Here is a 139,419-nt window from a genome sequence, read left to right as displayed (position 1 = left end):
TCAAATGACACAGGTTTCTAAAAGTGTTTTGTTTGTCTGTCTGTTAGAATAATGGGGCACAGTATACTTATGTAAGCTTGTAAATTTATGTTCCTGTGTGCATGTGTACTCATTTTAAGATAACTCCAGACTAAAACAGCTCTGAAGAAATACAAACACATGGGTAACCACCGTTTGACCCCACCACCATCTTGGGTAAGAGTACCCATGTGTGCTAGTATTCTTTGACTTTTAAAATATCCCTTTTTAATCTCCTTACAGTTACTAGCATGAGTAAGCTGTAACTAATTGGATAAGATACACATCTAAATTTAGCTTATATGCCCAGTAGCTTATATGGTCAGGAAGAAAGCTAAACAAAGGAGATTCGATTCAGATTTCTTGTTTTGAAAAAAAGGGGGTTGCTATGGGACAATGATCTTGTACCCTGTAAAGATTTATCAGTTGCATTGCTTTAATAAAATGCTGATTGGCCAGCAGCCAGGCAAAAAGTAGGGGTGGGGCAACAAGAACAGAATAATTCTCAGAAGAGGAAAGGTTGAGTCTACAGTCATCACCCAGACACAGAGAAAGAAAGATGAGAATGCCTCATTGATAAAAGGTACCAAACCACATAGCTAACACAAATAAGAATTATGGGTTAATGAAGTTATAAGAGTTAATAAGAAGCCTGAGCTAATAGGTCAATCAATTGATAATTAATGTGGACCTCTGTGTGTTTCTCTGGGACTGAGTGACTGCAGGACCCAGGCAGGACAGAAACCTCATTGGGTTGCTGCCATCCTCCAGATCCCAACTCCAAAGACCAAGAGACAGGATCCAGAGTTCCTAGGTGCAGCCAGATATTGCTGCTTCTGGAAACCAGTCTGTGAAAACAGTAAGGCCGCCATACACTGGCACAAAAGAGGGGGCACTAAGCCCCTAATCTGGTTGATTCTAAACAAAAGGTATTTGAGGCTTTAAAAACAGCACTGACTTCCACTCCAGCCCTAGAATTTCCAGATGTCTCAAAACCTTTTCATCTGTTTCTCCATGAAACAAGAGACAAAAGGGGTTTTAACCCAGATTTGGGGCCAGGGAAATGCCCTGTGACATACCTGTGCTAACGACTGGACCCTGTAGCCACACGAGGGTCCGCCTGTGTAAGAGCTGTGGCAGCTGCTGGTCACTCAATGAAAGAAAGAGAACAAGTTAACTACGGGTCAAGTTCTTATCCTCACTGCATCCCACAGCAAGGTTGATGTCCTCCTCTGAGGAGCATCAGAATGCTGACTGGCTAGTGACTGCGTGACCCAGTACCAGTCCCTACTGCTGGCTCACTCTCAAGTCTGGTTTAAGAAACCCACTGCCATCGATTTGGCTACCCTCTTGCCTGATGACAGAGGTGCTCATCCCTGACTGTCAGAAGATGGAAGATGAAACCAGGAACATAGGAGCTGCAATAGTTTCTTTGGCCAAAATGATTTTGGCCCAAGCCAGGTACCTCAGCCCAGATGGCAAAAATGATTAATCTGACCCAAGATCTCTGATGGAGAAAAGGAAAGTCCACCACCATATACATGAACCATCAGTTGGTACACTTTCTTATATGCTTAAAAGCTCATCCTGAGAAAGGCTCCGGGCTACACTGGGATTCTGAACATTCAGTGTAGTTGCTGGTTGGCTAATAAAGACTTTCTATTGGCTTAAACCCATGTCTAAGCAGTCTTCTTTGGTGAATAATGTACAACAAAGGGGTTGCAGGAAATCCTGAATCTGCCTTGTCATTGCTCTCAAGAAACTAATGTTAGCAAGATAGGTGGTAGTACGTAATTGTAACCCAGCATAGAGGCAGGAGAATCGTGGTTTAGGGATCAGTTTGAGCTCTGTGGACCTCATCTAAATATCCAAACAAATAACTAACCATCTAATAACTATAACTATAACTAATAACTATATAAACAAATAACTAATACCTCAGAGTAGGGGTTCCTGGAGCAGATACGTCTGTCATGGGACTATCCTGTGCAGTGCAGGGTGTTGAGCGCCATCTCTACCTTCAGCCACTAGATAGCATCAGGAGTTCCCCATGGTCATAATCAAAAACATCTTAAGATGTCAAGTCACTCCAGGATGAGAATCAACACTCCAAAGTGATATGAGCCTGGACTCAGCTCCCTGTTGTGGGCTAGCTCAGAGCCTGGGCATTTCACATGATAGGAACATTTTGGCAGACTGAGCATAACCCACTGCTTCTGGATGAGATTTAAATGCACTCTTTAGTGTTTATTTAAAAATGGCCCATGTTAGACTGACTAATAGATGATCTTTATCACAGGGTGCTTTCCAAGGATCACTTTGACTCTGTGTCATTTTCATCTGAGGCTTTAATTTTGGAGTTTGGGGAGCAGGAGCATCATTATAGTGACTCTACTGCTTCTGGGATTACAATAAAGACTAGTGGGGTTCAGTGTATTGTGAACATGCAGGCTAAAAAATGGAACTGAGTGAGACTACAATGTAAAGAACACATGCATGGAACTTCCATAGTCATAGTGTGTGAAGGTAAAGGTTGGGATTCTGTAATAAAAAGACCAAGAAGATGGTGCCTTCAGGAAGATGGGCATTTATTCCTGTCTTATGTAACATTCCCACTTTGCAAAATCCCAAGATAGCCCCAATAATTCTGTACAATAAAGGAACTTCTGCAGGCAACACAATCACTAACTTCAAACTCTACTACAGAGCTACAGTACTGAAAACAGCCTGGCATTGGCATAAAAACAGACATGAAAGCCAATGAAACCAAATTGAAGACCTGGATATCAATCCACATACCTATGAACACCTGATTTTTGACAAAGAAGCAAAAAATATCAAATGGAAAAAAGAAAACATATTCAACAAATGGTGCTGGCACAACTGGATATCAACATATAGAAGATTGAAAATAGATCCATATCTGTCACCATGCATAAAACTCAAGTCCAAGTGGATCAAAGACCTCAACATAAAACCAACCACACTGAACCTCATAGAACAGAAAGTGGGAAGTACACTTGAATGCATTGCCACAGAGAACAACTTCCTAAATATAACCCCAGTAGCACAGACACTAATAAAAACAATTAATAAACAGATGGGACATCCTGAAACTGAGAAGCTTCTGTAAATCAAAGGACATGGTGGTCAACAAGACAAAATGGCAGCCTACAGAATGGGAAAAGATCTTCATCAACCCCACAGCAGACAGAGGGCTGATCTCTAAAATATACAAGGAACTTAAGAAATTAGTCATCAACAGAACAAATAATCTAATTAAAAAAAATGAAGTATAGACCTAAACAGAGAACTCTCAACAGAGGAATCTAAAATGGCTGAAAGGCATTTAAGGAAATGCTCAACATCCTTAGTCATCAGAAAAATGCAAATCAAAACAACTCTGAGATTCCATCTTATACCTGTAAGAATGGCCAAGATCAAAAACACTGATGACAGCTTATGCTGGAGAGGATGTGGGGTAAAGGGAACACTCCTGCACTGCTGGTGGGAGTGTACACTGGTTCAGCCCTTTTTGTATATCAATATGACAATTTTTCAGAAAGTTAGGAAACAACCTACCTCAAGACCCAGTAATACCACTCTTGGGTATATACCCAAGGATTCTCAATCATACCACAAGGACATGTGCTCAACTTTGTTCACAGCAACATTATTTGTCATATCCAGAACCTGAAAACAACCTAAATGCCCCTTGATCAAAGAATGGATAAGGAGAATGTGGTACATTCACACAAGGGAGTACTACAGAGCAGAAAAAAATAATGACATCTTGAAATTTGCGGGCAAATTGATGGATCTAAAAAACATCATATTGAGTGAGGTAACTCAGGCTCGAAAGACAAATATAATATGTACTCGCTCATAAGTGATTGTTAGACATAAAGCAAAGGAAAACCAGCCTACAATTCACAAATTCCAGAGAACCTAGACAACAAAGAGAGTCATAAAAGAATGTAGTCTACATGGTAAGTAGAAAATGACAAGATCTCCTGAGTACATTGGGAACATGAGGATCATGGGAGAAGGTAGTATGAGAGGGGTGTGGAAGGGAGGGGAGGGGAGAAAAATATATAGCTCAATAAAAACAATTTTTTTTTTAAAATTGTGCTGTTGAACACCCAGGAAAGTGAGGAGAATGGCTCAAGGAAGGAGACTGATGTCTACTAAATGGGACATTCACATTCCAAAGGAATCAATCACTCCTGCATCAGGAAAGGAGCTAATACATTTTAAAATAATCTATAAATGGTACAAGACTTCTTCAAGCCTTCCATTCAGTCCTAGACTTTGGGTCAGGCTGTTCAGAATCTTCTGTAGGAATCCTGAACCATCCTGAGGTGACCCACCTCAGGGTGAGATTCTTTGGAAGCAGAGTTGAGTATTTCCTTCTTTAAGAAGCCGTGAGGAGCCTCCAGGAAATGCAGAGGAGTGACTGGAAGTGGATCACATGTGGTGTGTGGCACAGAGACTAACAGACTGAAGGCTGCTTCCTCAACTCTCCCTGTAAGATGGAGCTGACTCTATGTACCAAAGGCTGATGAAAACAGGAAAAATCCAAATGGATACAGCCTTGAAGCACCTTATGAATATGTGTCTCTATCCATAGATAAGCTGCCACTCTCAGCCCTGCTCCGAAACCCTCACTTTCCGGTGAACACCAATGAACTGGAGAGGCCCACGACTGTACAAAGTGCTGAAAACAAGTGACAGCTGAGTGCTTAGTCATCAAGAAGCCATTGGTGTTATCTCCTTCCGGGCTCTAGGAGCACAGAGGGGGCACCCACAGCCAGGCATGGGTGGAGGAGGGGCTCAGCGGCCTTGGACCGACCACCATTGTTGAACTACCTCCTAGAGAGAGAGTCAGAGAAAGGGGAAGCCACTGATTCCAGTTGAGACCTTCCCAGGCTCCAGTGGATAATCTCAATCTAGTGAGCATACTGAAGGCCCCAATTAAACCAAATGGGTCACCCAACAAAGCCAAAGGGCAAGAAACTGCCAGGGAGGTGTGTGTGTGTGTGTGTGTGTGTGTGTGTGTGTGTGTGTGTGTGTGAAGAGATAACCAGAATGCATTAGATACCTGTAGAAAATTGTCAACTACCTGTTAGAAACCAAACAGAGCCTCTCTTTGCTCTGGGTTTTGGTTCAGGCTCCTGGGCAAAGTCCTGAATGAGATCCAGGTCTGGGAAGGTCTAGAGAAGGGAACAATGTTTGGGCTGCCTACCTCCTGGTCAACCCTGGGAAGGAAATTTCTTTAAAAAAGGAAGGGGGGACAGAGGACAGGTCAGAGTGAAGATGGGGAGGGAGTTAAATCCAAACATCTGAGAGCAATACAGCCCTTCCTGAGGCTCATGTTCCCCAGGAGTGAAGCTGGCCTGGCGTACATCCAAGCACAGCCAGGTCTCTAGTACCTGTGCCGCACTTCAGTTAGATGTCCCTTAGCCTTCTAACCCTCTTCACACAGCCAGTGTCCCTTCCCTGCTTCCAGAAGTGCCACAAATAGTGAGAGCTGTCTTGGTCATGTGACCCTTGCCCCAACCCTGGGTTTGAGAAAAGAGTAGATTAAAAATACAGCCAGGGCTCCCTAAACCCTCTGTATGTAGAATCTCTGCTTAGCACAAGTAAATGACATGCAGAATTTCCCATGTTTTACAGCTTCCCATGATTCTAGAAAGGTTCTCTGGGCTGGATCTTATATATCCCAGAAAGATCCATGGGTCTGATCCACATGTGGTATGTTCTTGGAGAGTGTGGGACCTCTAGTGGAGTCTGGGAGAGGTCTTAGGTCAAGAAAGGGCTGGGTCATTGAAGGAGATTGGGTGACCCCACCCTTCCTCCCCCCTCAGCTTCCTTGCTGTGAGGTGAATAATGTATTCCACCACAGGAGCTACAAGTCACCTTTTCTTTTTGAAGTTGGTCATCCGGCATCTGTTACAGTCTGAGAAAACCGGCTGCCACTGAAGGGGTGCTTCTATGCAGCAGCTGTCGCCTCTGTGGAGAACCAGCAAAGACTGGGATTTGTCCTCTTCAACCCAGGAGCAGAAACTCTGAATCAGCATGAACAGGAATGCAGCCTTTTGAAGGTACATCGGGGCCAGGACCAGGATGTCTTCCTCTCCCTCCCAGATGGCTAAGGGAAGTCTCAGGACAGAAGAAGATGTGATGAGGAAGGCCATCTACAAGCTGTCCACCTGCAGGTCGGCTATCTAAAAGCTGGGTATTAGAATCTCTATAAAGGATTCCTGGGCTGTCTATCTGGCTTCTAGAGAAATGTGATTTCATGTTATTCTTACAAAAGTAAAAATGGCATGTCTGGCCCCACCTTTGTTGAACATCCCTCTGTGTGTGCCCACTTCTGCTCCAGCATGAAGGGCCATTCAGCCAGTAGTGAGACATTTCTGGTGGGAGAGCACCGGTACTATGCCCTGGGCTCTGTGGGAGGGTCAGTCATTACTCCTCCGTGGCTCATCTTTTTCTCAGCAGCACAGCACAAGGGCCACCTCCACCTTGGAGGATCTAGTTCTCCCAACTAGAGGCCCCCACTCACTCACCACATCCTCCCTGAGAAATGCTAGCCCCAGCCTGAACAAAATAGCTGCTCGTCACGAGCCCAGGACACAAGAGCAGACTTGAGCCAGCTCGCCTGCTCCAGGCTTCCCGAAGCTCACAGAGGTGTGTACTGATTGGGAGCTTTGGGTTGAGAAGTAGGCTCACGATTGCAAAGACCTCCTGAGGCTTGAGGACCCTGATTTGTGACCCTGAGGCTCCCTTGCATATTGCCAGTAGATACTGGGCCTGGGCCTTAGCTGCAATGGGGGTGCTGGACAGCTAGGAGAGCCACTATGGAGTTAACAACTAGCAAAAATAATAGTGGGTACACACACTCTCTCACACACACGTACCCCTCACCACAAACATTCAGAATACACAGACAAGATGTGCAGCACACACAGCTTCCAGGTGTGCAGTACAAGTTCCTGGGACACACAATCTTTACACACAGTAGACAAGCACAGTCTTCACTCTAAACCCTGCGCTTCTGAGGGACATTACCAAGCATTTTCAAGAACTAACCAGCAGGGGACAGCATTGCAAAGGCTTTAAAGACCGTCTTAATACCCACAGGTAATAGGCAGGAAGGGTTAGCTACATTCATGATGACATTCATGGCCTACTGCATGCTAGGCACTGTGTCTGACAGCTTCGAGTGATAAAGAAAGCAGAAATAGTCTTGTTTTCCATGATTAAATTTCTGTCTTGGTAGAGCGGTACAAGCCTGTAATGCCAGCACTCTGGAGGTCAAGACCGGACAATTTAAAGTTCTAAGTCAACCAGGGCCATAGTAAGACCGTCTCAGAAGGCCAATACTTGGACTAGTAAGATGACTTCGTGATGATAAAGATGACTAAGGTGCTTTTCACCAAGCTTCACAACCTGAGTTTGATTCCTGGCATCCACAAGGTAGAACCTATGGCCTCAAGTTGTCCCATGACCTTGCTGTGGCTCACACATGCAATGCATACAAATTAAATATGGAATAAATAAAAATGTTAAGATTCAAAACTAAAATTATCCAATCAAGAGGAAAGAAGACTTCATTCAGAGTTCTGTGTAGCCACGTCCTACTTGGGGTCTTCTCTCTAGCCGTACCACTGTCCTGGGCTGTATGGCTCTAGCCCTTTTCTGTCACATGATGTCCCTCCTGAGCAACATAGTACATTAGAACCAGCGTGTGCTGCAAAGGAGAGTCACGCAAGCGGCTAAGCCCTCTAGCAATGCCGTTCAGAGATATAGATTCAATGACAGACATTAGGTGCAGTGTGAACATAGGAGCCAGTTTACATCCCTTCTTCCTGTGAAGTGGCCCCAGGACTGTCTGCACAGTCAGCACATTTCCAGCGGGGATGGCCACACTGCAGAGTCCGGGGAGGACAGCCATTACCATTCTGTGTGCTTCATAACCGGAATCCCAACCTCAGATTCCAGTCTGTTAGCATCATCTTGAGGAGCTGTTTAAAAATGACCTAAGCAAGGACTGGAGAGAAGGCTGAGTAGACAACGTGCCTGCTGCTGCCCTTGTGGCAAGTGTGAGGATGTGAGTTCAAATCCCCAGAACCCATTGAGAAGTTGAGCAGGATAGTGTGTATCAGTAATCCTAGAACTCTTGTGGTGAGATGGGGGACAGAGACAGGAGGATCTCTGGGAGCTTGAAGACTGGCTATCCTGGTGTATGCAACAGAGACCCTGTGTCAAACAAGATGGAAGGTGAAAACTGACCCCTAAGGTGTCCTCTGACACCTATCTACATGTGCATCGTGGCATGCGCATGTATACATGCGTGCATGCTCGCGTGCATGCACACACACGCAGAGCAGTCTGAAGTTAGAATCTTCTTCACGGAGTCTCTTTTATTACTAAACACGGGCAGTGAGATGGGACAGTCGTGACAGTCTGACCCCAGCTCATCGGTCCCTGTTGTCCTCTGTGCCCAGGACATTTGCATCCCTTATGAGGTTCTTGTCATTTTGTTCCCCGCCTCCACTGCTGTCCCTCCAGGGCAGCGCTTTCAGTGTGAACACTGGGAGATGAACTCCTGTAGTCCTCCTGTACGAGCAGAACAGAGCCAGCCTCACTGTTCCCTGCACTCGCAGAGCAGACTCCTGGGACAGGGCACACACTAGAGTGGTTTGGTTTGTGAGACAGCACTCCTGAATGGTGCCAAGAGCAGTACCACAAGTTTAGACAAGGTTAGCCCCCATGACCTTACTCCCAGCCTCCTGAAGTCACCTCTTAAGGTTCTACAGTACATCCCAACAGCACCGGCTGGGGACCAGGCTTTTGCCATGTGGTTCTTCGGGGGCAACACAGGCAAACAACAGCAAACCTCTCGTCCTGGTTAGCAGGATGACTACTGGCTAGCACTGTGCATTTGCCCGGGGCACACTGTGCTAAGCCCCTCCCATGCAGCCTGTCAATCCCCAGATCACAAGGTGCCACTTGCTGCAGACTCTATCTGGCTATAAGGCACTCTTCCCAGGCCGGAGTCCAAGAACAGACCCCTAAGAGCCTCTCTTTTGTGAGAGACTGTTGTGGCCGACTGCCTCACAGGACTGGGATCTGCAGGCAGGCCACAAGTGCCTCTGGCCCGAGCTCCTCCCTGGCACAAGCATACACTGCCCTCTAGTGTTTCGGTGACGCAGGCCACCTCCCCTATGCTGAGTGCTCAAGGTGTCTGTCCTCCTCCTCTCCTCAAGGGCTGCAGGGGCCCAGGACCATCCAACTCTGAAGAACTCTCTGTTTCTCAGAGGCCTCTCCTACATGGCAAGGGCCCCTCGTGAATAATTTGGCTTCCATGTGCTGCCCAGGACTGCCATGCCCCTTCAGCAACTCTGCTTTTCAGACGGCACGTTTCCTCTGGGGACGGTTTTGGGCATCATTCCTCTGTATTTATCATATTAAATAATTATTAAATTATTAGAGAAGAGGGAACTGCAGTAGAGGAAATGCCTCCACCAGATTGCCCTAAGGACAAACCTGTGGGCCATTTTCTTACATAATGTTTGATGAGGGAGGGCCTAGGTCACTGAGGGCAGTGCCACCCCAGGGCAGGTTATCCTAGGGTGTGTAAGGAAGCAGGACGAGCAAGCCATAAACAGCATTCCACTTTTCTCAATGGACTATAAACTAAGAAATGTGAGCCAAATAATCCATTGCCCCTGTGTAGGGTGGTGGCGGCACACGCCTTTAATCCCAATACTGGGGTTGCAGAGTCAGGCAGACCTCTGTGCGTTCAAGGCCAGCTGGTCTACAGAACTAGTTCCAGGACAGCCGGGACAGTCAGGTCAGTTGTTACACAGAATAACTCTGTCTCAAAAAACCAAACCAAAGCAAAACAAAACAACAAAACAAAACAACAAACCAAACCAACCAACCAAACAAACAAACAAACAAAAAAAAAAAACAACCTTTCCTCCGCAAGTTGCTTTCTGGCCATGATTTATCACAGCAATAGAAACCTTCAAGATAGCAGGTACCATAGTGGTCATCTGTCTTGGTAATCCAGAGGGCTAAGGGTCCATCACCATCCTGGCAGGGACACAGGGCAGCAAGTAGCAGGCATGGCTACAAGTATAACTCAAATGACAAGCAGGAAGCCAGGAGAACAAACTCAAATGGCACAAATCTTTAAGTTCTCAAAACCTGCCCCCAGCGCCATAGTTCCTCCAGCAAGACCACACCTCCTAAGTCTTCCCCAAACAGGGGGACATGCACTTAAATGATAGAGATTGGGTATTTATCATTTCAACCACACACTCTCTATACATCGACATGTGGCTGCATTTTCAACTTACATTTCACAAACTCCAATGCATGTCCTGGTCTCCATCTTTATAGGAACCAAATAGTTTATAATGCTGGGTATAATGAACTCATGTTATGGCGGAACTCAAGAGGCTGAGGCAGGATGGCCTTGAGTTTGAGGCCAGCCTTGGCTACATAACAAGACTTTGTCACAAAGCATGTATGTGTATGTGTTCAGGAGCAACCCATCGGATAGCATCCCTCTCTCAAGCCAATGGTAACGGAAGAATCACAGATCATGAGCAAGGTGGTCAAGGTGTATTCGTGAGCCCCACTTGGCCATGCAGATGTATGTGCTCGGGTGACACTCCTTCAGTGTGTGGTACGTGACCCTTTCACTAAGCAACAGCTCTGTCTGTCATTTGAACTGTTGCTTCAGAGGTAAGTGAAGCCACTGAGGTGTGCTTTCGAAGTACGTAACTCAGTCATTGTAAAAAGGAAATGAAGCATTCTACAGAGGTTAGCTTTTCCTCACAGTATGTCCCTGCGTGCATGGGATGGGTGCAATTATAGCTGTCAAGCCGTCCTCAGGGAGACACACCTCTGCAGGGAAGAGCCACTCTAAAACTCTGGCGGGCGTGAACTCTGCAGCCCTGTGTTCATCCACCTAAGTTCACGCATAAAAGGCCTCTCCCAAAGACAGAGGTCAGAGGTCACACCTCACCAGTCCCTCGCTGTTCTTCCCTAGTTCAAGAGAGAAAGGGTGGACACCAGGTCAAAATGATGGGATCATCGGCATGCGTGTTCTTCAGGGCAACTCTGGTGGCGGCTCAGTGATGGGTGATTGCCCAGTGTAGGGCTCGGGATCCCAGAGAAAGAGATAGGAAGTGCCAGGGAGGAGGAAAGCCCATGTGAGGCCCTGCAGTGACTAGGTTCTATACTTATTCTCTCAACAGCAGTGACGAGTTTTCTTTTGGTTTTCTAACTTTCTCAGATTCGAGGTCCAACATCATAAATACAGTTTCCACTTTGCTAAACACAGCAGTTTAAAAACAGTGAATCTTCTGATTAAGTCGCCATCACACTTAGGCTGCTCATCATTTAACAGCACAGGTGGCATCTAGTATCCACATTGCTCTGGGAGTGGGGTGGGGCTGTGGCTTGGAGGCCACCGTCCTGCAGCGGCATCCAACATGTGACTTGTTATGTGAAGGTCTGTCCGGGGCTGGTGTGGGTCCCCACGGGACTGCGTGGGAGTCTTTGGGCAGCTGGCTTCCCTTAGCTTGACATTCTGCCTTGAGCAGGGTGGAAGTTTTTTGTTTTTTTGTTTTGTTTTGTTTTGTTTTTTAAATCATGCTTTGCCTTTAGAGTTCACACGCCATCGTTTTGTGACTCGCTCGTCACTTGTGAAGTTTGGCTTTGTTCACTGTTCCCAGTAACCAGGTCAGGGACCAGCCTAGGTGTTTTTTAGTGGCTGCACGGGTAAAATGAGGTATATCTCCACAATGGAGTATTGTTCAGCCGTAAAGAAGAATAAGGTCCTGTTGTTTAAATCAAGCTGTATGGGATTTCATCATAAGTGAAATAAATATGAATAAAATGAATAAAGATGAATAAGTATTACAGGCTTTATTTCGTATGAATAAAAGAAGACAGGAGGTCAGACACTGTGGTACACATCTCTAATCCCAACAGTCTGGAGGCAGAGGTAGACAGATCTCTGTGAGTTTGAAGCCAAAATGGTCTAACTAGTACATTCCATTCTAGCCAAGACTAAACAGTAAGACCTGCCTCAAAAAAAAATAACAAATAAACAAAAAGACTTGAGGCAGAAGAGGGGCGACTGGAGAAGTATAAAGAAAAACCAGGAAGGGCAAGGAAGATAGGTGAATGATGGGGGTTGGTGGTGCCCACCTGCAACCCCAGCTCGGGAGGCTGGGGAGGGAACACAGAGGCAGGGCCAGCATGGCCTAGAGAGTGAGATTTTTTTGTATTGACCCTCTCACCTCCTAAACCTTAATGATTTTCTGTTATCAAGGATTTATATAGACTTTAGTGGCTTAAGGGAACTCATGTAAACTAGATTTACAAAACTAGGTTTTGTCTCTAAGTCAGTTAAAAAGCCTCACCCCACACTGGAAGAACCCTGAGCCACTATTGCAGGAGCAAGGACTCATGCAAACTCCTGCGGACTCAGCAGTGTTTGAGGGGAAGAGGTCTGCGCCTCCAGGGAGTGGATGGGAATAGGGGCTGTGTTGTAGGATATTTGCACACCATGTAGGCGTATTGTTGTGACTGGTGTAATAAAAAGCTGAATGGCCAATAGGTAGGCAGGACTTCCAGGCAGAGAGAGTATCTTTGGAGGAAGAAAGGCAGAGTTGCCAGCCAGACACAGAGGAAGCAGGATGGGCAGTGCAAGCCACACGAAAGAATGTAGATTAGGAGATATGGGTTAATTTAAGTTGTAAGAACTAGTTAGGAAAAAGCTTAAGGTAAGGCCAACCTTCCACAATTAATAATAAGTATCCATGTCATTATTTGTGAGCTGACGGTCTGAAGAAAAATCAGTCTACAGGGCTGTGTGCACTCTGCTGGTTTTCTCCACCCCTAGATTCGTTCTCTGGCCAATACACCCAGTCCACACGTGTCCCGGGGTCTGTAAATGTGTCATCCAGTCCCTGTAGACTGCCCCTTTCACCCATGGCTGGTCCTTGGTGCCAGTGAAACACTCCTGAAAGTGCCCTTGTCTCTGAGCATGCTCAGTTTTTGATGAGATGGATCTTCAGTGTGCTTGGGTGGAAAAATCCTGTCTCAACAACTTTTCCCAAAATCTGGCACACACATGCTTGATGTGGGATGTCCTTCTGTATATGTGTTGCTTTTACTGATCGATGAGTAAAGCTGTTTCAGTCAATGGCTTAGCAGAGTAAAGGCAGGCAGGAAATCTGAACAGGGAGAAAAAGAGAGAATAGGCAGAGTCAAGGCTACACCATGTAGCCACCAAAGAAGGAAGATGTCAGAACATTGCCAGTAAGCCACAGCCTCGTGGTGATACATAGATTAATAGAAATGGGTTAATTTAAGATGTAAGAGCTATCTAGAAATATGCCTAATTCATTGGTCAAACAGTGTTGTAATTAATACAGTGTCTGTGTGATTATTCGGGTCTGGGCAGCCGGGAAACAAAAGCTCAGTCTCCAGTTACACATGCTCCTCTGCCCTACTGCCTGACCAGTGTCCATCTGCCCCAGGGAAAGAATGCCAAACCTCCTGGATGCCAGGCAATACCTATGGCCACTGCCTCTAATGGCGTTCACTTCCATAGATAAGTCTCTGGACCTCCATTTGACTTCTTAGAAATGGAATATGTGTTTATAAATGTACGACCTTCTGGAAAATTCTTCCAAGGGAATGAATTTGTCTGGGGGAGAATTTTTCTCGATAGCTATGTAGGAAGTGCTGGTGAAAGCTGGTACTCCAACACCCATCTTGGTCCATGGGGCTCCTTTAGGATGGAAGCAACTACATGAGGATTCTGGGACAGAATCTCCATTTTACAAAGAGGCCAGGCCTGGACTGCCTACTTCTATGTTCATTCAAATGGTGATAAAAAAAAAAATAAGCTCCCAACTTGCTTAAACAAGTTGAATGCTGTACTGGAATGGATAACTGCACCTGATCTTCACAAACATGCAGTATTGTAAGAACTCTACCTTCGTATTTTCTAATTAAATAGGGTTCTCTTATCTTTTCAGGATATAGGAAGCTAAGATGAGCAGCATGCACTTGGCTAAAGAAATGGCTTGGATCCTGGATTGCTGCAAATGATGTGGCCAAGCAGTCACTCACCCTCCCTCAGCCCACTTGGTGCCCATTAGACTAGTCAACACAAACAAGATGTGGCACAGATAATGCTTGTTTCTGTCTTCATGTTGTGTGTTTGGAGTGCCCCAAACAAATGCTAGGTAAAGAAAGGCACAGTATCTCTCCACAAATATAAGCTCAGAGTATTCCAGCAGGGCTGAGCTGGGCAGAAACAGTAGCAGTCAAGGCTGCAGGAAGCACAGGACAGAGTCAGTGAAGAAAAGAAATCGCAAATGGAGGGTCTGTACTCTGTTTAAACTCAAACTATAGTTGGGCTCTCCAGCTGAAACCAAAGCAGTGGCCACCGGACCCATGGACCAACACTGGTCCCCACGGAATGCTGTCTCCCGATCCTTGCATTATTGTAAATCCTATAATTTACAGCCTGCAGACGACTGACTGAGTACCCAGAAAAAAGGTCACATGTGGGTTCTAAGCAAACCTGACAGGAGCAACTCTGCTGCTGAGAGCATGTGAAGACCTCAAACTCCACACTGCAGGACAGGCCATCTGCAGGGACCACTGACTGCTGTGCTGGGGGCTGCAGTCAGGCTCATAAACACCCCATGTCCTGCCCCCAAATTCAGTGCCACCAGCCCTGAGTGGATGCAGAGTTACAATGAGGCAAGAGAAGTGAGAAGAGGACCACCCTGGGAGGTAACAATAGCAGGGCTCCAGTCCTCACGTCCGGATTCAGACCCACGTAGCCACAACTTCCAACTATCTTACTTTCTTCCCTGCAGGCAGGGCAAAGATATCTATGAATTCCAGGCTTGCCAAAAACTAGTCACAGAATCCCAAGCTGGAAAAAAGATCATAGAAAGTTCAAACCCCTTTTCCCATTCCAGGGTGTGTGACCAATTAAAGGCTGGTTAAGAGCAGAGCCAGTTCTAGGGTGGGACCACCAGGCCTAGGAATTGTGTTTCATTTTACAGTGTTGCTTTGGTGAGGAGACTTTTCATTTGTACCTTAATCTGTGAATTAAATTATCAACCAAGTGGGAGAAAGTTCTTACTTTGAAACTGACATCTTAATGTGAACTGAATTTTTGGATGGCCTCCAAGGTCCCAAACAAGCAAGCCTGAGCCACACACACATGCCATCTTGGCAGAGAGGAGACCAGCCTATAAAAGCCAACGGAGGAGACAGAATTTCCAGCTGGAAGGAAGGATGCATTTCTGTTTAAAGTTGTGTATGTGTGTGTGTGTGCGTGCAAGAAGTTTTCTGTGCATTCACTGATGTATGTGTTGTGTGCATCTGTCTCATAGCACACACGTGGGAAGCAGAAGTCAGCCCTCTTCTTTCACCATCTTGGTCATCAGGCTTATGGCCAAGCACCTTTACCCACAGAGCCATTTCACTGGCCAGTTTTTAAAAAGCCAAGAATAGCAGCTTGGTTTACTATTCTAATTAGCAGCAACAGCAAGCCAAGAGCATGATGGGACATGGAGTTCCTCTGAGCTTACAAAACAGTCATGATGGACAAGCAGAGCCCCTGGAAAACAAGGATCCTGTAGCAGAAGCCTACAAAGTTGTTGACAGAGAACAAAGAAATACACAGAGGTCTAAATTAATCATAGACTGGTTGGCCTATTAGCTCAGGCTTCTTATTAATGAATTCTTACATCCTACATTAACCCATAATTCTTGTCTATGTCAGCCACATGGCTTGGGATCTTTTATCAGTGAGGCATTCTCATCTTGCTTTTTCTGTGTCTGGCTTCTTCTGTGATGACTGCCAACTCTTTCCTCTTCCCAGAATTCTCCTGTTCTGGTTGCCCCACCTCTCCCTCCTGTCTGGTCATCCTGCCTCTACTTCCTGCCTGGCTACTGGCCAATCAGCATTTTATTAAAGCAATATACCTGATAAACCTGTACAGGGTACAAGATCATTGTCCCATAACACTTCCCCCACTTTTTTTTTCAAAACAGTAATTTTGAATTAAATTTCCTTTGTTTAGCTTTCTTCCTGACCATTATCCATAACAACTTGTAACCAACATTCTAAACAAAGAAAAACATCCATAATCCATTTTTTTGGAGAATGTGGGCATAGTTTTCTAGGCTACTTCCTGCTGATTGGGGGCACTGATAATCTTATGGGGACCTAAAGAAAATTGAGAATTATGATCAACCCTGACCGGAGTATTCTGTGAAGCTTGATCAACTCAGTCAGCAGTCTTGAAACTGTTCTGGATATAGAACTCAGACATCTAGGCCATCTGCTACTATTGGAGATTTCTTGGGGGGTCATCCTTGATCAAACCCGATTTTCCTTAACCCAGAATGAATCCACAGCCTCTCATTTCCTGTGGAAATAAAGTAAAAACCTCTTCTTCAAAGTAACATATCTTTTGAGTTAAATTTTGAAGGCAAGGCATTTTCAAAATACATATGTTGGATTAATCCAGTAGCATTTATAGTCAAATGTTTTTAGCAGCTGTTGCTCCTTTCTAAGAAGTCATATAATTCAAAGACAACACAGTAATATACAGTATCCAGACTCTCTGTGTATTTTCCATCTTTGCATGGCTTTATTTTAAACTCATTTTTTTCTTTTTAATTTTTGTTTTTTTTTGAGACAGTGTTTCTCTGTGTATCTTTGGCTGTCCTGGAACTCACTCTGTAGACCAGACTGTCTTTGAACTCACAAAGATCTGCCTGCCTCTGCCTCCCAAGTGCTGGGATTAAAGGTGTGTGCCACCACATCCAACTTCTCTCTACCGTTTTTAAAGGACTCTATCTTTTTTCTTTTCTCTTCCAAGCCTACATATATTTTAAAACACACTTTAAACCATTTAGTTTTTTTTTAAATCTGAATCTATTTTTACTGTATATCTTTATTTTCTGACCACATGAGTCTTTAATTTGCTAAGCAATATGGGTAGGATTAGAGGTGTAACTGTGACAGTTGGATCCACCCCATTCCTTAGCTTTCTGGGAGTCTAGCCTTAGGCAGAAGTACTGGCCAGAGCCTTGTTTATTACCACAACTCTATGGAGTTTCAAGGTCCCTGCCACCACCAAGAAGCATGCTGTCAGCTATTCATCAACACCATTTAAGTGTTTTGTGGCAGAGTCTCTTAAAAGAGAACTGCAAGGTTTTTGCAGCTAAAGTTGAGTCAGAAAGTCTCTCTTACATGAGAGCACTTGCCTCTAGTGCACAGAGCTCACCTGAGAAAATGCTGCTACCAAGCTGTGTTTAATTCTGCTCTTCTGTGTCTGAATTACTTCCTGAGCTCTCAGATTTTATGTGAATGTAGTTGTACATGTTGGTGCCATTGTTGTAAGGAGGCTGCTTATTTATTCCCAGCTGCCCAGACTCCCAAAATAACCATTCAGAAACTGTATTAATTAAATCACTGCTTGGCTCTAGCTTCTTATTGTCTAACTCTTACATATTAATTTAAGCCATTTCTATTAATCTGTGTATCTCCACGTAGCTGTGGCTTACCAGTAAGGTTTGGGCATGTTTGTTCCCAGCAGCAGCTAAATGGCATCTCCTGACTCCACCTTCTTTCTTTCAGCATTCAGCTTAGTTTTCCCCAACTATCTCTATTGTACCCTATCACAGGCCAAGGCAGATTCTTTATTCATTAACTGATAAAAGCAACACATATACAGAAGGACCTCCCACACCACAAAGTGCCCTAGCAGAACTTTCTCCACTATGTCAAGCTTGGCTGCATTCTCCATGCTTTGGGTACCCATTCATGCAAGGGTCATTTCTCTATGTCAGATGGCTCTATCCTTGCAAGAGAGGTAGATAAGGAAGCCAAGAACTGATAGTGATCCAGGAGTGAGTAGGAATTTGTACCCAGTCCTTGGAATGATCCATAAGTCACTTATCAGTGAGTCTCTGTGGGAGATGTCACACTCAGGACCTTAAACCCTAATGAGTCCTGGTGGAGAGCAAAGGTGCCTTGTCACCTGTGCCTGCAGCACCATACCCTGAGCCACTGCACTTGGTATACAGGCAGCTTCTGTACCACAGTCAGATCGTAGACACACACGGCTTTGTGAAAGTTATCCGGAGCACAGTTTAGCCATCCTGAGATGCTGTAGAGAGAAGTATGCTCTCTGGAGGCCTCCCTCCTGCCATTCCACCTGCTGCTTTGCTGTTTTGCTTTGCTCGGTGTGACTCTTTCTCGCCTGCTTTGACCTCCCATTACTCAAGAGTCTCCTGGACTGCCCCATCTGGAGGTGACCACAGGGCAGTCTCCAGAACCCTTTCCACTTGCCTTAAGAGCTAAGGAAGCTGGGCAAAAGGGTGAGCATGCACGGTTCTTCTGGGTTCCAGGCCCTTACCACATTTTATGATTTTTGGCATGCTCAGTTTGCCTGACAGGCCTCAGTGGAAGCTGGAGTGGCAGCTGACCCAGATGGTAAGTTATTCATGGATGTTTACCATCTGGATGGAGGTCACAGTTTTCCCTGACTCTGACATGTGCTCTTCATTGCCTGGTTCTGCTTCTTGCCCTGAACTTGCCTTGGTCTCCCTCTTGTTCAGTGCCACGCACCTGGGCTCTGCTGTGAGGTGTAGGTGCAGAGAGGAGGACAGGGTAGAGGTTGTAGCAGCAGGACAGCTCTGTCCTATGAGAAGGCTTGCAGACTGTAGACGGGGCTGTCTGCAGCCTCCTGAGCCCCTCTCTCACCTCTATTACATTAATAATTCCAGTTGAGACAGATGCTCTCAAAGTCAAGGCCACCAACGGCAGTAGTTTAGGCTGCCTTTCACGATGCCGCTGAAGCCTGGATTGTTGTAGTGAGCAGGCAGTCACACCACAGGGACCTTTTCAAGGGGCTGCGGTCTGAATTTATAGACTTGACCTCACCATTCTTCTTTTAACAAAACATACAGGCTGGGAGCAGTCTTTCTATGGTGGTATTTGATCATTTCCCCCTTCTTCCAATTGAGGGTCACAGAGTGAACCAACCCACGGTCTGGGACAAGGACCCTCCACCATTCAGGCTCTTCAAGGGCTATTTGGGATGTGTCTCTTAGATCCTGTCCTCCCACACACAGACATGCAGGAGGTACAGTCAAAAACAAAGCAGAAAGCAGATGACCCCAGATGACCCCCCTGCTGTAACAGCTTTGGCAGTGCCTCACCCTGACTCCAGGTGACCCCCACAGCCAATCCCACAGCCGGTGCACCCCAACACTAACAACTGCTCACAAGATGTCTACTCCCCTGGTCACTCTGGAGGAGGTGTTGGGCTGTCAGTGATGTATTTATTACTTAGTCATTTCAAACAAACAGTGAACAGTTCACTTGGGCAGACACACTCTGGGCGCCACAGGCTGACGGCCAGCAATCCTTCCCTGGCTTTCTGCTCCGTCAGAACCCAGTAAGGAGCCACACTACCAAAGGTGATGCACATTACCTTTATTAATAAAGGAAATAAATGTCTATAATTATGGAAATAATTCTGATGGTCCCATCCAGGGACTGGCTGCATCCCTAGAGGGTTTCCTGGGATTACAGAAACACAATTGAATATGGTAAAGGCTACTTCATCTTCAATCTTTCAGAAAGTTTTCCCCAAAGAGGCCAAAGACCACCATTTCCCCCTCCCTTCTGCAATTCCAGAAACAACACAGGCACAATTCCTGCTATAATTTTTAGATAAAATGGTCAAAATTATAACTTTTAATTTTATAAGCTCCAAATTATGTGTAAGAGAAAAAAAACTGACAAACACAGAATACGAAAAACTTTCAACCAACGGTCATGGGCATGCGTGGAGTTTACATAGGGAATCATGGTCAGTATTGAACTCAAGACCTCAGCAAAACAATTTTTGGCCAGATATTCATTACCTTGGATACAAAAAGTTAAAGGTCAAATTTTCAAGTTACTAAGTTCAATGTTACCACTTTCTTCCAAAAAAAAAAAAAATTTCATATGGGCTTAAATCTGGAAAAATTGAGGTTAAAGTAAAAATATTTGCTATTTTGACTGAATGGCTACAGGAAAGCATGACATATATGACTTCGAACAAGACAAAACGGAAGAGCATCCCATTCCAGACTGAGATACGTAAGGCACGACAGCTTTCCTTCAGGATCCTTCTATTTCTCCTAAACAGTCTTTAGATGGTATCGGGTCATTTGACGGGAAGTCAGTACAGCACCAGTGTGCACACGGACATGCCCTGGGGTCTGCATGTGTGGGCATTGCACATCACCAACCTGCTAGCCTGCTGTCCCAGGGAGACCTAGTCCAGCCAAGCTCTGGACTAAGATGAACAGGAGCAATGGTATGGACTTGGATTCTGCTCTGTGTGGTCCAGCCAGAACACATGAAGTTCTTAGGAAATAAAATAATATTATGTAGATACAAGGCCATGAAAGTCTGTCTCGGGGCCAGAGGACAGACCAGCCATGGACTCACACTGGAAAAATCTGACGCGTCTGAAAACTGATTAACAAAATGTCTCAAAACTTAATATAAAGAGGGAAACAAAAAAGAGGAAAGGAGAGGGAGGGAGGGAGGGAGGGAGGAGAGGAAAGAAGGGGATAAAACCTTTGGAAAATGTTAGCTAGCAAGAATACCTTCCTCAGACAGAAGGGTGAAATGCATGAAGTATGCAGGCAGATGCGGGAGTGGAACCCTGGGCCTCCTGACCCTTCCATCATGGCATATGCGTGGAGAATGCTGCCTAGGTACGGTTTCTAAGCACTTGTTAGAATATGCAAGATTAGTTCATCAGGATCATTCTAGACAAAAATATATCTTTCTGTAAAGGAGCAAGGTGGCGGGCAAGAGAAAAGTTTCTTTCTGGGGCAGATTCCCCACAGAAATACAAGATGAAACTATGGAGTTTTGGCAAGTCTCGTTGCCATGGCTGCAAAACGTCCAGGAAGTTGTTGGTCACCTGGAGAGGAGTGACTTGAAGTGTAAGCCCACAGCTCCATCTGTGACAACATCTTTGTGAGTCTGACGAGCTTGTGATCAGTCCTCACTAACACTGTGAAACTGAGTCGCAAGGAACAGAGCTGAGGGTGGAGCAGGGATACGGCTTTAGAGCCAAGGTGGGTCCTCTTGGGTCCCTCACACACACAGGTATAGACTCTTAAATAAAATAGCACTTCCTTAAAAATCTGCCACCTAAGAACTGTTTATACATCATAGAAAAATAGCAATTTTATAAAAAGAAATATAGTTACTTTGTTACCATGGTCTGTTTTAAACCAGCAATTATTTTTCATATAAAGAATATCTAAACATTCACACAGAAAGTAAAACCTAGGGAAGACTGAGTGCAAAGCAGAGCGCGGCATGTTTGCTTCAGTGCCAAGTGAATCACTTCCGGGTGAGTTACAGCCTGAGTGTGACCCTAGGAACACAAAGAAGCTGCTGGTAGCAGTTACTTAAAGTTACCCCACGCTGCCGAAGGTCAAATAATAAAAATGGGTCATACACACTCACTCACATTCCCCTTAAACCGTATGTGTCCAAATACCACGCAGTTGCCCAGGCCACACTTCTAAACATGAGCATGGGCTGGGCAGATGCGGCAGGGAACGGGTGACATTATGGTCCAATCAAAATCACCCACCATATCTTCCATATTTGATTTTTCACATAAAACTGAATTAACACCAAGCTATTTACCCACTCGGCCTAATCCACCAGGAAGGGGAACTGATGTGAAAACTCTTTTCTAAATATAGGAATTATGTATCCATGCTATAAAGACATATGATGTCAGCACCCCAATGCTTTAGCTCCACAACAATTCTGCAGGGATGGCCGATTTTCCACTGATGGGGAAGGAGGAGTTGAGACACTGAAAACCCACAGCTTCCAGCTTAGCCTGGACGAGACACCAGAGTTCACAGAGAACACTCCGTTAGCCAAGGTGGTAGGGGCTACAGCAGCATCCGTCACACCCTCTCCACTCGGCTAGGATCATACGAATCTGCAAACAAGAAGGAAGGAAGGTCAGAGGGACATTCACCTGCCATATTTTATGTTTGAATTCTCCGACTCTACATAAATTGGAGAACAAAACTCACATGTATAGAAAACTAATTTTTAGACACTTCAGCAAACTTTGTCCACCAGGGAGTAAAAGACTATGGCTGAAACGTGTAGTTATTCGGTATACTGATGGCCCTCCTGGTGCTCATAGTATAATATAAATATAAATAATAAACTCACCGGCCCTTTACCATCAGCAACGCCCTAGCCTAAGGTTGATTCTTTCTGCTGTTTTCTTTGTGTGTGTTCCTATGTGTGCACCCAAGTGTGCACAGAGGCCAGAGGTTGATATTGGAGGTCTTCCTCAATTGCTTTCCACTTTGTGCCCATGTTATTTTTAAGGTAATGTCTCTCACTGAACCTGGAGCTCACTGGCCTGATCTCAGCATTGAGAGCACAGGCATGCAGCTACGGCTGGCTCTTCTGTTGTAGAGATGTGAACTCTGACCCTTGCATGCCTATCCCTCCTTGAGAGGAAATGAAAGCATCTTTATGGACAAATCCTTTTCCTCCAGGCTTAGGGAACCTGAAATGTCAAATGCATGGCCAGAAGGAAGAGGTTTCCTATCTCTAGCTGCTCCAGCCAGCAGGCAGGACTGGGACGGTCGCTTGTTCGTCAGCACACCTTCTAGACCTTCCACACCCTGCACTGGAAAGTCTCACGTTGCGCTCTGGTGACCTGGCTCTCCCTAATGGAGCAGGTACCGTGGGACAGTAAGCCCAGCTGCCACGGAATGGGAAACACGTGCTGCTGAGCAGAGCTCTGGAAGCCAGGCCCACCCTGTGCTTCCTGAGCTCAGAGCTCCTGCCTTAGCATTCTTAAATTTTTATATAAAAAAAAAAAGTGGCTAAATCTCTAAGAGTACAAGATAGCTATTAAAACATAGAGATTCCTCAAAACATAAAGCAAAAGTAGAAGTCCTCTATGATTCAGCAATGCCACTACTGGGAAAGGAAATCAAAATGACCGCACATCCATGCTCTCTGTTCCGTTTCTACAGCACTGCTCATGCCAAGAACAACCCATGTGTCCGACAGCAGATGAACAAGTAAAGAAAATTTTTGTCTATGCATAAATATATACACAGTGGAACATTATTCAGTCTCAAAAAGGGGGTGGGGATCTTGTCAGTTAAAATGACACATGATGAACCTTGGGGACATCGTGCTTAGCTGAGAAAGCACAACACTGCAGACCACATGAAGAATTTTTTTAAGTGACGCCTGTATTCCAGGAGCTGGGGTTGGGGAAGGGAGGAGGCACTGGAAGAGTATAAACTGCAACTGTAAGATGCACAGGTGCCTGAGGTCGGCACATCAGGCTGGATGCAGTGCACAGCGCACGGATTCTTGACTCCATCAAGAGGCGGCTGGATGGTGGATATGCTAATGAACTTGATCATCTGACTTAGCATACACTATATGGTCACTCACACACAATGTGCATCTTAAAGACGCTCTTAATGTCAATACCTCAACAGGGATAGAGAAAAAGTAACAGCAAGGCTTACCATAGCCTAGACGGTGATTTGTAAAAGCCTGTAGGACAGCACGATTTTATAGAAAACAATTAGGAAAGAAGGCTCCGAAATGCACCTGGAGAAAGATGCCATGTGAAGGGCCTCCTCCCACCGCCTGCAGCCTAAAGCCACACCACGTCCTGTCCCTGACTGGTACACACTTGCATGCCAGGTACTGTGCTGGAAGCACACTGCAGGTGCCACATGCTAGAGAGACAGGCTGGCACTCGGGGAAGACACTCGAGCCTGCTCACGTGACAGAGCACCCCAAGGCCACCTGGCTAAAGGAAGTAGAGTTCCCACAACTTAACACCTCTTGACCCTGCCTTAGAAACACCCCATGACCACACTAGAAGAGAGTTATTGCTCAGTACTATATGTGGGGTTCAAGGTATCTGATTCTGAGGATACAGTGGAGTTGCTAATGACGGAGAATGTGAAGCGCCTCACCCCAAACCAGGGAGAGGGAGGCCTGAGAGGGACCAAGCCTCAAATCACACAGGCACGGGGCACTAAACTGCTCCCTTCAGTTTCTGGTACACAATGTACCCGTATCCTAAGACGGACTCAATGGAGTCATGGAAAGAATTCTCTACAACAATAAGTTCTTTAGCTCACAGACAGTCTAGATCCAACAAAAATAGAGTGGGCCATGTAATGTTATTTTACAGTTTCTGATAACCACATTAAAACAAAAAGAAGCAGGTGAAATTATCTTTAATAACATACTTTATTTCACCAAATATACCTAAAATATATTATATTAATCATTCCAGAATATTATCATTCAACATGTAACATTTCAGTGTAAAAGTATTAAGGTATTCCAGGTTCTTCCGTATGGAGACTTTGACAGCTCCGTGTGTATTTTATCTCTCTACAACTGTCTGGCACTTCAGTTTCAGGGGATCTGATGCCCTCTTCTGGCCTCTGTAGGCAGACGGATCTCCGTGAGTGGAGGCCAGTCTTTCTACAAAGACAGACCTCATCTCAAAACAACAACAAAAAGTAAAATAACGAGATGACAAAGATCCGTCAGCAGGGCCACTGGCAGGAAACAAGCGCACAAACGTTCCAGATCCAGCATGTGGCCCTGCGTTGCCGCGGCCAGGCTGGAGTGCTCCATCCTCAGAAGCTGTTTACAAGGACAATTTCATGTGATGTGTTCTTAGCCAACTAAAACAATAATATAATCATTCAGAATACAGGACAAGATCTTGATTCTTAATTGAGAAAGCTTCTGGGTAAACTCATTATTTAAAAATGAGTTTGATTGATTTTTCGTGTATTCATTATTCTTGTGCATGTCTGCAGACCCCTGACTCTATGAGCTGGGTTCTCTCCTGGCTTTTACCTGGGGCTCAGAGATGCATGTAGCCCTGACTGGCCTTCAAGCCTTCAAGTTCTTTCCATATCAGTGTCCTAGGTGCTGGGACGGCAAGTGTGTGCCACCACCCTAGCAAGAAGGATCTCTCTATGGAACCGTTGCCAGCATTGAGCCTAGGATACCCAGGGAGCTTAGGACACCCAGGAACTAGTCATGCTAGTCATGGTCACATGGCTGCAAACTGACACCAAGCACCCACTCTCCAGCCCAACTCCTCACCTGCACACCACAAGTCCTGATCAGACAGCTTCTTCCTTAGCACTTCCGGATGCCCATTTTCTTCTTGTGGGATGACACCCTGAGAGACATGACTCTTGGTGGCCTTTAGGTGGTCGGGCTCCTCCGTGGAGTCCGCACTCCTGGAGCTCAGACACCTCATCCGAGACAAGGAGCTGATCTCCCTCATTCTCACCAAGCGATCTGTGTCTGCCCTCCTTGGGGGCGACCCCAGTTTCTCCTGCAAACTCTCGATAACTTTGGAAGGGCTTCGGAGCCTCTTTTCGGAGCCTACCGCGCCTGCAGTCTTCTCCATGAAATGGAACAGAGTGGACTTGAAGGGTGCCTTTGCCTCCTCGTCCTTTTTCTCAGGCTCAGGACTGGTGGCATGGCTTCCCGGGAACCCGTCTACATCTGAGCACACAGAAGCCTGGGGGGCCCTTTCCCCTACAAAGAGGGGACTCTCAGTCCAGCCACACTTTCTCCTGCCATAGAAGGCGTCAGTGCTCACAGAGGAGCCCCCGGATGCTGCCAAGTTGGGAGATGAGTCCTCTCTGGACGACTCTGGGCTGCAGGCACTTGCACCATGCTCAGGGAGCTGCCTCTGTCCTCCTCTCCCAGCACCTGGCAGGAGGGACTCCACAGCTACTTCAATGCCCAGGATCCTCTCCGCCCTCTCCTGCAGAGACTCACTTGGGAAGACTTCCACTGTACTCTCTATACTCAGAGGTTCTGGTTTGGAGACCCTCTGCTCTTGTCCCAGTGGGAGCCCCAAAGACCACAAGTCTGGGGTTGAGAGGCCTCGGTACTTGTCAGCGAGAGGCAGGAGGACCTCCGTGTCTCTTTCCTCACCAGTATTCACCTTTGGTGGGGTCTCTCTGTCCAGCTGCACAGACCCTAAAGCATCACTGACTTTGGTGAGTTCTTGACTTCCTCTCAGTTCTGCCAGATAGAAAAAGGGGGCTGTTTCTGTGTCACTGGGAGCCATCCTGCTTAGAGGACTCACGCTAATGTCCCGCTCACATACCCCATTCAGAACCTCCTGGCTTCGCTGCTCTGCAACCAGGCTTTCATCCGCCCACTGGACAAGCACGCCTCTGCTGTCTTCCTCCCGTGACTGGCCCAGGGACTGAGGATGGGCACTTGGGGAGCCGGGTTTTGGTTCTTCTCTCCAGCTCTCTGCCTGGAACCCTGCCTCGAGCGCCGGTACTGCAGGCTGCGGCTCTGTTCTCTTTTCCTGGCTGGTTTCACAGCTCCGGGTCTTGGCTCTGGAGTCAGCACTATCCTGGGGCTGTTCGGCCTCGCTGCCCTCATTACTGCTCCCACCGCTAGCACCATGACTTTCTTCCTCTTCCTGAAGCTCCTTGTTAAAGCTTTCTAACTGACTTATCAGATCCCAGGGCCTGCGGCTAACTGGTTTCAAGAGAAACTGACCGAAGAGCTGTGTGCTGTTGCACTGGCCTGCTGTAGGCTCCCCCTTAACCACCTCTGGCTTGGGTGCAGGGCTGGCCCTAGGAGGCTGACCAGAGGCCCCTTTTGGCACAGATGCCTGGTTTGAGGCTGAGGAAGTCCTTGAGAAAGCACTGTTTCGAGATGGGCTGAGGGACATCTGGCCTCGGAGATGAGGTCCACTGGGCTTCTGATTTTGGTCGCTAGATGCTGAAGCTGCATGTACACGTACTTCGGAAGCAGTGGGCTCTGGGCATGTTGGGGTCAGGGCTGCATTGCTGGGCTCTCCCGGTTTTATGGCAAGGGGGAGAAGTGAGCTCTTGGTGTCTTCAGGGAAACTGGTTTGGGTCTGCTGATCTCTGCACTGGTAGCCTGGCCATGAGCCAGGAGGCTGGAGCTGGCTGGGTTTGGTGAGGTGGAGGATTCTGAGGTCATCAGCTTGACTCAAGTCGTCTGGCTCCCCCATACCTTGCCTTGGGGATGTTCTTCTCCATGCCATGTTTCCCATGAGGGCTTGCAGCTCCAGGTCGGTGGAAGACATACTCAGCAGACTCTGCTCTTCCAGGGCTGCACCCTGACACAGTCTATGCGTCTTATCGGCCCCCAGCTTCAAGTCATTGTTGTTCGTATCCGTATCTGGCAGAAGTGACTCAGATTTAACTGGGACAGAAACCAAACAAAATATGGTTGCGTTGGTTTTCTTCTTTGAACTTTTCTTGGTCTGAATCCCAGTTTCAAACTTTCTAAGCTTAGTGTAGGTTTTGCAGGTACTCTCACTCTGTGGCTGTGGGGAGGAGGCATGACTGTCTGCCGGACTGTCTCTTACATCAGCCCCTAGTTCTCTCATGACACGCTCTTCTGCTTGGCTGGGGAAACCTCCATGGTCAGCGTCCATGGGGACATGGCCATGCAGCCACCGCGGACTGGAGCGGGCAAAGGCTGAGCTCTGCTCGCTGACTGACAGGGGTGCTGGCTCCTGGGCAGCAAGGCGAGAGCTGTAGGGTCTGTCGTCAAGCTTCGCCCCCTCGTAGAGTTCCGGGGGCTGAAGGAGCTTGATGTGTCGGATCCGCGGGTCGTCAAATGGGATGTACTGAACAGAAGCCCCTTGGGTGGCAACATAGGGGTGTGGAGGACGACCTTGAGGGGGAGAGCCAGGCGTGGCACTGTAGAGGTTCCTAGCTGCAAGGGAGCCAGAAGGAAGTGGACAACTGGCCTCAGCCTTCTCAGGCGGTTGCTGCTGTTGACTCTGGCTGCTGCTCAGATGCCTGGGCACAGGATCTTCAAGGTAGGGGTTGGGAATGTGCTGAGGGGGTGACTTGTATGAAGGGGGAGGCACATACACTGGAGGCTCCAAGCCAGTATCCAGCATACCCGGCTCAAGCCTGGAATCCTTACTTCTTGTTGGGTAGGAGCCACGTGGCTCCCTGTGCTGGGGGTCCTGAAATCCATCTTCTCCCTTGGGCTGTGGCTGAGAGCGGTGACACTGGGTCTTAAGGGGTTTCCCAAACTTAGGCCTAGGAAAAGGGCCTGAAGAACTAGACTTTTCAAGGTTCTTTGTGGGTTCCAAAGGTGGTGGGCAGCTGGGAGGGTATGGTGGCGCTTTGGGGATACCTGTTAAGTGCCCATCATGTAGCGGAACAGGAATTTCTGTGAAACTCAGGCTCTCAGGAGAAAGAACTCGAGGCAATGACTGGGATTTTTTTTTGCTCTGAGATATGGGCATGTGGTCTCCTTGAACGAACTGGTACAGATCCCGGAACATTTTCTCTCTCTCACCATCAGACACTTGCCTCCCTAACTTCCTTGGCTGCTGCCAGGTTTCTGGGCACACATTCTGCCACTTGGCAGGAGCTGGCATCTGTAGCTCTTCCTCCCAAACGGCCTTTCTCATCACATGCTCTGTCCTTCCTGCGACTTCCCATGGACTCTCTCTCACATGGATGGGTAGACTGTGCGCCTGAGCCATTCCTCTGATTTCTATGTCTTCTCGGTCCCTGGAACCCTCCTGCCTTCCTCTGCTCCGGTAGGTGTGGTCGCTACCAATACGGGGCTGAGAGGACCATGCTAAAGAGGGTTGATTTAAAAACCTGAAAAACAGAGAGGCAGATGTTATGTGAGGCAAAACACACCCTTGTCGACTTCAATGATGGACACTGAAGGTCAGGCTTGGGTTACCCCCACCTTTGAAAAACTGGTCTCTGCAGTAGTTTGAATAAGGCCCCCATAGGCTTAGTCACCAAGGAGTGGGGCTATGTGAAATGATTAGAATGATTAGGAGGTGTGGCCTTGGTAGAGGAAGTGTGTCACTGGGGGTGGGCTTTGAGATTTCAAAAGCCCATGAGTAGCCCAGAGTCTCTCTCTGCCTGTGGATCAGGATGTAGCTCTCAGCTACTGCTCCAGTGCTGACTTGCCAGCATGCTCCCTGCCATAATGATGATGGACTAAACCTCTGAAAATGTAAGCCAGTCCCCAATTAAAGGCTTTCTTTTCTGAGAGTCCTGGTGTCTCTTCACAGCAAAAGGACAGTGATTAGGACAGTCCCCAGTCACAGGACTTTGCCAACTGTAAACAGGTCTCACCAGTCATGGTTGGAGGATAACCTGTGTGTTGTCACCAAGGGCCAAGTGGCAGCAGCAAGCTATCCACAGGAACACCAGGGATTCTGGCTGTACTAGAGAGGACACAAATCTCACAACTTCTGAACCCTTGGATTAAGGGAGCACCCCAGAGGAGCAGCCTAGATCACTTGCAGCGCAGGCCAGGCATAGCCCAGATCAACTGAGCAATCTGAGGAATCTGCTCTTCAAAGCACTGCACCACAGCACGTGAGAAAACCATTGAAGGACACCTATGAGGCACTCCACCAGGTTCCAGGGTACCTTTCCTGTCTAGCTCAGTGCTACTGGATAAGATACCATACTATACATGGGTTATGTATACTGTCCTCTCAGCCCCGTATTGGTAGCGACCACACCTACAGGAGCAGAGGAAGGCAGGAGGGTTCCAGGGACCGAGAAGACATGGAAATCAGACTGTTGTCTTGGGAACTTACTTTGCCAGGGATTGCACATTTGAATCCAGGGGATTTTAAAATCCTAGTGCCCAGGAGTATCTTAGTATATTATGGAATACTGTTTATCCAGAGAAATGAAAGGAGAAAGCCCAGGCAAATGGCCACTGTGTTCTGTTTTATTCATTCGAGTTTTTCTATTGCTGTTTTGATTATTAATTTGTTGATGCAAGGTCTCAGGTAGCACAGGCTGGCCTTGAATGCCCAATCCTTATGCCTCCTCCTCCCAAGTGCTAGGATTACAGGTACACACCACCAAGTCCACTAGCACTTGATGTAAGTCTCAGTTCATTGAGAATAAAGTTTTACAAAAGGAATGAGTAGATCCTGGAACACGCTGTCAAATCCACCTTAGATAAACCACTCCAATTCATAGTCGCCCTGGTGTGTAGAGGACAGACGGGCTTGCAGAACTGTCTTGGCTCTGCTTATAATCACTTTTTTCCTCATAAGATAAGTGAAATCAACTTCTCACTATTTTAACTTCTATCATTTTGATTGCTGGTAAATCCCGCCCCCCACACCACCATGTGCTCTCCCACCCCTTGTCTGGAGGTGTAGCTGCAGAGTGATGACCCGAAAGCCACCAGTTCTGCGTGACTACAGCACACCAGCACATAAAGGTCTGGGAATGGACCGGGCAGAACACAGCTGCTATGCACGGGGTCCTTGGTGAAGTTATATGTTACTCTGATCACTGCTGTTCTTCCTTTGAAGTTATTGACTTCCCTCAAAGACAGTCGGCGTCCAAACAACAGGCGGAACAGCCGCTGTCTGCAAACCTTCATCAGTGCTGGAGGTCGAGTGTGCCTCACTAAGAGGTCTACTGCTTCTGCGCTTGCTGCCTGGATAAACCGTCAATCTTTCGCTGCCTTCTCAAGTTTTTCTCATTAGCTTCTGAATCCTCAACAGAGAACTGCCTGGATTAGGGTCTATATGACTCGTCACTCTGGAAGCCATTGCCAGTGGTTTCCTTGAACACCACCTACCCATGCAGGTAAGCCAGCCTGGAGTTCTAGAGCCTGCAGGAGACAGCCAGTTCAGTCCAGTGACCCTGACTGGAGGGCAGCAGTCTCACTTCTGGCAGCGAGTGGGCTCTGTCTCCTACCATTCTCACCCTCAGTGGTCTGCCCACTTTATATGGGGCTTGCTGACTTTTTGGAGGACGTCACAGTGTGGGTCTGGCTTCATGGTGAGCAGGCTTAGGGAGGTAGTTGAAAACCCAAGGTGCTGTTTGTGCATGCATATGCCATGACCATGACCAGAAACAGACAAAAATGACATAAACAGGGTGAGAATATCAACAGACTGTGACAGTTTTCTGCTCAGTGCAGAAAAAATGTTATCATCTTCACTTTGTCAAAAGTGATCAAAATCACTAAGTATCCCGGGTTAAATTCCAAGTTACAGAAAATCCAGATCCATCTGGGCTATTTAAAACAAACTATTTTCTTTTTATAATTTTACTTATGTGTACTTGTGGGTACTTATGTTTACTTGTGTGCATGCATGCCAATAGTACAAGTGTCCACGGGACAGAAGAGGGTGTTGGATCCCCTGGAGCAAGGCAATTGTGAGTAGCTTAATATGACTGCTAGGAACAGATTTAGGTCACGGGTGCTCTGACTGTGGAACCATCTCCCAGCCCCATAAATAATCTATTTTAAATATCAGTCCATATAATACAGAAAACTGTGATGCATTCCTAGACATAGCAGTGCACACCTAGAACCCCAACACTTGGGAGTTTCAGGTAAGATATAACTACATAGTGAGACCCTGCCTCAAAACACCAAACAAGGGGCAGGAGACGTCTCAGTAAGAAAAGGTGCTTGCTGCCAAGCTTGATGGTCTAAGTTCCATTCCTAAAACCCACACGGTAGAAGCAAAGTTCCAACTCCTGAAGGTTGGACTCAATTTCACTCCCTCCCCACTCCCACCCCACACGCACGCACGCGTACACACACACACACACACACACACACACACACACAATCAGTAGAACCCACACAGGGCATGTTCTGTAAGATCTCCTTCAGACAAATCACCGTAAGCATATTCTCATGAGTCAAGTGCTGCCTCACTGCACTTTCAAAGCCACAGGGATGTTCACTAAGGCTTTTGAAAACAGACAAGGGGAGATCAAATTTCTCTTTAACAAAAAACAAGAAACTAAAGATTTAACACAGATATTGTTGACAATGGACTCGACACAAGCGTGCTGGGCACACTGCTACAGGGTGGGAGAGAGCTGAGACGGCGCAGTGTGAGTCCAGGTGACACCTGCATACACACACACACGCACACACACACACACACACACACACACACACACACACACACAGGGCTACGCCGAGTTCCCAGAGGACAGGATGGGGAGGAGGCAGAGCAAGCCTTGCTACCAGTCCGGCATTATCATGGGCCAGAGTGATGAAGCCAACAGAGTAACTGATAAACTGCCTGGGAAGTATCTGAAATACAAACATTAGAAAAATAACACATCTCAAGGAAATTAGCAGACCTACTCCCTGGTTCTGTAAGGTAACTAAGAGAAAAGTTAGGAGGAATCTGTGCTCCATCACACGACTCTTTTCTCAACCAGAGAAAAGACTGGGTTGTTGTTTTTTAATTTTTACCTTGTTGTTTTCTGCAGTGTCTAGGATCAGACCTACAGTGTTACACATGCATGGCAGCATTGAGCCCGAGCCCCGCCCCGTCATGTAAGATGTTTTATTCTGTGTGACTGTGTTGGGGGGGGATGCACATGGAACAGTGCATATGTGAGAGTCACTTTTCTCCCTCTACCATGTATGTGTCTGCGCTTAAACTCAAGTCAGAGGGCTTGGTGACATGGATCTCTACCTTTGACCCACTGAGTCATCTTGCTGGGGCACCCTGCCTTCTTTAAAAGCAAGTCTAGAGGTTAGGAAAACAACCTGGCTTCTAGGTAAAGCTCGGGCTGAGTGAGCACTAGGACTAGTTACACACATAATTCAGGATGGGTGTGGCAGCCCACCTGCAACCCCACAGGTTGGGTGGCAGAGGCAGGAATGCACAGGGCAAGCTGGCTATCAGACTAGAGAGTCAGCGAGCTCTGAGATCACAGGGAGATTGGCCTCGATCTGCATGGTAAAGAGCAATCAAAGATGACACATGATATCACCCTCTAGCTTCTCCACACACATGTATATGCACCCTCATACACATGCCCCCACATACATACATTCACACACACACCACATACACAAGCTAAAAACAAAAAGATAAGTCTAGTACTCAGAATGGAAAGCACTGGTTTTAACTGTTGTCACATGCTCTGATGGGATTATCTCCTCAGTGCATTCCAGGGTCATTATGACTAACTTGTGACCATCTGGGCACAGGATGTATGTGTGGTCTAGTAAAACAGCCAAGAAGCAGAGTGCGGCCTGCAGACAGACCTGGGGCTCTGTGCAAAGGGAAACACAGGCTGCAGGGGCAGCAGTCTAGCAGGAAATGCTACCACTAACTCTATATCACTGAGCCCGCTTTTCACTATGTCACCAATGGCTGCTATCAGAGTACATGATGGTATTTTCAAGAATTTATTGTTTTTTAACTGTATATATTTGGACTTTGAAAATATGCTAAATGGAGACATTAAATGAGGAGTGAGGGAAGTCTACCCAGGGACTCAGGTAGTCAGTGTGCACAGTGGCAACTTTGGGAAACACAGGTTGCTAATACTTATACAAAAGCCTATGAAGTCAGTGAGCAGCATCAGCCTGTGGAGTCCTGCACAGGGGCTTGGGCTCCACCAACAGAAGCTCATACTCAGAAGAAAACGGGCATCTGGAAGCCATCCCTGTCACAGTGTTGTAGGGCCACAATGTCTCTTCCACGCTGAGGTAGCCCTGGGCTTCAGCTGCTCCCACATGAATGCCAAGATTCTTCTGAATCACCTCACTGCCTACTGGTGCAGTAACAAGGAAAGGACAATCTTGGGCCAGTGTGATGGCTCAGTGGGTAAAGATACTTGCTGCTGAGCCTAGCCACCTGACTTGGTGCCTGGGACCTCACATGGTGGAGGAATGGAACTGACAGGCTGTCTGACTTCTACTCATATGCCATGACATGTAGTGTTGAGACACTACAAATAAATATATTTTTAATATAGAAAGATAGAGGAGCAGTAGGGAGGCAGGAAAACGGGCACAAAAAGGACCTAAGACCTGAGTGGCAGCAAAATAAAAACAATTTGGAGGGGCAGGGCCACCAGGGCCAGTGGCTGCATGCAGGGTGGGCTTCAGTGCACATGCGGCCAGGGCCCAGCGGCTGCCGTGCAGGGTGGGCTTCAGTGCACGTGTGTCCAGGGCCCAGTGGCTGCCGTGCAGGGTGGGCTTCAGTGCACATGTGTCCAGCAGTCAGTGGCTGCCATGCAGGGTGGGCTTCAGTGCACGTGTGTTACCTATGTCTTCCTGAGAACGCATGCGAGACGAGAGCCTGTTCCACACATGCTCCACCTCCGAATCATGTAAGATGTTCATAGGAGTTCCCCTCATCTTACTGATTAAGTGACAAGGTCATACTGATGACATTGGAGTGAGCAGGAAGGAGACACTTTTCAGACTCTGTGAGGACCTGTGTCTAGGCTCCTGTGCCCACCACTCTCGGGGAGCAATAAACCCCACAGTATAACCAGCCTCACAGCATCTTTTCAGGGAGAGAGAGGCACCAGAGTATTGACTCCCCAGTCACACCAGCAAGGAACTAGCAGGGCAGAGGCTGTTCCCCGTGTGGCGTGGCCCTTTCACGTTTGGTGCTGGTAGTAGCACCCAAAGCAACGTTTACTGGCACCTCTCCGACTTAGCTTTAGGGAGGTGACCAGACAGGAAACCAAGACAACGATGCCAGGAGTGTGAGCACTTCCACCCTGGTTTAGAAGGGCAGCATGGGTTTTAAGTGTCAACAGCACAACTTGCTGACTGTGCACACCTCCTGCTGAGTCCTTAACCTCCCTATCTCCAATGCCTCACTTCTACAGTAGGGTCAATAACAATTCTGCCTTCGGGAGTTTGTTGGGAGAGAAATGGTGAAATAATACAAAATGCTTTGCGTGGTACTGAACATGGAGAATACTGTTTTTGCTATTGCTAACAAGTTATGACAAGTTCTTGGTGGGCAGGAAATGTCAACATTCTTTCTTCCCATCCAAGGGAAAGGGGCCCAGGCAAGCGCAGAGGAAAGCAGCAAATCAGAAAGCCTGTCAAGATGCGATGGCTATTTGAGTACACATTTTCTTTCTTCTAGGCTGTAATCCACAGACTTGACAATAGCAGGAACTGATGATCCCGCTGAGTGTCCTAACAAAATGCTGTCCCTCCCAGCACAGCTGCTCGCTAAGGAAGAAGCTACACCCATTTCCACAGGACAATGCAGAACAGACCAGTGTTTGGTTTATTAAAACCAAACAGGAAGGGCAGCATCCACCCATCTGCTCCCATGCACATCTCACAGGTAAGGCAGACTATTCTAGGGTACCCTACTTCCTCTAATGGGAACTAATTCATTTTTACCAAGTTAAACTTTCTTGACCGGTTCAGTCCGCCCAGTGCCACTGAAGCCATGAAAGAACATGCTAAGCTAGCTCCCCACTTCCCACTCCCGTTTAGACCAGCCCCCTTGCTTCCATGAATTTGATCACTCAAACCATGTGTCTGGCCCACTGCTCTCTAGCAGCTGAGCTTACACTGGAGATGCTCACACAGACCTGAGGGACATCCCAGAAGCCACCTATGGCCACTAGTGAGCTGCACGCATGGGTTTTTCTTTGCTTCTTCTAAAGGATTTAGGACATTCCTCGTGGAGGCAAAGCAGTGATGCACAGGGATCCACTCAGTTCTTGCTCAGCCTCCTGTTTCCTGCTCAGACTGTCCAGTGGATTCCCTACCTCTCAGACTCACTCAGATCTCTAGCTAAAGACAAGTCTTGTCATGAAGCCTTTTGGTGATGCCATGGCTGCCAAGACACAGGAAGGTCTCTGGAAGTCCTTCCTCACCACTATGCTTCTGTTCCGAGGAGCTACCTGGCCTCTTGCTGAAGCAAACTCTGCAGCAGAAGGCAATGTGGTATACTGCACAGGAGACACTGGGGACCTAGGTGCGCCGGAACAAGAACAAGTGCCTTGGAGGAGAGGGAAGGAGAGGCCTGGGGCTTTGCTTGCTCAGGAATCTGCATCATCTCCTATGACGAGGCCAAGCCACAGTACCCTGTTTTGAGGATATAAACCAAGCCCCAAAGATAAATAAAGTGTGTGGGCTTAGAACTGTGGAAAGAGAAGGGGATACGGAAACTGATGTCAAATTTAAGCACTTACACACTCCTTATTTTAGAAAACCATTATAAATAGGGTATGATTTGAGAGAAGTTGAAGAAAAAAAAAACCAAATGAACTGTTTACCATAGCCAGTAGCACCGTTGAGAAGGGATGTTTATCCACCTGATAGAAACCACCCAGGATGAGAGCCTGGAGCCACCACATCAGAGGCTCCTCAGCTTCTCAGTCTCTAATCAGTCAAGATGCTGCTACTGATGGATAATTACAAGTTAGCCCCAAAGTTAACTGACAAGACCAGAAGAAAAAAACAACCCGGATTCCCTGGGTGAGGCAGAGCGGAGCCTATTGTGGTGACTTCCAGATCCGAGCCTCGGTGCTGCTGAGTTACTTTACAGCTTCCTCTGATTACGCCAGCCCTCAGGAAGCACATTAAGGAAGCCCGTGAAGGCTGATAAAGCTCTCCACATATTTTAATTGGAGCTAAGGATCAACCTCACGAGAAGCATGCAGCTCCCTCCACAGAGTCCCATCTACTTTCTCTGCGTGTTCATGTGCGCGCACTCATGCATGCATGTGCCCATATGTGTGGACTGTATGTGTGTGCTTATACGTGTGTGCTTGTATGTGTGTGCTCATGTGTTCTCATGCACATGTATGCTTGCATATTGTACCATGTTTGTGCTCACACGTACATGTTCCTGCACATGTGTGATCATTCATGTGGGTGATGGCAAGCAAGCGTTGGATGTGGCCTGTTGATTTTTCTGTCCTGTTTAAGTGAATTTCATGTGGAACCCGCTGCCAGTTTCACAGACAGTCTAAGGCCACTGGGGGACCCTAAGCCTCCAGGCCAGCTCTCTGAGGGGGCTGCTGATGTAAACAGGGAAAGGCCAGGCTTGTGAAGAGCGGTGGATGCTCATGTCTGGGCTGTGCTCTCACTTTCTCACCACTCACGACAGGATGTTTGACAACAGCCACTTGGAAGCCACAGAGCTCTCCCAGGTCAGCATTTCATTGTGGGGAAGGCATAAGAGCATTCAGAGTGGCAGCAGGGGCATGAGGTGGCTTGCTCTGATCTCAGAGGCTGACCAGGAAGCAGAGACTCCAGGCTAGAAGCATCAGACTGTAATTCCCAAGGCCCTCTCGAATATGGGATTCGTCTCCATATGCTGTGAATAAGTTTTATTACTATTGCTTAATAAAGAAGCAGCTTCGGCCTATGGCAGGACAGAATACAACCAGGCTGGGGGGGGGGGGGGGCGGGTAAAGTCAGGGAGACACCATGTAGCTGCCAAAGGAGGCAGATGCCATTTAACTGGCCAAGAAGCAAGAGATAACAAAATATGAGCCTTGTGGTAAAACACAAAATAATTGAAATGGGTTAATATAAGAGCTAGTTAGAAATACACCTGAGTGTTGTAATTAGTATAGTTTCTGTGTGACTATTTGAGTCTGGGCGGCCAGGAAACAGACGAGCAGCTTCCATGGTGCCAGCATGGGCAACTGCATCCACACAGAACCCGAGAGAGCTTGAGAAGGGAGTTTAGACACAAAAGAACAGAGTTAAGCGCAACTTCTTGGTGGCAGCATTTTCTTTTTCATATAGACTGTGCAGACTGCAAGCAGAGGCGCCTTTAAGAAATGGCGGCTTCCTGGTTCATGCTAGGGTTTGTGAGCACAGTGAAAGGGCAGTGTCCACTTACACCTCTCCCCAGGGGCCCACTCCCCAAATAGATTCCACCAATGAGAAGTCCAGGACCCCACAGAGCAGTATCTCAACCTAGGGACTGAGAGCTCAGCTCCTGAGTCTAGAGAGGACATTCCACATTCAAAGCACAGCAGGGCCGGATGCTCAAAATCTCACGGCCCAGAAGCTGCCTTGATGCACAACCCTCTATGGGGAGCTACAACATCCATGGCTCACCAGCTGTGCAGGAGACACACCCTGAGGCACATGCTGCTGTGTCAGAACTTCGGAGAGATGGGGAAGGGCAGCAGGGTGCTCTGCTGTTAAACCTCTGTCAGAGTTAGCTTCAGCGGTCAATCTGAAACAGACCTAGAGTCACCTGGGAAGGAGCCACCTCACCTGAGGAACTACCTCCATCACAATGCACTGTGGACATGTTTATGTGACAGATTTTTTTGATCATTGATTGATGCAAAAAGGTCTGGCCCACTGTGGGCTGTGCTACCCCTGGGCAGGTAGGCCAAGGCTGTACAAGAAGGAAGCTGACACATGGGCTTGGGAGCAAGCCAGTCAGCAGTGCTCTTCTGTGGTCTCTGCCTCAGTTCCTGCCTCCAGGGTCTGCACTGAGCCAGTCCTGCCTCCTTTGATGATGTAACAAGCCCTTTCCTCCCCAAATTGTTTTTGTCAAGGAGTTGTATCACAGGATCAGAAAGCAAACTATGACAATATCATGAAAGAGAAGAATACGATTGTCCTGAACCTCTTTCTGGGGCATAGTCACTGTCCACACAGGGAAAGGGCTGTCCAGGACACAAAAGAGTCAAGACCACTCACAAGAAAAAAAAAACAGGGTGAATTATTCCTCTAATAAGGTTCTACAACTTCAGAAGGTGAAGCCTAGCTAGCAGACGACTGTTAGGATTTATTGAAGGCTAGACTTATTCCAGGTTCTGGCCTGGTCTCTCTGCACACTACCCAACACGATGTGAAATGCTCCCACTGCCATGGACCAGACTTTCCCTCCATGCCTTCTCCACCATGTAAACCTGCGATCTCTGGAACTGTGGCCTACAATAAGACCGTTCTCCTTAAGCTGCGCTGGCACAGGTGTGAGGAAAGCAGTCAGTTCAGCTTATCAAGCAGGCCAACACTCCTCTCCTCACCATGGAACCTTTCCCCAGCCAACCCAAGGCTGCCAAGACCTTCACCACTCCCAGAACCTGGCACATTGAAATACTTAGTACTTCCACAAATGCCTGGGTGCCAGACTGACACAGTGAGTTTATTAAAGAATGAATACTTAACAAAGTGAAAGTGTTGGCAACTGGAATTAGCTGAGTAGCGGATATATCAGTAAGGTATCAGATTTCAGGACATGGCAACCCCAGAGGCCAAGACAACGTGCTAGAGAATTCAGGGACAGGAAATCCCATGGGGTAGACCTGCAGTGGTGGTGCTAAGAAGGCAGGGTCACCAGACAGACAACTGGAGACCCTGGAGACAGACCTGGGGATGGGGTGGATCACTGGCAGCAGTTAAGGCAGACTGGTCAGGCACAGGTGGTGCCCTGCAGGGCCTGCTATGAAACCAGGTAATGACACAGGCAAGAGAAGAAAGCTAGGCCCTTGGGAGTGGTCACACAGTCGAGCTCAGAGCCTATCTTCTGTGCCATCCAGCCATAGAGTGTCTGCAGACATAGAGATCCAGAGAGCAAGTTCTCTCTAGTCATTAATTTAATAAACTGTACACAAGTGAGAAGTGACTCTTGGTCCCATCTCTGCCATTCGAGCGCTCATGATTTTAGCAAGTTCTCCTGAGGGGAAATAGTTCCCTTCATGCCTGCCTCCTAGAGATGACCTTCTCGCTTCAAGGGTCATTTTGCTGTCAAAGGAAGAAAGTGCCTTTCCCCGTCATTCAGAGAATACCTGTACATGGCCCCCAGGCTTAGGCACTGGCATGGATTTCTGCAACCAGGTATGTCTTCTCTTTCTACTCTGTAAGCTACCCTTTCTACCCAAAAGCCACTATCTGCTATCAGCAAATCTCAAAATCACACAGAAGAGGCATCTTTGTTATCCATATGAAAACATGTCAAGTGTGTCACACGGCCACTCATCTGAACACCCAGTCATGACACAAGGAGAGGCAGCAGCTTGCATGAAACTGAGCCTCTTTGAGTACAGACTGGGCAGGGCTACCTGCTGGATCTCAGGGGCCTGATTCTACACACGGGATAGAAAGCCCGAGTTCAGGGTTCAAAGGCATTTCTATATATCCAACAAGCACCAGGTATAGGGTTCAAACTCTGTAGGAAACACCGAAGAAACAAGGATGGGGCCAACCTTGCTGTCTTGTGATCTAAGCGGAAAGAAAGATAGAAGCAGCACAAAAACTAGAGGAGAAAATCATCCCATGCTTGCCGGCCAGCAGCGTTCTCATAACCCTCAACCTTGTCTGCTCTGGGAAGGCTTCTGGGGGGTCGTGGCTGACAAGCCTAAGAAGTAGCATGAATTCTGCAGGGCTTCCTGCCTTCAGCATGGAGTCCCCCCTGAGCCCGGCCCCCCTGGTGAAGCGGCTAGGAAAGAAAGCTCACCATTACGACACAAGGCAAGAAGAACCCACCACATTTTGTCATTGCCCGACATTCAAGGTACTGAAGGCCCTTTAGAGTCCTTCCACTGCTGTCTGAAAGCTGGAGACAAGCCAGCTCTTCTCTGGAAAGTTGACCTATGACTACAGAAGGCTAGTTCTTGCCCGTTCTCTTAGCCCAACATTGTTTATTTCTTTGGACACCAGCTTCACCTGTCTCTTTATCCCCTCTGGCTGATTATAGCCAGTTTCACAGCATACTGTCCACCTAGAGCTCTGCTTTCTATAGACTTTCCCTGTCCCAAGATAAGCCCAGCTTGATGGAGGGATGGCATGAACTAAAATTGTTTGGAAGGGTTTGGGGGCTCATTCTCATGTTTGCTAAGACTCCTATTTTCACCACCCAGGCAACCCACACTCCTATTCTATCATAAGGAACCCCCACAGGTAGACCTGTGTTCAGACAGGACAACCACTGAAGGACAGCATAGGTGTAAATGCAAGTTGGGCCAAATATAGGGAGTACACACCCCTTTCCAACTCCCTCAATCTACAAACCACTGAACTACATCATGAGGAAGCCAATCATCCTGGAGTGTGGGGTGAGCATGAATGAGCTCTACAGGGTTCCAGGATGCTCCTTCTACAGTTAACCACTTCACAGAGAAGAAAAGCAGAGCCAGGAGATGTGCTGCTGGCCTTGGTGACTCCATTTACACACCAAGGGGAATGAAGGTCTGCACCCAGCCCCGGGCTGACTACAGCCAGAACTCAGACCCCAAATGCAGCCCAAGCAAAATGTCTTTGACATTCTTCCCCCAACCCAATCAATCAGGAATAGGTGATTTACTTACATATAACCCAATGCCAAACTCCCAAGTCAAAAGAAAGCACTGGGCCAACAGGACGCTTACCCTGCCTCAGGAGCTCTGGAAGCAGAAGTGCTCTGGCGCTCCCTGTGGCCTCTTGGCTTGCTGCTGTGGCTCTCAGAGCTCCTCACATTCCCTGTCCCCAGGGATGTCCTACTGTGGGCATGGGCTGTAGGGCCATCCTCATATCCATTCAACAGGCGCTGGTCAGCTCGGGTTCTTGTCCCCGTCGGCCGGCATCCCTCTGATTTGTCCTCACGCGGTGCTGAGACATCTCGGGCTGGCTTGTATCCATGAGAAATCAGGAGATCTTCCACACTGTACATGGCGCAGTGTCATCAGAGCTCACGCAGCTGGACCATCATGGCGGCAGGACCCATCACTGGAAGGGCAACCAAGAGCTGTCTTTATGAGTTCCCACACCAAAGCAGACACCATCCTCCCCAGGCCTCCACTGGTGAAGGGAAACTCACTGTGGCCACAGAAGCAATTGTTAGGAAACATATCTGGCAAGCATGCAGATGTGATGAAGTTGCCTGCTCCTGCCGATGGGAATTCTCCCTGGATCCCACACTGTTCTGCTGACCACTGGGTACATGCCCTTAGAACACACGGACAGAGATATCTCTGTGGTCAGCTTGGGGGTGATCACACTTTGTAGGTCTGTAACTGTGCATGGTGTCCGTCTAGATTGTAGAAAGCCGGAAAGCTCTGGGCGTTAGTGACCTCAGAGAAAATTTCCTGTCACCATTCCTGACACTACTTCGTGACTTTCACGGATTCACAGGTGGGACGTTCACGTATACAATCAGGAAGGATTCAAGGAACAAGAATTTGTTCAAGTCAGCTTAGCAAGGACCCTGGCTAAGAACAAGAGAAAAGAGGTTGCAGCACAACTCGGGGCTGGTGAATGTGGAAGGTGGCTACTTAGCCAGGGGTGTTGCTGGCTACATCCCCAGCATCCAGAAATTAATATACGTTCTGGAAATACTTGTAGAATGGATGCATGAATGAGAGAAGAGGCACCGGGGCAACATTCTGAAGACTAGTTAGAAGCTGGATGGATACACTGCATTTGTCAATACAGAAGTGGGAAACTGGGCATTTAAAATGGTCTCTGGGCATGATGACCTCAGGGGAGTAAAACCATGTCTTAGAGACAGACTCCTGGTGATCCAGGGGAAAGGGTCCTTACCTATGAGTATGTGTCTTCATACAGAGATGGTTATATGTATCCCTTCCTCAAGAAATATCCATGTGGGCCACTGTCCCACTGGGGTTTGGTAAATAAACCCAACATCCCTATGTGCCCACAATTCAGAAAAAACCTTCAATGGGCTAACAACCCACGCCAAGGCATATGTGTCTTTTAGAAGAGCTCCAGCTTTCAAAGTGACCTAGGATGACTGAGGTCAAGGGATCTCTGATGTTGAAAGTCTTACCTGTTTTACTCTCTGGGGCCTGCAACACACAGGTAGGAGTAGAGTCTGGCTTCAGTGCTCTGGGCTGAGCCCCAGCTGACCCATAGGCCTTACCCATAACCCCAAATGCCAAGTGGACCCTTCACCTTTACCCAGCGTGGCCTCTGCTGTTTCCACATCCACGTGAGGCACGGACCCTTCTCCTACAGGTCCCTGTGCACTGTTATTCTAACACCTATGTTTGGCTTGATTCTGTGAAGTTGTTTTCCATTTAAAAATGAATGGGCTGCCTCAAGAGGTAGCAGTTTACTCCACATTAACTGCAGTGGCCGCAAGATGGACCAATGAGGCGAACCCATGGGGCCCCGGAAGTGAAGTACACCTTCCACGCTGCCGTTCTTGCTCTAGGCGTCTGCTGGAGGAGGCCACCAGCAAGCTCTGTGTGTTTGCATCTAGTGAGCTTTTCTGTTGTTCCCACATTCTTCCAGGGTCTGCACCCTAACAGGAGCTAGCCACTTAGTGAAGGGACTTGTGTCCCAGAGGGTTCTGTCACTGGGAAGAGGAGTCTAAACAGAAGCTATTGCAGATGGTCTGCCCCAGTAGCTGAGGTGGAGGGTGGATATGAAATGGCTGTGACATCACGAACACCCGTGTTTTCCTTAATAGCAAGCCCATTTTCTCACATGCATACGGATCTGCTACTTACCCCAAGAGAGGCTAGGTGCCCCAAGCAGGACGCTGCTGACTTAACTACTGCTGCTAGATTTCATGGCACCCTGTGAAGATCACAGGACTCAAGGGTAACCCGGCAAGCTGACCCAGGGAATGCCTCATGGGGCCTTCCGTCACAAGCTCTTCCCTAGTTTGGTCTTGTACAACTTGGACTAAGCCAAACAAGTCTTTTCATTAAAACAAACTTTGTAAGGCAGCATACACAAAGAAGAAAAACTGGGTCTATAAAAATTCTCTTTTCTTGTATAAAAGGTTTTATGCTGAGCATGTAATTAACATTCTAAGAATAGTTAAGATAATGCAAACTCTGGGAATTTCATTCCTGTCTTCTAAACTTTTAAAGGCAGGTGAAGTGCGCTGGAGTGCTGCCTGCTCTTCCGGAGGACCTGACACTGCACACACACGTGCAAAACACACGTGCATAGAAAACAGCTTAAAAAAACACTTAAAAAAATAAAGGCAGGCATGGAACTCTCAAAATTTGGGAAACAGAAGTGAAAGGATCTGTGCATGTTCAAGGTCAACTAGAAAGAGACAGAGAGAGAGAGAGAGAGAGAGAGAGAGAGAGAGAACAAGCAAAAATCCCAGAGAACAAACATTACATTTCAATGAAAAAAAAAAAAAAGCCAGAAATCAAACACAACACTGAGTGGGAAGGAAGGTCAGGTTCAGCCCCAAATACCCTTTGTTTACCTCTATTGGTCTGGTTTAAATTATGCTTTCATGAGATGGGACCAAAAAAGAAATGCTTATTAGCATGCAGGCTCTCATTTAGGTGGAGAAGGAGGTAAACCAGAGCAGCAAGAGCGCTGAGGAGTCAAGGTTTTCTCTCTGGGCTTTGTGACTCATGCATGAGATCTAGTTTCTATCTTACTATTCCACTGTTCCCCTTGGGAATGCTTGTGACCAGCTAGGAACTGTTCAAAACACCCTCCTGTAGGTCCACAATACATTTCTATTCATAGTTAATTTATTCTTTACTCTCTTGCCCTTTAACCCCAATAAACTCTCTACAAATCACAAGAAAACCTTGCTTTATGTGGCTCGAGAAATGGCCCAATAATCAGAAGCGTTACTGTTCTTTCAGAGGATCCGAGTTTGCTTCCTGGCACCCCATCAGGAGGCTGCAAGGAACTCCAGCTCCAGGAAGTCTGACAGTCTCTTTTAGACACATGAGCACATGCGCGTGCGCACACAGACACACACATTAAAAAATAATAAATCTTTAGAGGTAGAGAGAGATGGCTCACTAGTTACACGGGCGCTTACTGACTTTCCAGAAGACCTGAGTTCAGTCCCCAGGATCCATGTTAGGTGGTTCACAACTGTCTGTAACTCCAGCTCCTGGGGATCTAACACCTCTGGCTTCCAAGGGTATCTGCACTTACATGCATATACCCATCCACATAAACATACATGCATACACATAGTTAAAAAACAGACACACTTTCAAAAATAGTAATAAATCTGAGAGGGGGGAGAGAGAGGGGGAGGGAGAGAGAGAGCGATAAGAGAGAGAGAGAGAGAGAGAGAGAGAGAGAGAGAGATTGATTTGCATTGAAAGTAAGTGTGCAATCTCGGACACCTAAGGGATAGAGTGGACAGCCTGTGTGTGTCTGCCAGGTGACAGAGGCTGCACTAGCTGCCTGGGAAACTTATTTCCCTTTGAATTCCCAGGAAGAACCTGATGCAGGCAAGGCTATTTCCACTTCACAGATGAGAGTACCGAGGTTGCACATCCAAGGTTGCACAAAGTCTAAATGGCAGCCCTTACATCTGCACAGGTCTGTCTAGGATGGCAGTTCCGGCGACTCGTTTAGATCCCTCCATAAATATCTCTCTCCTCCCGATTAACTAGCTTCCTGGTTTACAAAATAATGCATGAACACAAACAAAGAAAGAAAAAGATGTGGGGGCCTCAAGTTTACACCTAAGTATTTAACAAGAAATCCTGATTTACTGTTTAGGTGAAGGTGGCTTTGCCGCTCTTTACACACGTCGTTCCTCCTTTAACTGAGTACCCCACGGCAACACTAGTGTTAATTTTTAGACAAGTGACAAAGTGAGTTACTCAGAAACACACCATTCAACTGTATGGTGACTTTCACAGGCCGCTAAGTCACTGTGGGTTTCAGGTTCTTCCTAAGTAGCCCATTATGTAAAACCAAAAAGCAGATAAGCCAGGAGAACATCCAAACCAAATGAGCAAGGGGCAGCAACAAAGACCTTGCATTCTTAAAGAAAAAGAAAACAACTGCTACCTGCTATGCTGACAATCTGACAGCTACTGGGAACTGCAAGTGGCCTGGGGAAGGATAGAGTGCTCTTTGGTGGACCTGATAGGAAGAGCAGAGGAAGAGTTAGAAAGTCCTCTGATGTGCAGGGGAGCTGGCAGAGAAAAGGATGGGAAAGAGGGCACAGAAGTAAGCTTCTGAAAAAATGCCAGGAATGACTTGGTGTGACTAGGACAACAGTCAACCCATTTGTAGAAAGTATTTCTGTTTCAGAAGACAACAAATAATTTGATTTTGATGCAGCCCACCTTTCTTGGCTAGTTGTATGTCAACTTGACACAAGCTAGAGTCATCAGATAAGAGGAAGTCTCAATTGAGAAAAGGCCTCCTTAAGGTTGGGTTGTATCAAGCCTGTAGGGCATTTCCTTAATTGGTGATTGATGAGGAAGTCTATTGTGGATGAGCCATCCCTGGGCTGGTGGTCCTGGGGCTGAGATTTTAAAATAGATGAATTTTTAAAAAAGGAAAAGAAAGCAGGCTGAGCAAGTCATGGAGGGCAAGACAGTAAGTAGCACTCCTCCATGGCCTCTGCATAAGCTCCTGCCTCCAGGTCCCACACCACTTGAGTCCCTGCCCTCACTACTTTAGCTGATGCACTGGGAATGAAGTAAGTTTCTTCCAGTCAAGGTGTTTCATCACAGCAATAGTAACCCTGACTAAGGCACCACGCATTCACCACAATTTCCTTTTCCTCTCAAATCACTATGTATTATTATTATTATTATTATTATTATTATTATTATTTATCAAAAGACCAGTTTTGTCCCTTTCAAAGAACCTAAGTGAAGCCACTTAGACCAGTCAGTCATTCTTCTATGGGCCACAACTCCTATGGGCTGGCATATCAGTTCATTAACAGTACACAGTTCATAACAGTAGAAAAATTAGTTATAAAGTAGCAACAAAATAATTTTATGGTTGGGTGATCACTACAGCATGAGGAACTGTATTAAAGGGTGGAAGCATTAGAAAGGCTGAGAACCATTGACTTAGACCAACTTACTGTGCCAGATTTCTGAGTTCTATATCACCTGTGTCCTTAATATTCAAATGACTGAATTATAAAATCAGAAGCCGCTGTTAACAATGCCCTTGCATTAGGATGGAGCTGTGCTTCCCAATCCCACTGTCCCTGAGCATGCAGTGGGGTGTGGGTAAAATGAGAGAGAGAGAAAGAAAGAGAGAGAGAGAGAAAGAGAGGGAGAGGGAGAGGGAGAGGGAGAGAGAGAGAGAGAGAGAGAGAGAGAGAAAAAGAGACTGCATGCCAGTGTGTGAGCTGTGTATCAGAGTGTATGTGTGAGACAGAGTCTGTATAAGAGAGTGTGTCTGTGTTTAAGAGTTGCTTTTCTGTGTTTGGCGTGTATGCGTTTGGTTTGTTAGAGAGAGTTGTATGTTTATGAGTTGGGTGTTTTGCCTGTGTGAGTTGGATCTGAGTTGTATGTATATGTGTGAGATGCATGTGTCCAGATGGAGCCTGAAAAGCAGAGCTTTGGATCCCTAACAGAGCACACTGGACAAGCAAGCTGATGTACTGAGGTTCTTCACAGCTCTGGAAAGCTCGACCCCCCTCCAGCCTGTCTCTCATATGACCACAGAAAAGTAGGGAAAAAAAGAATAGCTAAATAGGTCATGTGCAGCTAAAATCTCTGACCTTGGCCTCATTAGCACCCATGCAGAGGCCACCCAAGAGAACAGAGGCAACGGCCACACAGTGAACAGAACATTGTTTCTACAACCAGCAATTCTTCATTCCAAATAGCACACTTGTTCCAGCCCTTATTCCTCAAGGTCTGTGTTTAGCAGTGGGTATGAAGGACACTGGAGAATATAGAGACAAACCCACGCGGTCACACCCTCCACGGTGATGGTATTATTTCCAGTATGCTAAGTCCCATCACTTGCAGGAGAGTGGTAAACAGATGCCATTTAATTGTTATCAATTTCTTCTCCCTTCTCATTTGTAAAAATAACATTTTTATTTTCGTATTTGTAGTCATAAATCTTCCCACGACAGTAAGGGGAGTGAAATATCAATAAATTCATTGCCAAAACAAGAACCTTTCTTTTAAAAGTTTGCTTAGAACATGACTTGAACATGAACATGAAGAGACAAATACCCAAATACAAATCTGAGAGAAATTCACTCATCTGAAATCAAAGAAACCAAACCAAATTGCTAAAAATATAAAAAAATTAAACCAAATTGTGACCATTCACACCCCAGATTAGCAAAATTTAAAAGTACATATTTTTATTTAGGTGTATGTGCGTTTAGAGCACCAGATGGGGGTGTCAAGTAATTGCAAGTCACCTGTTAGGGTGCAGGGGACTGACCTCAACTCTGGGTTCTCTGCAAGAGTAAGACAGTCTTTGGACCACTGAGCCATCTCTCTAGCACCAAACATTTGTGAAAGGATATTTGCTGCTGCTGAGAGCACAGTAATCTGTGTGTTTTGAGTGTGTGGGAGAGGTGTGTGCAAATGGATAGTTCCTTTCTCAACAGTGCTTAGGAGCCCCACCGGATGGTACCTGCCTTTAATCACAGCAGTGCGAGGCTGAGCCAAGAGGTTTGACAAGTCAACCTAGACCACACAGCTAGATTCTATCCCAGGAAAGCAAAACAAACAAATGATGAGATAATAAGTAGTAAGAGCTCTGAAATTCTATGGACTGATAGTTTCACTTCTTGGGACCCATCCTAATGACATAAGCAGAGGCCCATACATATAAATCTAATGCTATTTATATAGTTTTACTCATGATAACATGTTGAATTAGATGTTTGTTTGATGGGACATTAAGTACACTGAGGGTTGAAGTTTGCACAAACAAACATGAATAAATTTTTTTTCCAGGTATTTGAGGCACAGAGAAATGTCACATCTGACATGGGTGTGGAGAACTGAACTTGGATCATCAGCAAGAACAGTAAGTATTCTTAACTACAAAGCAATCTCTCCAGCCCAATATACTACTTTATCATTAATCAGCACTCATGAGCAGTTATCACACTCATTACATTGTAACTTAAATTTTATCAGTATAAGCTATTAGTTTAATATATTGTCAACAAGTAATAATGGAATTCGTAAGGCAGCTTACCCCTGACAAAGCTTTAATAACCTGGTAAGTGAATGGTTGTTTGTCTCTTTCTAGTAATCTTTGGTTTGTATTCTAGTTTAAACCCTTTTCAAGCAGAGGCTGTCTTAGGTAGAATTGTGCAGGTAGGCACCTTTGAAAACACAGTTCCCATCAGGAAGAATCAATGGCCATCAAAGGAATGTTGAAGGAGGAATGAAGGAATGCTAAATGACATGAGGCTCCGGTCCCACCTGCCAAAGGCTCCTGACCTGCTCCTGAAGCCTCAGTCCCACGCTCTGATGATGGGATCCATTCTAATGGCTCCTTAGACGATCCCCCAAACTCCACAGCTGGATCCACTGACATTCCACGCTCCAGGTGTCACTGGCCCCTTAAACTACTGGCAGCTCAGTGCAAGTATTTGCTGCACTGACCATGTCTAGGTCTAATGTTATGATTAATAGATAACAAAGTGCCTTCTTTAAATAAGGGGTTAACAGCCAAGCCAGAAAACAAGCCAGAATGGCGTATGTTGTTAGTGGCGTGTGCATGTGTAGAGCTTTCTCCCCGTGGAAGAACTGTGTGTTTTATCACGAACAATGGGCCATCATTTCCCTCTCTAATCTTAATTATTAAATAACTGCACAGCTCCAGTTTAAGTCCTGAGACAAGAAGTTCTCACGAACTTGTTCCCATGTTGCTCACTTGTGGAAGCCATGAAGAGCATATGCAATCTGTGAAGTGATCGCTTTGGTAAGACAAGCATCACTGACCTGACTTTTCTTCAGGTAACAAGGGCAACAAAACAGATGGGAAACCAGGCTAAAATAACAAGTGGTCTTGGTACACTGTTAATGGTGGGTAAGAGAGTGGCAGGGGGAACACAGTGTCAGATGCCATGTGCTTTAGGGTTTAAACAAGCATTGCCTCTCCTAACCCCATTTCCTTTATCTCCACTAGGGTCAGGGACACACACACCTCCAAATTCTGTGTCACACGATCAGAACTTTGGTTACTCCACTGCATTTTTATGAGACTCTAAGTACCTCATTGACATTTCTGTATGATTACAAGTTATTAAGAAAAGATAAAAACCAAGTAAGATTTTTCTTTTTAATATTCTGTTTGAGGGGGAATGTAAAATCCGGAATAGTTTGAAACTTTCTAATTTTATCCCATTAGCATAAGCCAACTGTCCCAGGAGAAGCTTCTATTAAACTTATTGTTATTATTATTATTTTTTTAAAATTTAAAATACCTTTAGAATAAAAAGTCAACATATTCTAAAAATGTGAAGGCTCAAATTATTTCATGTAACTTTTACTTACTAAGAGTCATGAAGTTATTTCAAAAGTAAACATTACAAAATTAAGTGATTTGGTAAAAGAAAGAAAAGGTTCCTGGTGACCTTGCGGTGATAATGGAGCGGCTGATGTCCCACCTCCCCCAGAATACGCTCGCTTCCATTCTTTCTTCTTGACTTCTTCAGCCAGTGAGTACCTTAGTGCCTGCTCACAGCGGTATGACGGCGCAGAAGAGCCAAGCTTTGTCAGTTATACTATACAGGCAGAGCCAACCACAGCCAAAGACTCCCAAGAAAGTGGTCTGACAATAAATCTTTGTGTATCTAAATCACATCCTCTAAAAGTCGTCAGAAAATATAGTTACAGAAAGTAAAGGAAATAAATACATTTTAAGTAAGATCCTCCAAACGCAAATTAATAAAAAGGGGGTAGGGGGTTGTGTTTAAAGGATGTAGTAGAGTCAGAAGGTGGGTCTTCCTTTCCCTGACCTCTGGCTTTAAGAAACTAGTATCTCCCAGCATTCATCACGCTAACCAGGCTCTGGAAGCCAAGGCTCCACTAGGAAGATAACCCTTCCCACTCAAGAGGTGAAAACTAACATCTGTTACAACCAAGAGAAACTGCAGCAAGGATTTGGCCACAGTCTGGGGGAGGGGGGGTTTCAGAGATAAAGTCTTGGCTTATCAAGTAAAACCCACACAGAACAATCGTTTCAGCCCAGCACTATGTTCTGAACTCTCCAGATTAGTTACCGTCAAGTCTCGCCAAGCTCATTAATGCAGAGACTGGCCTCGGACCATGCTCCCTGTCTGCTGCTTCCAAAGGAGAGGGGACCTGCAGGAGCCACTAACTCCTGGGCTTTGGTGCTAACAGTAAAGATGGGGTTTATTTTTAAATTGCCTGCCACAAAACAGATTTCTAGTATCTTTTCAGATTTGCTTTTTTTATAACTGAAAAATTGACCCATTATCTATTTTCTTTGCATATCTCCAAAGGCTAGTTAACCTTTCCTAGTGAGGGAACAACATCCAGCAGGCCTCCGGAAGCCACGACCTCTCAGATGGGTTACCAGATAATGCGGATGAGCCTGTCAAGCCCTGCAGGGCTTGGGGCTGCTCAGGCATGGCCCATGTTCCAAGAGGTTGGAAAAACAAACTTTCCTCTCCCCACAACTGAGTTCCCTCACTACCCTATCTCCCTAAGTCCCTAGCACCCTCTGGACCCTCACCTCCCAGTCTTGGCAGCAGAGGGTTTGCAGCAGGAAGGTCCCACAGATTAAAGGCCTCTGTTCAACAAATATTTGCTTGCCCACTGCAGTAGGAGTGAAAGTTTGCCCCATGACGGTCTGCCTAGCATAACTGGGAGAGACCTTCAGGAAGTTTGCCCAAGCGATGAGGAAGATTAGACCTACTATCAAGGTACGTCCAAAGATACAGAACATTGTGGAAAAACCAAAGAAAAATTTCAAACTCCCAATTTTACAGAAAAAGTCTAACACAACTCCCATGAAAAGAAACCTTCACAAGACTCCCAAAGTCCTTTCTATAGGTGTTCCTGTTATATTAGATGGCTTCGGTCCACCTGACAAAAGACTGGTTCCCTGAGTTTTAGTTACTTGGGCTGAATATACTCTACTTTTATCTTTTCTATCCTCTATGCAAAGCGTTTCAGGATGCCAGAATCCCACTACTCACCTCCCTCTCGGGGCTCCTCCCATCTTCTAAAGCTCACTCCCAATCCCTAGATATCTTTCCTTTCCGAGTCTGAAAAGACAAAATTCCAAAGAAAGAAAACACGAATCTGTAGAAGAAACAGATTAACTGTCCCGGACAGGAAAAGCCTGGAAGTTGTGTGGTCCAGCCAGAGCCAGCCACGCAGACTTGGGCAGACAGACCACAGCGGAGCACAGATGAGACCCGGCTGGGGCACCGCCAGGCTGAGCTGGCTGAAGTTCCCCGCTAGATATTTTCCTCCCTAAGAAGAACCCAAGGCTCTCAGCCTCTTCGGCCAGAGACCGGAGGCGGGAGGGGGGCGGGGGGTGCGTGGAGGCCGGAGTCCCGGGTCACCGGCTGCGGGCGGGGGGGGGGGGTGCGAGGAGACTGTGGCTGGCTGGTCTGGGCGTGGGGACGCGGGCGGCTCCATCCCGTTGAGCCGCTTAGCGGACTGCCAGCCACTCCCCGGCGGGTGGCGGGGCCGGGCGGGGACCCGAGCGGGCCCAGCCACTCCCGATGTCCCACCGCCGGTCCCGCGGGCCAGGGCGTCGTGGGAACCGGGACTGTCAGTCCTGGGATGGAGGGTCCGCCAGATCGCGGCACGGGACGAGAAAGAGGCCCACGCGAGACCCGCGCCCCACGAGAGCCAACGCCACCCTGGCCTCCTCCCCGCGCCGGGCACCTGAACGGGGACCTCAGTCCGCGGGACGTGGGGCCGGGCTGCCACCCGCGGCGCGGGCGTCCCTTCACGCCGAGGCAGGGACCCAACAATGTCCGGGCTAGAGAAGTTGGGGACGCGCGCGGGAGGCTGAGGTGGGGCCCGTGGGACGCCAGGGGAGTGAGCCGAACGCACAGCTGCCAGGACTTACCGAGCGGTCCCCGCATACTGTCCCGCGCCGCAGCCGCTGCCGCTGCCGCTTCGGCCGGCCGGGGACCAGCACGAGCCGCCCCGCCTGCTACTACCCGGCGGAGCATGCTCGGAGAACAGCCTCACGCCCCGCCCGCCGCCCCACATCGCTCCGCCCACCGCCCAGCATCGCTCCGCCCACCGCCCGACCCGGCTAGGTCCTCTGGGAGAACAGGCTTAGGGAGAAGGCTGCACCTGGACCCAGGCTGCGTGAGCTTCAGAGACAGAGTTAGAGAACAGAGCAGCAGCATTCTTACCCCTCGTGTTTGGACCATGTCAACCCTAGGAAAATGTACACACACACACACAACACACACACACACACACACACACACACACACACATACGATGGCACGATGGTGGAAAGCAGTGATAAGATAACAGACTAGTCTTTTACAGACTAGGAGCCCTGGAGATCCACTGTTCCATCCTCTCCTGGGGGAGGTGAGGAGGGCAAGGATGGGGGTAGCGTGCGTAGGGAAGGATTTGCCACATGCAGGGTGTGGACATAGAAGTCAGACCCCACTGAACACTCCTGACACCAACCTGGCCCCACTTTTCACTCTTGCAACAGCAGGACAGAGAGCTCAAACTGCTGTACGGACGTGCTGAAGTTCAGGCTCTGGAGGCCACAAAGAGGACATAAAATGGTAAACTTTGCCGAGGACTGGGAAAGAGTTCAGGAACATTGGCTAACCCAGAGACCATTGTGTTGACACGTCTGTCCAGAGCCATCATACAGGGACGAGTTTCTTCCGTGGTATATGCCACTGCCAACTCACTGAACAAATAAACTTTTGTTGTGGGACACTGCATGAGTCAGGGTCTGTAAAGGTACCTGATAAACCTCTAAAGGAATCTAAAAAGTTCCATAAATATATATTTGGTTTCCTTCATGCTGTGACCCAACTAGTCCAACAATGACTGTTTCCTGACTGAAAGGTTCTGGTGAAGACTGGATGTCTCAGCAACCCCACTGTGATGACGGACTTCCAGGGAGGTCCTCACCAGCTTCAAATTTCTGGTCTGCACTGGAATCCTGAAGAAGTGGGTTCACCAGCAAAGAAATAGATCAAGAACAGAACAGAGAACTGCCCAGTGAGAGGGAGGGCAAGCATGCAAAGAGCAGAACCCTCCTTCCTCTGTGGCCTTTATTCCGCCTGCTACCAGAAGCTGTGTCCAGATTCAGGGTGGGCCTTCTGACCACTAGTGATCCAATCAAGAAGAATCCCTCACAGGTGTGTCAGCTGCTTGAGGTTTAGTTAATTCCACATATAGTCAAGTTGACAACCAAGATTAGCCTTTGAAGATACCCATAAGTACCTCTTTTCTAAGATACAATCACATAGACTCCATTTCCATAGACTCCACGTATCTGTGTCCTTGTATGCCTACCCACAGGCAGCCAACATTCCTTCAATCAGCTTTTGAACTGAGATTAAAATGTGTCTGCCCACAGAACAATGTCATGTTATGGAGTTTCGGGATCAATCACACCAAAGTTCCATAATGAAACTAGGATGCCATACAGCTTCAGCAGAAAGAAACACTGATGAGATGCTAAGAAACTGGACAAAAAAAAAAAGAAGAAATAATAATGTTTTAGCAAAAAAAAAAATAGGCAAGATAGAATTAATCAGGAAAAGGAGTGATACTGAAATTCTTCCATTCAAAAGAAGGCAACTTTGCAATTTCGAGAATTTTTCTGATTCCTTGACCCTCCTCAACCCCTATCTAAGTGTTGGGTCTCCCCTTTGTTCGGGATTGGTGTAGCATGCACCCAGCTCCAGCGCATTTTAGCAATATCTAAGGCTCGGTTTCACACAAGAAACAGAGGCAAACTATTGGGAAAGGAGACTGTAGTAGCACAGGTAGGGGTTGGAGCTACAGGGAGAGGGTCAGGAACAGAGGTGGGGAGATTTTGAAGATCTGAGAAATGGGAAGTAAGGTTCAAATGAACAGATGAACGTGATCACCTGGACAACAGGTGTAAGAAGACAGGTGGAGGTAAAATGTAGTGGAGAAAGTCACTTGTCAGACACTTGTCACCACTGTGCAGACATGTTGTGAAAACAGACACACATCAATCAGTAAGGATCTAGAGCCTGTACCCCAGCACCCAGGAGGCTGAGATAGGAGGATGAAAAGTTCATGTCAGCCTGCTACATAACAAGATCCTGTTACAAAGATAAATAAACACATAAATACAGAATAAGTAAAATGTAAACAGTCTGTGAAAACATTTATAAAAGTAAGCATATATGCATGCAGTCTACTTGATATGCACATATATACACATACACATGTTTATAATTATGGATTCATATTAGAGAACATTTCTTCATAAGGCAGGCTGTGGCAATACAGAAAACACCTGTATATATTTTAATTTGACCATAGAGGAATAGCATGCCTTCTCCAACCTCCCAGGCTCACAGTCGCCATGCGCTCTCCAGAAATCTTCAGTTCTTTTCCTCTCATCCACTGATGTTGAAGGGTTAAATTGTGGGGAAAATACTTATTGGTTATGTATTGTAAAATATACAATATGGTGGAAAACAACTTTCGTCACAATAATGTTAGAAACATAAGCTGGAGAGGACATGCCGGGTCCCAGCCCGGATGCTCAATGTCCCCACCTTCCTCTGAATCCTGGACAAGAGATTTCACAGACTCAGGAAGGAACTTAGATTACTGAGTCATGGGGCAGATGTGCAAATGACTAGGGAAAGAATACTTAACAGTCTGCTTAAGGAAATTAAAATAAAAAAGACGAAGCCCCGGCTTCTTTAACTTGATGCCTTTTCAAGGCTCCAGAGCAACCCGTGTGCACCCTTCCTTCAGTTCCGTCTCCGATGACCACAAAGCGTCCTTTGGTTAATTTAGATAGTCTCTGATTTTTTCGCCTTTAGTCTGTAAAACGTTCCCATTTGTCATCTTTGTTTAAAAAGATGGATGTTCTTGATAAAAGCTTGTTTCCCGCTTGTTGACTTGTGGAAAGGCAACGGTGGCTACGTATAGAAAAGAAAGGGCCTTGTGTCAACAGGGCCATAACGCTTGATTAGGTATTGCTACGTGTCCCAGCCATCCAGATGCTGGACTCCCTCATTAGTTTGCCATAAACTAGACATCAGTTTTCCTGAAGTGTTCTCGAGTCCAGGAGCCACGGAAAGAGTTTGGCTAGTAGCTTCCTGGCTTTATTAACAAACTACGTGATCAGAGTTCTCATTGTGTGTGTGAGTTTCTGAAATCTGCCCTCCAAATGTCCAGACCATTTCTGAACACAGCAAACTTTGAGAGACAAGGACCAGATCAAGCACAAAAACTGGAAATACCTACCATGTGTAGAGTACCTAGGTTCAATGTGCAGAGCCAGAAAAAAAATGTACTGGAAATTGAAAAGTTTCTGCATCCTGATAAACCTCTCCACCCATGCAATAATCTGAATTAGATCAAATCAAACCAATTTAGAAAAGGCCCAGGTTTAATGGATACCAATGCTCCTGGGTGACTTTCCAGTCCCCCCAAGAGGAGCCAGGGAAGAAGACTGGAAAACCATGTGGTTATTCTCCAGGGTGCAGCTTAAATACCCAGTGGGGGTGGTCTTAAGCATCTCTGGTTCTCTGGTGAGGGGTCATTGTTTGGTGGGCTTTCTCGGGAGGGGGGGTGGAGTCTGAACTGAGGCAATGACCAGGCGAGGAGACTGGGGATGGAACTTCCACCTGAACATCCCAGACTCAGGATATATGGATGCGAGGTGCTGGGGTGACACTTCCAACCAAACAGAAGTAAGCTGTGCTGAGAGTCTAGAGTGATTGGCATTTAACACACACTGGGAATGCAGTAGCCATTGGCATCACTGTGTGAACAAGCAGAGTCTACAGCACTGTCTTCCATGATGGCTTAGACTTAACACGGAAACATATTTCACAAACGTTGAGACTAAGGAAAGGCAAACACTTTTCAATTACACTTAAAAAAAATCCACATGGTTACTGCAGGAGGGGAAAAGCCATTTTTAATTTTTAATAATTGGCTATCTATGTGTCAGATTTTTCCCATGTAGGGCTACACGGGAGAACAGCTACTCCCCATCTCCCAGACTGTGTCAGCTCTCACCATGGCAGAGCTGCTGGTCGCTGGTGGTGGGAGCCACAGTCCAAGCACCCCTGGCCTGCATTCAGTCATGCCTTTCCAGACTCTTAAGGAAAACTCTTGAGTGCTGGTCTCTCCTGGGAATGGTTGGGTCTGGCTGGTGTCTCCCTAGGACAGAGAGATGCCAGGGTAGATTTTAGCAGACCAAGGTATGACCAACAGTAGAGGGGAACCTCAGGCTCCCTCTTTCCTTTCTAACACCAGTCAATCAAGAATCAATCAAAATTAGCTCAGTACTTTTTAACTCCACGTGACTTTATTTTTGAAATGGGAAATATGTGGGAGTCTGCAAGATGACTCAGTAGGTGAGGTTCCTGCTGTCAATCTTGACAACCTGGTTCTGATCCTAGAACTCCAGTGGTGGAAGGAGTGAACTGACTTCAGTAAGTTGCCCTCTGATCTCAATTTGTACACTATAGCATGCATGTGCACACACACACACACACACACACATGCACACACACACACAACCAGGTAAACAAATGTAAATACAGCCGGGCAGTGGTGGCGCATGCCTTTAATCCCAGCACTCGGGAGGCAGAGGCAGGGGGATCTCTGTGAGTTTGAGACCAGCCTGGTCTACAGAGCTAGTTCCAGGACAGGCTCCAAAACCACAGAGAAACCCTGTCTCGAAAAACCAAAAAAAAAAAAAAAAAAAAAAAACCAAAAACCAAAAAAAAATGTAAATACAATTAAAACGGGAATTATGTGACAACTGAAGGGGTGGGGGTGCAGAGGTGAAATACCGACTTAGTATTCTTGTGGCCCCAGTACTGCAAACAAGCAAAAATAAGCTGTTTACCAAATATTATAGTAAGAATGCCCCAGGGCTGGGAATGCTGTTCCGTTCACAGAGACCTTACCCCAGATTCCATCTACAGCCCTGCATGCAACTTGTAGTTCTGGATGTGGAGATTGGAAGACTAGAAGTTCAAGGTTATCCCAGGGCTAGTTTTTGCTACATACTGAATTTGAGGCTATCCTGGGCTGCATGAGGCTCCATGTCAAAAATAAAATAAAGTAAAAGCTTCTGTTAATAAGAGAATATGAGGCATATTTTGTTAAATCTGTGACATAAAGTGAGACAAAATGGCATTAAGGTGGAGAGAGGCAGGAGGATTAGTTTTCTGTAGACATAATTAAGGAGACCCACAAGAGCCTGGAATAAAGGTAACAACTATTTATTAATTTGGGGGATAAACTCACAATAAGGGCAGAGAGTTGTGGTCCTCTGTGGCTGCTAGAAACAGCAAACAGAACTCTGACCACCAACCAAGCGAGTACAAGCTTTCTGTCTGCACTTGTAATACCTCAGACCACGCCCTAATGGGCTGGTATCCAAAAGGCTATTGGCTGAATGAATTCCCGCAACACTTTTTCTTTAGTCTTTCTCATTGGCCAGACTCTTTCCTTCCATATTCCTGAGGGTAGAATGCTTATGGAGTTGTTTGATTTTGAAGTAATTATTCTATTTGTGTTGGAAAGGAGATAATCTTTCAGAAGAAAGTTTTATCCCATTACTAACCTTCCCCTCAAAATCTTCTACAGCATTTACCAGCTTTCTTTCAACCACTGTTACAAAACCACCCACGACAATCACCTTATACACAAGGAAGTTTTTCTCTGCTGTGGTTTCAACTCATTATCCGCTGGTTCCATTGCTTCTTAACCCTTAGTAACATAGAATATCATGAAGACTGGTGCACCCTGAAGCAAACCTAACCTCTTTATGGTTACTAGAGGTCAAAAGAGAGAGGAGGGGTCAGGCCTAAATATCCCCCACAAAGTCCTGCTCTTAATGACTGTGGTGGTTGGAAAGAAAATGGCCCCCATAGGGAGTTGTGCTTTTAGGAAGTGTGGCCTTGTTGGAGGAAGTGTGTCACTATGGGAGTGGACTTTGAGATCTTTGCCCAAGCTATGCTCCGTGTGGCATAGAGTTGCTTCTGCTGCCTGTGGATCAAGATATAGAACTCTCAGCTTTTTCTCCAGTCTCATGTCTGCCTCCATGCTGCCATAAAGATAGTGGACTAAACCTCCGAAACTGTAAGCCAGCCCCAACTAATTGTTTTCCTTTATAAGAGTTGCCATGGTCATGGTGTCTCTTCACAGCAATAGAAACTCTTACTAAGACAATACCCCAACTTTTTTTTCTCCCAGGCCTTATCTGCAAAAGGTTTTACCTTGTCCCAAAAGCACCATTGGCTGGTAGCCAATTCTTTAACACATGAGCCTTTGGGGCATATTTAAGGTCCAAGCATAACAAGCCACTAGCATTTCAGGATAACAACTTTTGATTTTCCTTTCTTTATTTCTTTCCCATTTTTGTGTGAATGTATATGTATGCATATGTGTGGCCACGTATGTGATGGTGCATGGTCACATGTGTACATGTTTGCATATGGAGACCTGAGTGTGCTGGTTGGTTTTTGTCAACTTGACACAAACTTGGACAAATCTGGGAAGAGTAACCTCAATTTAGAAAAATGCTTCCATCAGATTGCCTATAGGCAAGTCTGTAGGGCATTTTATTGATTAATGATTGATGTGGGAGGGCCCAGCCCACCACAAGTGGTGCCATGCCTGGACAGGTGGCCCTGGTAGTTTAAGAAAACAAGCTGGGCAAGCCAGCAAGCATCACTCCGCCATGGCCTCTCCTTAGTTCCTGCCTGCAGTGTCCTGCCTTGAGTCACGGCTCTGGCTTCCCTCCGTGGTTAACGCATATGCCCCAATGAGCGCCTTCTACCCAAGTTGCTTTGGGTTGTGATTTTATTACCGCAATTGACTGAGGTTGAAGTTGGAAGTCATTCCTGATGACTCATCCATCTTATTTGTTGAAGCAGGAGTCTCTCGATCGAACCCCGAGCTTACCTTTTAGCTAGTTTTACTAGCCGGCTTGCTCTGGGCAGTCCCTGTCTGGGTTGTCAGAATTACAAGTGAGCTGCCATGCCCACTGGACTCTTCTGTGCATTTCTGGAGAGCTACACTCCAGTCCTTGGGCTTTTCTTGGAAGCATTTTAACCTAGTCCGGATTTTCTTAATTGTCATAAATGCTTGACTCAGCTGTTAACATCTGGGTTCCCCGAAGAAAGGAAAGTACTTTAAATCCTCTGTGCTTGTGTTTGGGTCTGTATCTTTTTGGCAGCCATTAGTCATAGATCAAACCAAAAGCACAAAGTCGGTTACATCTGCCTGTGGTTGACCAGTACCCAAACTCTGAGACACGTCTTGTTCTGACCTGCACACCCTTCCTGGCCAAGGATTTCCCTGCAGTAAATCAAGCTAGTCAGGTGTCAGACAGCTCAGGGTAACTAAGTCAGTTGCAAATCTCTCTGAAATGGAGCTGACTAGCCATCAGGGAGTCATGCCCTGCCTGGCTAGGCCTCTTAGGAGGAAGCCCCAATAAAAGTGGATGATGAGGTCATCCTCCAGAACTCTACCTTCTAACTGATCCAGAGTTTCCCCCATGACCCTGCATGACTCACTCTGCCTGTCACCTGAATCCTTTCTTTCTGTGACATTAACATCTTGGTATCAACATCACTCACCTTCATAATACACGACCCGGGGCTGAAAGTATAAGAACACATGATTGCTATGTGAGGCCCTGGATTCAATCTCCAGTATAAAACCAGGGAAAAACAACCAAAATAAGCAGGTAAATAAAAAAAAAAAAACAATAACAAACATTTTTAAGGTACTACCTAGCCACCAACCAGGTTACTTAAGCAAAAGCCCCAAGTAACCAGCACTTTCAGAAATGTTTAGATTTTGACTTCTTTGTCCACTCGCTTTAAATCTTTGGCAGTGGTGGCAGAGGCTGGTGAGGAGCTAGAGAGATAGCTCAGTGGTTACACACATCTACTGCTCTTTCAGAGGACCCAAGTTCAATTCCCAGCACACACATCAAAGGGCTCACAACCACCTGTACCTCCAGCTCTCAGGGCAGTTGCACCCCTGGACTCTGGGAACCTGCAGTCATGTGCATGTACCCACACACAGACATATGCACATAATTTAAAGTAAAAATAAATTTAAGCAAATCTGTGGGGTTGTGTTCTGCTTTAAGCCAGTCAAATGTCTTCTTCTTAGCTTTTTGTGAGCCCAGGTGCTCTGTATATCAACAGACCACATGCCAGTGTTCTGTTTAATATAACAACAACAAATCACATTCTCTAAAGAAAATACTGCATGAATAAGAGATGATTAGCAGTTTGTAGAAAGGTAGCTGATTTGTATGGAATATGACTGGGCAAGAGTGATAGATTAAATGAAAAGGTACTCTCACTGTTGGATTAAAAGTAAGTCTTTTCTTGCTGAAACCGTATCTTTGAGTTCCTGCTAGCTGTGGCAATGTATCCTTTGCTATGTGCCCCTCCCTCTTCCTGACCACTGGCTGCATTCTTCCCAATCAGCAACTGATAAGCTCCTACTGGGTGCCTCCTCTCTGCACTCAGCCTTCATCTTGACAGAGATACCTGTAGCAACTTCCTGAAAGGATGCTTTGAGAGCAAGTCCCAGGTCAGCGAGAGCTGCCAGCACTTCTTGTTTTACCCTGACCGATGTGTGCATTCATTCTTTGGTCTATGAAGTTTTAGAGCCTTCCCTAAAGTTTTTGATGCCTGGAATGTGAATTAGGACTTTTGCTGAAACCACCAAATACCTAGAGTTTACCATAACTAATGAGCCACAGATGTGGTGTTAAACCCGGTGCCACCTCTCTTCCCTCGCTAGGCACCAGACTGTGAAGCCATCATAGGATGTGACCTTGGACGCAGCACAGGCAAACAGATACCTTTTCTGTGGCTAGTCCCGCTTTATTTAGTCAGTGGGCTCATCTAAATTTGAGGTTATCATAAATTTTATATTTTAAAGACTTATCTATTATTTAAAAAAAAACATGTGTGTTGGAGGTCTAAGTGGGATAGTTGAGGGTTCCAGAAGCCTTTGGGTTTTATATTTTAAAGGTTTACTTGAAGTATAATGAATTTCCTAGTTACTAATTCTTGCAGCTACCGTACAGCCTTGGGTTCCCTTTCCAGCAACAACAATAATAGTAGCAAAAAATAAAAACCAGATTCATTTTCCTTCCCTGAAAGTTTTTAATTTACATTTATTTGTTTACTGTGGATGTGGGTATTGATGTATGTGCCGTGGCACATACAAGTAGGTGAGAGGACAAGCTGGGGAAGTCAGTTCTTCCTTCCACCATATGGGTCCCCGGGATCAAATCAAGTTTTCAAGGCTGTGCAGCAAGTACCTTTACCTGCTGAGCCATTTTGCTGATCCAAAACAGGTCAGCTCTTACATGTAACTTTAGACACTAAAATAAACACAACAAAAGGAACCCCACAAACACTAACTTGACTGCTTTGTGAAAACAAAATCTCCTCTTTTCTTTAAAGACAGATAACCTGCCACTGGTATTAAAAGTGCCCACCTTATGCAGTGTTTAAAAAAAATATCACGAAACATCTTTAACCTGGCAGTTAATGACCACTGCTCCTCAATAAGACTTAAGCATTTAGCCTTCCCATTTTTCAGTAATGTGCTCCATCTGTGTCCCTGCCACCACAGACACTTTTGCTGTAAGATTTGACACAAGCACGTGAGCCCTGCAAATGTTCTCCAAAGCACAAGACCTCCCTTGCTGTCTGGCCTGAGCATCCTAAGGACATCCTGACTTTGCATGGTAAGCCGCTGAAAAAGGTCCTGGGAAGGGCTCACGAGGCCCCACCCCTAACTGAGGAGCCCTTGGCAGATGGTGGCTGCTGGGGAAGAGAAGTGGTTTTTCTTGAGTGGGTCAGACATTGTAAGTTGTCTGTGAAGTAGCAGACAACCTACATCCATGCTCATGCCAGTAGCCACAGTTAAGCTCAGTCGGTTACTTGGGGTGAAGGCAAGAAAGTAGAGTAGTTTACTAGGGAGAAGAAGGAGTTTAGAGGGAGTGGGAGGTAGATAAGAGGTGTCAATGCGGGGAATATGATCTGTTTATTTAAATATATGAAAATATCAACAAATAATGTTTAAAAGAAAAAGAGAGAGTCTGGCAGTGCCATAGTCAAACTACTAAAAAAATGGGTCAGTAAATGTAGGGATTATTTGACAAAAGTAATAGTGGTGACTAGCCTGGTACTAAAGGCTTACAAATCTATATTTTAAAATGAATTCTAGAATTCTGATATACACGTAACTCACAGTTTGTGCCCTCAGCAGTTGCTCCTCAACCCCTGTGCCCAGCAAGGTGCTTCCATTTTCCCTGTTGTCAGACACCTCCGGTGACATCCCCTGCAGGAGAAGCATGCAGACTCCGGAGCCAGACATTTTGCTTTGGGTTGCAATGCTGGCATTTACTGTTGGTCTTTAGATAAATCAATTTAAATGTTTGAGCCTCATTTTCCCTATGCAACAACAAACCACAGACATACACAGAGTCCCTCAGTACCGAGCCAATATGCCCTAAGTGTGGCCATCTTTATGTAGCATCTTCCCAGGGCTTAGGACAAAGAGCCAGAACAGTGGAGCTTCTGACATGTCACAGCACAGTGCTGGAGGAAGAGAACTGCCGCTCTCCAGTGACTAAATGACACTTCTCAATGCTATTCTCTCATCTATAGGGAACCATGGGAAGAACAGACTTTACTGTCTCTTCCCCCCTTCTCTCTAGCTCGATAAGGAATTGAACCCAAGACTTCATCCATGCCTGGTAATGTTTTACCCTAAAACTACATCCCCAAACCTTCTTGTATCTCTTTATAGACTGCTAGGAAACATCATCTTCTTTATGAGGAAAAGGCCTTGGCATGTAGAAGAGGAAGGGTTGGGGTTTTCTGACCTCTGAACTGTCCCTTGGTAATGCAGAGTTGATGCCATGGCTGCCAGGAAGAAACCCTTCTGTGTGAACTCCTCACGGGCTCAATTACCAGGTACCTCCATTCATCAGATTTTTATCCATAGCTGTGCTCTGAGCCCACACTTGGAGCCTACATCCATTATGTACAAAAATCCCCATATGAAGTAAAGCCAACACTTCGTGGGAAAAACCATACACCAAATACAAGTTGGTGTCATCCTGTGTGGATCACGCTGTCAGTTTAGAGAGCAGCTCAGGAAGAACTTGGCATGGAAGGAAGAAGAAGGCATTGGAAATGGGAGTGTTTGGCTGTGTTTGGTGAGGATCCGTGAGTGAGAAGGAAGTCCCTCGGAAGAAGCAAACAGGCGCACAGGTGCTGCCACACCGCGAGCCTGATGTTCCTCCAGCTGTGGTTGCAGCAGTCCCAATACAGCGCAACACTTTCCTCCAAACTCTGTCACCGCCTTTAGTCTCTTAACTAGGATGACAGTGGAGTTAGCCTGATGCTTCCCGAGCATGCGCGGTGCCTGATGCTTCCTGGGCATGCGCTTTTCCACTTCTAACTTACAAATATGGTTCAACAGGGACTCTTTGAACATCCGGTAGAAGCGAGAATTTGGATCTCTCAGGCCGGGCCCGTGCATTGAAGAGTGGAGAGATAGACGCTTGAGGAGGTGGGGCTCCCTGAAGAGTACAGAGGGGCCCCTGCCCTGTCTCTGTCCTTTCTTTTTAGCCCTGGCTTATTAGATGAGCATTCTACTCTGCCACTGTTTCCCACCAAATGTGCCATCTCACCATAGATCCAAAAACAAGAGGAAAAAAGAATGATGGACCAGAGTCTGACAAACCATGAGCCAGGTGTGGTGGTACAGTACTTCAATCCCAGCACTCAGAGGTAGAGCAGTACCTGTGAGTTTGAGCCAGCCTGGTCTATATAGTGAGTTCCAGGTGCTCCCCCATGGCGTCTTGTTTGGTGTATTGCCACAGCTCGTGTTAGTAATTCATTCCTGTTTAGGGCTAAATAATATGTCGGCCTATCCATCCACTTGTCCGTTGGTAGCCACAGTCTCTCTGCCCGTGTTGGTGGGTATTGTGACTGGCACTCCCGTTTGCATTGTGTTTTATGTCGATTATATAAGCACCATGTTTGCTCTGAGCAAGTGTCTGTTTAAAGGTGCCGCCTGCAATTCCTTTCAGTGTATACCGGCAGAGGAACTGCTGGATCATATGGTAATTCTATGTCTAACTTTCTGAAGCAGCTGCACCCTTTACAGCCCCATCAGCCCTGGAGGGTTCCAGTCGCCCACATTCCTGCCAGCGCTGTTGTCTCATATTCTGTCCTTTAAACAGCCAATGGGATGGGTGGGAAGGAGAGCTAGGTGGGGTTTAATTTTCATCGCCATACTTTTTATGATTGAATCATTAAGGATAAGGCTGCATTTTCCTCAGCTCCTGGGAGCTCCCCTGGCACAAGGTGTGGGTGCAGCCCATTTCCTGACAAGTCTCGGGGCTGCAGTGCTGCGATGTCAACTTGTAACCATCATGCCCAGAACCACACAAAGAGGGAGTGGGACAGAAGCAAGGTAGACACTTAATCGAGAGGGCACCCTGCCCTCAATTACAAGACAGGATGAAGGGGTACCCTCCTTTTTAAATATAGCAGCTTCAGAAAGTTGTCCCAGTGCAGACGGGCAATTCTCCCATCAAGCCTGTGGAGGTAGCAGAGGCAGACAATCTCATGACTGTCTGAACGGAGGGACAAAAGCGCCCACTTAGGCCATGAGCCTTTTGAAGAAGCAGCTGATTGCTCTGAGCTGACAGCAAGATCAGTAAATTACACCTAGGGTACTAGAAAGAGATGGATCTGGAGGCATCAATCACATGAGCCCTTCCTGTAATGACTGGCCCATGGCAACAGGCCTCCTTTATGCTTTGACATAGAAAGGCCATGGAGCAGACTGCATTTCTCTTTAGAATGAACTATAATGGAGCTGTTGCCGCCATCACTCCTCGATGATGCTCCAGAGGAGGGTACCTCTGATTCTCGGGCTGATACTGGCAGCCTTCAGGAGGGAAAGGTCGCAGCCCATGCTCTTAAGTACTTCCCTAAAAGATGCCTGGATGCCTCGTGCCTGTGCATGCGTGCTCCTGAAACTGTGAGATTTATTTGATGCCATGGAGGTAGAGGAAGAAAATCAATAGAGGCAAAGGTTCCTCAAAGCTGGCTTGAGGTTTCACGTCTTATACAAACTCAGACCAACAGCAATGAAACTGTGCTTTACCTGTTGTGTTGGCCCAGGTTCCAGATCTACCTTGTCAGTGGGTCAGGAAGAGTGATATTTACAAAGACCACAAAGGTAAAATCCAACTTTGAGTCACAGAGAGGACAATATCACCTTTGAAAGCCCACCACTAGAAACTAGGATTGGGTGTGGTGGAACACACCACAGATAGATAGATAGATAGATAGATAGATAGATAGATAGATGAATAGATAGAGATGGATAGATATAGATAGATGGATAGATAGATAGATAGATAGATGATAGATGGATAGATAGATAAATAGATACATAGAGGCTTTTTTAAAAAAGCTTATTCTTAATGACCCACTTCCATCAGCCAGCTCCTATCTCCTAAATGTTCCACAGCCCTCAAAGTAACACCGCAAGTTGAAGACAGCATTAAAATACTAGCCCAAGCAGGATAATTCACATCCAAACCATCATGGTCTCTAACAAGAGCTAAAATACAGATGGTCTGCTTAATTGCCATCATTTTTGTCTTCACCAAACTTCCCCGAGAACTTCTTCCAGGCTGTTGCTCACCGATACAAACAGTACTTCAAAATCTGAGAGACAGCATCTTCGCAGACGAGAATTCTGAAGGAGCAAAAACTGACTTTTCCTCCCGTTCAGTAAGTGTTGGAGCAAACCACTAGGCAGCGTCAGGATTCATTCTGTCTTGCCTTGATCTAGGAATCAGTCGCTCAGTTCCGAGAACTCCTTGAGGAGCCCCTTTACGCCTTTGTTTTCTGCCAAGAGTTTTATGAAGATGTCCTTTCTCATTCTTGCTCTCTCTTTGGGGCTATTTAAAAAGTTAAATAACCAATGAACTGTGATGGTGTCAGATTTGAACTCAATTGTTTTCATTACCTATTCTCATAAGCTGTAGAAACATTTTTAAATTTTAGGAAGTGGGGCAGACATGAAATCCAGTGTGGTCTGGCTTTCATAAGTCCATGGAAACAGAAGCCCATCACAACCATCCATCATAGACGTGATCCTTAGTCTGCCCAGCTGCCCTCTTCTCTTTCATGTTATGTTTCATGTGACCCAAGGACACCACTTCTGAGACTTCCAGCTTTGAGGCAAACTCAGCCCTCATTTTCCTGCTGTCTCCTCTTCTCACAGCCAGAAAAGGCTAAATCTGGTGTCTACATCCTTCCAACCGCCTCTTCCTACACATCCCTGCAACTTTGGCAATACTTTCCCATCTGGAAGTTGCTCTTCATTCCTCCTAACTTGATCTTATAATTCCTGCAGTGCTGAGTCTGTCTGATGGAAATCTTGTTCTGAACCACCCGCTGCTCAGCAAATTAACAGAGAGACTTTGTCCATCCACGTTTCCAGCTCCCAAGAGTCCTGGAGTGAAGTTCTTGACCCAAGGCCGCACAGATGATCAGCCCCTCCCTTCTCAGAGGACAGCCCACCTCTCTGTAGTCATTCAGACTCTTCCTCTCTGCACCACTCTGCTGGACTCCCTCCAATTGTCTAGCATGAGGTCCCAGCATGCTCTCCTCCGGCTGGCTGCCCAGCCATGGAAGCACCAGAAACTCTTTGCCCTTGGTGCCTGATGCTCCACTGGCTTCCCAAGTGCCGTTTCATGTGATACAAGGAGTCTTCCAAGTCTTGCTCTCGGCTCAGGAAAAGAGGAGAACAGGTTCTTTCTAGCAGAGCAGCCCCATGTCAAATCCCTGGAGAACGATGGGCCACCAGTCGATCAGAGGTTTCTTACTGCTGCGCACCCTGGCTTCCCCTGGTGAAGGTAGCTGCACTCCTACACTCTGAGGTCAAGCTTAATTTGAGGGCATCAGTGTCACTCAGGAGTAATAAACCATTACGGGAACCACATGAGCCCATACTATGACTAGGTGAGCTGGAGAACAAAGAGCAAAGAAACTCAACAAAAGGCAGCTAGTTTTTGATATATTCTATATAGTAAGCAGGCAAGATGTCTATAAATGGCAAAACTGATTTAAGTTACCTTGGTTGAATATTTAATTGGATCACCAAACTGAAGGAGTTGAAGAGACAAGCCAGGTAAACAAAGGCACAGAGCTAGTGGAGGCCAAGATTCAAGTACCCCAAGACTTCCCCTGAAGACTCTGTGTCCATCTGGAGCACAGTGGCTTCCACATGGAGTGGGCACACATTCAGAAGCTATGATCATGTGATCACCCCAGCATTGCCTATGGCTCTGCGGCAGTAAGGCAATCTTCTGTTTACAGAGGCGGTAACTGTGTGCCTAGCTGCAGGGTCAGTGTGTATAGGAATTGCTTCTTTTGCTGAAATTTAAACTTAGCTACAGTCTTAAATATTATCTCTTTGTGTTTAACTGTAATTGTCCTTTTACCTTTTTTTCTTGGAAACGAGTAATTATGAATACATATTTATGTATCTCACATATAATAGAAGTGATAGAAACCTTAACAAGTACCCTGGAAACAGATGGTAGTTTTAGAACAAAACAGATCCATTAGTTGTCAAATCCAGTTTTCCGTAGGATGAAAAATAGAGTGGGTTCTCAGGTGGCGCTAAGAAAAGCTTCCACTTATTCTAATACCTTAGAGTACAGGTACTCCTGTTTTAAAAAAATGGCATGGAGGCCTATGATGGCTCACAATTAATGACTGTCACAAACTACAAAAAATAGAAAAGAAAAGAAAATGTTTATCTGATCAAATCATGTGAAACTTAATTCAAACAACGTATTTCAAAGTGGTATACTTGACTTGGGACCAAATGACACAAGTTTCCAGATAAGTATAGTTTTCCTGTCTCCGTTCACAAAAGGGAGGCTGAGCTCTCATTTTATTAGAGTCTTTTTGTGATGAGAGAAGCTTTTATCATCTCTACAGATAAAGGAAATGGGTTTTCCAAGGCCAGACAACTGTTTCAACTAAGAGCAGGAACTGGGAGTCAAGTCCCTGATCCGCTTCCTTTCTCACCTCCACCGACGCTGAGCAGCCGTATCCCAGCAGGCTGCATGCACCGAGACTGCCATCAGAGTGGCTGTGCACGCATGCTCATGTAGCCCTGCTTAATACGTCCATTAACAACCTTACATGTGTGTGTGTGCATGCGTGTGTGCACGTTAGAGGTTGATGTAATATGTACTCTTCCTTCATCTAGTCTCTGATGTTGACCTCTGGCTTCCTCATGTACAATAACACGTGTGCATGCACTCACACACACCTATAGTGTTTATACACATATACACCACTCTCAAGGAAGAGGAAACGTAAACACAGAACAGCCATGAATCATACCAGGAGAAACAGCTAGGACCAGAACCAGCTTTCTACCAGACTCTTCATGTGATTTGAGCCTTTCCTCCCTCGAGGCTGGTGGACAAGTTGGTGTGATTGACAAAAGGAGCACTCCTCAGAGCAGGAACCAGTGTCTGCTCCTGAGCTTGGAGTGAACTGCACTGCATGGCCCAACTGAAAGCTTGGGTCTGTCTGTTTGTGGATGTGTCCAGGATATTAGTGGGCCCAGAATGAAGCTCTGTCTGTCTGGAGTATACCAATATCCTTAACTTGAGGTTTCAATGGTGCATTTTACTTGTCAGATCTGTGTCCCTGGTCTTGTGATGTCCTATGTGAAAATCCAACTACAATGTAGAAGTCGCTTTGTTCCAATTGATTGCTTTTGTAAACAGGGAATCTTCTGTCTCTTGTACGCTGCGTGAAGCAATTGTGAGGTCATGAGAATACTCGCATGACCCTGATAGACAAACTGGATGAACCTGAGAATCAGTGTTATGGGTGAGTTATACATTTTCATCTCTCTGTTTTCAAGTCGCACAGCAGATTCCTGCTGTCAAAATAACAGTGGGATAAGGGTAGCACAATGGCTCTCAGGTTTTTTAAAGTGGGGCTGGGATGGCCATGTTTCAGATAGAATTTGATTGTGTCCCCCCAGTCTTCATATATTGACATCAAATCTCCATTGTGAGACATTAAGAGCGTGAAAACATAATCCGGCTGTGGTGTTCAGAGGTGAGACCTCTGGAAATTGGCTGGGGTTAGATAAGGTCATTAGGATAGGTCCCTCATGATTAAATCATATTGGCTTTATAAGAAGACATATACATACACAGGCAAAGATCTCTGCCATGAAATGCTGCTTTGGGACTCTGCCAGCAAGGATACCAGCACCAGATGAGAGCATTTGAAATTCTGGAATGCTGAGTTATGTGAACCTCTTCTCTATATAAAGTTTGCTTGTCTCAGGTACTTCATGACAGCAATGGAAAGCTGACTAATGGAGCCTTGGGGAGGGTCCTAGCTCTTCCCATGAAGAACAGCATACTGCAGTGGAGAAATGTCTCAGACTTCTCTCCACTCCTTCTATTTTTGGCAAGGGGGCCAGTGGCACCTGATTGACAAGTCTGAAACAAAGAGCTAAACATACTCAGCCAGCATCGTCCTGTTCTCTTTCTTTGAACACGTTCTTGGCCAATTCTCCAGAACCATGCAGCATTTCTCTTGTTGTTGGCTAGGAAAACCTATCTAATTGAGGAGTAGGATGGTTAGCATTAATTGCCAAATTGACAGACTCTAGAATCACCCGGGAGAAGGGTATCTAGCACACCTGTGGGGGATTACCTAGATTAAGCTATCCTCTGAGAATGTCTTGAAGAATTATCTTCATTATGTTCATTGACTAGGAAAACATATCTCAATTGTCAGCAGGGCTATTCCTGGGTTATGTAAAGTGGAGAAAGTGAGCCAGGCACCTGCAGGCTTTCGTGGCCTCTGCTTCTTGCCTTTCATGCCAGGTGATCAGCTCCCTCAGGCTCCTGCTTCTGTGACTGCCCTGCCACAGTAGACTACAACCTGGAACCATAAGCCAGACAAGCCCTTTCTCCCTGTTGCCAGGGTACCTAACAGAGCAACAGAAAAAAAGACACACAGACAAGAAATAAGCATATTGGTTTTTTGTTTGCTTTTGTTTTTTCTGAGACAGGGTCTCAACTATGTATCTCTGACTGACCCGAGACTCTCTGTGTAGACCAGGCTGGCCTTGAACTCACAGACATCTGCCTGCCTCTGCCTCCCGAGTGCTGGGATTAAAGTGTATAGCACCCTACCTTCCTCAAAGCCCACTTTTTAAAGTAGACTTAAATGTCATTCTCCATTTCATTATACTGGTGGCTGCAAAAGCATTTCTAATTTAGGAACACAGTAACAGAAACCCTGGCACTTGGCATCATTCTATCAGGAATACAATTTCTTTACTCATTTTTTTTCTGAATGTGAGAAAGGAAAAATAGGGGTAGGGAGGTTGGAGGGATTATTTATTCATCCACAGTGGAAAAGGATCAATTTAGTGCCTGGAACATTTTCCAGATTTTACTTAAAGTTGATGAAGGTTAAGAATGGTTCTAATGAAAATAGTCAAAGTAACCTGGGTACAAAATTATACATAGAACGGCTATTTTAGAGTTGATCCCACTTCAGACTCCCAAAGAGATCGTTAGTGTTCAAACAGTAAACCTGGCAGCCATGCTCACCTCCAGAAGTTGAAGGAGGAGCCACTATTAGGGCTTCCAGAACACACTAGCCTTCCCAGTCTGCAGGCCTCCTGACTCGCCCCTTAGCAGAGCGAGTCCAGTAGTCAACCAGCCCAGCCTTGGGTTCTAAAAGCTAGTTTCAGAGACAGCAAGATAAAGGCCCTGATTCAATTTCAGCCTCTTTTTCTTTTAAGCATAATAAAATTCAGAAATACAATGCACCAAAGTCAGAACCTGGGTGAAGTCCATTTGTTTTTCAGACATCCATGGGAAGAAGAGAAGACAAGCCTGGAAGATGAGCTTCTGCCCAAGGAGGTCTGCAATGTACGAAGCAGGCTGTCAGTACCAGGGGATTGGAACGCTCAGTCTACATAGGAAATCTGTCAAGCCTTGGCTGGCAGTTCTTGACTCTCTTTTGGGTTCTGTGGTGAACACAATGAATTGGGATGTGTGAGATTTTGAGCACTGGGCTGAGCTGAGGCTGGGATCCCAGGCCAGCTTCCATGTACTTGAAAAAAAATCCCCTTCTGTTTGTATAGCAAGAGGGACAGGGGCCTGGGTGGCCTTTTTCCATCCATGCTGAGTGTGGTATTGTTCCGTCCAACAGTAGGTCTGAACTATGGAGTGGTATTGAAGACTCCCTGCTAGGAAGCAGAGCTCATGGGTGAGCCTCATCCTCCAGCATCCTGGAGTACCTCTTTCCTCCCCACCTGCTCAGGCTGCCCCATTTGGCAGCCATGTTCCCAGTGACTGCTGTGCTCCCATCTGCCGAGTCCCTGCAGAACATCAGGGGAGAGATGTGCTCGGTGGATGCTTCCTCCACCTTTGTTTCTTCTGTTTTTTACTAATGACGCCTAGGGACAGAAATACTGGGAGACCTTTCAGGAAATCCCTTCTGAATACTTGAAAGCATCCAGGTTCACTAGCTGCTGCTTAGGACAGCCAAGGGTCACCATTATTCTCTTAGCCAGTGTTGTCTGATTTATTCAAAGTGGGGAGAACGCACTGCAGATGAGTTAATCACTTGGCATAGAACAGCAGATGCCAGACATCTAGTGAACAGCAAGGCTTTTTTGTATTTTGAGGCTTTTAAAGTGCATGAATGCTCACACACACAGACACACACACACCACTCACACACACACACGCACACACACACACACATAAAAGTTTGCTCTATAAAGTTTATCCACAGCACACAAAGAAACAATTATTTCAAAATGCATTCAAAATGGCTACTTCCTTTTATTTTGACTTTTGTTTATGAAAACAGCCAAAAAGACTGCATTTATAACGTGCTGAATTTTCAGCGAAAATGAGGGAATATGTTCACAGTTCCTTCTCAGCTTAACTGGGGATTATTTAGGTAAGTGTTAATATCTATAGTTTAGGATGAGATATGCTTTTTAAAGCTGCGAAGGCCAGCAGTATAGTGAATGATATTCTGTATAGTCCTTTGTGTCAAAAGCTAGTAGTACCCCAAATGCCCCGGAGTCCATAAAGGTCTCGAACAGTTTCTCCTTACTTTCAGTGTGCTTGGAGAACTTTTTATGGTAGAGTATTTTCAGAATTGATAGAGAGCTGCCTGGGGATGAGTAAGTAGAGGTGATAGGAGAAGGAAATGTATTTCTCCTGCATTTCCTTCTCATCTCCTCCCAAATCCTTTTCCACATTCAGTCAAAGGTCTGAATTCATTCTAGAAACTGAACACTATCAGGCAAGGGAAACACACCTATAGTCCCAATTCTTTGGGAGCCTAAGGCAAGAGGATTGAGAATTTGAGGTAAATCAGGACTACCTAAGACTATCCCCCCAAATAGACAAACAAAACTATCAAAATTCAGTATGGTAAATATAATAAGCCTTTGTGACTGAAGAGATGGGTACAAGTCAGCATCCACATACAAGTTGAGTGTGATTATGCATGCCTATAGCCCCAACATTGGAAAGTGGGAACATCTGGATCCTGGGGGTTTGGTGACCAGCCAGCATAGACAAAGCAGAGGGCTTCAGACTCAATGAGAGACCCTGCTTCAACACTTAAGGGAGAGAATACTAGAGAAAAATATTTAACATATTTCCATGGCCTCCCCATGGCCATGGGTTTATATCCCCACCCCAACATATATTCAAAATAACTACAGCAGCACCCCCCCCCGAGACTCAGTGAGGAAAATGTAAATCTTTGTGATATAGCTATCCCCGCAAGATGGGAGGATAGACTCTTACCAGCTCAAAGTTGACTTCTGCCTTAATGAACGTATTATTGATAAAAATTGGTAGAGGGCAGAGGAGAAAACTGGAGGCAAACCCTATGGCAAGATTAGAGATGTTAGCCTGGTGCAGGTGCCACCATGAAAGACACAGAGCGTGGAGCTGGATCCTGGTTCAGCCAATCTCACGAATCTCTCAGGTCTGTTGACTTATTCAGACCATGGGTGTGCAAGCTTGTCCTCACCTTCCATTCTAACTCTGGAGGAGTAACAATAGGGTGAGTTAGAGATGGGGTGGGGTGGGGGTGGTTTTGGCGAAGAGCTCAGCAATATGATGTCTGACAGTTGTCTGGCATGATTAAAAAATCCTTAAACAGAGCTAAGCGAGGGGACTTCAAAAATAGCTGTGCTTCTGGACAAAATTCTAATAGTATACCGTAGTTTCTGCTTTCGTTTCTCTTTAAAGGAAGCTGCTGTCAAAAGTTGGGCTGAGATTTGGTTAAAGATAGGTGGCAGTGACACATGCAGCTGACGTCAGAGTTGCTCTGAGGGCTGTAGGAGGTCAGAGCGTGGAAAGACGCAAAGACGTGATCACCTGCTTGAATTTCCCCCACGACAGCTATAGTGATATTTTTAACTCTATTCAAGTTGTTAAAAGTCAATTTAATTTGGGGGTGAAATCAAAACGCGAATGCTCTGCCACACACAGGAAACCCCTAGAAGGATAAAGAAGAATAGAGAGGGCACGGAGAAGCTGGTAGGGAATTCAGCCACTCTTCAGTACCCGCAACAGCTCTAGAGTGAGGGTGTGGGTGCCAAAGCAGCCAGCCACTTATTCCTGTGTAGCCAAAGCTTGTGGAGTTCAGTATCAAGACAGCAAAGCTCTGGGAGTGTCTATGGAAGCCAAGGCTGTAAGAATTATATCTGCTCAACCATCAAACCCCAAACTCTGCTGAGAGTAGCCGGCAGGCCAGTGTGGTTCCTGCAACCTAGTCACAGTTGGAAGCAGAACCTTGGCATTTGAAGACTTACCAGTTCAGGCTTTGACTGTCTCTGAACAACCCCTTGTGACATGTCATCACTGAGGCCCAAGCATCGAGATTGTGAGAGCCACGCTTGGGAAGGACAGCGAGTGATTAAGCCTGGCGTTGTGGTGCTGCTTTTCTGCTCAGTCGTCCTTGCTGAGAAATAGGATGCTGTGTGGGGGTAAACACGTTCCCACTGCTATTCATAGATGTCTGTGGCTGGAGACTCAGTTCCCGGAATGGTAATGTTGAAGTCTTGGGACCTTTAAGGGGTAAAGCCTACTGGAGGGATAGGGGCAGTGACTGGGTCATGGACACTTTTGTGATGGGATAGTGCTGGTCTCAGAAGAAGTGAGAATGGGTTAGATTCTTCGCCTGGGTTATGGTAGAACAACATGAGCCTACCCTATGGTGTCTCCCACCCTCTATGATGTAGCTGGCGGTCCTCATCAGAGTGGACCACCCAACCGTAGACTTTCAGACTTCTAAACTGTGAACTAAATAAACCTCTTTTCTGATCAAATAGTCAAACTCTGTTACAGTGATACAAATGGGCTGAGTCCCTAAAGAAAACTTAAGCTAATTTTGGAAGTGAAAAGAATGCAAAATGTTCTCAGCCAGAGGTTTTGCCAGAAAATAGATACTTTACATACTTTTAAAAATAATGTCCTAAGTATAATTATCTGTTGCGGGAGGTCCTCCCACTCCTCCAGCCTATCACCGCTGAGGTACCAGCCCACTGGGGCGTGGTTTCTCTCCCTTTAAAAAAGCGGCCACTTCCCTCTTCTCTCTCTCTTCACTTCCTGCTCCGCCTGCGACTAGACTCCTTTCCTGGTTGCGTAGAGGGCTGTTGCCTGGGACAGTGATCTGTAAGTTTTTTCCCCTTTAAATAAATACCACCCTAATAATCATAACCCCGAATTGGTGTGGCATTGTTTGTGACTTACGCCTTCATTTTGGCGCCCAACTAGGTTTTAGAACCTCTCCTTTCCCCACTCGCAGCCGCGAGTTCGGCTTGGCGGCCCCAAGTTCGGCTTGGCGGCTGCGGGCTTGGCGGGCGCAAGTTCAGCTTGGCGGCCGCGGGCTTGGCGGGCTCTAGTTCGGCTTGGCGGGAGCCCTCCCCTTCCTCAGCCGCCAGCAGCCTTGGACTCCCCACGTGGATTTAAACTCCACAGGCCCTCGTAGTCTCTGGCCGCGTGGTTTGCTCTTTTCTGAGTCATTTTTAAATCTCCCTTGCAAGTACAGCTCTTAAGTGGCACGAACCAGAGCACGTGGTTGCTGAAAGCTGCAACCCCTCAGGGTGACTTGTTCCGTCTCAGGAATTGATTTAATTAGATTTATTTTGTTGAGAAACTTGAATTTTCCAGTTTTTAACATCTACTAAGGCACTGAAACAGGACCATGTTTTCACCGCGACTCTGCAACAGCGCCACCTGCTGGATAATAGGTAATATTGCAGTTTTTGTTTCTAACGCAAATTTTACTGCTTTGTTTTCACTAATACAATGGATTAGTAAATTTATATTTACTAATACAATGAATTACATCATACAAGGTTTATATGATTATGGGGATACCTTAATTTGCTTGTTACTAGCCTTCAGTTTTCTTTTCCATATTCTATCATTAAGGAAGAATATGGCACTCCTAAGAACGATTGAATCTTTACGTACTAATAATGAACAGAAGAATATGGCACTCCTAAGAATGATAGAATCTTTACGAACTAATAATGAACAACTAATTGACAGGATTAAAATTATTGAAAATCAGAGGTTATCTGAACAAGTGGATACTATGACAGACAAAATTGATTCCATATCCAAGGGTATTAGAAAGTTACCTGAAAGGGTTCAGGCTGTTGAATTTGACGTTCAGACTTTATCACAAAGTTTTGATAAGGTAACAGACAGAATGTACCTCCAAGATGGGAATCTACATGATATACAAGAAAAGTTTAAGGAGGACATGTTATCTTTGAAGGAAAAAATTAAAGCTTTGGAATCACAGGTGCAGAATGGGGACCAAAAAATTGATACCTCAGTGAAATCACTGGAAATATATACAGGTCAGGAGATTCAGGATTTAAGAGAGACAATGATAAAAAGATTTGAAAAGATTGGGGAAATTATTGCAGCTGGTGAACAGAGTAAGGAGGCACAAGGACAGGATACAAGGCCTCCACCAGCTATTAGAACTGGCTTACCCAGGGTTCTAGCGACATACCCTATACTTAATTCTGAAAAAGCATCAACTTCTAAAGGCTCAAAGGGAGTCAGAGAAGCTAGATGGACGCCAATAGCAATGAATGATCTGAAAGAAATTAAGCAAGCTGTTGTTAATTTTGGCTTGCACAATGCATATGTAAAGGAAATGATAAGGACTTGGGCTTCTAATGCTAGAGCTACTCCCCATGATTTCCATCAGTTAGTGTCTGCAGTTTTAGATAATGGACCTTCCTTGATGTTTGGAATTTATTTCAGACAAGAATCCAAACATATGGAACAGCAAGGAAGAGCAAAAGGTACTGAGGTTTCCCAAGATCAAATTCTTGGTGCAGGAGAATATGCTGATCCACAGGTCCAAGCTCTTTATGACGATGAAGTACTGTGTCTATGTCACCAAGCAGCTTTAAATGCTTGGAATAGGATACAAGATCCAGCAAAAAGGGTTGAATCATATACCAGAATTAGGCAGGGACAGAGAGAACCCTTTATTGACTTTTTGCAAAGATTAATTAAGGCTCTGGACATAGGGGTAACAGACCCAGAAGCTAGACGAATACTTCTTGAATCTCTAGCTTTTGAGAATGCAAACATAGAATGCAAAAAGATAATTGGGCCTTTAAAGTCTAGATCAGCACCTATGGATGAATGGATTCAGCATACGATGAATGTTGAGACGTTTAGCTATAATGATGAATCTTGGGTAGGAGAAGCGATTTCCAAAGCAATGAGGAGACATCAAACTGCCAGGTGTTTTAATTGTGGTAAATTAGGACATTTGCAAAGGAATTGCAGGCAAAGAATTTCTAGGAATAATATCTCTTCTGGGAATGACAAAAATAGGAGACCTCGGCCTTCAGGTATATGTAGGAGATGCGGTAAAGGCAGGCATTGGTCCAATGAATGTAGGTCAACAACAGACAGACGGGGCAATCCGATATCATCGGGAAACTCCTTGGGGGGCCTCTCGCAGGCCCCCAAGCCAACAGTGGCCCAGTCATTCCCAGTCACAGTGGAGAACGTGCCTCACCAAGAAAATTAAAAGCTCCAATTTCTGCTGTAAAAAGTAATACTGGTCTAAATGAAGAATTACGTGTGGAGGATGAGTCAAAAAACCCAATAGGACAGAGTAAACGTATATTTTGGCAGACTTCTATTAATGATCAAAGACCAAAGCTAAGAGTCTGTATAAATGGCACTTTTATTGAAGGCTTATTAGACACAGGTGCGGATGTAAGTATCATTACCCCAGAATCTTGGCATCCGAATTGGCCTCTTCAAGAGGTAGATGTTCAATTCCTGGGAATTGGAACCCTATCTCGTGTAAAACAAAGCACAAGATGGGTTGAATGCATAGGGCCCGAAGGGCAAATAGGAAGACTAAGGCCATATATAGCCAATATTGCCATAAATTTATGGGGCCGTGACCTGCGACAGCAATGGAATACCCAGATTAACATTCCTGTATTTCCAGGAACTCATAATTCTGGGAAGGATATGATGAGGTATTATGGGAAAAGGTCACCAGCCATTCAGGCTGTACAAGAACATACAGCAAATACCAAACCTTTAGAGGTACCAACGGCCCTACCTTTAAAATGGCTAACTGAGAAGCCAATATGGACCAAACAATGGCCTCTAGCTGAAGATAAACTACAGGCATTGGAACAGCTGGTGCAAGAGCAACTAGATGCTCACCATATTGAAGAATCAACCAGCCCTTGGAATTCTCCTGTGTTTGTTGTAAAAAAGAAATCTGGTAAATGGAGAATGGTGACAGATCTAAGAGCTGTCAACAAAGTAATTCAACCTATGGGCCCACTACAATCTGGAATTCCTTTGCCTTCTCTGTTACCAAAAGGATGGCCTCTTATAGTTATTGATTTGAAAGATTGTTTTTTCACTATACCGTTACAAGAAAAGGATAGAGAAAAATTTGCCTTCACAGTGCCTACTTATAATAATTCTCAGCCTAATAGGAGATATCAGTGGACTGTCCTCCCACAGGGTATGCTCAATAGTCCTACACTGTGCCAATATTTTGTAAGTAAGCCATTGGAAATAATTCGTAAACAATTCCCCAAGTCCATCATTTATCATTACATGGATGACATCTTATTATCTGATTCAAATAAAGATACTTTAGAAAGGATGTTTGAAGAAGTAAAGAAAGTCTTGCCTAGGTGGGGATTACAAATTGCCCCTGAAAAGATTCAAAGAGGAAATTCTATTAATTACCTAGGTTACAGAATAGGGTTAGAGAAAATTAAAACGCAAAAGGCACAAATTAGGAGAGACCGGTTAAAGACTCTTAATGACTTCCAAAGATTGTTAGGAGACATTTCCAGTCTACGACCAGCTGTTGGGATAACACCTGATCTAATAGTTCATTTAAACAAAACCTTAGATGGTGATAAAGATTTGAATAGTCCAAGAGAACTGACAGCTGAAGCAGAAAAGGAACTGACAATGATTGAGGAAAAATTACAGGAGGCACATGTGGATAGGGTGAACCCAAATCTTAGCTGCATCCTAGTCATATTGCCTTCCAGAATTTCTCCTACAGGGATTCTAATGCAGAGGGAAGATATTATTTTAGAGTGGATATTTATACCTAATAAACCAAGTAAAAAATTAAAAACTTATGTGGAAAAGGTCTCTGAATTAATTATAAAAGGTAAGCTGAGACTTCGTCAACTAGCAGGTATAGACCCAGCAGAAATTATAGTGCCTTTTACTACTGAAGAAATAAAAAAGTTATGGGAAGACAATGAACCGTGGCAAAGAGCTTGTGCTAACTTTTTGGGAGAAATTAATAGCAACTATCCCAAAAGTGATAGACTTAATCTCATAAAAAGAACTTCTTGGATTCTTCCTAGAATTGTACGTGATGCTCCAATAACTGGAGCCCGTACGTTCTATACTGATGCAAATAAATCAGGGAAAGCAGGTTACAAGTCAGATGAATTGAGTAAGGTGGAACAAAGCCCTTATAATTCTGTCCAGAAGGCAGAATTATATGCCATTCTTATGGTGCTAAGGGATTTTAAAGAACCTCTTAATATAGTTACAGATTCACAATATGCAGAAAGAGTTATCTTGCATATTGAAACCGCTGAATTTATACCAGATGACACAGAGTTGACTTCATTGTTTATCCAGGTACAAGACATAATCAGGAACAGGCTTTGTCCGATGTACATAACACACATCCGGTCCCATACAGGTCTGCCTGGTCCTCTAGCCCAAGGCAATGCTGAGATTGATCAATTATTGATTGGAAGTGTGTTGCAGGCCTCAGAATTTCATAAGAAGCATCATGTCAATAGTAAAGGCCTAAAGAAAGAATTTTCCATTACTTGGCAACAAGCTAAGGACATTATAAAGAGATGCCCTACTTGTTCTTTCTATAATCAAACACCGTTGCCTGCAGGGAGTAACCCAAAGGGTACTAAGAGAAATGAAATCTGGCAGATGGATGTGTTCCACTTTATGGAATTTGGTAAATTAAAATATGTACACCACACCATAGACACGTATTCAGGTTTTCAATGGGCTACTGCCCTGAGCTCAGAAAAGGCTGATTCAGTAATCACACATTTATTGGAAGTTATGGCCATCATGGGTATACCTGCGCAAATAAAGACAGATAATGGTCCAGCATATGTATCTAAGAAAATGAAACGCTTTTTTGATTATTATAATATAAAACACATTACAGGTATACCAAATAATCCTACAGGTCAGGCAGTTATAGAAAGATCAAATCGTACTATAAAGGATATGCTGAACAAACAGAAAGGGACTGAAAATACCCCCAGAAATAGATTACATAATGCTTTATTAACCTTGAATTTTCTTAACGCTAATGAGAAAGGAACGACAGCAGCAGAAAGACATTGGATAATGGAAAAGTCTGCTGAACTAAATCAACCGATTTATTTCAAAGATGTGCTGACCTCTCAGTGGAAGCCAGGAGATGTGCTACGTTGGGGAAGGGGTTTTGCTCTTGTTTCCACAGGAGAAGAAAAATTGTGGATACCATCAAAATTAATAAAGTTTCGATTTGAAGAGGAGAAACCTCTTGGAAAGGAGAAATGACAACTCATCCACAACGATGATATTCATACAGGTGGTAAGAAAAACATATAGAATGGGGGCAGGGTTCTGTTCTTATCTCCACAGGAAAACACTCATCTTTGAGAAATTCAAGGGACCCTGGATGTTTGGATACTGACAAATGGAAAAATACCTGCCCAATAGGAAATATGAAGACAACTGAATGGATTGTGTAAGTAATATTAAACCATATTTCTAAATTTTTATAAAGCTGGTTTTGAAGTTGGACTTTGGCTCAGTCCCTCTCCAATTCCAAGCCTGTTAGTAAGAGAAAAACCCAGAGTTTCTGGAGTTTCTGTCTCATGTCAAGAGCCATGATATGGGACAGAAAGAAATATGAGTTTAGAAAACATCTTTGCTTTTCTTCATATCTATCATACTTTTCATTGAATATATCTATCATGTCTTTCATTGAATATATATATATATGTTTATATATGTCTATATGATTAATGTTTAAGTTTTTCATAATGAACAATGAGTTTTTCCTGAAGTGACATTTGAAGTTTCCAGGAAGAAGATGGGGCCCCATAACAACAACTCCACCTGGTTGATATGACGTCATGATACTGATAGCGCTACTATAAGACCTGCTTTTGGTACCAGCTGCACAAGACAGTTCCAACTTGGTTAGCTGAAATGGTGCACATCTTATACAACATTTTGGCCAGACCTGCACAAAATACTCAGAGACTATTGGCAATTTTAAAAGACATTGATCTTGAAATTTAACCATCATTTCACTTTCACAGGATCCCCCAGAAAGAACGTCGCCCCCATGACAGCTGGAAGTAATTCTAGAGGACGACGTCCCCTTTCCCAGTAAAACTTGCCCTTGGGTTTAGGGACATCATTTAGGGGTTGATTATAATTAGTACACGATTGAGGGTTGGGGGAGGAATTTTATACGCTCAGGGATCATTTTGAAAAAAAAAAAAAAAGAGGGATGATGGGATAATAGATTTGTAATTGTGAGTTACTGTTTTTAGACAAATACATTGGTATAGATTCTTGTATATTGATACAAAGTTAAATTATATTGACTATTGTACGCATTCATGTTTCTACCTCTGTTTAAAACATTTTTTTATGTATTGACATATATTGTATTGATATATATATATATATTGTATATATTTACCATATTGCAGTGTACATTTCTACCTCTGATTAAGATACTTATATAATGATTGTGTATTGATATATATTTGCCTACTGCAATGTATATTTGTACATTGTTTATATTTGGAGGTCATTGTCCTCATTTGTTTCACAGTCGTTTATTGTCTTAGTCTTTAAGTTAGATAGATATTGAGAATTATATAGACTAATAGTCATCTAAGTTTGTCATTTATAATAGACTAATCAGGTTCTTTAGATATATAGAGATTATACTCAGTATAGATAGATAATCTTCAACTTCTTCAAAGAGCTGTAGAAAATGGCCTTTAATCTAACTCAGAGTTTTGTGGTAGTGAGACACAATTCCTCCTGGCAACACCACTCTATTCCCGAGAGAATGTTGAGCACCAAAGACACTCCACCTGGAGCCTTTCTTTTTGGCAGAACTGGTGTTTGGGCAAAGAAATGCCCATACCTCAACAACTGACAAAGATACAGAGCATGCATCAATGGATAAAACAGGACTGTCATATCCTGCCAAGACAGGGTAAGATAGTTTTGAAAAGTTGCTTGCCTTAGAAAATGGTATGTCAGTTATGTTAGGCCTTAGCCAAAGTTGGTTGCTTCAACGCTGCTAATGTGACTTTGGGTGATTGCCCAGGTAGCTAGTTGTCTCTGTAATTTGTTGCATGTTTTGGAAGTTGTTCTACTGAACTTCCTAATTACCCAGGTAACATTATTTCCCTTCTCAGATCTTCGATGGGGTTGAAGACTATATAAATGTAGTTACTTTCTCTCATGACTTGGCCAAGTTATTTATTATACAAGACCTAAGCTAGTTAGAATAGGATATTTGTACTTATTGTATATAATTTCATAGTAGGTTTAGAACTCTCTTATTTAAACAAAAGGGGGAGGTGTTGCGGGAGGTCCTCCCACTCCTCCAGCCTATCACCGCTGAGGTACCAGCCCACTGGGGCGTGGTTTCTCTCCCTTTAAAAAAGCGGCCACTTCCCTCTTCTCTCTCTCTTCACTTCCTGCTCCGCCTGCGACTAGACTCCTTTCCTGGTTGCGTAGAGGGCTGTTGCCTGGGACAGTGATCTGTAAGTTTTTTCCCCTTTAAATAAATACCACCCTAATAATCATAACCCCGAATTGGTGTGGCATTGTTTGTGACTTACGCCTTCAATTATCTTTTTTCTATTTATTATTATTATGTGTGTGCACATGTCCCGTGGCACACATGTGGAAAGCCAAGGACGGCTTTGTCAAGCTGTTTCTCTCCTTCCACCTTTATGGGGGCTACAGAGATTGAACTCGGGTTATCAGGCTTACGTGGAACATGCCCTTACCTGAGGAGTGATTTCCCTGACCCCTTAAGTATAACTTAAAAACTTGTAGAGCTGGGAGGAGTTGATAGAGGGGTGGAAAACAAGCAAACATCGCCTTGGAAAGACTAGCCTTGGATATTGAATCTATGGGCCTGTTCACTTAGAGGCATGATAGACCCATGCCCAGTGTACATACCAAGATCACACACAGCAGGAATCTATCTATCTTTGAGTGGTTTTAAATGCTGATAAGCAAAGAGTTGTCTACTGGATTTTCTAAGTAGATTCTTATAGTATAGTAATGCTTTGATAACTGTTGCTGTCGTCCATGAATTATTTATGCTTCTAGTATTAGCTGCATTTAAGGTACTCTCCGGATTTTGGTTCTGAAGACTTAGAACTGCTATACCAAAGAAATGGTAGCATGTTCACCTGCCCATAAAGAGGAGACAAATCACCCCCAAGCTGGCCCCGTTGGGACCACAAAAATGCAGAGAAAGAAGCTGGAGTCTGGTTTATAGGGATGTTCAATGTCTTCCATTCACCAGCTCCTGCAGCTACATCCTGAGCTGTAGCCACTGGGCTGTAACAGTTAGCATTTCAGTGATGCTCTGATGTGTAGGATTGTGCTCTGACTGCTGGCACCAAAGTCAAGGGAACCCTGAAGACGGAGCACAAATTCAGAAAGTATTCGGACATCCATGCTCCACAAAATCACCTCTGGATTAGGTGTTGTGGTTGCAATCCCAACACTCAGGAGGTTGAGGCACGAGGATTATGAGCTTGTTACCACTGTCTAGCAAGACCCTGTCTCAAAACAAAAACAAGCCATGCTCAAGGCCGCAAAAAGCCTGGCTCCTGGGCACTGAATTGCAGAGCACTTTGCTAAGGCCGCAAGTCACTGAGTGCGGCACAACTGCTCCCCTCTGAAAGGAAAGAATGCTGTGCTTTCAAGTCTCTTAAGATTTCTCATTACCACATTGAAAGCAAGAGGAAATTCACTAATGGAAACAGGGTAGGGTAGCCCACTCCGGTACTTAGAAGGCAGAGGCAGGACAGAGCCTGGGCTCACAGTGAGTCTGTCTGTCAGAAAAGAGAGAGAAGACTTCAAGAAGTGCCTGGGGCAGGGCTGCTAATGTTCTGTGGACAGACTGTCACATTCTTGGGAGCAGAGGATTTCTTCTGTGGTCTGTGTTTGCCCTGTGCAGTCTGGGTCCTGCTGGCTGGTAGATGGAAAGCCAGCATTCCTAACACTCTGGACTAAGGCATGGTCTTGCCATGTAAACGCCAACCACTCTACTTCTCTTCCTTCCCGTGAGTTTCCATATGTAGTCTGCCCCTTCTCTGCCATTTTAAGCCCCACCTTAGCAGAATCAGGACCATGCTGGTCACAAGTCCCTGAACTCTGGGGTCCTGTGACCTCCCGGCAGGAACTATTGTGGAGATTGACTCTCCCAGAAGCCCCTGTGTATCCGTCCTCCACGTGTGTCTACACGTGGGAGCTACACTCCGGGAGGTGTGGGCATTTCCTATCTTTGCCTCCTCTATCTTTGCACATGGCAGCCTCATCTGGAGGAGAACGTCTGTTTCCCAGCAGAAGCAATCCCATTCTAACCATCCATGTAGGTTGCTGGCCCCAAGAGATTTGGATTTAAGTTAAATCAGGGTGAATTTTAGCTGCTGCCTGGCAGCCCTGATGTGATTCTGGGAGCCGCTCTCCCAGCACTCCTTTGGTCCTGACACCTACTCTAAGCCCTTGCCTGGCTGGTCCCACCATTTTTTTCTCCTTCACTGAACTTAGAGTTCTCAATTTGGCCCCATGGGTGACATCTTTTCTCTTGAAGTTATTCTTTGATTATTTACCCACTGTTTTTCTTCTACGAAATTTGGTGGATAGGTAGATTATTAAAATCAATTTGCCCTGGGGGCATAAGTCCTGTTTTTGTTTTTTAAAATAAGGTAATTTTTGGGCCAGTTCTGTGGCCTTGATAATAGATGTCACTGCCCCGGCCTTGGGAACTTTGTATGTGTGCTACAAAGGAGCCCAGTATCCGCCTCATCTTTGTCTGTGCGCTACACAGGAGCCCAGTATCCTACCTCATCTCTGTATGTGTGCTACATAGGAGCCCAGTATCCTACCTCATCTCTGTATGTGTGCTACACAGGAGCCCAGTATCCTACCTCATCTCTGTATGTGTGCTACACAGGAGCACACTAACTGGCTCGTCTTTGTCTGTGTGCTACACAGGAGCCCAGTATCTGCCTCATCTCTGTATGTGTGCTACACAGGAGCCCAGTATCCTACCTCATCTCTCTATGTGTGCTACACAGGAGCCCAGTATCCAGCTCATCTCTGTATGTGTGCTACACAGGAGCCCAGTATCCTACCTCATCTCTGTATGTGTGCTACACAGGAGCCCAGTATCCTACCTCATCTCTGTATGTGTGCTACACAGGAGCCCAGTATCTGCCTCATCTCTGTATGTGGGCTACACAGGAGCCCAGTATCCACCTCATCTCTGTATGTGTGCTACACAGGAGCCCAGTATCTGCCTCATCTCTGTATGTGGGCTACACAGGAGCCCAGTATCCACCTCATCTTTTGTATGATTTTTGTATGTTTATATTTGCACCAGACCTGGTGTGACTTTAACCTTGATTGAAGGAATGTATTTCATCTTCTACCTAGTTGCACCTCATGTGTCCTTCCTGGTATCTAAAAATTTACCTTGATGTGTTTTCTGTTCTTGCTTGATGGTGTCTGTGCTGATTAGTGCCAACTGTCAGCTTGACTCAAATCACCTGGGAAGATGGTCTAAAAGACAGACTGTTTACACTGTGTGAGCCTGCGGGCATGCTTGTGTCAGATGGTCTTAAGTTAATTGATATGAAAAGACACAGCCCACGGTGGGCGGCACCATTCCCTAAGCAAAGGATCCTGAATTGTATAAAAACAGAGAACTTGAGCTGAGCACAAATGAGCAGGAAGGTCCGCATGCCTTCCCTTCTCTCTGCTGTGGACGCCACGTGACTAGTCCGCATGGCTTCCCTTCTCTCTGCTGTGGACTGTGGACGCCACGTGACTAGTCCGCATGGCTTCCCTTCTCTCTGCTGTGGACTGTGGATGCCACGTGACTAGTCCACATGGCTTCCCTTCTCTCTGCTGTGGACTGTGGACGCCACTTGACTAGTCCGCATGCCTTCCCTTCTCTCTGCTGTGGACTATGGACGCCACGTGACTAGTCCCCATGCCTTCCCTTCTCTCTGCTGTGGACTATGGACGCCACGTGACTAGTCCCCATGCCTTCCCTTCTCTCTGCTGTTGACTGTGGATGCCACGTGACTAGTCCCCATGCCTTCCCTTCTCTCTGCTATTGACTGTGGACGCCACGTGACTAGTCCCCATGCCTTCCCTTCTCTGCTGTGGACTATGGACGCCACATGACTAGTCCGCATGCCTTCCCTTCTCTCTGCTGTGGACTATGGATGCCACGTGACTAGTCCCCATGCCTTCCCTTCTCTCTGCTGTGGACTGTGGACGCCACGTGACTAGTCCACATGGCTTCCCTTCTCTCTGCTGTGGACTGTGGACACCACGTGACTAGTCCGCATGGCTTCCCTTCTCTCTGCTGTGGACTGTGGACGCCACGTGACTAGTCCCCATGCCTTCCTTTCTCTGCTGTGGACTGTGGATGCCACGTGACTAGTCCGCATGGCTTCCCTTCTCTCTGCTGTGGACTGTGGACACCACGTGACTAGTCCCCATGCCTTCCCTTCTCTCTGCTGTGGACTATGGACGCCACATGACTAGTCCGCATGCCTTCCCTTCTCTCTGCTGTGGACTGTGGACGCCACGTGACTAGTCCCCATGCCTTCCCTTCTCTCTGCTGTGGACTGTGGACGCCACATGACTAGTCCCCATGCCTTCCCTTCTCTCTGCTGTGGACTGTGGACACCACGTGACTAGTCCCCATGCCTTCCCTTCTCTCTGCTGTGGACTGTGGACACCACGTGACTAGTCTACATGCCTTCCTTTCTCTCTGCTGTGGACTGTGGACACTACTTGACTAGCTGCTTGAAATTTCGACTTTGACCTCCCCCACACAGCAATGAACTGTGACTTGAAATTCTAAGCTGAAATAACCTTTTCTCTCTTCAAATTGCTTTTTTATCAGTACATTTTCTCACACAACAGAAATGAGACTAGAACCGCATCCCAGGTCAGAATACCAGTTTCTCCCAGGCAAGGCCCAAATCTTTCTCATCTCTGGTTCACGAAAGCCTGGAGCATAAAAGATGCCCAGAAAGTCTTAGGGGCACTTTTTTTGTGCAGCTAAGTTCTGCAGGGAGAAACCTTGCAGCACCCTAGAGCCCAGTCTTGCCCTGGATGAGACTGTGTTCCTAGAGCAGGGTAATGCAAAATGATCAAGATAGAAAGACATCATTGGATGTCTTCATTCCGCAGCCCTTGAATACAGCTTTTGTCTTTCTCATTGTATCTGCTTTATTTTTCCAGATAAAGTGGACCTTATCTCTTAAGATTATGATAGATCTTATGTGAACTGACCACAGTTCAGAAAATCAGACAAGACAAGCCAATGTTCTACTTTTTCTCTTGTTGTTAGTCAAGGCAGGATTCAGTCCACATAAGTCATGTAGATGCCACGGGAGCTGCTGCATGGATGCCCTGCTGGGTCCACTGGGATCTGGGCTCCTGATGTATGAGCATCCGCAACTCTGGACCCCAGTTTCCTCATGTGTCAGGTGTGAACTGTAAAGGCCTTCACTGACAGAGTTATGACACGGCTCAGTACAGGCCTCAGGCAAACCCCATGCTTAGGGTGGTGATGGGGGTCTAGACAGGGGTCTTATTCTTAAGCTGGTACTTAACAACAGTCAAGCAATCACTGATGTGCTATTCTTGGCACCTCGCATGACTTTCAAATAACATTCAGCTGGAACAGCTTCCTTCTATGTGTTCTCATTTGCTACTCTGGGCTCAGAGCGGAGAATGAATTTTCTCTAGAAAAATGAAAACAAAAAAAACCCTCTCAAACCAGGTCCTCCTGCATGGACCTGGCCGGCTAAGGCTGACGGGTGAGTGGACAAACGTTTGGGTGGGCCATGGAATTTCTCAAGTCGTCAGGGCTGCAGGCATGGATGTGACTCGCTGCTATTTGGAGATGCCGTGGGAAGGTGAGTCAGGCAAGAGCTCTGATTTTTCAGTGAGCAAATGTAGAATTTTAATTAGCTTCGAGTCCATTCTCTGCTGGAAATAGCAGAACTCTGAACATTTCTTCAATAGCAGTACAGTAGTTAAAACAGTTCTGCAAGGAATAATTTACAGGATGTATTTTTGTTAGCTTAGTGGAACAAGAAAGGCCACATCCAGTTCTAAACTTGATTCAGGCCTAGGCTTGCTGTCAAGAGAGTGGTTAGCAGGACCGGTGCCAGGAGCAAGGATCATCTGGCTCGTGTTTACCGCAACATGCGACAACAGGACGTCCACCTAGACGCTCCACACACACTAAAATGTGCGTCCCAAGCAGCCTGTCACAGGGGCTGTTGCCACACGTGGTCAACCAGAACTTGAAATGGGGTTAGTTGTAACCAAATCTGAATTCTTAGCAGCATTCATAATTTTTTACTGCATTCAGATATAATGAACTGAAATTTACAGAGCCACATGGCTACTTCACGGGACACATATCAGTGAGATTGCAAGTGGGGCCCCCTCAAGCCACCCCACTGTCTGGAGAACAAGCCAGGACTAGAGGAACCTGCATGTTTGCTCTCCTAAAGAAGTTCCCCCAAACCCTGTATCTTGGCGTAACTAAGCAATGAGTTTAGTCTGATGGCAGGATCGAAACGTCCATTTAGAAACAGGGATGGACAGTGACAACAGCCCCAAAGGAAAACATCTGAAAACAGACTTGAGAGGGGGGACATAAGGACTAGGGCCTTCATATTTTAAAAAGAGAGCATTTGGTGTTGTGGACCACCAGTAGAATGTGGATTTAGGGATGGATGCTTCAGTCAGAAGATGGAGACAATGGGCAAGCCTAATTCAGACCCATCAAAGCAGCAAGCAGTGACTATGTGGGTTTGCCTTATCTGGAACACATACCTTCCCGTCCCATCTTATCTCCCTAAGTGGAAACTGGAGCACCCCATCATGTCCTATTGCTCTTGGAGGTAGAATCTCACATACCTGCATCTGCCTGAGGTAGCTAATTTATTATCTATATCTCAGTTTACCTGATTGTTTTCCAGCTCTACAGCTTATCCTGTTTTCTGAAGATATAACCACCCATCTTCCATGTAACTTCTATTAGCGGATTCTTCCACCTACCCTAGGCCTCTCCCCTGGCTGCCTTCCAGACGCCCTCAGATCTCAGGTTTGGGAAGCAACTAGAGCCCCCATATGCAGACCTGGTCCCCTCATTAGTCCTGTCTCCCTCTGAACTGTCACCCCCAGCCTCTGCTGAACACATCTTCACTGTGAGCTTTGCTCACTTGTTTTCCCAAACAAGCTGAATTGGATCTGGCCTGATTCATTCATCTTTATATTCCCTGAGCCTGAACAGTGCCCAATAAAGCTAGGTGAAAGTGAATGAATTCTATTTCCTAACACTTTCACATCTTTTAAAAGCCTCTTCAGTCTCTGAGGTGACTCATATTCTCTCCAAGCACCATTCCGAAGTTCTTACTGTCCAATAATGGATTGTCATGAAAGCCTCAACTTGAAACTCCACCTACGTCTTCCTTCTCCCCTCCACTTACCACACAGTCTCAGAATCATCCCATTTCCCTAAAGTTAAGCCCAGAGAGATGGTGTTGGCAGACTGGCGTGCATCTGTGTCCTGTCCTTGGCAATGCTGCTGGCAATGAGAGAGATTAAAAAAGCCCCCATCCTCGCATAGGCCACATTTGTGTGTGTGGCAGGGGGTTACTGGGGGTTGAACCCAAGTCCTTATGTCCACTAGGCAAGTGCTCTGCAGCTTAGATACAGCCTCCATCTCTACAGACTGCATTTTATGAAGAAATAGGTATAATATATACATGATGGTATACATATATATAATAGTTATATAAATAGGTATATGTATATTATATAATTATTTTAATATAGATTATAATAAGTTATATAAATGTTATATAAGAACTTTAAAAGCCTGGCTCTATTCTAGTATAATATTCACTATAGAAATTGTAACTTTGTTTTTTAAAGACAGAGTCCTGTCATGCCATATTAAAAATTCTTATTTCCATTGCATTTTGTTTTAATGAAAGGAAAGGATTACACACGCACTGCTACAGAGACAGCTGTGCAGTCCCACCAAGGAGAAGATACTGACACACATTTGAAATTGCAGGGAAGGGAAGAAACCCTTCATTCCCTGATCCTGTTCGTATGTGTTTCTGTCTCTGTCTCACACGCACACGCACACACACACACTATTATTACCATAAGAACCCACTGACAGTGAACATTTAGAGAATCAATCCATCAATTCAATTCAACAAACCTTCTCTGCTACTTGTTTATATCATAATAGCTAGCAAATTACTGATATACTCAGCAACGAACAGGATCTGCTTTCTGTTCCAAGGAGTTTGCTGTACAACACAGGAATCACCATTCTATGTGAGGCGAATCTGAGGTACCACTGAGGAGCCTAGGAACTAGGGATGCACCCAAAGACAGTTACTCCAGTCCTGACTGGATCGCCCGGAAGAGGAGACAGGGGAAAGGACATCAGGAATGGGGGAGCTCCAGGAGGAGGGGTTCTGGGGCTGAGAAGGTTGTAGAGTGGGAGGGAGAGGAAAGTAGCCTGGGAGCTGCAGACACGCTGAGGGTCTCCGGCCCACTTGGCCACAGGCTTTAGGAAGAACAACTTAATGATAAAAAGCTTCTTGTCTACACTCCTGGGAGAGAGAAGCGTAGGCTGTAGCTGCTGCAGAAAGGTTGCTGGGCTCTGTTCTCGGGGCTCACCTAGGATCACTGCTTGTAGGGGTTGAACTGCTGAGGGCTTTGCCTGCATTCACTCATGAGGTTGTCACAATGCTCCTGTGGTGGGGACCTTTGATTCTGCTTATTTAATAGATCGGGAGATTGATGCTTAGAGAAGGGAAGTTAATGCCAAAAGATGAATGAGGAGGGCCACCATTGTTCATGCTATCCCGCTCGCAGGGCTAAGAGGGTTCTGTGTTCCTTTGTACAGTGTTCCTTTGGCAGTACCTTCTTGAGGAGGGAACACCTAGAGAGAAGTGACTTTGTGACATTCCCAGTAAACCCCGTATAGAAAAGGGTGAAAGAGAATACAAAACAGAAACTCCTGTGTCACCAGCCCTGCAGCTGTGACTTAAGTCCCTCCTGCTGACCTCTCTCTGCCATTCACAGTTCAAAGTTTCATCTTTAGTTGACACATGCTGAAACAATATGATTTGATATTAATTTGAAACCATACAAATCAGTAAAGCGAGGCTATTATAAAATAATCCACCCAGTGTACGGAAGCCTGGCACCATGCAGTACTGTTTTGTGTCTGCCGACTGCAGCGAGCAGGTTAGCCATGACAGAAGTAGATGGTCACGTTTGCTGTCTGCACACATCAAAGGCGATTTTTACAATCTCTGTGTCAAGCATCAGCCTAGCAACTGATATCTTACATCTGGAATTCTGTCTAATTCAGCCTTAGCCTGATGGTACTACCTCCTTTAAGTGTTTATTTCTTAGAAGCAACGTCTAGAAAGAATTGGCACTCCCTCAGGACAAAGTGGCCTTTGCTGCTGAGACTCCAAGCCATAGTTTCCGAATAGTAGAACCATAATTAGGAAGGTGTCACTTTAAGGAGACACGGTGACAGGGGCAGGCCAGTACACGCTCTGTGGAATGTTGTCAACACAGCACCCACACAGCCAGAAGGCGACTTGGATGAACACGGGTTGTTTGCCTATAGGATTGTTTCCCCATTCTTGTTCCTCTAGTGAGGCTTGCGAAGGATGGAGCCCAGCCCAAATGCATGGGGACCACAGCTGCGCGCACAGGGCCGGATGGCCGATGGCCCGATGGCCCGCTCTTGCCTCTCTGAGCTTCTCTTCTCTGCTTACTGACTGGCTGTCCTGGTGCCCTCAAGAATGCAGGCAGGGTCTCGTGTGTCCCTCCCAGCAGGACTGTCCGTGGTCTCCACAAATGTTTGTTAAGCAAATGAAAACTAATTAGACATTAAATTAAATAAGAAAATACATCTGCTTACCCATGAATAAATAAGATTTTATGTTTCATACTTCAGATAAAAATTATATTTAAGTTTTAAACAGTTTTAAACAAAGAAATGCTGTTTTAGTGTATTGTTCAATTAAATTATCCCCTTTCTAAAGCATTTGGTGGATTCCAAGCCTTCTAAGTGTCTCTAACATACTTTACACACTGTATTGTCTGTATGTTTGACATGTTTTTCAGAAGGATTTTTCTAGATATAAAATTAAAATAGCTCAGTATAAAGTAAGGGTAGGGAAAAGGAAGGGATAGGTTGGTTGAGGGGGAACCCCACTATTTCAGGATGAACAAAATCCTCATATTTGCTTTTGAACTGCTTGAAGTTCAACCTCCAGAAACTTTAACCAATCCAAAGGTGTGCACCTCTACCCCGAAGTGCCACTCTTCTGCCCGTGTAATGAGTGTGCACCCTACTCTGGAGTGCTGCTCTTTTGTCTGGGGCCGCTTAGTAGACAATGTTCCTAAAATATGTGAAGAGCTGTCTTTTATGAGGTGTCAGGGGATCGGGGTGTCTGTCTCTTGGCTCTCAGAAGACCTCTCTTTATTCCAGTTTGCAGTGAAAAATGTAGATATCCCTGTGTCCTTGAGACCGGGACACCATTGCTATGGGGAGACGAACTCTATATTAGAGGGAGGCCCAGGCATGGAGCAGGATTCAGACCCCAAGAAGAAGCTTCTGAGGGAAGACGCCCATGACCGCAGAGTTCAGCTCCTCATGTGAGCAAGTTTTAGTGTCCACAATCAGAGGAAGATGGCTCCCACCAGATTCCTCTAACACTTTTCAATCAGTCAGGGAGAGGAAATGTTGACCACTGAGTGCTCATCCGGAAGGCAACAGTTTCTAACCAATACAGCAAACACCTTCTTCCGAAAACTCACATGAAAAAGTGAATTCCCAATGAAGAATAAGGGCCTCTTCCATACACCCAACATGGGGAGGAAAAAGCATCCCTGAGGTGACTTTGGCGAGTTCCCATGAGTATGCTAGACAGAGAATCTTCTGGGATGGACTTTCCACAAGACTTCTTGGTTCAAGTTGTCTGACTGCAATGAAGTGAGCTGGAGTGGAAACAGGAAGCCTTGGGGTTGCTCTCCTCTCCCCAACTCCTCGGTGCCACTCCCCACACCCCCAGATCCCCAGATTTCACAACTTAGTTCCCTAGTTCATTCCCCTCAGAGATGCCACAGAATGGAAGAGAACACAGAACACAGAGGCCGCCTTAGGGAGGTGTTGCCAGGAGCGCATGCTCTCTCTCTCTCCTCTCCATCCTTCCCTCCTCCCTTCTCTCTTTCCTCTCTCCTCTCTCTCCCCTACCCTCCTTCCCTCTCTCCTTTTCTCCCTCTCTTCTCAAAATCTCCATTCTTGTCTCCTAACATCCTATGCCTCTATAAGATACAGAGCTACTCCTGACCCACCCCTTTGGCACGAGCCTTTAGGTCTCTTGTCTCTCCCCTTTCCCTTCCCCTAGCCTCCCTTCCACCATCATTTCCCCAGCTCTCTGTGGCAAAACTCAGAGTTATCTCTGATCCACACTCCCACTTCCTCCAAAGTCTCCTAAACTTGGATTTTTTTCCCCTCAGTGTTCCCCTCTTCCTTTTTTATTCCCACTATGCTTTGCTGTCACCTGCGGTGTGGCTCTCCTCACCTCAGATAGCAATAATCTTGGAGTCACCTCTCTGCCGTTGCAACAGAGCGATGGGTAAAGGGTGGAAGGTTGACAGACCCCCCCCCCCAAGGGAGGGCAGATGAGGACTGTGGGGTGGGCCAGCTCAGACTCTCTCCTCACAGTGCTGCTCAGACTGTGGATCTGCTTTTACAGTCCTAGATCCAGGACTTTGGAATAACCATCTTATATTCCTCTCATTTACCAGAGACTCAACAACACTGAACACTTTCGTAAGTACCAATTTCCAATGATGGCCACAAGGACACACTGGCCTGTGTAGAGCTCATGCCAGCCCAGGAGCAGAGAGATCACATCATGTTTATTTAAACAAAGATGTTCACAAAAAAATAAAGCCAAAGAAAGGAAATGAAAGTCAGTGGGACAAGTGGCCTAGAAATACAGGGCAAGATGCTCACCGTCACTGGGAAAATGCCATGCAAATCCACAGCGAGATGCCACTCCACACCCACCAGGAAGGCAGAATTGTGAAAAAGAGAAAGTAAGCATTTACAACAAGGATGTGGAGGAACTGAGTCCTCCCACAGCAGTGGCTGGCATGTGAAGACAGCTTGGCTGGTCCTCAAAAAGATAAACATAGAACTACCATATGATCCTGCATTTCCACGCCTACATGTGTGTCCAAAAGAAGTGAAATATGTGTTCATGTGAAATCTTTCATACCAGTGTTTACAATGCCACTATCCACATTAGCTAACAGGTAGAGACAGCCAAAATCAGAACAAACTGGTGAATGGTTAAACAAAATGTACTGTACCTGTACCATGGAACACCAGTCAGCATACACCAGCCATACAGCATAGCAACACACTGTCACATACCACATCGTGAATGAAGGTTAGAAATATACTAAGCAGGCTGGGGTGTTGCTTAGTGGTAGGTGGCTTGCATAACATGTATGAGGCCCAGAGTTCCACCCCAACACCACAGAAATTAAAAATTAAGTAAAATGAATCAGATACAAAAGACATATAATGAAGGATCCGTGCAAAGTAAGAAGAGCTCGGGGAAAGCTCAAGAGGGTCTCTGGCACTGGCGTGAGGATGAGGCAGGGTGACTGGCCGGTGGGCATAAGGTTTCCTTTGGAGGTGATGGAAATGTTCTAGAACCAGATTGTAGCAAAGGTTACACAAAATTATAAATGTATTTAATGCCACTAAATCACCCATTGGAAAACATGACAAATTACACATCCCAAACACTTTAGTGCAAGGTTTAAAGAAAGTTAACGAGAGTGGTTTTAAGGTGTTCTAGAATAGGAGTATCAAAAGCTTAGCTGATGATGTAGGGTTTGGGCAGAGCCCCGAAGAGAGGTCACGAGACTGGCAGTAAGCTAAGAGGCTTCAGAGAAGAAGCAGGCAGCTCTGGTAAGTTTGTTCACAGAATCACTCTGTGTCCTCAGAGTAGTGTCCCCTGTGCCCAGCCCCTTTTCGCTAGAGGTCATTATCTCCCATTTCACCCCCACACAACAGGGCAACAATGACTGTACTGCCCCCCAATATCTCAGCTGCTTTTAGCTGTGTCTCCTCTGGCCCTCGGAGTGACCTCTGACCCTTCTAGTCTCAGTCTAGGACTACTTTGTCTTGAGCAGCTTATGCTGCTGTGATCCAGGGAATGATGGTTTCAGGCTGAGGCCCAGAGCCCCAAGACTACCATCCATCCGCATCTGGACAGGGCCTGGGAAGCTCCTGCTTCCTCACCTGTGAAATGAGACCTGTGGAGGACAGCACTGATGATTTCAGGGTGCTGCCACTGTGGTCCCTTCAACGTCATCTACATTCTGTGCCTTAAAAGTCAGCAAGACATTCTGCACTCCCTGGTCCTCCGTGGTGATTGTCTAAGTGATGTAGGTGGGAGTCAGGTGCATGACGAATACCAGGGCTGGCTCTGATATTCTTAGATAAGCCTTCCCCGCCTGTGACATTCCAATACAGTGCGGAGAGTGTGCTTGTTTGACTGACAGCCAGTTGATCGATTGAACTGGGTCTAGCAGCTAAGAGGAACGAAATTTTCTTCAAGTGAGAGGCAGGGGGAAGGGTGGGGAAGAGAATGAGGAGAGAGAGAAAATGAGCCAATGAATACCTTATTCAGTCATGAGCTGTGGTGACAGATTTCATAGGCAGAGAGGCTTACAAAAGGAGGGGAGTGGATGGTGGCAAGGTTTCCAGAAGAAATGGTCCATCTGGTGGATGAATCATTCTTTTCCTCTCAGAGGAATGTAGTTGGTGGTATTCAGAGAAAAATGTTAACAAGTTACAATAGACCTCAGGAAGATCTTTAATCTATCACTGGAGAAAGGTGTAGGCTTAAAAATGACTCAAATAGAACACAGAACAGATTTCACATTTTAAAATGGAATAAGATAGATACAGTAGAGTCCAATTGCTTAAAGAGAAACAGCAAGGGAAAGCAGACTGGAGTCACTCTGTGCAGTGTCTAGGACCACTTCCGAAAGGGCTAGTTATGTGACCAGTCCCTGGGCCACTTCCGAAAGGGGTAGTTATGTGACCAGTCCCAGGGCCACTGCACCCAGCAGAGGATTATTTGGCCTCCAAGGAAGCTGCATCTTGCCTATGTGGGACCTAGACACCCAGCCCTGTCTCCACAGAGAATGCCCTGCATTTCTCTACACAGAACTTATGTCTTTGTTCCTCCTTCAGAGAAATAGAAACAAACCCTTTCCTCATAAGAAAGCCAGAGAGCAGAGACTCCTTCTGAACCCTGTTTCCTTAATCAGCTTTTCAACAAAACAAGAAAGAAAGAAGAGGGGAATGTTTACCTGAGGAGATCTCTGGTCCTCTGTGTGAGTCTACCGGTTCTTCCGAAGCCACCCGAAGCCTCTGCTGAGAGTTTTCTAAATCCCAAATCTGCCCTTGGTAGAAAGAAGCTCTGTGTGTGAGCTCAGAATAGAGGCTGTTATTTTACCCACGAGGTCCCCAGACAGCCGGAGGAGGGCTGGGATGAGGCTCCTTGGCACACAGGTGCCATCCACCTCCAGACAACAGAACACTTCTATTAGATGTGAGGATAGGCGGGGGATGCAAAGAATCCTCAAGCCCACTTTCCCTAAACGAGAGGTTAAAACAGCCATTTTTATTTTTTTAAAGAGGAGGTAGCACATTGGTATGCCTTGCCAAGTAGTCTATGAAGAAGTCTAGGGCTGAGCTGTGCTGCCGGAATGTGAGTCCTGCACTCAGCGCAGGGAAAGTCAGGCCTGTTGGCTGCCTGTCTGCTCAAAGAAGGAAGCGTTAGTAACAAATAACAAAGGTGCAGTGCTAAGCTACACGTTCAGCGTACAGAGTCCTTGTCCTGTGATCCACCAGATGCAAAGGCGAGGACATAGCTACTGTGGCTGTTTTACTAGGAAAGGTTGACCTGCAGGAGTGGTTGAGGGTGCATGTGCACACCTTACCTCCTGAACAACTCATGCAGCAACACTGCCTCATTTGGGTCAGTAGGCGCCCTCCGCCTTGGGATTCGGCGAATGCAAACACCGCCTTTGAACTTGAAGGAGGGTGATTTATGGCACGGGATCAACAGAGAGAGCCCTGCCTGATGGAATGACCAAGAACAGCTCCAGGCAGCCCATTCCAAGTGCCAAAAGGGTTTAATTCCACTTTTGGAGAAACCCAGGGTGTTCGTGTTAAGCAAAGTCATAATTCAGTTTTATATAGAGTCTTTTATCTCAAAGGAGTTGGCGATGCTTTTGTACCAAAATGTAAATTATCAAAGGCACAGTCACCACAGGGTTGAAACATGTCTCCTGTCTAGAAGCAGCTGCCCGGGTCATAGCCAGTCAGTCCAGAGCCAGGGTGAGACAGCAGGATGGGGGGCCAGTGACACCCTGCAAGAGAGCATGGCATCTGTGCTTCTCAGCACATTCTTTCCTCCACAGGCCCTCTCCAGCCTGGGTCTCAACTTCTTCCCCAGTCACTCTGACTTCACCTGGCAACTTCTCCCCAGTCCTACGCTGAGGCCCAGACTCAAAGTGTGGCCTCGGAAAGGACCTGGTGAACTAAAAGATACATGAAGAGTCTCAAACGCGGTCCCTCAGAGCAAGGCTTAGTTGGTGTTCACTTGGACCACATGCCAACCGTAGCCTGCCTTTGTCAATGAAATTTGGTTGGTCAGCGAACACACTCATTCTCAGCTGCTGTCCTCGAGAGGACACCTAGGACCTGTTGAATTAAGCAGACGCTTGCGGCTCTGATGCAGCCATAGCCTCCCACAGCCCTTACTCACATCTGTATAGCGTGTAACACTTCACACAAAGCAATGCAATGTGCTAAGAGTTCACACTCACTGCTTACGGAATAGCGGCAGAAAAAGGTGTGGATATGCTCAGAGGAGATGCAAAGGTTCAAAAATCTTATTACATCTATTCGCTTTATGTACATTGGTTTTGTTTATTTTGTTTTGTTTTGCACATTGTTTGTTTGTTGAGAGAAGGTCTATAAGCTGCTGTCTTGGAACTGTGTAGCCCAAGCTGGCCTTGGATCTACAGATCTACAGATCTGCCTGCTTCTGCCTCCTGAGTGCTGGGACTAAAGTGCACACCATTCCTCACCTGTGTGTGTATTTTTTAATGCATTATTTTTGTTTCTTAGGGAGAAGAAGAAGAAATAAGAAAGTTTTCTTTTTCTATAATCCCCAAAGATAAGCCTTAACACTAACTCCATGATAGAGCCCTAGGCCTCCAACTTTATTATACCTGTATCTGAGAGCTTATTTTACAGAGATCACTGTCTAGCCACACAGATTCAGGCTATTTGACTTCCCACACAAGAAGGTATGCCCACAGGAGACCACTTCCTACGTATAACCCCAGCAGCACAGACATTAAGGGCAACATTGAATAAATGGGACCTACTAAAAATGAGAAGCTTCTGTAAAGCAAAGGACACTGTCACTAAGACAAAAAGGCAACCCACTGGCTGGGAGAAGATCTTCACCAACCCCACAACAGACAAAGGTCTGGTCTCCAAAATATATAAAGAACTCAAGAAACTAGACTGTAAAAAACTAATCAACCCAATTATAAAATGGGGCACTGAGCTGAACAGAGAATTCTCAACAGAAGAAGTTCAAATGGCCAAAAGACACTTAAGGTCATGCTCAACTTCCTTAGCGATTAGGGAAATGCAAATCAAGACAACTTTAAGATACCATCTTACACCTGTCAGAATGGCTAAAATCAAAAACACCAAGGATAGCCTTTGCTGGAGAGGTTGTGGAGTAAGGGGTACACTCATCCATTGCTGGTGGGAATGCAAACATGTGCAACCACTTTGCTAAGCAGTGTGGCGGTTTCTCAGGAAATTTGGGATCAACCTACCCCTAGACCCAGCAATACCACTCTTGGGAATATACCCAAGAGATGCCCTATCATACAACAAAAGTATATGCTCAACTATGTTCATAGCAGCATTGTTTGTAATAGCCAGAACCTGGAAACAACCTAGATGCCCTTCAGTGGAAGAATGGATGGAGAAAGTATGGAATGTATACATATTAGAGTACTACTCAGCAGTAAAAAACAATGACTTCTTGAATTTTGCTTGCAAATGGATGGAAATAGAAAACACTATCCTGAGTGAGGTAAGCCAGACCCAAAAAGAGGAACATGGGATGTACTCACTCATAATTGGCTTCTAGCCATTAATAAAGAACATTGAGCCTATAATTTGTGATCCTAGAGAAGCTAAATAAGAGGGTGAACCCAAAGAAAAACATATCATCATCCTCCTGGATATTAACCTTCATCAGGCAATGAAAGGAGACAGAGACAGAGACCCACATTGGAGCACCGGACTGAAATCCCAAGGTCCGAATCAGGAACAGAAGGAGAGAGAGCACGAGCAAGGAACTCAGGACCGTGAGAGGTGTACCCACACACTGAGACAATGGGGATGTTCTATCGGGAACTCACCAAGGCCAGATGGACTGGGTCTGAATAAGCATGGGATAAAACCGGACTCTCTGAACATAGCAGACAATGAGGACTGCTGAGAAGTCAGGAACAATGGCACTGGGTTTTGATCCTACTGTACGTACTGGCTTTGTGGGAGCCTAGGCAGTTTGGATGCTCACCTTACTAGACCTGGAAGGAGGTGGGAGGTCCTTGGACTTCCCACAGGGTAGGGAACCCTCACTGCTCTTTGGGCTGATGAGGGAGGGGGACTCGATTGGGGGAGGGGGAGGGAAATGGGAGGCAGTGGCGGGGAGGAGGCAGAAATCTTTAATAAATAAATAATTTAAAAAAAGAAGGTGTGCCCAGAACTCTTACCTTTGAAACCCCTCTCCAATCCACCTTCTTTTGTTCCTGTTTTCCTTGTAGTTTCTCGGTATGCAACACTGTCTACTTCTCTGCTTGCCTTTCTAATTGGACCATCAGTTTCCTGAGAGCAGAAACTGGAGGATAATGTGTTCCAGGGAAGCCCAGGTTACCTGGTGAGTTTAAAACCAGTATGAGCTATACAGAAGACTATGTCTTTAAAAGAAGAAGGAAGAGGATGGATGAGAAGAGAGGTGAAAAGAGAGAAGAATCAAGCACACTGTGCTTACCATTTTAGCTCTCCTCTCCTCAGAATTCAATACAGTAAAAGGTGAGAAAGGAACTCTTGGTCAATGGTGAACACAGAAATAACCCAGCCAGGCTTGTTCTACAGTAGTCTGCGAGGAAATGAGCTAGAAGGCTTTTCTGATCTTCTCTGGAGAGCTTCATAAAATGGTCTTCCCCATGGGTGAACTTGGATTTCTCTTCCTAGCCCCTACCCCTACATGGTACTGACATTTACACTTTCTTGTGTTAGTTGGTCATCTAATTTTAGAAAAACAAAAGAATCTAACTCATTCATCTACACAGGAGCTTTGAAGGCTGTGGTGTCAGATACAAAGGAGATAGCACATGCTTTGGCTTCACTTATGACTCTAAGGTGTGGACATTCCCCAGGTCCTCTAGCGTGACACCACTAGAAGACAAAGCTATACCCCATGGCTAAGGAAGGAAGCTTTGTCCATCAATCCAGAGCATGAAAGGCAACTCTATAGTGGAAGGTGCCGTTGGTAGGAGACTGCCCTATAGGTGCTATCAGTTCCCTTGGTGTTATCCAGAGTCATGAATGCAGCAATACCTGAAAGTGCTGGGCAGTGGGCAAAGGCTGGACATTCATCACATGCAGGGCCACCTGGCACCTAGTGGACAAATAGCTTTCTGTTGGCAAACGTGAACTTCTCCACACTGTCTCCTCCCCCAAGTGGCAGCCAGACTTTATTTCTTACAACCAAGAGTCGCACAGTGACATACATCACAAAAACCACAACTCATTTGAAGTTAGGAGGGGCTAGAAATGGGATTCATTATGGCATTATTTATTTTAAAAGGCCAGGAATCCAAGCCAAAAAAAAAGATGATTCCCCTAGTGATACATTTTACCCCACAGGAAAGCTTACAAGTAGCAGGAAGAACTAGAAACAGAAGATGTGGCAACTTAGGAACTATTAAGAGCCATGTTGAATAAATGCAGACAGCAGCAGCTGATAGTATACACTTCCATCATAGGCGCTGGAACCTTAGCAGAGGCTAGACGGGTCCGGGAGGAACAAGAGTTGAGAAGGTGAGGGGATGTGGCACTCAGCTGCTCTCTTTGGAGAGTCTCCTTTGCTTCTTTAGCAGTGTCTGCATGATCAATATTCTCCCCTCGCCTTCTTACTCCTCTCCCCTCCCCCTGCCTTCCTCTTTACCCTCTTCTCCCACCCCATCTAGAACTAAGTAGATACTGGGAACAGACAGACAGAAACCCAGGACAGAAAACCATCAAGTTTTGAGACACACAGAAAGGATTAAAAAGGTGGGATGTAGTTTTAAGAAGGTCTACAGAGCTAGTTCCAGGACAGGCTCCAAAGCCACTGAGAAACCCTGTCTCGAAAAACCAAAAAAAAAAAAAAAAACCAAAAAAAAAAAAAGAAGAAGAAAACAAGCAAGTCTACCAACTACATAATAAAGAACTTATCACTTCTTAGGTTCCATGTAGAGATAGAAACGTGGGGTTCTATTTTATCTTTAAACATTTTTATTAATCCTCTGAGAATTTTATACATCTATACAATGGATTTGATCACCTATATCTCCCACTCCTCCTCCAACCTCCTAGAACCTCTTATGTGTCCCTGACAAAACTTCAAGTCCTTTATTAAAAACTCACTGAATCTAATTATGGCTGCTTGTGTGTGCACAGTTGGCACACAGGCAACCTACCAGAAGCTACATCCCTGGGAAAAACTGACTCTGCCATTTCCAGCAGCCATCAACTGTCAATAACTTCTCAGTTAGGGGTGAGAGTGTGTGTGTCCTTCCCCATTATGCTGGCATGTTGATTGGCTTGATCTGTGCAGATCCTGTGTAGTCACAGCTGCTGTGAGTTCCACAAGTATGTTGAGATTTTATTTTGTTATTGATTGATTGATTGATTTTATATGGCTTTATTGATGTTTTAACACTAGGAATTGAACCTAGTATTTTGCACTTACTATGCAAGTACTCTATCATGGAGCTGTGTCCCCAGCCCAATATTGATTTATTTGGGTTGTTGAGAGGGGAGTTCCCCTGTGTAGACCATGCTGGTCTGAAACTCATACTGTCCCTCCTGCCTTTGCTTCCCTGCAAGTACAGACATGGACCAACACCTTGGGCAGCAGAGCATAGGACTTAAAGTTGCCCTTTGCAGTTTCAATACTTTGAGACACTTTCTGTAGATAGTGGGGCTTCTTTCTTGCCATAGTCAGCAGAGGAAGAGGCTGCAGCTAGGGGATGAAAAATTATCTGCTCAAGGTTGGGCTGGAAGCATCAAGTCAAGTTCTCTGGGGCCTCCATACTAGGTTGGCTTCTAAATAATTAAAACAACATCTTATCAGCTGATTGGAAAGAAGAAGGGAATTAATGGGAGTAGATGGGGACATAGTGGGTATTGGGGGATAAATATGGTTGAAATATATTATGTACATGTAGAAAAATGTCACAATGAAAGTCATTATTATGCATGATTAATATATGCACACACACAAAAAAAAACCACTAAGAAAAAAGATGGCAGTTTATCAAAGCCAGTGCCCCAAAGTGCAGGCTTGCCTACTGTCTCTCCTGCTGGTGTGGGGTCTCTTATTTGCCATCAGTGAGCCTTCCTGCCCAGAGGCTGCTCACACTCTTCTTGGATTCTCAGGCTGACAGAGACAAGCCAGTGGATTATCCTATCCCCTAGGAAGCACTGCACACAGAATCCGCTGTCTGCAGACGCTACAGTGAAGGGACCTACTCAGAAAGTAGTTGGTGGAGCAAACCAGTGATGTGTGTAGGATTTCCCACAGTGTCTACCATATTTTAAAAACTATATAGTAATATCCTATTAAAGGGAGAAACGAGAATCTCAAGTTCAAGGCTAACCTATGCTACAAAGTATATTTGAAGCCATTCTGAACTACATGGTGGAACTCTATCATAAAAGAAATGATACAAAATAGAAGAAAAAGAAGACCCTGGCTAATAGCAGGGCCAGGATTAGCAGCAGTTAACTAATTGGCTGGGGTTAGAAACAACCCCATAACAAATTCTCCCTTAGAAATTAGAAACAAGAGATTGAGTTTTATCTTTCTCCTCTTCCTCTTCGAAATTTGCTGCTTGCCCAGTTCTAAGTAATATCTGTGGCTTCTTTTTGGCCTATTCTTCAAAAAGACTCAATTAGTATGTCTTCTTTGAGGGTTTAATTATTTCCAATCAATAAGTTTCTGGAGGGGGCTTGCACATGGCCTGCTGATCCCTGCTCAGGTCCTCCAGTAGGGTGCAGGCTGGGAGCTGGGCCACTCAGACACTTGGGCATCCTAAACCTGGAGGGCAGTAAAGTTCTGTGGAAAAGTTTCCAGTGAACTGCTCGGGTGGGGAGCCATGAAAAAAAGAGGCCAGCAGGCTTCCAGGTCACGTGGTAGCCCTGGGAGCAGAGGACTCCCATCATGTTCTAGATAGAAGGCTGGGGTTGGCAGGTCCTGCCTACTGCGGCCCTGCTGGGAACTTCCTAGGCTCAAAGGAAGGAGCCAGAGTCAACATTATGGGGCCTGCAGGGCTCTGCTGGGTGAACTAGAGTAGGAAATTACCCAGGTGGATCACAAGACCATTCAGATGGGATCTTCTGGATTATTCCAGGTGGCAGTGGTTCAGCTGTGAAGGCACCTTATGCCAGCCCCGAGGCCACCAGAACTGTTAGTGCAGTGAGGCTGTGAGCTTGGGGAACAGGTTGAGCCTTCCTCCTACAGCATGAACCCCCTATTATCAGCCGGGATGGAGAATCCAGTAATGTGGACTTGCCAACAGCACACTTGAACTTCCTGGATTCTTCCCCTGGAAGCTGACAATGTTAAAGACAAACTTTGCAGTAAGTTGAACATGTGCGTGACTGTGTGACTATGCCCTGCACAGATCTCATCATGATGACCTGGGAATCCCTGCAGCAGCCTAAACCAACTCAATGGAGCACCCTCAAGAGGGGAATATAGTAACATTGAATTGTATATATTATGTTTTTATGGAAATGAATGGAAAAAATCTGAAATGACAAAAAAAAAATACTTTCTGCTCTCTTCTTTAGCCCCCTCTCTTTGTATCTGCCTCCTTGTCTGGGCCTTCTAAATATTTGACATCAAATCTGTTTAGGAATGATGTAGATCTAAGCTATTTGATTGCAAAATAAAATCGGTAGTACTACATACAACTTAGGTAACTGAAATCCAACTCCTGCGTCTCTCTCTTACATGGAGAACTGTTAAATTCACACAATGGGTGTTTAACCTATATACAGATGTAGATAGTATCTAATAGAGGTGCTGTTCACTCACTCAGTCATTGCTCACCACGGACACTACCAATGGTGCAAAGGTTCACTTTGAAAAGAAAGTGGAAGAATAGAAGTCTGGCCCAGCCATTAAGAGCACATACTGCTCATCCAGAGGGCCCAAATTCAGATCCCAGCACTCGCATGAGCTGGTTCACAACCTTTCACAAACCCAACTCCAGGTCTCCTGATGCCCTTTTCCAGCTTCTGATGATACACCACCACTACCACCATACATGTGCATGTGGCACACACACACACACACACACACACACAATAATAATAATAATAATATTAATAATAATTAAAAATAATAATGATAATAATAATAATGAATTTTGAAAGAAAAGGATATGTGTCCATCAGTTTCCCAGGTCATTCCCTGGCAACATACTTCTGTTTTTTTGGTGAAGGTTTTGTGTACATGCACATACATGTGTTCCCTTTTTCCAGTCACAGTCTATGTTACCACACTCAGCCATTTGTTTGTTCATTTGGAGGGTACTTATGGAGTACCTGCTGATACCAAGCGTTGGGACACAGTAAGTTCCTCATGAAGTTCATGGTCAAGCCTTCCTATATAGACATGGAGGTCCATGATGGACCATTAATTTAGTAACTGGTACCTCTGTCTAGCCTTGTGAATTGCATTCTATGAATGTTTCCTGTCTCTTCTGTCAGAGTCCTCTAAAGGATGGTGATTTTATTTCATTAATCTTTGAGTCACCAGCATCTACTCAGTACATTGCTTTAAATGTACAAGCTAATCAACAAATGGTTTTTATTGATTTTAGTATCATATCATTTTAGTAATTCAAAACAGAAGACTATGAGGACGTACCTGAGGACATTAGTGACAGATTAGCAAGGGTGCAGGCAAGTGTCTGAGGGAAGCTGGCTGGGGGGTCCTGCAGCTTTGAATACGCTCCATAAGTAAATGGACACTCCTCTGTCAGTCACTAGAGTGAAGCATGATGGGTATGGTAGTTGTAGTAGTTAGGCTTGTTCCTTCTGAGCACATGCAAGTATAACATAGGAAAACTGTTACGAAGCACTGCTCTGCATAGAAATTGTCCTCTGTGTTAGTCAAGGGAAGGGACTGTCTTTCAAAGGAGGAGAAATGAAAGCTGGTATGTCATCTAGGAGGCATCTTCCAAGGAACTGTCTAGATCAGGGTGCCTGTAGGGTAACTGTTTCGGCTACTAATTGATGTGCTAAACTCCAGCCTACTACGGGCAGCAGCGTTTCCTAGGCAGAGGTCCTGCATTCTCTCAGAGAGGAGTAAGCAAGCAAGCAGGCCCGTGTGCACTCTTTCCCTTCTACTCTTGATTGTAGATTTGACAAGACTAGATGCTAAGCTCCTACCACTCCAACTGTTGTTATTCGAGCTTGTAACTTGCAATTGTAAGATTGATAATCTTTTCCATCAGACCATTTTATCACAGCATCTCAATGAAACCAGAATATGGTCCTGTTTCATTTTTGTCAACTTGACCCAAGGAAGAGAGACTTCAACTGAAGAATTTTCTCCATTAAATTGGCCTGTGGCTATATCTGTGGGAGCATTTTCTTGATTGTTAATTGGTATAGCAGGGCCTGAGCTCTATAAGAAAAGTAACTGCTGAGCAAGCCAGGGGAAGCAAGTCAATAAGCTGAGTTCATCTATTATCTCTGCTCCAGTTCCTGCCTTCGCCTTCCTGTCTTGAACTCCTGCTCCAGTCTCCCTCAGTTATGGACTGTACTGTAACCTGTAAGATAAAATAAATCCCTTATTCCTTAAGTTGCTTTGGTTGTAGAGTGTCTCACAGCAATAGAAACAAAACTAGAATGAATTCCACCCAAAGTCTTGGTGATCTCCATGTAAAATCCGTTAGCCAGCTGGACATTGGGGTGCGCATCTGTAACACCATCACTAGTGGGGAAGAGCAAGAGGACTGAGTTTGAGGCTAGCTTTGACAGCAAAGTGAGACTCTGTCTCAAAAATCAACTGACCGAACAACAAAATTGATTAGCAATTAGGAATAGAGGTGTTTAATTCGGAGTGGATGTGATGTAGTATATAAAAACAAAGAGCTGGTACTTCTTGTATGGAGCTCCAAAGCAACCAAACCTTTTCTCTGACTCTGGTTGTATGCACTTGGAGTTCTCCTTGGGGAGAAAGCCTTTCTGACTCTAGGTGAGTCTGCTTTCTCAGAGCTGAGACTTTGACTGACCAGCTCTTCACAGATCGCTCCAGTTGTTCTTCAGCTCAACCTCTTTTCACACGTCCCTCCTATAACTGATCTTTAGGATGTATCACTGTTTTCCCTAGAGACATTGATTTTCTGGGAGCTGATGTAGCAGGGCATCCATTAGTCTAAAGAGTTTTTCTAAGATACTGTACCAGAGGTTGGGGGAAGGGAGGCAGCCCTTGGTTCTCCCTTGGGGATTTGTAGTTGAGCCAACAAAACTTGCACATAAAGCAAGGAGAAAGTGATGAGAATCATGGTGGGTTCAGATACTGTTTAGGATGGTCCTGGAAACCAGAGGTATAGAAAGGAGAAAACAGGGTCAACAATGCCCCAGAGATGAGACAGAACGAGCAGAGAAGGGACCAGATGTTTGGAACGGAGGGTCACATACACAAGTTCCTGGAAATAAATCTGAGTTACAGATCACAGAAAATGGCTCCACAATCCTCTTTTAAGAACACTGCTCACAAACTGGAGATTGATGTCATTTAGAACTTGAATCAATAGTTCCCAACCAAGTTGAATTTGGAAGGCACTGTAATTATAGGTTTAATTTCACATTGTCCCACTTCTTTCTTCCCTATATCTTCAAAGGGCTCATCAGGATGGCATCCAGGCCAGAAATATACCAAATTTCCCCTTTGTGTGGCTCTGAACATTTCTAGAGTTTCCAACTCTAAGGTCAGAAAATACTTGAGGTCAAAGATTTCATGAGCCATATTTTTGTGTGGATACTCAAGAGAAGTGCATACAGGCCTTCTGGCTGGGCCTGTCTACCTGGAAACTGGGCAGAAAGGGAGCTTATTAAAGGACTTCACCATACCCTATCCTGTGCTCACTGTCCCTGCTGTGGCTTTGATGTCATGTGATGGTGTGGCTGATGTATATTATATGTAACACCCTCCCTCAAGAAGTTCCATTAATTCATAGTGTTTAAGAAGGAGTCAGACTTAGCTGTGAGAATCTAGCACAGTGTGGACAGTTTCAAAAACCTCTTAATATCAGCTCATGGGAAGAAGTAGGAGAAAATGATGAGGCACTGGAGGAGATCAAGTAGGACCCTTAACTGAGGTGTGGAGTCATTGACTAGTGGTTTTCATCATAGCTGTGCCAAGAATGACATCTAGCCACACCCATAGAATCAGCCAAGATTGTCATCCCTGTGGTTTTTTTTTTTTTTTTTTTGAAGAGTGACACACAGAAAGAGAACAATGCAATTAGGTAATAAAACGAGCTCCAGAGAGCTGGGTATGGCATTGCAAGCACCCACCTGTAATTCCAGCACTTGAAGTGGAGGCAGGAGAAGGAGGAGTTGGGAGTTTAAGGTGAGCATGGGGAATATAACCAGACCTTATCTCACAAAACAAAAAGAAGAGGAGGAGCATGGGGATGAAGAGGCCACAGCAGCAGCAGGAATGACAGATAGGTTGGTATATGCTTGCCATGGAGGCATAAGGATCCTTACGAGTTCCAGCTTTAGCACCCAACTAAAGGGGAGGGGAGGAGGAGAAAAGCAGCAATAGAGACCCTGTCTCAGAAAGAATAAGGTGGAGAGAGACCGAGGAAGACATGTGTTGGAGGTCTCTGGCAGGCGTACACACAGGGTGTGAGGCAAGAGTGGGGAGAAAGAGAGGGGAGAGAGTGGGTCAGGATGCAGGGCATCTTCAGCAGAGGAGCTGGAGAAGGGGAAGGGAGATGAGTCCCAGAGAAAATGAACTGCTTCCAGTTTTTTCCAGGAGAAAAAATAGGCAGAAATCAGATCTGGGGAAGTGTCTAACGAGAGCTATTATAAAGGGAAGGGGACCTTTGTGAACTATCAAGGCTTCAACAAGACACAACTCTCATTTCCAGAGGGAGGTATATTTACTTTTGTTTTCCAGGGATAGAGATCAAATGCAGGGCCTTGGGTATACTAGGAAAGTCTCTACCACTAAGCTCCAGCCCAGCCTGTGTCCAGTTGACCCTAAGGAACACTGACTGGTGAGATGGGTGGATTCTCTTCTTCCTGAGACATTCAAGATGAGGACATTACAGAGGGGAAAGAGAGAGGTGGTGGGAGCATGGCATCCTTGAAGATCTGGTCATTCGGGTTCTCTTGTTCCCTTAGAAACGAAGGGGGTTTACATTAGTGCCAACAGAAGCCAGTCTTTGTTCCTTCCCACTCATATCCTGTTCCCATGTGGACTCTTACCATTCTGTCTAGATCCCCCTCTCATCACAACATCCTCCTGAAGCAAGGTGCCATCTACATGTTCAAGGTTAGTCAGCTGTTTGTACATGGGGAAGGATGGAACTGGTTTAGGGCACTGGAGTCCACTTCTGAGTGCCTTGTTCTAACCCACCAGGAGAGCCTTGCTTCCTTTCCAGTCTGCTGCTGTTTGCTGTGCTGGGAATGGAATGCAGAGCCTTCCACAGGCTAGACAAGCTATCTCCCAGTGAGCCACGTCCCTAGCTTCCATTCCAGATTTTATCTCTCCCATCTCTGACTCATTGTGCTTCAGGGAGGCAGGAAGGGGGTGTTATAGTCCTTTACTTGAGACGTTTCTGTGTGTATTTTTTAAGCTTCATTAAAGTTTAATTGCTAACTATAAATATATTTATAGTCCACAATGAGATGTTTTGATGTATGTACACATTGTGAAATGATTAATCAAGCTAATTAATTTGTCCACTGACTCAGATACTTACTTCGCTTCTGTGGTGAGAACATTTGAGAACATTAACGCTAGTAATCATTTTTAACTCTGTAGTATGCTATATTAACAATAGTCATCAATATAATCAAGCTCTTGGACTTAGTCCTCCTAACAATTTTTTGTCCTCAACCAATGTCTTCCCAGTCCTCAATGACTTGATGTCCTAGTGGCCTTCTGCATCTGGGAGGTCAACTTCTTAAACTGCCACCTATAAGAAAGAGTATATGAGGACTGGAGAGATGCCTCAGTGGTTGAGGGCACTTACTGCCCTTGCAGAGGACCCAGACTCAGCTCCGAGCCTCCACAACGGTGACTCACAAACACTTGGAACTCCATTTTCCAAAGAACCGATGTCTTCTTCTGGACCGTGTGGGCACCTGCATGCATGCAGTGCACATAAATTCAGGAGGGGACACAAATAAACATGCATTAAAAAATATTTAAAAAGAAAGAAAAGCTTGAGAGTTTGGGACGATAAAACGGGTGTGTGGCTTCAAAGTTAAAGCTCTGGTCACAAAATCTGACAACCTGAGTTCAGTCCCTGGCCCCAATTACAGGAGGTGAGCATGTGTGAGCACGCACACAATAAATAAATGCAATAGAAATACAATGTGAAAGCCAGTTGTGTTGGCTCATACTTGTAATCCCAGAACTCAGGAGGCTGAGGCAGGAGGATTTTGAGTTTGAGTCCAGTCTGTGCTAAACAATGAAAGCCTACTTTAAAAAAAAAAGAAAATGATTTCTATTTCCATCCATTTGTATGCAAAATTCAAGAAGTCCTTGTTTTTTACTGCTGAGTAATACTCTAATATGTATATATTCCATACTTTCTTCATCCATTCTTCCGTTGAAGGGCATCTAGGTTGTTTCCAGGTTCTGGCTATTACAAACAATGCTGCCATGAACATAGTTGAGCATATACTTTTGTTGTATGATAGGGCCTCTCTTGGGTATATTCCCAAGAGTGGTATTGCTGGATCCAGGGGTAGGTTGATCCCGAATTTCCTGAGAAACCGAAACACTGCTTTCCAGAGTGGTTGCACAAGTTTGCATTCCCACCAGCAATGGGTGAGTGTACCCCTTTCTCCACAACCTCTCCAGCAAATCCTGAGTGAGGTAAGCCAGACCCAAAAAGAGGAACATGGGATGTACTCACTCATATTTGGTTTCTAGCCATAAATAAAGGACATTGAGCCTATAATTCATGTTCCTAGAGAAGCTAAATAAGGTGAATCCAAAGACAAACACAACTCGGGAGGCAGAGGCAGGCGGATCTCTGTGAGTTCGAGGCCAGCCTGGTCTACAAGAGCTAGTTCTGGGACAGGCACCAAAGCTACAGAGAAACCCTGTCTTGAAAAACCAAAAAAAAAAAAAAAGAACACCAAAGACAAACACATAGGCATCCTCAGGAATATTAACCTTCATCAGGCGATGAAAGGAGACAGAGACAGAGACCCACACGGGAGCACCGGACAGAAATCTCAAGGTCCAAATCAGGAGCAGAAGGAGACGGAGCACGAGCAAGGAACTCAGGACCACGAGGGGTGCACCCACACACTAAGACAATGGGGATGTTCTATTGGGATCTCACCAAGGCCAGCTGGCCTAGGTCTGAAAAAGCATGGGATAAATCCGGACTAGCTGAACATAGCGGACAATGAGGAATACTGAGAATTCAAGAACAATTGCAGTGGGTTTTTGATCCTACTGCACGTACTGGCTTTGTGGGAGCCTAGGCAGTTTGAATGCTCACCTTACGAGACCTGGATAGAGGTGGGCAGTCCTTGGGCTTCCCACAGGTCAGGGAACCCTGATTGCTCTTCGAGCAGATGAGGGGGGGGGGACTTGATCGGGGGAGGGGGAGGGAAATGGGAAGCGGTTGTGGGGACGAGGCAGAAATCCTTAATAAATAAATAAATTAAAAAAAAAAAGAAAATGAATATTTTCAGGGAGGACTATTTCTTTCCCAGACACCAGCAGTGAGGCCCTAGGCCAGTGCTGTACACTCCAGCACATAGCCTGGGGCAGTAGGCCACAGTGCTGTGTTCCCTGGAGCAGTAGGCCACAGTGCTGTGTTCCCTGAGGCAGTAGGGCACAGTGCTGTGTTCCCTGGGGCAGTAGGGCACAGTGCTGTGTTCCCTAGGGCAGTAGGGTCTGGAGGGTGTGGGCAACTTTCTGGAGCTATTTTATGATCCACTTTGTGTTGTGAGCTAGAAATAAAATTCATTATTAATTTATATCCTTCTGCTGTGTTCCAGAAAAAACTCGAGGTAGTTAAAGGCAGAATTCTTAGTTTCAAGCAAACTAATGCCCCTCCCCTCAAGATCACCGAAAGGCCTACAGATGTATTCACATTCATTAACAGGTTGCTGCAGCTAACGTTGTCCTTGTCCAATTGTAGAAGTAACCAGGCGAATTGAGTGAAAGAATAACGTACCCTTACTTTGGTGGTGGCTGGGAGGTGTGGTGTTGCTACTCCTGTCATTATTTTGACCAAACACCTAATAAAAAAACAGCTTAAGGGAGGAAGTTTATTTGGCTCATGGTTCAGTCCATCATAGTGGGGCAGACATAGGGAATGGTCACACTGCATCTGAGGGCTGGAAGCAGAGAGGGATAAATGCAGGTCCCAGCTGGCTTCTTCCTTTTGTTCTTATTCAGTCTTCTGCAGCCCATGGGAAGACATGGGCATTCACTGTGGGTCTTTTTACCCTCACACCCCTCTGGAAACACCACAAGGTCACACCCAGAGCCTCGAACCTCATGAGTGCGGCTAATCTTTCTTAATCCATTTCAGGTGGCAGCTGAAACTCGCCAGCATGGATGCCTTTAGTCTACTAAAAAGGGACGTTCTCAGGGTGGGTGCGCTTGGGACAAAAGACATGACAACCAAAGAGCAAAGCCCCCTGACTGTTTGGACAGTTTCCCTCAGCCAGTGACAAATGGACTGATGAATGGCAGTGTATTGGCCTCATGGATAGTTCTAGCAAACAGATACAAAAGTGCAGGCGTAACATAGAGGCACCTCTTAGCCAGGGCCACGACGCCTTGTTTCTAACACTGTGTGATGGTAATTTTCTCTCTCCTTCCCTAATGATGCCTTGTTTCTAACACTGTGTGATCATAATTCTCGCTTTCCTTCCCTACATGAGAGCCATTCAGGAGAAAACCGCTCAAAAAATCCGTAGGCCTTTTACTTCGGCACCTTTTGCTCTGCCTGAAGACCCTCACGCAGAGTCAGTGCAAACCACCAGGTCAAGACTAGAGTCTTTGCAGCCTAGCAGAGCGCAGACAGAACGATGGACAGGGAGGGAGGACAGAAACGCCTGGGGAAGACATAGTAGTAACTTGTCGTCACAGAATGTCAAACAAACTGAAGTTTTTCACATTGCTTTCAATTCCTCAGGAATTGCAGAAATGACACAGTTACACACACGCGCGCGCGCACACACACACATACACGCACACAACACAAGGTCCAGGGTGGTTTTTTCAGACCTCTGGAAGCCCAGCAGTAGACATGGGAAGGGCAAAGAATCCCTCGTCATAATACCAGAAGTGCTGTCTTCTGGAAGGCAAAGGTCTCGCCCAGGGAGCGCTCCATCTCCACAGACATTTAGGCCTTGCAGCCAGACAGGGGCTGCCATCTGTCTTCAGAGACAGATCTAGCTCAGGTTCTAGTTCACAGCTGACTAGCAGATTGGCTTTTACCCAAAGCTAGTATGAATGACGGTGTCTGGATTATATTGTCGGATTATATTGTAGGCTCCCAGTAAAGCCCCCTCCCACCCTGCCTTAGCACAAGAGTACACGCTCCTGCCCAGGATGTATTAGATGGGCATAGATCGCTATAACGGCTTATCTACTTAGTGACACCAAATGAGATTAAATCACCGGAAGAGCCCAGAAGCAACAGGAACCACAGTGCCCATTCCCAGATGAGGGCTCTCCATCCCTGCATCTGCCTCAAGGCCTGCGCATTGTTTCATGAATGATGTGCACACACACACATGCTCACCTTAATGATTGGAAGGGAACCTCGAGTCCAGGGACAATCTCACCTGAATGGAAAATATAAGCAGCTCTGTCCCATGACAAGCCACATGTGCAGAAATGGTAGCCATCCAGAGACCCTTGTTGCAGCTCCACCTGCCAATTTGCTGGGGAAGTAAATTAAAAAGGAAATGTGTTATAATGAGTCTCTTTTACCCAGCTGGAAACCATCTTTCCCATGACACCCTGGTTCCCACATGTCCACATCTCTAACTCTACAAAGATATGGTCACCAAGTCACAGGAATTCCATGCAAACTCTTATGGTTTTTCCCATAGGCACAATTAGACACTGTCCATTTCAAAATATTGACTTGACAGTTTCTAGCAAAATAGCCATGTTTCTCCTGTTCTCTCTTTGTGTCTAATGCAACCATTGGCTAGGGTGTTGGGAGAGCACTGAAGAAGAGGGAAGTGGAGGAGGACAGAGAACAGAGGGAATTCGCAGTGGCTGGTGGGTAGCCCCGTTGGTAGAGCACATTCTCGGCCTTCACAAGGCTGTGGGGTCCATCCCAGCTCCAGACAAACCAGCAAGTGGATTGCTGGAAAAGAAGTGACCAAGTCCCTTTCCACACACTGCCTTTCGTGTGGGATACTTGTCTTCTGGTTTCAGGCACTTGGGATTTCTGTACCTCTGGTTTTCTAGTTCCACAATGGACTACAGGCAACTATAAAACAGTGTCGGCCTGGAGCCAACTTAATCTGTCCTACAATAAGAACCATGCTGCCTGCTGACAGCAGACAAGGCAAGAAGCCAACCCCAATTTGATGACAAACTTTGGCCTTCATAAGGCGCCTGCAAACTGGCCATATGTGCATCTGGGTCCCTCATATGCAGAACATGAAGCTTGCAGCTGGGAGTCGCGGAGGAGCAGGCCCATCATTCTGAAATTCCTTTTAGTTCTGAATTGTCACTTTAAGGCAGTTTTATGTGATCTGATTTCCTGCCTTGAACATAGCTGCAGGTTAGAATCAAGTGAGGGCAAGAGACAAGAAGAGCTTTGTGCTGAGTCTGTCCAGTTACAGCCCTATATCAGGGTATCAATTGGCCAACGTGTCCTTGTGATGCTGGGGCCATCTAGATTTAACGTCCTAGCGGAAGGTCTGAAAGGCCCTCTGCACTGCAGATCACCGTCTGAGGATCTGTTGTTCAGGAATGGCTCAGCTGAGCTCAGGTACATCGGGGGCTTACTCTGGAGAGCCATGGGAGGCAAGCACGGACCAAGTTCATGTGCAGACACTACACATACATGTGAGATTGTAGATTCCCAGGGGCAGTTATAGTGGCGGGGGGCTCACAAGGCTATTGTGTGAACCCCATAGCTTCTAAAGACATCTGAAACAAAAGGACCGCCCTGGTTCCTGGACACATCCACCTCATGGTCCTGGGTATGTTAGTAACTTTTCTGTGGCTGTGAGAAAAAACCATGAGCAAAAGCAAGTTAGAGGAGAAAGGGATCTATTTTGGCTTCCCGTTCATGACGGTCTAGAAGTCCATCGTGATGGGGAAGGCACGGCAGCAGGAGCAGGAAGCTAGCTGACCACATCATCTACACAGGAAGCAGAGGCAGAGGGTGAGTCACCTTGAAAACCTTAAAGTGCACTCTTAGTCTCCTATGTCTTTCATCAAGTCTCCACCTCCTACAGGTTCCATAACCTCCTCAAACGACACCCCTAACTGGGAACCTCGTGTCCAGACATGTGCTTCTATGGGGAATAGGTCTCATCCAACCCATCACAATGGACAGGAGAACCAATGCTCTGTCCAGACAAAGGGGGGCAGGCACAGTGTGCTCAGGGAGTGAGTGCCATTGCCTCTTCAAAGCTCAACTCCCTCCCAGAAGCTGGCCTAGGCTCAAAAAACAGGGTTTTTTGTTGCACACTTTTGGTTCATTTCCCATGCACTTCTGGTTAGCGAGCAGTAATACGGACTCCTCAGCAAGAACTGCCTGTCTGATACAAAAGCTGGCAAAGTGCCTCTGCCAGCCTAGAGCCCATGGAGGGAAAGCAGGAGGGTACAGAAATAAGCAAGGAGTCTGTGGCTCAAGTCCCAGCCAGGTGACAGCAGCTGTCACACAGGGAGAGAGAACGTCTGAGGTTGGCAGGCACAGGAAGTCCACCATGATGACATCAATAATGAGCAACCACCTTCTGTGAAAACACACTGCTGTTGTTGTTGTTAAGATTTATCAAAAAAAAATTAATTAAAAAAAAGATTTATCTTACTTTAGTCATGTGCATGTGTATGGTGTGTGTGTGTGTGTATAGAGTGTGTGTGTATATATGGTGTGTATGTGGTCTGTGTGTGTATGTGTGTGTATGGTATGGGGGTGTAGGGGTGTGTATGGTGTGTGTGTATGTGTGTGTATGGTATGTGTATGTGTCTGGTACGTGTGTGTATGTGCGTGTATGGTGTGTGTGTGTGTATGTGTGTGTATAGTGTGCATGTGTGGTGCGTGTGTGTATGTGTGTGTGTATGTGTGTGTGTATGTGTGTGTAAGGTTGTGTGTATGTGTGTGTATGGTATATGTGTGTGTGGTCTGTGTGTATGGTTGTGTGTATGTGTGTGTGTATGGTGTGTATGTGTGTATGGTATATGTGTGTGTATGATGTGAGTGTGTTATGTGTGTATGGTGTGTGTGTGGTGTGTGTGTATGTGTGTGTATGGTGTGTGTGTGGTGCGTGTGTGTGTGCATGTATGGTGCATGTGTGTATGTGTGTATGGTGTGTGTATGTGTGTGTGGTGTGTGTGTATGTGTGTGTATGGTGTGTGTATGTGTGTGGTGCGTGTGTGTATGTGTGTGTATGGTGTATGTGTGCGTGTGTGTGTGTATGTGTGTGTATGGTGTGTGTATGTGTGTGGTGCATGTGTGTATGTGTGTGTATGGTGTGTGTGTGTGTGTATGGTGCTTGTGTGTATGTGTATGGTGTGTGTGTGTTCAAGTAGGCCAGAGGTGTCAGATTTCCTGGAGCTGGAGTTAGGAGTGGCTGGGAGCTGCCTGATATGGGTGCTAGACATTGAACCCGAGTCCTCTGGAAAAGCAATATGCACTCTTTAAGCACTCAGCTGCCTCTCCGGAAATCAGCAGATGGTTAACTTTGTCAGCACAACATAATCGAAGTCACCCGGGCAGAGAATCTTAATAAGGGCTTGTCAACTTTGGGTTGGCCCTTGGGCATGTCTGTGAGGGATTATCTTGAGTTAATTATTATTTGGGGGTTCACTGTGGGTGGCATCATTTCCTAGGAAGAGTTCCTGAAATGTCTAAGGGTGGGAAGATAAAGCTGAGCACAAGCACGCCGCCTGCGTGAATTTCCCTCTCTCTGCTCTGAAGTGTGCACGGGGTATGACTGGCTGCTGCCAGCTCCGGACACTGTGGCTTCCGCTCGGTGATGGTCGATAGCCTGCAGCTGTGAGCTAAATTAGGACCCTTTCTCCCTAAATTACCTTTCCCCAGGATATTTTATCCCAGCCACAGAATGAGATGAGGGCACCTTCCGCTTCCATGTGCCTGTTCACTCGGCCCTTCACAGGCCAGGCACACGGCTAGATGCACTGTAGAGGGCAGCCGCTCATAGACAGGGAAGTGAAGGCACAGCGTGCCCAGTCTGCTGTTGATGGGCACATGCGCGTGGAAAGTACGGTGGCACAGCTGTGCCAAGCTCCAGAGCCCTCGTGTTCTCCTCTGAACTGTCCTCCCGTTCTAGGGCAAGGGGCTTTACCCTTGGAGAAAAGATCTAGAGAAAGTTGTTCCAGTAGAAATCAAGGGGGTGAAATGAAGCAGACGAAAGTGGAGCAAAATTTGTTTCTAATCAAGCCTGACACAAACATTTAAATTGGGAAGTAGAAAAAGACAAAATCTCCTGAGGAAATTGAGAGCATGGGGACCATGGGGGAAGGCTGAAGAGGAGAGGAGAGGCAGAGAGGGGAGCAGAGAAAAATGTAGAGCTCAATAAAAATCAATTAAAAACATTTAAATTGCATTATTATCTGCCGAGTTGCGAAAACAACAAAATACTTCAACATGCCAGCTACAACCACCAACCTCCGAGAACACACAAAAATGTTGCTGCCTTTGTAGGCATTGGACTGCATTAACTCAGCACTCTGTCCACTGCTCCAGTCAGTAGTGGAAGCAGTCCCTCCCTCCCTGGGGATGTTGGTCTGTCTCCTGGGGGCTCTCCTGCTTGGTTTTCAAGGAAACTACCTAAGAATGGTTTACATGAAACTGCACCATTGTGGCAGCTCCCTGGTAAACCAGTGTCTCTGCAGCTGTCACATCACCAGGGAAGTTCCTCCTCCCCAACTCCCATCTTACGACTGATGCTCTGGTGAGACAACATGCGCTGATGTGCTAAGATATGTGTTAGTGACTGAGTCTGGGGCTAGGGTCATGCACGGGTTCAGTAGATGCCACTCCACATGCCTTCAGTCCATTTTAAACTGTAGGAAGTTCCTTGAAGGAACGCTTTCTTTAAGGAAATTTAAACCAATGAGAACAAAAGCAAAGTCACCAAAGTAAGACCACCTAAGAAGAGACAGCTAGACCTGCAACATTCCTGAACCTGCATTCCTAAATCTTCCTCTCAGGAACCTTGCTCTGGTGTAAATGTCCCACTAAAAGTCACATTGAAGTTGCATGCCCATGGTAAGGTATTACAGTGAGTCCAGATGGACCCTTAGGCCCTGGGCCATGGGAAAGAGCCACCAACACGCCCTGGAGCACTCAATGGATTCTCAAGGGAACAGCTTTGCTATTGTAGTGAGCTACCCCTCCCTGGCAAGATCACCCCATGTCCCCCAGGTTTGCTATTGTAGTGAGCTACCCCTCCCTGACAAGATCACCCCACATTTTCCAGGTTTGCTATTGTAGTGAGCTACCACCCCCCGCCCCCCCACCAAGATCACTCCATTCTCCCAGGTGATGTCCTCTGCCACGTGATGGAGCCAGAAGACCATGCCCGGGGCTACAGAAATGGATCAGTGAGTAAGTATTCACTGCACAAGCATGAGAACCCGAGTTCAAATCCTCAGCACTCACATAAAAACCAGAGTGACATATGCCCGTAGCCCCAGCTCCAGGGTGTAGAGACAGGCCGATCTCAGTGGCTCACTGGGGAGGCAGTCTGGTTAAAACCACAAGCTCTAGATTAAGTGAGAGTCTGTCTCAAAAACCGAGATGGGGATTGATTGAGGAAAACATCCTGCCGACAACCTCTGCCCACCGCACACATATATGCATATACCACATCACACACACATACACACACACACATACGTGCGCACACACACACACGCTTAAATTTCCCAGACTTTGGACCAACGAGTTGTGTAAACCTTTATTCATTATAAGTTACTCAGCACATAGCATCAGTTATAACAACAGAAAACAGACTGAGATGGTTTCCTTTTTAAAACTCTGGCTCAAATATGGAGACAAACTCCCTCCATTTGTTCCCCACACACGGTGCCGCCGCTCTGGGACATTTCGCTAAAAGTTGGTGGTCAACAAGAGAGAGGAAGAAAGTGACAAACGTGCAGTCAGATGGCCTCAAGCCACTGCGATCTCAGTGTCATCTTCCTGGGACCTCTGCTTACTTATCCTGACCTCTTTCAGCCGAGAAGCAAACTCACAGGAAGGTGAGGAAGGGACACAGCTCTCTACCCAGCACCCTCTCTACCCCACTAAGCCTCTAGGGTATTTATTTCACCAGGCTCTGGAGGGCCCTGCTTCGGGTGGCTGCAGGGAGAACCCAGACCTCCTCAGCAAGTGCTCTACCACCGACCCAGCGCTCTTGATGTTGCTGCAGTTTTCTCTCTACTTGTGTGGTGTTGCCCAAGGGTGAAGACAGCAAGTTTAACCTGCAGAAATGTGGAGTGCACTTCTGTTTGGGTTGGGTGGGCAACTCTACTTCTGAATATCAACAGTGTAGGAGGAACACTCACACCGTCTGGCAGATTCAATGCTGGTTTCGTGATCCCCACTGCACATGACACCGCAGTCATGTCTGCATCACAGCCAAGTCCTGTGCACATATGGAGGCTCCAGAGGGGCCCCTTCCACCCTGGCTGCTCTTTGGTGACAGATTACTCTCTGCTGGGATAAATTTATCAGTACTGCAGTGTTGGTGGAGTGTCTCTACTAGTCCAGACAGCCAGGAAGTCTAATCAAGGACCAAGTATGCACCAGATCTCAGTTCAAGCAGGGGCTATGATCAGATCTCACATGGGGCTGGAATGGTCAGACCCAGGCTAGCAAGTGCACTGATGGCTGGAGAGGTTGTAGATGACTCAGAGGAGGGCTGAGCTAGAGGGAGACATCCTCACATCCTCACGTCCATCCCTTTGTACATGTTCCTAAATTCCTAGCTCTGCCCTTGTCCCCTCCCTGACCTCATCTCCTTATCAGAAGAGGTTGTGTAAGTCTGAGGTGTGTCCACCAAGTTCACCAAACAGAAGCAATGGACTGACAGTGTTGCCTTCTTTAGGTTTTACTATATTTATTTATTTGTTCTCTCTCTCTCTCTCTCTCTCTCTCTCTCTCTCTCTCTCTCTCTCTCTCTGTGTGTGTGTGTGTGTGTGTGTGTGTGTGTGTGTGCCCCTGCCACAACATCCCTTCGGAGGTCAGAGGCCATCTCAACGTATGGGACAGTTTCTCTCATTTCACCATGTGGGTCTCAGGGACAGAAGGATTTTGGTTGTCAGATTCGGTGGCAAGCGTCTTCACCCACTGAGCCATCATGCTGGCCTTGCATTCTATTTTTAAAGGAAGCTTCTCACATAATAGTGCCTATAAATTTAAAGCACATTCAAGCCTATATTTTTCTGTGTATTCTAGAGTGCACTGTATTTCTTTATCTGGCTGCCAGGAGGGTGATCCCTACTGGGTCCCTAATTACTATTTTATTACATTTAAGAGACTTTGAAAAAAATCTGGTGATTTGCTTTGCTTTGTAATTAGATGTTGTGAATAAATAAGATTTTTAATGTGATCTTGCAATTTTGTTTAAAAGTCACAAAGACTCAAAAATGAAAAGCTAGGTCTGAGGAGGCTGAGGCAGAGAGTGTATTAAGTCCACATGTTCGAGGCCAGCCTGGGCAGCAGAGGGAGACCCCCACCTCAAAACAGCAATGATGACAATAACAACAAGAAAACAGACACGGATGACCTTAAAAGTATCTCAGTGGCAGGGCACTTACCCACCACGCAGGAGACTCTAGATTCCATCTGTAGCCCCAGGAAAAGCAGCAAGGTGAAGATGTGGGATGTGACCGCTAGCTCACTCTCTAAACACAGAGGTTGTCAAACTCTGGTCCACTCTGTGGAAGCCACAGAGACCTTCTCTGGGAGTCCATGGATTTCTCTATGTTTACGTCTATGTTGGCATACACATACGTGCACCTGTTGGTGCTGAGGTTTACAGGTGAACTGGTCTCCAGATGTTGCTGCTGTTTGGGGATGTCGAGGAGCCTTTGAGACACGAGTCCTAGCTAGCTATCATTAGAACAGGGCTTGAGGGGGATGCCTGAGAACCCTTGGGTTCCTGGCTGCCGCCATGATGGGACCAGCTGCCTCACATTCCTAGCACCCTTGACCAGAGCTGATCCTGCCACTGGTGGCTTCCCTGACATGGTAAACTGTGCCCTAAGGAAACAAGTGTCTCTTCCTTTACGTTGCTTCTTAGATATTTGCTCACAGCAGATAAGACTACTGGTGTGTTAGAAGCCCAGCCGTGGCACCAGACTTCCAGTAGTCGCTATACTCTGCTGCTCCACCTCAGAGGGAGACATTTCCCTTCTCATGGGCTGGATAAAACACTGAGTGATAAGCACCAGGTTACTCTTCAGACACTGAGTGCGAGGAAGAGATGGACTGGGAGTGCAAGAAAGGCCAAGCCAGCTCCTAGCAGAGAGGGATCAATGCACTGGTCAGCGCCAGCCCAGTCCAGCCCAGCTCAGCCCAGCCCAGTCCAGCCCAGCTCAGCCCAGCCCAGTCCAGCCCAGCTCAGCTCAGCCCAGCCCAGCCTAGCCCAGCCCAGCCCAGTCCAGCCCAGCTCAGCCCAGCCCAGCCCAGCCTAGTCCAGCCCAGTCCAGCCCAGCTCAGCCCAGCCCAGCCTAGCCCAGCCCAGCCCAGCCCAGACCAGACCAGCTCAGCCCAGTCCAGCCCAGCCCAGCCCAGCCCTGCTCAAGCCAGCTCAGTTTAGCCCAGTACAGCCCAGCTCAGCCCAGCCCAGCTCAGCTCAGCCCAGCCCAGCTCAGCCCAGCTCAATCCAGTTCAGCCCAGCCCAGCTCAGCTCAGTTCAGCTCAGCTCAGTTCAGATCAATCCAGTTCAGCCCAGCCCAGCTCAGCTCAGCTCAGCTCAGCCCAGCTCAATCCAGTTCAGCCCAGCCCAGCTCAGCTCAGCCCAGCTCAGCTCAGCCCAGCTCAATCCAGCTCAGCCCAGTCCAGCCCAGCCCAGCCCTATAAAGACTCTGCTCTGAGGTAGGAACCTGGCATTTCTCTGCCTTCACAAGCAACTGAGGTGGCTCAGGTCTGCGCTCATCTTTAATCACAGGTGAAGGAGGCTGTGCTCTGATACCTTTCCCTGCACCAGGTCAAAACACCTCATTCCTCTTAAATGGGGCTGCTACCTTCAGCCCCACGTTTCTTCACACTGAAGCTGAACTCCATTTTTATCTTGCTACCACGTCTTCTTCCCAAAATGGATACTGAGCAAAAAATGGTTTAAGCTGTCTAGTTTAATTTCCAAAGAAATCCTTGAATGGAAACAAGCCCCAACGTATCACTTAGACTGAGCATGTCTGGCTGGCCTGTCCTCCGCTTACCTGCAAGCTCCATCCCTTTCTTAGTTCTCTCTTCTTGGAAATATTTAACTTTAATCTCTCTTCAGCTTTCCCGTAATGACCAGAAACACCCATAAGTGGAAATTGGAAGCATTCACCTCTGACCGACTTTGTCTTGTCCAGCCATGGACAAAGGTTTTAGCAGTTCCCTTTGCACTCTTTGTGGGGCCCCAAGAAAAAGGAGGAAGACGGGACACATGGCTTAGATGGTCTAGGCACAAGCATGGGGCTTGCATTCCAGAACATGTGAAAGAAAAAAGATGAGCAGGTATGTGCCTGTAACCCCAGTGATGTCGGAGGTATAGACAAGAGGACCACTGGGGCTTTCTGGCTGCCAACCTAGCTTCAGCCACAGTGAGAGGCCCTGTCTCGAGGGAATAAGGTAGAGATTTATACAGCAGGACACTTGACATCCTTCCCTGGCCTCGGTGTGAGTGGTCAGGTACGCATGCGTACCCAACCACACAGGTGCCCGAAGCACCCTGGGGGTGGGGAGAGGAGGAGAAGGGACTCCATCTATTCAGGAAGAAGGAGATTGCCCCTATCTGCAGGCGGCATTAACGTGCTCTGCAGATGAGATGCCGTGGTTGGGGTGGGAAACGAATCTGATGGCTTCTACTTGCCTCTCTGAGTAAATACTGGCTTACAGAGGGAACTAGAGCTCTCAGAGCCCTAAATACGAACTATTCTTACAGGAGAGGAAATAAACCCATCTGTCTGGGCATAATTTCTGTGTGTGGGCCTGACTTAGCAGGACCAGCTAGGGAGATAAATTAGCCTTAGGAGGGTGTTGCCAATGTTGTGTCTGCCACAGAAGTTCATTTGGCCACTGGAAAGAGTGGATAGAGTTCCTCCTCTTCCTCCGCGTGCGTGCGTGCGTGCATGCGTGCGTGTGTGTGTGTGTGTGTGTGTGAGCGCTCACACATGTGCACACATACACACATGCTATGGCACACATGTGTAGGTCCTCCCCCTCCATCTGGCTTGATGGAGGCCTCTTGCTGTTTTTCTGCTGCATGTGTTAAACTAGCAAGTCCATGGGCTTCTGGGACTTCTCTGCTCTCTGCCTCGTCTGCCCCTCAAGAGTACCAGGGTACAGATGCTCGTGCTACTGGGTTCATCTTCTAGGTGGGTCCTGGGATTTGATTTTAAGTTTTCACACTGGAGCCACAGGTACTTTACCCACCGAGCCATCATCTCAGCCACATGAGTGGATTCTCTTGGCAGACGTCTCATCAAGAACGAACTTCGGAGATGGGCAGATATGAGACTTTTACTCTGTGTCAGTACACGCCACTTTGCTTTTGTCTGCTTCCATTAAGCGTGGAGTGGAGTGTCATGGTCACTGTGCTATGTCTATGAGAAGACACTATGTCCAAGGCAATTTACAAAAGAAAACATTTAATAGGGACTTGCTAACAGTTTCAGAGGTTTAGTTGGTGAGCATGGTGACAGGCAGGCATGACACTGGACCAGTAGCTGAGGGCTCACATCAGATCCACAGACAGCAGACACAGAGAGAGTATGACTGGGCCTGGCATGGACCAGTGAACTACCTCCTCCAATCACGCCATGTCTTCTAATCCTTTCCAAGCAGTCTACCACCTGGGAGCCGACCTTGAATCTATGAGCCTATGGATGCCACCTCATGGAACATCCAAAATAATTTATTTATAGTTTATAATAAAAGCCAACTTATCTAGAAGTGCCATTTTAAATGCTGACTAAAGACATAGACACATTTCATTACTCTCTTCCAAGTTGTCTACTTGTCTCCAAAATTAATTCTAAGGAAAAATATTAATATGTATGATTTGCTGATTTGCAGGGGTGTCCTTAGCTGTGAGAACTCCTTCAGTCAATAGCCTTTCAGATACCGCCCCCCTTTTCGGCGTGGTCTCATGTACTAGAAAGCAGATGAAAAGTGTGTGTGGACCTCTCGGCTGCTGGATTCTGTTCCAGTTCCCAGTGCACACAGGGGTCTGCGGATCACTACTCTTTCTGTGATTTAACCCCAGATAAATAAATGTTCGTTATACTCCATTTTGGGCTATTGTGGAAGTATTTTGTATGCCAACAGTCCTTGGTCTGTCAAAGCTAAAATACATGCAGAAATTTAATTTTAAAATATTAAAACAGGGTCAGTGAAAGGGCTTGGTGTGTAGAAACACTTGCTGCCAAGGCTGAACGCCCAAGCTCTGGCTCTTAAACCCACATGGTTGGAGAGAGAACTGACTTCCCCCAGTTGTTCTCTGACTTCCACCCATGTGTTGTGGCACATGTGTGTGTGCATGCATACACAAACACACACACACACACACACACAAATAAAAGAGATAGTTGAAGTGTTAAAGCAACTGGCTTTCTTCTGTTTGGTACTTAAAGGAGAACAGAGACAGATGAAGTCAGTTGGTCATGGAGATGGCTATGCTCTTAGCTTTAGTAGTTTGTACACCTTTTGAAACTTTTAAAAGTTTATGTTATTTTTATTTATGTATCTGTATATAGGTCTGTGTAAGTATGTGCCAAAACATCCAGAAGAGGCCTTCAGGGCCCTTGGTCACTTGGGTGGTGCTTGTGGAGACGGGTTGTGGTCCCACCAAGCTTGACCTCCACAAGCTTCCAACACAACATCTCCTTGTCCCTCACTTGGTCCACATTTCTCAAGACAACAAATTTTATATCTTTCCTGCATGCAATCCACACTATATCACGAACACTGGCAGGTACATTGTACTGGTGCTGTTTTTCACTATCTGACCTCTGACCTTGGATTTTTACATGGCATGGTGTTTTTACAAGCATTTGTCACCTAGCCTTCAGCCTCAGTGGTGACTAGGAATACCCTGAGATGGAGAAGTAAGGAATGTTCTGTGGCCATAGTAGAACTGCATCCATTGGAGCAGCAAGAAATGGATCCACCTCTGCCAGCCGAGTCTCCCTTTCACATAGTGGACCAGTGGGCCCACCAGAGGACAGATTTCTTTCACCTCTCGGTGGCCAAACAGTTCACACATCAGCTGATCTGAGTCACTTGCTGCCAGATGGCCCTTCCTCCCTCTGTCCCTCCTTCCCTTCCTCCCTCTGTCCCTCCTTCCTTTCCTCCCGCTGTCCCTTCCTCCCTTCCTCCCTCTGTCCCTCCTTCCCTTCCTCCCTCTGTCCCGCCTTCCCTTCCTCCCTTTCTCCCTCTGTCCCTCCTTCCCTTCCTCCCTCTGTCCCTTCCTTCCTTCCTCCCTCTGTCCCTCCTTCCCTTCCTCCCTCTGTCCCTCCTTCCCTTCCTCCCTCTGTCCCTCCTTCCCTTCCTCCCTCTGTCCCTTCCTCCCTCCCTCTGTCCCTTCCTCCCTTCCTCCCTCTGTCCCTCCTTCCCTTCCTCCCTCTGTCCCTTCCTCCCTCTGTCCCTCCTTCCCTTCCTCCCTCTGTCCCTTCCTCCCTTCCTCCCTCTGTCCCTCCTTCCCTTCCTCCCTCTGTCCCTTCCTCCCTTCCTCCCTCTGTCCCTCCTTCCCTCCTCCCTCTGTCCCGCCTTCCCTTCCTCCCTTCCTCCCTCTGTCCCTCCTTCCCTTCCTCCTTCTGTCCCTCCTTCCCTTCCTCCCTTCTGTCCCTCCTTCCCTTCCTCCCTCCCTCCCTCCCTCCCCTCCTTCTCTTCTCCCATTCGCACTCTTTCTTTCTTTTTCTGTCCTCGAACATCTTTGTAGACCAGACTGGCTCAAACTCCCACAGATCCCCCTGCCTCTGTCTCCTGAGTGCTGGGATTAGAGGCACATGCCACCATACCTGGCCTGATGTGCTCTTTCTAAAGAGGAGAATGTTTTCTTGTCCTGGGAATTTTTGTCCTCTGTGTGTTTAAAAGGCAGAGCTAGTCTGGGTTAAAGATGGTTTTTTGTAATAGATTCCTTCATACAAACATAGAAAGGGAACACAGGAGAAACGAATTGTGAGCCTTCCTTGCATGCGTCCTCCTGAGCCACGGCTTCAGTCCGAGTCTCTGATAGCGGAACTTTGCTACAAACACTGCTGTCCTCTGCACAGAGTTGTAATGACATAGTGCTTCTTCAAAGAATCTATCAAAGAGCTAAAAGGCCATTAGCAGTGGGCCCCTAAGCTGACTGTACCATCACTTTGACTTCACTTTCTTCTAAATCTTGTCTTCAGCAGAGCCACCTCTATCTGGCTCGCTACTTCTCTCTCATCTTCCGCACCAGACATTCATCCTCTGAGAGCTCCCCATCAGCTCACAACTTCTCCAGGCTGCTCCCAGCCATCATGTACTATGGAGTGCTGGTTCTCTTTATCCCTTGTATTATTTTTGTCCACTTGTTTTCTGCGGCAGAGTCTCAGGGTGACCTTGTAGCCCAGGGTGACCTTAGGCCCTTGGTCCCCCTGCCTCCACACTGAGTGCTAGGACTCCAGGTATGAAGTGTTACTCTCAGGGGGATACTGGCACTTTAAAAATTTGAGTGCTAGAAACTAGGCAGCCACTAAAACCCGGCTGAAAACAATTATAAAACACTGAATGTAAACTCTGTGTCAATGTAAGAATCACTAAAAGGTAAAAGAAAAATAGAATTTTAATGTTGGTTAAATATGAGATATAAAGATATTTTTAGGTAAGAAACCACGTATAGAATGGCTGCTGCCACATACGTGTGGATTGTATAGATGCACACAGGCCTTGGCACATGTGCAGAGGTCAGAGGACAATTTGCCAGTCTGTTCTCCATCCTGCGGGCCCCAGGGCTCAAGCTTAGATCTTCAGGCTTGGTGCAAGCTCCTTTACTGTCGAGCCACGTTGTCAGCCTGAAAACTTTGTTTCCAGTCCATATTTCTTCCATCAATCTAATTATACCACCGTGTATGAGAGCGCCTACTTGTTACCAGGGTGTGCAAACCTGGATGCTCTGCCTCCACCTCATTCCATCCGCTTCCTGTTCTGGCGTCCGACCTTATCCGTGAATTTGCTTTACCTTGAGGGAAGAGTAGAGTGAGCTGAGGTACCTCAGTCTCAAGTTGACACCAGCGGGCAGGTAGGAGAGGACGCTAGTCTGGTTGCCTCACTTTGTCTGTACTTCCTGCTAGAGCAGAGGCTGGGTAGAGTGTGAACTTGGCTCAGGGCTGAAGAAATGAGTGTCAGCATGGAGGAGGTGGAAAGACCTGGGTAGGTAGGTACACATACGGCAAGCATGGGAACTGTTTTTTTTGTTTGTTTGTTTGTTTGGTTGGTTGGTTGGTTGGTTTTGGTTTTTGGTTTTTTAGCTTTTAGGTATAACTTAGAGTTATTTTTTCTTTCTTCTGTTCTTTTTTTGTGGTCATTGTTATCAAAAGGGGCTTCCTGATCCTATTCCATAGTTACCCTGGAATCCCCCCAACTGTTCCTCATGTAGAAACAACCTCATACATATTTTCCTCTAATGGTGTTGAACCCAATCAGAGATTAGGACAACTTGAAACAAACATGAACTCTCTTCAAGGTGCAGCCACCCCACCTCCACACGCAGCTGGGGTTTCCTGCTCACTGATCCCCACATGTTTGGAGGTCACAGCCAACTGACAAAACACTTTGCCCGTGATGGTGACTTAATGACAAAGAGGAAATCTCTTATAGACTGGTGGGATGGCAAAACCCATCCAAAAATCACAACTTTGTGTTACTATAGCTGCAGGGAGCTGCTGGGTGAGGGATTCTTCTGTTTCCATCATGACTGTTTCAAAGATGACGAACCAGCTATGAAGTATAGCTCAGTCCCGCATGTCACACATATCCTATTCCAGGCCAGTAGGGTCCTGTACGTTGTATGTTCCCTAGTCCAGGACAGCCCGGTCCTGCACGTCATAACACATGCATGCTATTGCTGATGCCAGGCTTTCCTAATCAAGGCCTCCATCACCAACGAGCTCATTCACTATGGGAATGAAGGGAAATCAAACCCAGTCTACAAATCCCTGCACACAACTTGCTTCTGACAGCATTTCCTGGTGTGCTTGCTCCTCAAAGCTTTGGAAATGTCGAGAGCAGCAGAGTTTGCAGGGAAGTTTGTGTAAGGATTGTTTTCATACCTTGCTTCAGTTCAGCTCATTTACCCTCCTCATCAGATCCAAAGGTGAACCATGGAGGCTGGAGAGACGGCTCCGTGCTTAAGAGCATGGACTGCACTTCACAGGACCCAAGTTTCATTCCCAGAAGCTCACAGATACTCGTAACTTGAGCTCCACAGAGTTGGACACCTCTGTCCCGTTCAGACCCCTGAACTTATGTGCACAATGCCAGCCCCCATTACCCCCCACCACCACACAAACATATTTTTTTGAAGTTTTTCTTTTTAAGGTGAACTTTTAGACTGGGAGGTGCATTGATTTTAAAAGTTGAGAATGAAGAACCTGGTGTCCCTATCAAACCAGAACCATGTGAGGGAATAATTTGGGATCGAAATCAAGCCAAAATGCTACTCAAACTAAATGCTACCTTATCTAACTAAGACTTTAGGGCAGCAGATGGAACCAAAGCAGACTAGTTTTTCCTTAAAAACAAAATATACTTGACCTCAGAACCCTTACAAAAGCATAACATGACGTTTACTGTGACGGTCAGATTCCTTGACTGTGGCAAATATCTGAGGCCAAGCTGAAAGGAGGAAAGGTCTGCTCTGGAGATTTCAGTCCTGCTGCTGTGGGCGTGGGGGAGGTGGCCCCAAAGAGGAGGGAGTGTGTGCAGTAGACTGTACACCACGTCAGTCAGGAAGAGATCAGGGTGCCCCAGCCCCTTCTGAGGACACACCATGATGGTCTGAAGACTTCACACTAACCTTCATCTTCTCAAGGTTCCGCCTGTCCCGAGAAAAACAAAGCCCTGAGCACAGCGTGTACTCTTTTGTAAGACATGTATCTAAACCAAACATCCAAATCGACCAACTGGATGTTTTTCCTATGGTTCTACTTCCTTGTTCCTCTCTTGCTACCCTTCCTCCCCCAATCCAGTCATGGGATGGAAACACTCGTTCTATTTTGTAGAATAGAGAGTCCCAGTGCAAGAACAGCAAAGGGAAAACAGCACCATCTTTAACTATGTCTGTTGGATTTTTATCCATTGACATGCAACTAAGTAGTTCTTAATCTCCCAAGAAGCAGATTAAATTCATAAACACAAATCATCCAAGGCTTATCTGCTTTGCTCCAGCCAGAGCAGCTTGCATGGTTGTTAAGTTTATTTGCTATCATCCCCTTTGCCTGATGGGACAATCGCTCTCTTGGTATGTTGTGTGACAAAAGCCAAACCTAAGTCATCTGAATGAGGGGTTTCCCTGCTGATCTTGAGGGAAAAAGCTACCACATTGTGGGTATGTGGGGGGCTGTGGGCAGCTCCAGAAGCTCCGAATGGCTCGCAACTGGCCTCCAGGGGAAGTGTAAGGACCTTAGACCTATTGTCCCGGTGTATGTGGCATGCACATGTGTATGTAGGTGTGTATATGTGGATGTTGATATCAGGTTTGTTCATCAATCACCCACCCCCACATTAACTTTTGAGACAAGGTTTCTCAATCAAACTAGAGCTTTCCATCTTGGCTAAGTTGACTGGCCAGCAAGCACCAACTGTTGTTCCTTTGTGGAACTACAGCTCCCAGCATTCTCCTGGACCATGGACATATTCCCAGAAGCCTTTGCATTCCCCGTTAAAAAGCGGGGGCCGCCACGAGCTCCCTCTCTTCTCTCTCTCCCCGCCTTTCCCATCGTGTTCGCACGCCTTTTACCTGCCTGTTACCCCTCCCCCATTAAAGTGCACCCACGTGGGACCGCCGCGTGTCTGTGTCTTCTTCCTCGCGTAACGTCTTTACCCTCTAACCCGCAGACAAGAAAGCCAGTCAGAAATTAAGAACAACAGTGGTGCCGTCGTCGACTCGGTGACCTTTCCGTCCCGGTGCCTGAAGCTTTGCCTCTTGGCTTCACCGGCGCAAGGTCTGAACCGACCGCCTCCAACCACCTCCACCTGTTTACCACGGCCATCCACCACTGTCTGTTCCATGAGTTAACCTAAGTTGGCTTCCTTCCCCCCGGGGCGCTCAGAGACTGTCCGGCCGGCTTTCTTTGGCGCATCCTGGGCAAGGTCGCCAACCTCCTTCCTCCTTCCCCTGGGCTTTTTGCCTTCGGCTAAAACCTGCCTCAGTCCGCACCTGGAAGTTTGGTGCTTCTGGCCTCTCTCTCTTTTTTCTAACCTTTCCTGTCTTCTTCCCGGCCCGCTCTTGTGCGGTGCCTCCGGGCTGTAAATCAGCCTCAAAAAACTTAAGTGTCTCCTCCCAGCCAGGGCTTTTTTCCCTGTCGGTAGCTGGGTTCGGGCCAATTAAGATTTAACATGCCCCTCGAGTACTCGGACGCCTGTGCTCGTGGCTGCCATGTTTGCGGTACCCCCGCTACCTTTTTGCGGACAGGCTTACGTTTTAATCATGGGCTCTAAGTCTTCTAAACCAATTCCCCCATCCTCCCCTCTCAGGCAGCTTCTGGAAGCTCTCGAGCCTCACGCCCTCATCCCCTCCATAAAACTATCTAAGTTGACACGCCTTTGTTCCAAAACTTGGCCTAAGTACAATTTACAAGGTTCTATCCGCTGGCCTTCCCAAGGTTCATTTGACCCCGACACTCTGCGAGAGTTGGCAAATTTTTGTCACCAGTCAGCTAAATGGAAAGAGTTAATGTATATTATGGCCTTCTTCTACATGGCCCTAAAGACTGACCCTTCCACTTCTTCGCACTGTTCACCTGCTCACATGTTTTTGGCAATGCCCTCCATCCAGTAACCCTCCGCTCCCGCCATGGGCCCAGAACCCTCCGCTCCGGCCATGGACCCGGCTGACGCCCCCCGCCCCCCCCCCGACCTCGTGGTACCACCCCTTCCCACCCTGCCCAATTGGGGGCTACCTCCCCCATCCCTCCTTCTTCAAAGGTTTCTTTTAGGTACAGAAAGGACTTGCCTACACCTTCCCCCCATGACGCCTCTAAACGTTCCATTCCTAGGTCTCCAGGAGTTCTGCATAAATATCCTTCTGGGTCGCCTTTCCGCTCCTCTAAATCCCCCAAAAAATCTCATTCCCCCTGTCTCATATATCCCAGCCTTTCCGATCTAGCTTCACCCAACTTCTCCCACAGCCGGACACGATCGCGCAGGCAGCTAACACTTTCTTCTCGTCACAGGAGGCGCAGGCTGTCCAAATCAACTTCAGAATCCTCCGGATCACTTCCCCTCCCCACCCTGCCGCCTCGGTCTTCCAAAACCCCCTCAGGCCCTAACCCTACCTGCCGCCTTCCGCCTAACTTCACCCCTCCCCTCATGCACTCGCGCGCCTCCGCCGCAGCAGAGTCTGGCCCTGATCAACTCAAACCAGCCACTGTTCTGCCCCTGCGGGAGGTAGCGGGCGCAGAGGGTCTGATGAGAGTTCATGTTCCTTTTGCCTTATCGGAACTTTCACATATTTCTAAGCTACTAAGGTCGTACACAGCTGACCCCACTAATTTTACAAAAGAGTTTCAATATTTAACCCAATCTTACAACCTAACTTACCATGATATTTATATGATTCTCTGTAACAACTTGCTTCCCGAGGAACGCCAGCGGGTCTGGGAGCAGGCAAGGCTGCATGCTGATGAAGTTCATCAGACGCAGCCTTCGCGGTGCTGGACCAGGAACCCCACTGGGATTACAACTCTCCCGGGGGCATTCTGGCCAGAGACTGGTTCCTAACTTGCTCCTGGTGGGATTAAGAAAGGCCACTCTCAAACCAGTAAATTATTCTAAACTCACAGAAATTTTCCAAGACACTAAGGATAATCCTTCTGCATTTCTTGACTGCCTTACTAAAGCTATGTTACAATTCACGAACTTGGATCCAGAATCCACGGAGGGCAGACAGCTCCTGATGTCCCAGTTCATAAACCAGTGCTACTCAGACATCAAGGCAAAGCTCAGACGTTTGGAGAAGGGTCCCCTAACCCCACAGGCACAGATCCTGGAGACTGCTTTCAAGGTCTACCACGCGAGGAATGACAGGACCCGAAATCATTGCCACATGATCACCGCACCTGCCAGGCTAGCCGAGGTGATGGACTCCACTACCAGCCCTCCTTGCATGGCTCCCCCACCCCCCGGGGTGCGTGAGCCGCCAGGCCCATGCTTCAAGTGTGGTAAGACAAGTCACTGGGCAAAGGCATGCCCCAATCCCCATCGCAACCCAAGGGGCCCCTGCCCAAGGTGTCACAGGGAGGGTCACTGGTCAGCAGACTGTCCTCGCACGTTCGATGACACGGGGGCAGCTGCCAAAAAGGACCCCCAAGTTGACCTATTGTGTTTGGCCCTGGAAGACTGAAGGTTCCCGGGCTCCTCCATCAACAACCTGACCGCCACGCCCATCTGCAGCCAGGAGCCACGGGTACTTCTTACAGTGTCGGGATGCCTCATCTCTTTTCTCTTGGACACTGGAGCAACATATTCGGTTCTAAGGGAATTTTGGGGGCCAACCTCCCTCTCAAGCTCCCCTATCGTCGGGGTAGGGGGACAGCCTTATCTACCTCACCAAACTCCACCTCTCAATTGCATATTTAGAGGTATCTTTCTCACTCATTCATTCCTAGTTCTACCAACCTGTCCAGTCCCACTCTTGGGAAGAGATCTTCTGACCAAGCTGGGAGCCTCCATTTCTTATGCGCCCCCCACTCGTTTTGTTTCAGATTCATCGGTGACACAGCTGCTGCTTCTCCTGGCCCCGCGATCCTCTGATACTAACATGCCTTTTCCTCTCTCAGCCTCCCAGGTGGACCCTCTCATGTGGGACATCCAAAACCCAGCTGCTGCTAAACACCACCCCCCCCCGGTTGTTATTCAGTTAAAAAACCCTACTAGGTATATCACCCAAGCCCAGTACCCCCTTTCTTCCCAAAGCCTCAAAGGACTAAAACCTATAATCTCTGATCTCTTGAGGAAGGGGCTGCTTCGCCCCACCTCATCCCCCTTTAACACTCCTATACTGGCTGTCAAAAAATCTAACGGAACTTATCATTTGGTTCAGGACCTCCGGCTCATCAATTCTGCTGTCATTCCTTTACATCCAGTGGTACCTAATCCCCTCACACTTCTGTCTAACATTCCTTCAGGAACCTCCCACTTCTCAGTCTTAGACCTAAAGGATGCATTTTTCTCTATTCCTCTCAGCCCTCAGTCTCAGAACATCTTTGCCTTCACCTGGACAGATCCTGATACTAATTTCTCCACACAACTAACCTGGACCGTTCTCCCTCAGGGATTCCGGGACAGCCGACACCTCTTTGGCCAGGCTCTGGCCTCTGATCTGCTCTCACTGTCCCTCCTTAAATCAAAACTGGTACTCTATGTCGATGATATCCTGCTATGTAGCCCATCTTTGGAGACTAGCAGGACTGACACCGCCACCTTATTAAATTTTTTATCCAAAAAGGGCTACAGAGTCTCGCCTTCTAAGGCTCAATTGTCCACCACTCAGGTAACGTATTTGGGGTTAACCATAACCCCAACACAAAAAGCTATCACCCTGGACAGAAAAAGACTAATTCAATCTCTTGCAGTTCCTTCCACCAAAGAAGAGGTTCTGTCATTCCTGGGAGTGGCCGGTTTCCTGCGATCCTGGATTCCCTCATTCTCTCTCCTCGCCTGCCCCCTATATGAAGCAGCTCTCGGCTCTCTGCATGAGCCCCTCCTTCACCCCATCACCAAACCTTTCCAGAGACTCGAACAGGCCCTTACCCAAGCCCCAGCTCTCCATCTTCCAGATTTAACCTGCCCTTTTTCTCTTTACGTAGCAGAAAAAGAGGGCTATGCCCTGGGAGTCCTAGGCCATCAACTGGGACCTTCCTTCACACCTGTAGCTTACCTGTCAAGAAGATGGACCTCACCACTCGGGGCTGGGCACCATGCATACGTGCTTTGTCAACTGCTGAACTTCTTATTCATTTCTCAAAATCTGTCTAAAGCGCTCGGAATCCCCTGGAATTTTCACATACCGTACCATCCTCAGTCATCAGGTAAGGTAGAAAGAACTAACTGCTCTTTAAAGGAAGCTCTCGTCAAGATGTCACAGGAACTTCACCTCGACTAGGTAAGACTCCTGCCCCTAGCTCTTCTCAGGCTCCGGGCTCTTCCAAGGGGCCCCCTTCTCATTTCACCCTTTGAACTCATGTATGGGCAGCCGGTCTTAACCCCCGGCCTCTCATCAGGGACCTCTCCCCTTCCTGACCACCTGCTCACTCCCCTCCTTTTCCACTTACGTTCACTACTGTGGGACTTCACAGATCACTCACTACCTCAACCATGTGCTAATACATGTCCACCGCCGGTTAAAATAGAAGATAAGGTATTACTCTCACCTCCAGGCCAGCGCCCTTCACCTCTTTTCCCAAATGGCAGGGCCCTTTCAGAGTAATTCTTTTAACTCCCACAGCTGCCAAGCTTGAAGGAATTCCTCATTGGATTCACCTGTCACATCTTAAACTGTTTATCTCCACAGCTCAAGATAATCCTTCATATACGGTAACTCAGATGGGACCTTGTTCTCTTAAGTTCCAAAGGACACCGGATTCAGTCCCCTCTACTCTAGTCTAAGGAAGACAGTGGCCCCATCTGTCGCTGTGTTAACACACCCTCCCTTCTTTAAATTCATAAATAACCATCTAGCTGTCGTTACAGGTACCATCATCAAATACGGAGTCAAGGGCTCAGGTGGCAAGCAGATTCTCAACAAAGTTCTTTGACATTGCAGGTCAGCCGCTGACTGCAGCAGTGGCCCCTGAAATGTTAAGGAATATACGGTTAAAATCTATTTCTTTTAAGACATTTTCTTTAAGCTCCAGGATGCCAGCCCGACTCAGCTAAATAAATCAAACGCAAGCAGATCATTAACGGAATAAGTATCATTTAATTTTTTTTTATCATTCTTAACCCCGGACATCCTAAGACTCCCTCACCCCAGATCTCCTCTCCCCCCTCACCCCAGATCTCCTTTCCCCCCTCCTTTTTAATTTTTTTTCCTCTACTAATGCAACTTTTGCCTTACAGCATCTTAATGATGACCCAGCTACTCAGAAAAAGCCAGACAGATTTCTTCAATCAGCCACCTCAGACGCCAGCCAAGACTTCAAACGCCAGCGGACATCGGTCACCCCAGACAAACGCCAGCGGACATCAGCCATCCCAGACACCAGCGATCAGAGACACCAGCGACCTCAAAAACCAGTGGGACATCGCCAGAATAATCGGACATTTCCTGGACCCCTCAATGCCCAGAGCCAGCAGGAAGCAGTCATGAGAGACCGGACTATGCCCCCATTCCCTACCCTTTAAGGTCCCCCATTTTTTTTAATCAAACCAAAAGGGTGAAATGTTGTTCCTTTGCGGAACTACAGCTCCCAGCATTCTCCTGGACCATGGACATATTCCCAGAAGCCTTTACATTCCCCGTTAAAAAGCGGGGGCCGCCATGAGCTCCCTCTCTTCTCTCTCTCCCCGCCTTTCCCATCGTGTTCGCACGCCTTTTACCTGCCTGTTACCCCTCCCCCATTAAAGTGCACCCACATGGGACCACCGCATGTCTGTGTCTTCTTCCTCGCGTAACGTCTTTACCCTCTAATCCGCAGACAAGAAAGCCAGCCAGAAATTAAGAACAACACCAACAATCCTCCCCAGTACTGGGGTTACAGATGTGCAGTACCACACAAGCCTATGACACAGATGCCTGCGACCAGACAAAAGTATTCATTATAATATGCCGAGCTCTCTGCCAGCTGCGTCAGCGCCCCAGCCCTGCTCCTAGAGTCTTACAATTCTGGGTAAGCTTAGAAGGGGACTCAGAGATCCACAAAGAATTTGCCTCATCTAACAACCAAATTTCATGCAGGCCTTTCTGAAGGGCATTTTATACTAAGTAGATTTCTTAATAAATATAGCCACATTGGCCTCCAGAGCTGTATTGTCCCACTCCTACTTTGGTGGACCAAGGAGGGTGTCCAGGCCTCATCCTTTTCCTTCAGTATCTGTTCACTCCGGAAGCTGGGTGTCAGTTCTTTGTTGTTGGAATTTTTAAAAAGATTTTATTTTGTTTTTATTCCTCTGTGTGTGTGTGTGTGTGTGCGCAAGCGTGCATATGCATGTGTGCGTGTGCATGTGTGTTGGGACCTGACCTTCTCAGTCATCTACAGGAACAGTGCTTGCTCGTACCCTGAACCATCTCTCCAGTCCCCATTCTTGTCCTCCAACTCCCCTAGTTCTCCTCTTGTGTTAAATTCCTTGCTAAGTCTTTTTTCCCATTTCCTATTAGACTACTTATCAACTTTAAAAATTGATTCATAGAAGTTATTTTTAAAATGCTTTTTCTATTATATAAATTGCAAACAACATTTGTATGTTTTATATTTTTCTAAAACGTATGTTTTTATTGTCATCTTGTAGTCAACATATTTTTATGTGTTTTTCTATTTCAAGTTTGTATAGTATATTTTGTTTTCTCACAACATTTTGATAGTTTTGTTCCTACATTTCTGCTCCATTTCCATCTGGAGTTGATTTTGAGTCTGTTACTCCTCCATCTACCTGGACCAGACCCATGCACATCTGACCCTGCCTTGGGCCAGGTCACCAGCAACTTCCATGTTGCTGAGTCAAAAGAGCTCTGTGGCCACATTGTCTTTGACGTCTCTGCAGTGTTTCTCGGAGCAAAGCTGGCTCCTTTTCTGTAACACACCTCCCTTGCTGAGCACGTGACAGCACAGCCCCTTAGCTCCCCCAACACCTCACCAGTCCTCTGTCCTCCTCAAGAGGCATCATCTTTCTCCCCAGTTCTAAGAATTCAGTGAGAGACACTCACAGTTGGAGCCGAAGTTTATTTACAAAGCAAACACTCTAAAGAGATGTGTATGGGCTGTTCTCCAAGGCTGAGTCAGAGCAGGGATGGCGGGGCTGCTACTGCTGCTGCTGGTGGTGGTGTAGCAATATCACGAATTCTACATTGTGAATATTTTTTAATAATAAAAGAAGAGAGCAATCATTTTCCTTATTATCATAAACTCTACAGTTGAATGTCTTAGTGTTCTTTTGCTGTAAGGTACACCATAACCATGGCGACTCATAAAACAGAGCATTTAACTAGGGCCTGCTTACAGCTTCCGCCCATCATTATCACCATGGGGAGCATGGTGGCTCACAGACAAACATGGTGCAGGCAGCAGGAAGAGAGAGGCACTGGGACTGGCTTGGACTCTGAGGTTTCAAAAGCTAGTGACACACTTCCTCCAACAAGACCACATCTACTCCAACAGGGCCACACCCCCTAAACCTTTTAAAGTGCCACTCCCTTGTATCCTCATTCAAATCTATGAGCCTAGAGGGCCATTCTCATTCAAACCCTCAGAGTCCCCTCAGAGTTCCCACAGTTGGAGAAATCACAGGAGTCAGGACAAACAGAGGGCAATGGAAAAACCTTGCCTGGGAAAAACCACCTTCTGATCAAGTTAGGTGGACAAGATCTCACCTTTAAGATCTTTTCCTGTGCTCCTTCAGAAAAGCCCACAAAGGTGTGGGGTATAGCAGGTCTGAAGCACAGGACAAATGTGTGTTAACAATGCCGAGGTCTTTTGAGGCCCGAATCTTTTGTTAGAGCACACGTGTGGAAATACCCCTGCACCCTGCCATCTTCAGGTTTGTTATAAAAGGAATCTACCTGTAGCCTCAGGGACCGGCAGTCATCAGGCAGTCTGGCTGTCAGGAGACATAGCCTCTAGAATAGCTGCAGTTGACTTGGTTAGCTTTTCAGTGTGCCCAGTGGCTAATCTTGGAACTACTTTCCACTGAGATATTTTGGCATTATTTTTTTTTTTAAATTAAGGCTTCATGGTGGAAGCTGTGGCCAGAATGTTACAATGATGTGACAGGCTATACAAAATGACATTGGACTTGGGCTGTCTTCGGGGACTCTCTTCTCCCAGTCCACTGCTCATGTCTAACCCTACCATACACTAGGTTATATATTTGTGTATATATTAGTCCTCACGACACTTCCAGGGTGCTGTCTTCCTTAAAGATCTGCATGTCCCCACACCCACCTGCCAGTTCTCTTGGGTTAATTACAGCCACCCTCACTCTGAGTGTTCGATGCTGAACCCTGG

At 46.3% G+C, this 139,419-nt stretch overlaps 1 protein-coding gene across 3 annotated transcripts; it reads right to left on the bottom strand.

Annotated features, from left to right (window-relative positions):
• Positions 1–19,583: 19,583 nt before the first annotated feature.
• On the bottom strand, positions 19,584–97,469 carry Jcad (junctional cadherin 5 associated). 3 transcript variants are annotated; one of them, XM_041641550.1, is made up of 5 exons: positions 52,712–52,799; positions 51,825–51,893; positions 41,344–41,680; positions 25,322–28,854; positions 19,584–22,133 (listed from the first exon to the last, which is right to left on the bottom strand). In XM_041641550.1, exons 3-5 carry the CDS (start codon positions 41,622–41,624, stop codon positions 22,099–22,101), a joined length of 3,849 nt encoding a protein of 1,282 aa, XP_041497484.1. In that variant the 5' UTR covers positions 41,625–41,680; positions 51,825–51,893; positions 52,712–52,799; the 3' UTR covers positions 19,584–22,098. The 3 variants fall into 3 exon arrangements, with proteins under 3 accessions (XP_041497484.1, XP_041497486.1, XP_041497485.1); XM_041641552.1 differs by lacking the exons at positions 51,825–51,893; positions 52,712–52,799 and adding an exon at positions 97,337–97,469; XM_041641551.1 differs by lacking the exon at positions 51,825–51,893 and having other exon boundaries at positions 52,712–52,849.
• Between the last annotated feature and the right edge of the window lie 41,950 nt (positions 97,470–139,419).

The sequence above is a fragment of the Microtus oregoni genome, unplaced genomic scaffold (genome assembly GCF_018167655.1).
Source record: "Microtus oregoni isolate MIOR12 unplaced genomic scaffold, Mior012 000070F_ref0000104, whole genome shotgun sequence".
Lineage (NCBI taxonomy): Eukaryota > Metazoa > Chordata > Mammalia > Rodentia > Cricetidae > Microtus > Microtus oregoni.
This window is presented reverse-complemented; position numbering and strand designations above follow the sequence as displayed.

Coding starts and splice junctions, on each gene's coding strand:
- Jcad (XM_041641552.1), bottom strand. CDS start 41,624: ATGTACAGTGTGGAAGATCTCCTGATTTCTCATGGATACAAGCCAGCC. Junction 28,855..41,343: donor TCCAGAGCTCCTGAGGCAGG/GTAAGCGTCCTG, acceptor TCTGTTTTTCAG/GTTTTTAAATCAACCCTCTT. Junction 22,134..25,321: donor TCAGGACTTGTGGTGTGCAG/GTGAGGAGTTGG, acceptor TCTTGTTTGCAG/ATTCGTATGATCCTAGCCGA.